Below are 144179 nucleotides of genomic sequence, written 5' to 3' on the forward strand. Positions count from 1 at the left end.
AGCAACATCACATTCAGTTGATTCACATTTCAGCTATGTGTGAAGTTGTCGACATCTTTGCCAAACCAGTTTCAAGATCTTCCTTTGCTACACTATTAGAAATAAACTTATGGTTGTTCATTGATATTATTTTCAAGGGTCTTTGAGTTTTATTATAATTTTTATTTTTTAATTAAATATAGAAAATAATAATTCGTAACGAAAATTAAATGGAACATTAGTAGATATTGAATATAAGTTATGACGACCAGTCTCCTAACTTATCATTTCCGTTATCATATTTTTTTAGTATAGCATCAATATCTTTCTTCAAATTGAATATCAAAACGGACATATCCTTAATTTTTCATCATCCATATCTCACAATAATTTTAAGGGGTATTACAAAGCGTAATCTGTTTGTATAAGTTTGAGGGGAGGTATTATATAGTGTAATCTGTTTGTATAACTGATAAGTGTTTTATGAGTTATATTCTTCTTTACATAACTCTATGCTCTCTATTTTTAATCAATATAATAATCCTTTTCTTCCTTTTGCACTCTTTTCTCTCTGTCTCCTTAATAAGCATTTCTACTTAAGCTCATTAAACAATGGAATATTTATGATATATGAGACAGAAGTAATTTAACAATATAATGAATATGACTTTTGAAGATATTTACAATGTAAAATATCTCAAAGAGCAATGAGAAACATATATAAGTTGCTAATTTTGGATAAAATATGCATTTTACCCAAAATTAATGAATTTCCGCTAGAAAATAATTTTAAAAGATTAATGATTTTCACAACGTTGATATAAAAAGAAAGAGAGAATTTAATTGTTTCGAGAGATACAAAAATTTATAATGAACGAATTTTATTGTATTACTTTTAATGTATTGCAATTAAATTTGAAACAAAATAAATAAATCTCACACAATCATAATAATAGAATTAAGAGTACAGTTATACCTAAAAATATATACTACTCTTTTCAAATTTATGTATACAACGAAAGAAAATATATAATTTTGGGTGTGGCATTAATTGGTAAGTGCTCTCCAACTTGGGCATATAACATGCGATTGTATCTTTGCAATATATTATTGAAAATATAACATTGAGAATTTTGAACTTTGTGAATCGTTGAATGCGACTAATCTTTTTATTCTGTTTTATTTAGTCATTAATTTCATTTTCTAGTGTTGTATATAAATATGAAGAAGGGAAATATCAAACACTATTAAGATTTTAAATGAAGGAATTTGAGGTTGGTTGACATGCAGGAATACAAATATACTTACCAAATGGTAGAGGAAGAAGAACTCCAAACGCTCATTACTGTCATCATGACTCATGGATTACCTGAATATATGAAAAATAGTGAGTTGATAAGAAAAACTTCATAACTCTATGCTCTGTTTTTAATCAATATAATAGAATAATACTTTTCTTCCTTTTGCACTCTTTTCTCTCTGTCTCCTTAATAAGCATTTCTACTTAAGTTCATTAAACAATTTATGATATATGAGACAGAAGTAATTTAACATAATATAATGAATATGACTTTTGAAGATATTTACAATGTAAATATCTCAAAGAGCAATGAGAAACATATATAAGTTGCTAATTTTGGATAAAATATGCATTTTACTCAAAATTAATGAATTTCCGCTAGAAAATAATTTTAAAAGATTAATCATTTTACCCAAAATCATTTTAAAAGATTAATCATATATTATTGAAAATATAACATTGGGAATTTTGAACTTTGTGAATCGTTGAATGCGACTAATCTTTCTATTCTGTTTTATTTAGTCATTAATTTCATTTTCTAGTGTTGTATATAAATATGAAGAAAGGGAAATTATGGTGAATAAAATATCAAACACTATTAAGATTTAAAAGGGAAGTGAATTTGTAGTATGGTTGACATGTAGGAATACATATATACTTACCAAATGGTACAGGAAGAAGAACTCCAAACGCTCATTACTGTCATCATGACTGATGGATTACCTGAGTATATGAAAAATAGTGAGTTAATAGGAAAAACTTTATATAAAAGATTCAGGTTTTTTTTAAGCTAAAAGATTTTATAAAGAACCTGGGATTGTTCGTAGGACAAAGATTATAATGAGATCTTACTTTACTATGAAAGTTTTGATATTATATTGAAAAAAAAACTTTCAATTTCAATTACGAAAAGTGCTAGGAATACACTGTTTGACACTATCTTCTGAATGTTCCATGTTCTATCTTCTCAATTACGAAATCTGTGAACATTAACAACACACACTTTATTATATCTAAAATTCATTGAGTATTGGAAAATAAATTGCATCAAAATAACGGACATGCACCAATGAGCTTCATTCTAAAAGTATCATGAGTGAAGAAAAGACTTAGGATATATAACATCTTTCTATTACTAAAATATTATTAATGAGTTCTTACCTGATTGTGAAACAACTTTTGGATCATTGTGTTAAGATCATCGTGAAATGTTGAATCAGAATCTTTTGATGTTTGAATCTTCAAAAAGTTTGGCACTTTAATGACTCCTTGAGAGAAAGTTATCATATTGGGACATTCAGCTACCATCACGTTTTTCAAATATGAGCATTGCAAAGTGGCATTCCCTGGATAAAAGCTTACTAGCTTTGGTAACGAATTCAGCTTAATTGATCTGAGCCGTACAAATACTATCTCATCACAACCATCTTTATCCTCCTTTTTCACAATTTCTTTGATTGATTCACACTTCTTTATGCTTAGAGTCTCAAGTTTCACCAAACTTTTGAGTGTTGCAAATGTGAATAAATATTCCATCTTTTCACAGAGCTTCACATATAATTCTTTAAGATTGATGAATGACACTGCACAAGAAACCATGCTTTCTACTCGAGGGCAAGTGCGAAGGCTTAAAAATTCAAGTTTTTTGGAGTATGGTAGTACCCACGCGTGCTCTAAACCTACACACTCTAACTCACTTAATTCGAACAGAAATAAACGTTTCAATCCAGCAAGTACTTTGTCGTGAACTTGAAGCTTTTGAGAGGGAAATATCTCCTTCAGACCAGAGAATTTTTGTACTGTAAGAGATTCTAAATTGGGTAGCTTGTGAAAGAAATCAAAAGGCAAACTATCTTTCCCATTGTTATCATCCTCAAAGGATAGTATAAGATATTTTAATTCACAAAGAAGGTCTTCTGTCAAACGAGCATCACTCATTAGCTTAATGTTTTCCTCATTGAGTGTCAATCCCACCGGTTTGGGAGAAACCTGACAATTGAAGTCAAAACAATCCAAAAGACGATGTGTTGATGTTAGTTCGATACTATAAAGAGAAAAGGAAAGGAAACACAAAAGGTTAAATTATAATGCTTCATTACCTTTTCAATCGAGAACAAAGGTTGTTGTAGTAAGTTAGTTGGAGTCTCTAAAGCTTCTTTTTTATTATCATCATCAAAGCTTGATCGGAATACCTTCAGCTTAGGACAACATTCCACATATAACTTATCTAACAAGAGACATTCTAGATTATGCTTTCCAGGGTAAAAGCCACTCAACAATGGCATGTTTTCAAGATTTAGATATGACAAACAAGGGAATTCAAACATTATTGTCGTTCCATGTTCCATTTCATCTTCCCTTCCAACTATTTCTACCATTTTCTCACACTTCCGTATATCAAGTCTCTCCAACTTCCCAAGATTTTTGGCAAGTGATAAAGGGAACAATGTTACTAGGCTTCCACAATCGTCAACCTCCACTTCTTGCAAATTATGAAAGCTGAGAATTCCTGAGGAAGTTTCCTTCCATACATGTTTCAAATTTGACAAGTTCTTTAAAGTAATTTTTTTCAAGCCAAACACTACTCCCTTCGTCTTGACCTCACTCTCGTCAATGTCGAATATTATTTGCATTGCATCGGATTCTTTCACATTCAATTCTTCTAAGTTCTTCAAGTAAGGAAGTACATGAGATGGAATTAAAATAGTTCTATTGCATGTTGCATCAAATTCCAATTTCTTGAAACTACCAAAGAAATTGTCTGAAATAGCAGGTTTTATGTGCTGAACTCCTGTCATCTCAAGATATTCATCAAGAATCATTCGCTTTGAATACTCCATAAATTCCTTCCAAGTCAAGAAACTCAACGTCAGAGTAATGGACAAGTTTCACATGCTTGATATTTGATTAAGATCACTTGGATTTTTGAATGAATACTTAAGTCACATTTTGGTAATAGGCCTGCAGCTTATTTATTTATTCATTTATTTTTATAATAGGTGTCAATTATCTAAGATATAAAAAGAGAAAAAATGATGGCTAACGGTTTTCTGACCAAAATGAAAAAAAAAAAAGTTATAAAAGGACAATGGAATGATAACAAGTAACTTTGTTTTGAGAAATAGACCGACCAGCTGAATCGAAAAATCGATTAACTCATTTAGTGTTTGGCCTTTTAGAATTACAGACTCAATCTCCAATCTAATTGTTCTATAGTATTTGGTCCATTACACTTTCAAATCCGATCTCCAATTGAATGGATCAAAAACTGGAAAACTTGAACAAAATCGGCTTCGAAAATTACAGTTTTGTCCTGAAGAATTAATTGGAAGTTTTTAAAAATGTTTTGTGAATTTTATTTTGAAATTTCCTTAAAAGTAAAAAACCTAAAATATTTTGTATTTCTTTTTAGAAACCATTTATTTTTAAATGATATTATTATGTACTGTTGAACCTTAAACCTAAATACTATGAAAATATTTAATTTTTATGCAAATTTTGAAAGTTATTTTTTCATTTTTATTTTTTTTAAGTTATGATATTATATTTTTAATGTTATTTTTGTATATTATTTTATATTGTTTTATTTATTAATACTAATTTCAATCACCGTTCAACTATATGACAAGTTTAACCAGTAAACCTTGTGATTAGAGGTGTCAATTTGACCCATGACCCCGGGGCTAGCCCTAACCCACTCTTAAAAAAGCCCCCTCTTAAGAAGCCCCTCAAATGGAGGCCAAAAAAAAAGCCCCAACCCCTAAAGCCCCCTCTCAAGGGGGTTAGGGTCAGGGTTAAGGTGGGTTTAGCCCACTAAATTTTTTTTGGAAACTAAACTTCAACATTCTTAATAGCAACTATTAAAAGTACTAAATTTTATATTCATGTAATTGATTTCTTATTTCAAATTATTAAATAAAACTAATTAATTATAGTATAATAGAATATTTAATATTCAAAATAACCATTTTTTTAAATAATTAAAAACAATTGCAAACCACACACTTAATTTTATACAACTAAATAGTATTACAAATTTATTTTACTGAAATATTATAAAAATGCTTTATTTTGTTGTCAATTTTAATAAAATTATGTATTATGTTACAGACACCAATTATTAGAAAATTATATATAATTAGTAATATCAAAATAACCCCAAAGAGAGATAATAACATATTAATTTGATTTAATATTTTCACTGTTTTTACAGTTCTTAAAAAGAATCATTGTTTTGTTTCCTCGACTTTTAAAATATCACTTAATCTGCTTTTAATTATTTAAAATTCAAAAATTTATTATCTAAATTTTTTTTATCAAAAATAATATTAATATTTTATGTGTAAATTAAACTTATGTTTTATTTTGTTTTTTTCTCTCTGATAGTCTTTTCTCAAAATCACCATAAGATATATTATAAAAAGAAAGTTAATTTCTTAAAAATTTATAAAAAAGTGAAAAATTTAAATAGACCTAAAGTACTAAAGAATCACAAATGTTAGTGTTTCAATTCTTTAACTAACACATTAAATAATTTATTTTTAACTTTCAATTAGAACACATAACATAAATGTATGTTTATGTTTATGTTTATATTTACATTTATGACATTTAAAATGTAAACATTTTGAGTGAGTAGTACAATGAGATTGAATTCTATGGGCGAATACAACTTCAACTTCAGTCTGCACAAGGTTTATGAGTTTTTTTTATTTATTATTTTTGTTATGAACATGATTTGTCGAGTATAAAATGAAAAAGAAAATCATTTATATTTAATTTCTTTTTCAATAACTTTCTAAGAAAATAAAGAAGCCTATTTTTTTTTTTAAATTAAGAGCTTCAATTAGAGAAAATCTTCTCTTAAATTTCAATTAGGATAATTTTAGATAAAAAGTTAATTTCTTACTTATAACTTAAAAATAAGTGAAATTAAATATTTAAATTTCAAATTTATAAAATTATCATTTAATTATATACTTAGATAATCTAACTCAATAAATATTATCATTTTGCTTTTGCTTCTTGATTTTAGAACTCTCCTCTTATAAAAATTTCAATTTATTTTCTATAGTAACTATTTTGTAACAAATTACGAGTTAATTATATTCTTTCTTGTATTCAAAATGAACATTTTTTCTAAAAAAAGGCCCATGGGTTGGCCCTGGCCCACAGGGCTTTTGAAGATATTTTGGCCCCGTGGGCTTTTCCTACAAGAGGCTTTTTGGCCCTGTGGACTTTTTTGGCCCTAACCCACGTGGGTTAGGACCAAACCATGTAAGGAGGGCCAAATTGACAGGTATACTTGTGATGTCCCGAATGGTTTGGTTTTCAAAGCATAGAATGACCACATAACGGTTTTAGCCCATGCAAACTCAACATGTAGAAAAAATTGAAGGTAATTTTCAATTCATATTTTTTCAAATTTCAAAAGTATGATTTTAGTACTTAAACAATAACTTTGAGGGTTAAAATGATTTTAGTCACTAATATTAGTGTTTGGAAATTAAAATAATATTTTTCAAATATTAAAGATTATTTCTTTTTTAAATTTAAGAGTCCAAAGCTACATTTATCTTAAATTTCTATTAATAAAAGCATAATCAGACCTTCTTTTATTGAGAGAGATTAAAAGAATAAAAATATTCAAAAAGAACAACACTATATGTCATTAATATTTAGGATAGTTTTTAGAGAAAAATAAGTAAGTTTAAAACAAATTTAATAATATAAGTGAATTATCTATTTTTTAATACATACCTTAATCAGATCTTTAAAAAGGAGAGGAGAGAATAATAACGATAGAATGTTTTGGGCTCATAATTAAAGCGGAAAGATCCTATGAAAAAAAACTTGCATGGGGATTTATTTAGTTGTAATTAAAACGAAAGAAATATAAGGCCAAGAGATCCAATTAGAATGAAGGTAGGAAAATAATAAAGGAAAAGTACAAAAGGATCAGTAAAAGAATGAGCAAATATATATGAAAAAAAAGAGAAAAAAATATACAATATATAAACCAAGTAAAAGAAAGCAAAATATTTGTTGAATTTCGACAGTAAATGTAAATGGGAGAAAAGGAAGCTGAAGAAGATGAAGCAAAGTAAACATGGGATACTTATAAAATCAATAGGGTGACTAATGTAACAACTTAATCTTTTAAAATTTACTATAACACTAAAACTAATTAACTTTTAATATTTTATTGTCAAAGGCATCTTAGTCAAAACTAATTCATAAATTAGTTATATTTTATATTAAGAGTGGGTCATTTCGAAGCTAATTAACTTTTTAATTTATCTGAGTGATTATTAAGTCTTCTGACAGTTTATAATTGAATGTTATGTAACAACTTCTTTATGTTAATATAAAGTTATTAACATTTACAGTTTTAGAATCGATATGTAGTGTTATTTGAAGACCTTAACATATAAATGTATTAGGAGGCCGCCTGCAATTTTCTTATTAAAAGAAAATTTTAACTTATTTATTAATGATAAAATGAATGCATAGCATAATTTTTCAGCTGGCGGTAATAATTGAATTGAGAGAATGAATTCTTACCTCTTGGTGAAACAATTTCTCGATAGTTGTATTGAGATCGTCATGGAAGGTTAAATCAGAATCCTTAGATGTTTGAATTCCTGAAAGCATTGGCACTTTGATGACTCCTTCAGAAAAAGTTATCATACTGGGACATTTAACTACCATGACGATTTTTAAATACGAGCATTGCAGAGTGGCCTTCCCTGAATAAAACCTTACAAGTCTTGGCAATGATTCCAGCTCGATTGATTTGAGTCGTCCAAATACCATCTCAGCACAACCATCTTCATTTTCATCTTTAATAATTTCTTTGATTGACTCACAACTATTTATGATTAGGGTCTCAAGTTTCACCAAACTTTGAACTGTTGCAAATGTGAATAAATACTCCATCCTTTCACAGAGTTCCACTCGCAGTTCTATAAGATTGATGAAAGACACTGCACAATGAACTAATTTTTGTAACTGAGGGCACTTCTCAAGCTTTAACAGTTCAAGCTTTTCAGAGTACGGTTGTACCCAAAGGTGTTCTAAGCCCACCAACTCTAACTCTTTTAGATCTATCAAGTCTAATTGTTTCAATCCCGCAAGTCCTCCATCGTGAACTTGAAGTTTTTGAGAGGGAAATATCTCCTTCAAACCAAAGCATTTCTGTATTAGAAGACTGGATAAATTGGGTAGCTTGTGGAAGAAGTCAAAAGGCAAACTATCTTTCTCGTTGTTATCATCCTCAAAGCACAAAAAAAGAAAAACTATATTGCAAAGAATGTGTTGTAGCAACTGTACTTCTCTAAATAACATAATGTTTTCTTCATTGAGTGCCAAAAGCTTTATGTTGGGAGAAACCTAACAATTAAGGACAAACAAATTCAAAAGAAAACGTGCATGTGTAAGTTAAAAGCATTAAAAGGAAAATGGAAAGAAAAGGAAACAATGTTGATGCTTCGCTACCTTTTCAACTGAAAACATAGGTTGTTGCAGTGGGCTAATTTGAGCCCCTATAGCTCCTTTCTGATTTTCATCAAAGTCTGATGTGAATAGCTTCAATTTAGGACAATAGCTCACAAATAAGGTTTCTAATAACGGACAATCCAGATCATGCTTTCCAGGATAAAAGCAACTCAAGAGTGGCATGTTTACAAGAAATAGCCACGACAAACAAGGGAGTTCAAACATTATTTTGGTTCCATGTTCCATTCCATCTTCCTTTTCAGCTATTTCTAACAGTTTTCCACAATCGATTATTTGAAGCTTCTTAAGTTTCCCGAGATTTCTTGCTAGGGATGAAGAGAACAATGCTATCAAACTTCCACAACCATTAACAACCACTTCTTGCAAATTATGAAAGCTGATAATTCCTGTGGAATTTTCCTTCCATACATGTTTCAAATTTGACAAGTTGTTTAAAGTAAGTTTTTTCAAACTAGAGACTATTCCCTTTGTCTTGTCCTCACTCTCATCAATGTCAAATATTACCTCGACTGCATCAGAACTATGCACATTCAACTTTTCTAAGTTCTTCATGTAAGGGAGTACATGAAATGGAATTACGATAGCTCTTTTGCATGCTGCATCAAATTCTAATTCCTTGAAACTACCAAAGAAATTGTCTGAAATAGCAGGTTTTATGTGCTGAACTCCCGTCATCTCAAGATATTCATCAAGAATCATGTGCTTTGAACGGTTGAAAAACTCCTAAAAAAGCAAGAAATTCAATATCAGGTTATAATTAACAAGTTTCATACGCTTCGTATTTAGTTAATAAGATCACTAAGATTTACCTTTAGGAGGCCAAAATGTACACCAAAATTTTCAATTTTTTTTTTCTAAAGAGGACATATGGGCTCGATTCTTTCATAACCGTTGGAAAATAAACTTTCTACTTTAGTTCTATGAACAATCATGGTCAAAAGGTTGATTAAAATTTTAAAATTATCACTCTGGGATATCTAGATAAGGTAAGATGAGTTTGATAAAGCTCGACCAAGATCAAATATAGCTCCATCAAGTCGGATACAACTCGACTAAGGTAGATACAACTCGAACAAGGACGGTTACTGTTCGGCCAAAATTAGATACAACTCTTTTTATTCGAGTTTTTTTAATAGAACATATGGTCTCGCTTGGTGAAATAACTTATGCCATATATGTACTTTCTATTTCGGTTCCATGAACAACCAAAGTTAAAAAGTCGATTGAAATTTTAAAATTGTCATTAAATTTATAATTTTTTTATCTTATTATTAGTCTTTAGGCTTCAATTTTATGAATAATTGATGTTATAGAGTTATAATTATAATTTTCTAAATAATTATCCATCAAACTAAACCTACTACTAAATAATATAATATATTCTAATTGATTTAAGGTTAAGAGAAGAGTATTTTATAACACAGGAGAAAAAAGTAGTAATGTAATACAAAAGAAGATTATTTAGTTTACATACAAAAATTTAATTAGGATAAGTAATTCTCACCTTTTCATGAAATAAGCTTTGGACAGTTGTGTTGATATCGACGTGGAAAGTGAGAAAAGGATATGATGGATATTAATGAGTAATGTTAGTAAAACATTTAATTCATATTTGTGTACCTAGTAAAATAATTGTTTTAAAATAGTTATCCTTCAAACAAAACCTATTGCTAAATAATGTAATATATTATAATTGATTTGAGGTTAATTAAGAGAAGAGTATTTTATAACACAAGGAAAAAGAAAGTAATGTAAAAAAAAAAGAAGACTATTTAGTATATATAAAAAAATTAAGTAGGATAAGTAATTCTTACCCAATGAAATAAGCTTTCGACAGTTGTGTTGAGATCGACGTCGAAAGTGAAATCAGAATCTTCGGATGTTTGAATTCCCGAAAACATTGCTAGTTTTATGACTCCTTCAGAGAAAGTTATCATATTGGGACATTCAGTTACCATCACATTTTGTAAACATGGGCATTGCAAGGTGGCATTTCCTGAATAAAAGCTTATTAGCTTCGGTAAGTGTTTTAGCTCAATTGATCTGAGTCGTCCCAATATTATCTCATCACAACCATCTTCCTCTTCATTTCTTGCAATTTCTTTGATTGATCCACAATTATCTATGATTAAGATCTCAAGTTTCATCAAACTTTTGAGTGTACCAAATGTGAATAAATACTCCATCCTTTCGCAGTGCATCACTAATAAATACTTAAGATTGATGAATGACACTGCACAAGAAACTATTCTTTCTACCAGAGGGCACTCGTAAAGATATAAGAATTCAAGTTTTTCAGTGTATGGCTGTACCCACGTGTGCTCTAAACCTATACACTCTAACTCCTTTAATTCGAACAAACATAATCGTTTCAATCCTGCAAGTACTTTGTCGTGAACTTGAAGCTTTTCAGAGGAAAATATCTCCTTCAGACCAAAGCATTTGTGTACCGTAAGCCATTCTAAATTGGGTAGCTTGTGAAAGAAATCAAAAGGCAAACTATTTTTCTCATTGTTATCATCCTCAAAGGATAGTATAAGATATTTTAATTCACAAAGAAGGTCTTCTGGCAAACGAGCATCACTCATTAGCTTAATGTTTTCCTCATTGAGTGTCAGTTCCTCCAGTTTGCGAGAAACCTGACAATTGAAGTCAAAAAAATTCAAAAAAAGATATGTTGATGTTAGTTAGATACTATTAAGAGAAAAATATATCAACGAAAAGAAAAGGAAGCACAAAAGGATTAAATTTGAATGTTTTGTTACCTTTTGAATCGAGAACAAAGGTTGTCGTAGCAAGCTTATTGGAGCCTCTAAAACTTCTCTTTTACTATCATCATCAAAGTTTGATCTGAATAGCTTCAGCATAGGACAACATTCCACATTTAATTTATTTAACAAGGGACATTCTAGATGATGCTTTCCAGGGTAAAAGCAACTCAAAAGTGGCATATTCCAAAGATATAACATGGTTAAACGAGGAAATTCTAACATTAATGTCATTCCATACTCCATTTCATCTTCCTTTCCAACTATTTCTACCATTTTCTCACATTCCTTTATATAAAGTGTCTCCAACTTCCCAAGATTTTTGGCGAGTGATAAAGGGAACAATGTTACTAGGCTTCCACAACCATCAACATCCACTCTTTTCAAATTGGAAAAGCTGAAAATTCCTTCGAGATTTTCCTTCCATACACATTTTAAATTTGACAAGTGTTTTAAAGTAAGGTTTTTCAAACGAAACACCATTCCATAGGTCTGGATTTCACTCTCATCTATGTCAAATATTAGTTGTGCTGATTCACATTTCTCCACATTCAATTCTTCTAAGTTCTTCAAGTAAGGCAGTACATGAGAGGGAATCAAAGTATTTCTTTTACATGCTTCACCAAATTCCAATTTCTTCAAACAACCAAAGAAATTGTCCGGAAAAGCAAATTTACCACGTCGATCTTTCCTCTCGGGATAATCAACAAGATTTATATCCTTTGAATATTCAAAAGAAACCTTAAAAAGAGGAGAAACTAAATGTCAGATGTACATGACAATCAATGATTGAATAAATATATAAAAAGTCTTTTATACTAATTCTTATGGTATATATGACCCGCACTTTAGTTCATTATATAATTTGTTATAAAACCAAATTTGGAAAAATGAAAAAAGTGGAAATTGTTTCAAATAATTTGAAGAGTATATGATAAAGGTCATCGTTTACACAAATTTGATTGTGAAATTATGCTAGACATTTGGATATCAAATCCAACTTGATAATACAATCCATAAACCTTGACCTAATGAAAATAGGAAATAAATTACTTAAATATGTACAAAACGACATAATGTCCATGCTTCATATTATTTATGATTTGCAAAAGAATTGAATTATTAGTTATGAACATTTTCAAAGAAATTAACATTAAATTATCTGTGGAGTATGATGCAATGAAAATTTGTGATGATCAACATACTTTAATGCATACCTGGTTTGTGAAATGTGTTTGTAGAGTGGCATTCAAATCACCTTCCCAATACCATTTGTCTTTTTCTCCTGGTTCAACATGTACTTTTTGTAGCTTTGGAGCACTTTGGACTTCAGATAACTTTTTCATTTGAGGGCATTCACTTACTACTAATTTTTCTAGTAGTGGGAATTTTAAGTCGCACTTCTCAACATTAGAGAAATTTGTGAGATTTTGTAGAGACACCAATTCTAATGATTTTAATTGTTTAAACTCAACCTCTAGTACTTTTTCCTCTTCATTTTCTGCAACAATTTCCACAATTAATGGACATGAACTTACCTTCATCGTTGTGAGTTGATTTAAAGTTTTAGCAGTTGAGAGTGTCATTAAATTCCTCATCATACAGTTCACCACTTCTAAGGATGTTAAGTAACTAAAAGATACCGAGGATGATGCTAGATTTCTCAATTTTTTGCATCCACTGATGATTAAGCGTTCTACCCTTTGAAGAAGCACATCATGCTCAAAACCAATCTCCTCTAGAAACCACATGCTACGTAATTTTAACTCTTTAAGTTGCATAACACCACCTATTTTTTCAGGTGAACTAAGACTTTCACGAGTACAAATTCTTTTCATGTGACAAAGTCCCAATGTTAAACTTTTCAAATTGGGAAGTCTGTGAAGAAACCAAAAGAGAACTTCATTATTCTTCAACCGGTACAAATTAAGTTCTTCTAGTTTGTGCATTCTGTGAACATTAACAATGTATTTTTGCAACCACTCTGCTTCCTTCAAGCTCACCGACATGTATTCCAAATTATATATTGCCTAAATAAATTAATAAAAAGACTTATTGTTAGTATTAAAGCATACTAGTTGAATAATAATTTATTATTTTGATTTAAGAAATAAAAGACGTAATCTCACATCCTTCTTAAAGGTTGCGGATTCACGCTTTTCATAAAAAACAGGACATATTCTATATTTCCAAGAACAAGCTTCAAAAAAGAACTTCTGATTTGTATCTGAACGAACTTTATGTACCTTTTTTGTTGCTAAAACAATTGGTTGTTCTGATGAATTTGTGATTTCTGAAGTCAATCCTTTGAGCATGCTACAGTCGACTATTTTCAATTTCTTTAATGGTGGCCACTCTAAAGTATGAATTCCTGAGTAGAAACTCCTCAATTCATGCAAGTCTATTAATGATAGAGTGTTTAGATGAGGAAATTTAAAGGTGATAGCAGTTGCACTTGAATGTTTGTCCAAAGCAATAATCTCTGTCATTGCCCAACAATCCCATATCTCAAGGACTTCTAGTTTCTGTAGGTCATTGGCAATAGAAACTGGAAAGAGATATTTCAATTTTGGACTCACATCAACTCTTATGCTTTGCAAATTATTACATTTGAGTATTTCACCAGTGTCACCCTTCCATACGTTCACCAAATTTGGCAGGTTTTCTAGAAATATATTACCCAAATTTGCTTCAATAATATCACAAGTGTGCGGAATATTTGCAAAATCAAATATGTTTTCAACCAATTCGCAATCTTTAACTGTCAAGCTTTGAAGGCTTTGCAATCTTTGCCCCATATAATTAGGAAAAATTGTAACAAGTTTATGGCACTCTCTTATCATCAAAGAGTTCAAATTGCTAAAGGAATGTAAACCAATATCAGATTTCCAAATTGTACAGAGTTTCTCCATGCAGATAATCTCCATTTTCTTCAACTTAGGAAAAACATCAATATACTGTTACAAAAAAAATACTTTATAGGTGAGCAATTAAAAGACCTGATTACTTAATATATCAAACAACAAAGGATAACATTAATCAAACTCAATATTAAATGAATCCACACACCTCTGCATCTTCCGGACGAAATATATCTTCCATCATTTCACATTCACTTACAAAAATGCTTTCAAGATTCACCAAACTTTCAGCAATAGAGAATGATAGTAAATACTTTAAATTACCGCAATCGGTCACATTCAATGTGAGCAAATTTTCAAAACAATGGTCATATTGGTCACTCCATATCTTTTGGATGTTGATTGAGGATAACTCCAAAGATTCTAATTTGGGGATTGAAACCTGTAAGAGCACATAAAATGTCATAACAAGAAGATTTCATTTCAAAAGATATGTTTTTCCCAATAGAAATGTTAAATTATGATGCAACTTCTATAAAGTTAAAAAAAAAACTAAAATTAGGTGAAGTTCTAAGAAATTCTAGATCATTGTGAAGAAACAATCTCATGCCTATATATGTGGTGATGCTCAAGTAACTTTATAAAACATAATAAAGTTTAGTTACATAAAATCAATCACTACCTTATGTAAAAGTCCTCCATTACCCACCGTTTCCAAATCTACCTTCTACAACATATATTTACTTCAATGCTACTCACCTCACTAAGCTTGTCAAACTCTCCTTAAATTCTAATAGTGTTACCAAAGTTACACATGGTAATCTAGTAGGCGTAGATGTAATACCCAACTATTTCTGAAAAAGACTTTCCTACTAGTTTCCATATCAATCGCAAAAATTTTCTAAGAAATTTTCAAATAAATCAAGGATCTATCGATCTTAAGGAAAAAATTAGTAGACTTTCTTGAAGTATATAAGCAAATATTAAAGAGGTATAATGATGACTTTGTCAAAATTTTCTTTCAATCAAAACAAAAAGTTAAGGTCTCAAAATAAAGGAAGTGGAGGAAAGAAAATAGGAAAATCTAGAAATAAATAAAACATCATAGAAGCTTCTCTGATTCCAAATGAGATAAATATCTTCAAGTGACATTTGCAAGAAGTCAAGTCACTTGGAAAAAGAATGTTGACATTGCAAAAGGCCACGGTGTCAACACTATAAGCAATTTGAACTCATCGAGAATAATTGTCACGAAAAAACATGTGTCGAATAAAGCAACATCTTCCTTAGGCTACTTGAGATTCTAATGATGGAACAAATGGAAATTGGTTCTTGGACTGGGATGCAATAACCACATGGCCCTAAACGCACTTAGAGCTGTTAAATGAGTCTCTTTAATAAGATTTGGCTCTAGCCCCATGTGGGTTGAAGCCAAAAAAGTTCACAAGACCAAAAAAATCCTTCATTAAAAAAGTTCACAGGGCTAAAAACCCCTAAAGCCCTATAGGGGATGTTGCTCCCTTCACCACCACACTTTCTCCCTCCACCACTGTTGTGACTTTGGCAAGTGTACCAAATCGTTCAAGTAATAAAACCGGTAAGACCGGATATCGTTTCCCAAGAGACTCGTGTCCTAGACAATCGTAATAATAACTAACTAATTTAGACTAAAGAATGATTCCATATTTTTGTGGTTTTGATACGATTAAAGTAAAGATAATGCGGGAATGATAAAAGTTGATCTTTGATAACTTAAACGTTAGAAATGCGAGTGATTAGAAATGGTATGAAATGGTATTGTTGGGGGTATGATTTCACCTACTTCACTCTTATGCATAGAAAAACACTTCCTCTTTATTAATATGCCAATGTCAATCTACTAAATTACTCAAACCCAATCCCTTGGTAGAAAGAGCCTAGACTTACTTCTTAAACTCCAATCCCTTGGAAAACCTAACAAGTTCATCCGCTTTAAGAATTGAGATTCAAGACAACCAAAGGTCTTAGTTCTATCCCTAGATACAATTTCCTTTAGGTGTTTAATCCAATTCTAGATTCACCCAATATTTCCCAATATCAAGCAAACCCTAAAATCATGATATGGTTGAATCAATCATACAAGCTTTAAGTAAAGGAATTAAACACTAACAATCAATCAAAGAGGCATATAATCATTCAAAACAACTGTAATTTACATAAGAGATCCGTGGTTACATCAATCCCCAACAAGAATGAAACTAGCTCTCCATGAATGGAGAGCTTGATCTTACAACAATGGTGGAAATGGAAGAAGGAGGAGGACCCAAGGATGAAGAAGGGCTGTTCCCACAGCTCCTAGCTCGCCTCTGGACGCTCCAATTGAGAGAAATCGTGTCTGGGATGCCAAAGATATCAAAGCCCTTCTAATTTGGGGTTAAATAAACCCAATCTGCCAAATCAGCAACAGGCGCGCTTGAGACCGCGCTCCAGCGCGCGAAAACAGGAAAAAGGGCGCTCCAGCGCCCTTTTGTAGGGGGCGCTCCAGCTAGCTCCAGTCCTGGTGCAGAGCCCGCTCCAGCGCCCATGGAAAAAGGGCGCTCCAGCTAACTTTTTCCAGATTCTGGTTCTTCATATTTTTGCTGTTTTTGCTGTTTTCTTGTTTTCTCTGGTTCCAGCACTCTTCATTTGATGCAGAGACTTCTTCCAACTAATTAACTTGTATAAATAAAGGGGTTAATGATCAATTTATCTAATTAAAGCTTAAGATGAAACCACTTCTTAAAGTAAATGAAAACTAGGATTTACAAGGTAAAAAGGATGAGAAAGAGTTGATATTTTCTCTAATTCAATACTGAATTCATAGTAAAATATGCCACTATCAACTCCCCCAAACTTAGAACCTTGCTTGTCCTCAAGCAAAAGGTATCTGACCGTCAAACAAAACATATTTCAAAGATTACAGTTGGATTCATAATACATTGCTTAACTTGAAACAACTAGAAATGTGTATCATGTTAGTTCCACTATGATGCTCACAACACAATCAATCAATCAAATGCCATAGTTTATAGGAGATCAACAGTCATGGCAGGATGCTTTACTAAATTATGTAGAACCAATCCTCACTTAAGATGGTGTTTCACTCTAATGCACTGGTGTATAAGGATGTGTGTCTATCACTCTACTATCAAATTGTCACACAAATCAACTTTGCCATTTGTTTCAACCAAATTAAACACATTCACAAGTAATTCAACATCACAAGGACTTTCATTGGCTTGTATTGTGGCTGGGCTAAGAAGGAACATGGTTTTTCTGGATAACAAAGCACCTTGAGCTAAGAGATCAAACAATTACAATCATGAATAAAAGTTCTCTTTTGCTTCACTTAGATTACCACCAATGTCGAACTTATCCCAACTTTCTTTCATTCAGTTCTTTTTCTTCTCTCTTTTTCTTTCTTCCTTTTTGTTACATTTGTATCTTTTAAATTTTTCTCAATTCCTCCTTTCATAACAACTCCCCCAAACTTAAACCATTCTCCTGCAGTACAGATGATTTCTCTATTTAGCTCAAGGTAAGGAAAATAGGGAATTTTCATTTGGGCTTTAAGGTTCAAAAAGAGTCATTTATCAATCAAGGTCGAAAGGTTCTGAATTGGTTTCTTTGGCAATATGTGGAAGAAGTAGGAGAGCAAGATGGCCTTGATCATGTGCAACTAACAAGCAAATGGTTCATATCAGAGAAACTCAGGCAAAATCAATTGTGATCAAATATGATAGCATTCACAAGAAAATTCTAAGGCACAACATCTCACAAGGTTAACTCAAGGTTCCACAAACATCATCAAGCAACTGCCAAGAATAATGATCTCAGTTAAGCATACAGCATTCTCAGACTTTTTCATGAAGGAAGCAATACAATTTGAACTAAATTGACCCATTTCAAGCATCATTTCAAATCAAACCATAAGCATTATGAATCAACATAAATCTATCAAGTCAGACAAGTCAGCATACTTCAAACACCCTAAAACAAGAATTCAAAGTCATTTCCAAAGCTTAAACTAAAGTTGAAACAGATAAAGAAAACATAAAGTAAGAAAGCAAAATAAAACTTCAAACTGTGATGCCTAATCACTCATATCTGTGTCTTCATCATCAGCATCATCATCCTGATCAGCATCATCGTCATCATCTTCATCATCAGTATCTACAGTGGCAGCTCCACCTCTCCCAGTAGGTTGGGACTGGTCCCCAGGCCATGCTACTCGTGTAACATATTCTTCATTTGTCATAAAACTAGAGGTGGAAGAGGCATGATACAGTTGTCTCATCATCTCTGCTTGAGCCAACCCAATTCTGTTAACGGCCTCTAGTTTTGCATCAAGTAAAGCAAACTGCATGTCAGTCATCTGATATGGGTCAGATGAAGGTGTAGAAGTCCGTGGACGATGATGGTTCCTGGGAGATTGTGGTGGTTGAATGGGAACATCTTCCTCATCAATGCAGAATTGAGTGTAGTACGCCATGTCAATGGGTTTTCGAGGCATCTCAAATGGTGGAGTAGATATATCCACTCCTGCCTGCTCACAAAGGTGAGTGATCAATGAAGGGTGGCCTAAAGGAGCTTTAGCCTGAGGGGCATGGGCACAAGTAGTGATTTCATTGGCAATGAGTTTGCCCAAATTGATTGACTTCCTTGAGAGGATGCAATAGAGTATAATGGCGCGGTTGGTGGTGAGATCGGACACATGTGATGAAGGAGAAATGTTGGCCAGCATGAGCGCCATCCAGAATTTACTGAGAGGAGTAAGAAGTGATCTCCTGATGTATAGGGGTTGTTCCTGCCTGTTTCTCTGAAAAGTGCCCCCAGTGATGCACAAAGTCCTCTCAATGGCTTCATAGTCTATCTCATCTCCCAGTAATGTCTCATAATCAGTTGGCTCATTTGTCTCTTGCCAATTCGTATTGAGGAAGTCATTAATTGTGTCTGCATTAAAGGGAACATACCGACCTCGAACATAGCTGGCAAAAGGATCAGCATTCCTGGAGAAGATCTTGGCATTAGTATAGAATTCCTTGACCACTTCAACATTGGCAGGGGCTGGATAAGTAGTCAAGGTGCTCCAATTTCTCCTTCTTATAGTATTGGTGAACCTTGGTATGTCATTGGGCATAACCACAACCTTCCTCTCCATCAACAATTTACGTTTCTGCACTGAGGAGTAGTGTTTCTGATGGTCTTTAGTTAGGAAAAGGTCTGAGTACACCTTTTCCTTCCTCCTTTGACCCCTTTCAGTGTTAGCAGCAGTGGTTTTGATCCTTTTCGAACCTGAAGATGAAGCCATTTCTGCATAAAAATTTTGAAACGAAAGTTGCCAAGTGAGATTAACCAATGTTGAAAACACACATTTACCAAATACATTTAGGGAAAGGCTCAAATAACAGATTCCAGGGCATAAAACACAATGGATAAAACATTAGAAACATTAAAACGCATGCTGGAACAATCAGAAGTTGAATTGGACAGCAGCTACAGAGTGCAGCCAAAGCTGCAGTGGGGAGCTTCGCGCGCTGGAGCGCCCCTCGCTAATGGGCGCTCGAGCGCGCTTCGGCAGAGAGGTCTGCAGGAGCTGGGGCTTCCACTTCTCGGTCAGCTGAGTTCAAGCTTAATTCAATAATGTATTTGGTTCATAACAACCCAATGATTCCTATTTATCTCTACCTCACAGCCTCAAATCACAAGCACAAGTGCAATCAACAAAATCGAAGTGAAAAGCATGTGGAAAATGGTAAAACCGAGATAGATGCAAGGAGATTCAGCCAATTGGGGAAAAACAGAAAAACAAGCATCAAACTTGACCAATTATCACAATCAAATAGAAATTCAGAAAAACAAAGTGCAAAAATGAAAAGGGAGAAGATCAAAACCCTACTTGAGTTGGAGAAAATAGGTTGGAAGGAAGCCAAAGTATGGTGTGACCGTGGGTGAGTGTTAAGGTTGAGTGAAAGTTGATTTGCTAAGAGGGAGTGAGAATGGGGATGAGCAATGGTGGAATGAGTGGATTGGGGTCTTAGGAGTGGTTTGGAAGCGGCTTGGGTACGAGTTGAAGTGAGCCAAGTGTTATTAGGGTTAAGAAAAAAAAATGAGTTGGACCATACACTGTGCATCCAGGCCCAAAATTAAGTGCAGCATTTTCTGCAGAAACGGCGCTGGAGCGCCCTTCGGCTATGGGCGCTGGAGCGCGCGATGGGCATTTGGCCAGGAAAAGCAGTGCAGCGAAGACGGCGCTGGGGCGCCCCTGAGGAATGGGCGCTGGAGCGCCATATCAGCAGACAGTTCTGCAGAATTTGACAACTGTACCTATGATTTTTGAAATTTGATACTTCTTGGCACTCAATTCAGTCCAGATTAATGTGGTTTCACTATATAAACATGATCAAATCCCTAAGGGGTGAAATTGAGGGCAAGAATGCCAGATTAGGTGCACACTTCCAAAGCTTTTTAAGTCTACAACTCAAGGTTTCAATTTTTGCACTTTGAACATACCTAAACTCAACAAAACCATTCAAAACATACTCAATCACACAAGAACACATAAAAACAGATTGAACAATTCTAAAACACAACAATACACAATAAAACTCAACATTACACTAGTTCACCATTAACAACACAAAAACTACAATTGAAACTAACATGCTCCAAAATAACCAAATCAGATTAAAACAATCAAAAGCAAAATCACACAATAAAAATACACTCAAATAACAAAATCACACAAAGAGAAAGAGTTAGAAAGCTGGGTTGCCTCCCAGTAAGCGCTTGTTTAACGTCATTAGCTTGACACCATTAAGCTCAAGGGTCAGAGAGGTGGATGATTGTAGTGAGACGTTGGATCTCACCACCTAGGTAATGTTTCAATCTCTGTCCATTAACCACCCAACTTCTTGCTGGATCATCTGAAGTAGGGTCAACCAATTCGACTGCTCCATGAGGTTTTACTTCCTTGATGGTAAAGGGTCCAGACCACTTTGACTTCAACTTTCCTTGAAAGATCTTGAATCTAGAATTGAAAAGGAGAACTTGTTGGCCAGGTTGAAATTCTCTCTTCAAGAGCTTTTTGTCATGATACAACTTGACCTTCTCTTTGTAATTCTTGGAGTTATCATAAGCTGTCAATCTCATTTCTTCCAACTCCTGTAATTGCAGCTTCCTCTTTTCTGCAGACAAGGTAGAATCAAAGTTCAAGAACTTCAGGGCCCAATAAGCTTTATGTTCCATCTCCACCGGTAAATGACAAGATTTGCCATAGACTAGTTGAAAGGGAGTCATCCCCACAGGTGTTTTCATTGCAGTCCTGTAAGCCCACAGAGCATCATCCAGCTTTAATGACCAATCTTTTCTTGAAGAAGAAACAGTTTTCTCAAGAATCCTTTTGATTTCTCTATTTGAAACTTCTGCTTGCCCATTGGTTTGAGGGTGATATGGGGAAGCAACTTTATGTTTCACCTCATAGTGTTTTAGTACCTTATCCAGCTGATAGTTGCAGAAATGTGATCCTCCATCGCTGATAAGAATTCTTGGCACCCCAAATCTTGAGAATATATTCTTCCTCAAGAATTTAATCACAGTGGTTGCATCATTCTTCTGACATGCTATTGCTTCCACCCATTTGCTGACATAGTCCACTGCAACCAGAATATACTCATTAGTATAAGATGAAGGTAGGGGACCAACAAAATCAATACCCCAGCAATCAAAAACCTCTACTTCCAGGATGTTTTGTAGTGGCATTTCATGTCTTCTTGAGATAGTGCCCATTCTTTGACATTTATCACAGTTCTTGGCGTGGGCATAAGCATCCTTGAATATTGTAGGCCAGTAAAATCCAGATTGGAGGACTTTGGCAGCTGTTCTTTCACCATTGAAGTGTCCTCCATAGGGTGAGTTATGGCAATGCCACAAGATTCCTGCTGATTCTTCTTCAGTAACACACCGCCTCAAGAGATTGTCAGCTCCTAGTTTGAATAAATAGGGGTCATCCCAAATAAACTGCTTAGCATCATTTAGGAATTTCTTCTTTTGTTGCCATGAAAGATCATCTGGAAGGATGCCCGCAGCTTTGAAATTAGCTATGTCAGCAAACCAAGGCCTTTGTTGGACCATCATCAAGTTCTCATCATAAAATTCTTCACGGATTTCTCTTTCTTTATTTGTAACTTCATCATTGACAAGTCTAGAGAGATGATCCGCAATGACATTTTCGCTTCCTTTCTTATCCCTGATCTCCAAATCAAATTCTTGCAACATAAGAACCCATCTTATCAATCTTGGTTTGGAGTCAGGCTTGGTAAGCAAGTACTTGATAGCAGCATGATCAGTGTAAATAATCACCTTTGATCCGATGAGATAAGGTCTGAACTTCTCTAATGCATACACTATTGCCAAGAATTCTTTCTCAGTTGTGGCATAGTTCAATTGAGCTCCATTCAACACCTTGCTGGCATAATAAATGCTGTGAAACACCTTTCCTCTTCTTTGGCCTAGGACAGCACCTATGGCATAATCACTGGCGTCACACATCAACTCAAATTCTTGTTCCCAATTTGGACCAATTATCACTGGTGCAGAAATTAACTTGTCCTTGAGAACCTTAAATGCAGTTAGACACTCTTGATCCAACACAAAAGGAGTGTCTTTTACTAAGAGGCTGCAGAGTGGCTTGGCAATCTTGGAAAAATCTTTGATGAATCTTCTATAAAAACCGGCATGACCAAGAAAGCTTCTGATTCCTTTCACATTTGTTGGTGGTGGCAGTTTTTCAATAACTTCCACTTTAGCTTTGTCAACTTCAATTCCTCTGGAAGAAATCTTATGACCTAGAACAATACCTTCAGTAACCATGAAATGGCATTTTTCCCAATTGAGAATAAGGTTTGTTTGAATGCATCTTTCAAGCACAATCTCTAGGTTTGATAGGCACAAGTTAAATGAGCTACCAAACACTGAAAAGTCATCCATAAATACTTCAATGCATTTTTCCACTAGGTCAGCAAAAATGGCTTGCATACATCTCTGAAACGTTGCTGGTGCATTGCATAATCCAAAAGGCATCTTCCTGTAAGCGAAAACACCAAAAGGACAAGTAAAAGCAGTCTTTTCTTGGTCTTTAGGATCCACCACAATTTGGTTATAACCAGAATAACCATCCAAGAAGCAATAGAAAGCTTGACCAGCTAACCTTTCTAACATCTGATCCATGAAAGGAAGGGGAAAATGATCCTTCCTTGTAGCCTTGTTCAGCTTTCTATAGTCAATGCACATCCTCCACCCAGTTACTGTTCTCGTAGGTATGAGCTCATTTTTATCATTACACACTACGGTCATACCACCTTTCTTTGGCACTACTTGTACTGGACTCACCCATGTGCTATCAGAAATAGGATATATGATTCCAGCTTCTAGCAATTTCAGAACCTCTTTTCTAACTTCTTCTTTCATTACAGGGTTCAATCTCCTCTGCGGTTGAGCTACTGGTTTGAAATCCTCCTCCATGAATATCCTGTGCATGCAGTAAGAAGGACTTATTCCTTTTAAATCAGATATTGACCACCCGATGGCTCCCTTATTGGCTTTGAGAACTTCAATTAATTTCTCCTCTTCTGCAGGAGATAGAGAATTGCTGATGATGACTGGTTTGCTACCAACTTCTTCTAGAAACACATACTTCAAATGAGGGGGTAACATTTTCAACTCAAGTTTGCCATCTTTGACTTTTTCCTTGGAATTTATATCTTCAATCTTTGCTTCATGAGGGGGAATTTCCTTCAGAGCATCCAAGTTAGTCAGACATTCATCAATCAACTTTTCTTCTTCTTCATTAAGAGCTTCACAAGCATCAATAAGTGTCTTCTCCAGAGGGGATGAAACATAAGCTATTTTCTCATTATTTGAGCATACCTCATCCAGAACATCAACTTGAAAACATGCTTCATCATCATTGGGGTGAGACATAGCTTCAAAAACATTGAAATTCACTTCTTCATCCTGTACTCTCACCTTGAGTTTGCCATTATCTACATCAATTAGAACTCTTGCAGTCTTCATGAATGGTCTACCCAGAATGAGAGGAACCTCAGTATCCTCCTCCATCTCCATTATTACAAAGTCCACTGGAAAGACAAATTTGTCAACTTTAACAAGCACATCTTCCACCACCCCATGAGGGTATTTAATAGATCTGTCTGCTAATTGTAAAGTCATCCTTGTAGGTTTCAGATCTAACTCTCCAATCTTTCTGAACATAGAGAGGGGCATTAGATTGATGCTTGCTCCCAAATCAATCAGAGCTTTCCCAATAGCTAGATTCCCTATAGTGCAAGGAATAGTAAAACTACCCGGATCTTTGAATTTAGGTGGGAGAAGCTTTTGGATGATAGCACTGCAGTTGCCTTGTACTTCAATAGTCTCTGCTTCAATATACTTTTTCTTCTTTGTGAGTAAATCCTTCATGAAGCGAGAATAGGCTGGAATCTGTTGAAGAGCTTCAGAGAAGGGAATTTTTATTTCCAGCTTCTTGAATATATCTAAGAATCGCTCAAATTGCTTTTCCTTCTCCTTTCTTGTATACACCTTTGGATATGGAAGGTGTTTCACTATTTCTTTTTCTTTTTGAGGTATTTCTTCTTCTTGCCTTTTATTAGTCTCTTCTTCTTTTCTCACATCCTCTTCTTCATTTTCTCTGTCATTTTGATTTTCTTCTTCTATCTTTTTCTTCTCTTCTCTTCTTGAACTTTCTTCCTCAATTATTCTTATTTCCTTCCCACTTCTGGTGGTTATAGCTTTGCACTCTTCCTTTGGATTTGTTTGAGTATTAGCAGAGAATTGACCACCCTGTTGATTTGCCAATTGCTTGGCCAACTGACCTACTTGCACTTCTAAATTTTTGATTGAAGCGTCAGTGTTTTTCTGATTTTGGATGGATTGCTGTATAAACATCTGCAAAGTATCTTCTAATTTTGCTGTTCGATCATTTTGAGATGCATACTGTTGCCCAGGTTGGTAAGGATTTCTACTACCTGAAGCTCCCTGTGCTTGTCTCCATCCTTGATTTGCAGGATTAGGAAAAGGATTGTTGAAGAAATTTTGACGTCCTTGGTTCCCCATATAGTTGACTTCTTCAGATTGGGAACTCCCAGGAACTTGACAATGACCATTAGGATGATCATCTCCACAGAAATCACATCTCATGACTTGCTGATGTGGTTGTGAATGAGCTTGCAGTGCTTGTAGCTGCTGAGGTAACTTAGCCATGCTTTGAGTTAACAGCTCCATTTGTTGAGAAAGAAGCTTGTTTTGAGCAAGTAGTGCATCCTGGGCACTCAATTCATACACTCCTCTCTTCTGTGCTGGAATTCTCCCATGTTGGCTCCTCAAATCAGTGGAAGCCATATTTTCTATCACAGCAATGGCTTCATCAGCAGTCTTAAAAAGTACTGAACCACCAAAGGATGCGTCTAATATCATCTTTGTATGAGGTTGCAAACCATTACAGAAGGTTTGCACTTGCATTTCTAAAGTGAATCCATGGCTGGGACACTTTCTCAATAAAGATTTAAATCTTTCCCATGCTTCACAAAGTGGTTCATCTACTCCTTGGACAAAAGTAGCAATGGCAGCTTTCACCTCTGTGCTCTTTGATGGTGGAAAGAAGCGTGCTAGAAATTTGTGTTCCACATCTTCCCAGCTTGTAAGACTTTGATTAGGCTGTGACTGGAGCCAAGCCTTTGCTTTTCCATTCAGAGAAAATGGGAAGAGTCTCATGTACAATGCTTCTTCATCCTCCCCTTGTACACCCATAGTACCACATAGCTCATAGAAAGTGACCAAATGAGCATGGGGGTCTTCATTGTCCAGGCCAGAGAATTGGTTTGAACTGATGAGCTGGAGTAGAGCAGGCTTCATTTCTGCCAACTTGTCACCCATAGTGGGCCTCACAATGCTAGAGAAATTTCTCGGGCTTGTATAAGTGATTGAGTCCCCTATGGTTCTCCTTGGAGGTGGTCCTGCGCCAGCCATCCCGTTCACAGAAGAAGAATCAAAAGATTCTATGATTTGATTGTTGAAAGAAGTTGAGGATTCAAGAGCGGCTTGTGCTGCTAGAGCTTTTCGTTTCCTAGTGTCACTATTGTTCCTTCTAGCTGCTTTCTCAATCTCAGGGTCCACAAGGAGTGGTTCAGATGACACAGTCCTCCTTGTACGGATGTTTCCCTGCATACACTAAAAAACAACCAAACTCGTGCCACAAGTTAGCCCGAAAATAAAGATAATACTTACAACAAAATAGAAAATTATACACAAAAAGATAAAGCCTAAATCGGTTAAAAATCACACAAAAGTCTAGTTTTAACACGGGTCCCCGGCAACGGCGCCAAAAACTTATTGTGACTTTGGCAAGTGTACCAAATCGTTCAAGTAATAAAACCGGTAAGACCGGATATCGTTTCCCAAGAGACTCGTGTCCTAGACAATCGTAATAATAACTAACTAATTTAGACTAAAGAATGATTCCATATTTTTGTGGTTTTGATACGATTAAAGTAAAGATAATGCGGGAATGATAAAAGTTGATCTTTGATAACTTAAACGTTAGAAATGCGAGTGATTAGAAATGGTATGAAATGGTATTGTTGGGGGTATGATTTCACCTACTTCACTCTTATGCATAGAAAAACACTTCCTCTTTATTAATATGCCAATGTCAATCTACTAAATTACTCAAACCCAATCCCTTGGTAGAAAGAGCCTAGACTTACTTCTTAAACTCCAATCCCTTGGAAAACCTAACAAGTTCATCCGCTTTAAGAATTGAGATTCAAGACAACCAAAGGTCTTAGTTCTATCCCTAGATACAATTTCCTTTAGGTGTTTAATCCAATTCTAGATTCACCCAATATTTCCCAATATCAAGCAAACCCTAAAATCATGATATGGTTGAATCAATCATACAAGCTTTAAGTAAAGGAATTAAACACTAACAATCAATCAAAGAGGCATATAATCATTCAAAACAACTGTAATTTACATAAGAGATCCGTGGTTACATCAATCCCCAACAAGAATGAAACTAGCTCTCCATGAATGGAGAGCTTGATCTTACAACAATGGTGGAAATGGAAGAAGGAGGAGGACCCAAGGATGAAGAAGGGCTGTTCCCACAGCTCCTAGCTCGCCTCTGGACGCTCCAATTGAGAGAAATCGTGTCTGGGATGCCAAAGATATCAAAGCCCTTCTAATTTGGGGTTAAATAAACCCAATCTGCCAAATCAGCAACAGGCGCGCTTGAGACCGCGCTCCAGCGCGCGAAAACAGGAAAAAGGGCGCTCCAGCGCCCTTTTGTAGGGGGCGCTCCAGCTAGCTCCAGTCCTGGTGCAGAGCCCGCTCCAGCGCCCATGGAAAAAGGGCGCTCCAGCTAACTTTTTCCAGATTCTGGTTCTTCATATTTTTGCTGTTTTTGCTGTTTTCTTGTTTTCTCTGGTTCCAGCACTCTTCATTTGATGCAGAGACTTCTTCCAACTAATTAACTTGTATAAATAAAGGGGTTAATGATCAATTTATCTAATTAAAGCTTAAGATGAAACCACTTCTTAAAGTAAATGAAAACTAGGATTTACAAGGTAAAAAGGATGAGAAAGAGTTGATATTTTCTCTAATTCAATACTGAATTCATAGTAAAATATGCCACTATCAACCACCTCATTCCTGTTTTACTCCTCTCTTTATTTTTTTCATTCCTATTTTACCCTTAATAAAATTTTAGGGTTAATATCTTTTAACCTCTAACCACTCTAATCCTTTTTCACCTCAACCCACAATAATCCTCCACTCTAATCCTCCACGCAGTGAGAACTCTTCTTCCTCCTCTTTTTGTTTCATGTTTTTTTTCTTCTTTTTCACACTTCTTCTTCTCATTCTAATTGTGGTATGTTTGAGAGTATGGTGAATTTTCATTAGTTAGTGTGCGAGATTGTAAGTGGTGGTCGAAGCAATTGATCAACGTGCAAGATCAGTGTGGTGGGGTGCGGTGGTGTGAGAAGATTCATCGTGAAGGAGGTGCATAATAAACCCTAAAAAGTAATCGTATAATCTTTAAACGGATGTGATCATCCGTCAACGGATGTCAACATCCGTTTAAGGGAAAACGGATGCCGATATCCCTTTTGCCTTAAACGGATGTCGATATCCCTTCTTCTCTTTAAAGATTATACGTTTATTTTTCAATTATTTTTATTAGTTTATTTTTTATATTAATTTTAAATATATTTTAATAATATAATTTATATGTTTTGATGTATTATTTTTGAGAAGATGGATGTGGTGGAGTTGGAGGGTGGGAATCTAAAAGAAAGAGAAGGAGAGTTAGTGGTGGGGCTGAGTGAAAAGTGAGTGGGTAGAAAAATATGGTTTGAATTCAAAGTAAATAAATATGATTAAAAATAGAATAAAGGTTATTTTTGTAATTAAAAAAGATTATTTTTGTAATTAAAATTTTTTTAGAGAAGGTTGGGGAGGTGGAGGGGAGTAACACCCCTATATGTCAGGGTTAGTCCATGGGCTTTCCTTTTTACAAAATTTAATGTCCAGAAACATAATATCATCATACAAGTAATCACAAGTAATCACAAATTATACGTATATTTTATCCAACTTTCATTTAATCTGTCAGTAATAACTTATAACCATAATTGATTCATGTGTAATTATATTTTTTTGCCAATAAAATTAATTTTCTACTTCATAACTATTTCTATATTAATTAGTTTAATAATAATGCTTTTATACAATTATTCCTTAATTTCCAAATTCTGTTTTGATAATTTTTTCATCTTAATTTTGGTTTGTAAATTTGACGTTTCAGAGATATCAACATAAAATAGGTTTGAAAGTTAAAAAAGTTAATTTAGTTTGTAAAATTTTGATGGACTAACGAATTTATTTATAGATGGTAATCTATTTTGTCACTAGCTTAAATCAATATCATTCGATTAAGATTTGTGATCAAAATTACATTTTTTTTAATTGGTGTGAACATCTTAAAATTTTGACATAATAACTTTTTAACTTTTTTAATTTTCCAAATTTAATAAAATTAAAATTTATTATTTATAAAGTTATATAATTCTTTTAGAATTTTTTTTATGAAACGTATAATTTAGTCATTTACATCAATTTATATATTTTATGTCTTTTCATATATTTTATATTATATTTATTTGTCTTTTCTTATTAGTTTCTTAATTTATTTTTGATTATAATTATTATTTATTTTATATGTGAATAATTAAACACAATAATAATTTTAATTTTAGTGTTATAAATTATAACATTATATTCATTTAAAATATTGTATCTATTATTTAATTATTTTTTATTATAATTGGCTCAATTATGATAAATAATTCAATAAAAACGATCTTTGTTGGATAAAGAGAGGTTTGATTTTAAAATATTAATTTAATCTAAAAGGTTAGAAAAAAAATATGATTTTATACCCGTTAGGATTACATCTAGATCTTGTATACTAACATATAGGGATGGCAATTTTACCCGTGGGCACGGGTATCCGCGGGTAAAATTCGCGGCGGGTGGATAGTTACTACCCGCGGATAACAGGTAGCGGATATTTTAATACCCGCTTCTAAACGGGTCGAGTACGGATAGTATACTATCCACCCCGCGGGTACCCGTTACTCGCAAAAAATTTAAAAAAAATAATTTATATATTTTTTAATTAAATTTAAATAAAAATAAAATAAAATTATATTTTATTAGGTTAAATTTAATTAAAATTAAATTTTAATTTATATTTAATTTATATTATATTATATTATATATATATTTTTTGTAATTTTATTTAAGTTTTATTTTCAAAATGTATTAAATTTTTTTTTTATTTTTTGCAGGTACCCGTGGGTTTTAAAATATGTACGGTTATTTTTTAAACGGGTAGTGGGTCGAGTAGTGGGTACAATTTTATCCGGTGGGTCGGGTTGCGGGTAGGCACTATCCGTGCCCGACCCGACCCCACTAGTACAGTTAGGGGAAATGACAGTGGTTATTTTCGCTGATAGGCACCGGTTCCTAAACCGAGTGGTAGACTTTATCCTACGATTTTGAAACGAGGCATAAAATGGTACAATTAGGCCTCGGTTATTAGAACCGAAATTGTTTCTCTTCCTCTACTGCCTCTGTTGGAGCCTGAACCGAGGTAGTAGGGTCCTTTTTTTATTTTCTTTTTCTTCTTCTTTAGCCAATCATATAATTTTGGTGCCTCGGTCTTATGCCTCGGTCTTATGCCTCTGCTCAAGCTCCTCGACAAAGTTAATAGAACCTCCAATTATAGAACCTTCAATGGCTAACCAGACCAAACAAACAAAACAAACAAATTTTTTAGTACAAAGGAAGCAAGTAAAGAAACAAGTAAAGTCAAATTCAATTTAAACACATAAACAAACCAATCTTTTTTTCTTTTGATTCCAAAGCTTCAGTGTGAACTGTTCAAAAGATCCTTCTCAGATTCAATTCAACAATTCAAAACAAAATCTCACAAACCAAATGCAAAACTCTACTGAATCTTCTCCAGCTTCAGTCGTGTCAGTGGACCTGGTTGAGTTCCAAAGGAGAATGATGAGTGGCTCTATTGCAAAGCTCTCCAGCGACGTTCACAGCTCTGCGCAAAGCTCATGAGCATCGTTCCTTGCCGCTGTTGTTGTGCCTCACAGCGTTCGCGACAGAAGCTTCTGGATTTCGAAAGAGAAAAAAGAAATGAAATCTGGAGAAAGAATACCTACGACGAAGGGATTTAAATCCTCCACCCTCCGCATTTGCCTTCGTGCTTCTCCTCCTCCTCCGCCGACATCAAACCCTAATTCGCACCACCACCATCAATATCAGAAAAACCCCAATCGCACTCCCCTTTTTCACCAGAAACATCCATTGACGCACCATCACGACGCTTCATTCATCACCACCTAGCACCGCCGCCACCATTGACACACCACCACCGCTTGCTCTTCCCTCCAGAGGTGACGCACTCGCAGGAGATTTTGGAGCAGTAGTCTTCAGAGCGAGAGCGAGGGGAGGTAGGGAGGCGAGAGCGAGAGCGAAGGAGCTAGGTTTTCCTTCAGTTTGGGGAAAATTTTTGGGGAAATAAGAGAGGCTTATATGCCTCGGTCCTTCCTACCAACCGATGCAATATAATCCTTCCACCTCGGGTTTCTCTTAATCGCGTCAAAAACCGCTAATTAGGCACCGGTTGCCTTCACAACAGAAGTGGTAGCTCTTTTTGGCACCGGTCTAGTCTTAACCGAGGCCTATAAAGTCTCGTTAATAACGAAACTGCCACCGTGTCTGAATAGGCAGCGATTTGGTGTAAAGAGAGGTCTATTGTACGAGTTTAAAAGCACATTTTTTACTAGTGTCTGTTGCCATCCCTACTAACATATATGATATTTATAATAATTTTGCCTAACAAGGATTTTCCCTAAAAAGTTAGTTCTTTTATTACTTAAAATTAATTTTAAACTTTATAAAGTTTGTGGTTTAATTTTTTAATGTATATATATATATCTATACAAAACATTCAACAAAAGAATTTTACATGACAGATTATAAAAAATAAAAATTTTACACTGATATTAAAAATTCATCGAAACAGTAGATTTTAATTTAAAATCCATCCATAATTAATATTTCAAATATTTATATAAATATCAGAATTTGATTATTGAAAAATCGAATTTTGAACTGTTACTTTTATAATTTCGTTTTTTAAAATTTTTTCATTTTCTTTTAAATAAAAATAATAATAAAAATTTTCTTTTTTAACTTTCCAAAATAATAAAATTATAAATTTAAAATAGACTTATAATTAAAAAATTATTTTAAATAATTTTTTATATATTAATATTTAATTAAAAGGCATTAAATATTATGTAAAATTTGAAAATTATTGAACTTGTAAAGTAAATAAAAGAAATAACTAAAAAAACATTAATTAATTTAGTTTGGAGGCTAGTCTCATCCTAACCCTACTCCAGCCCACTTTATATGGGTTTTAGGAGTTGGGCCTTTTAAAAACTTTATATGGGTTTTAGGAGTTGGGCCTTTTAAAAAACCTCTATTAAGTGGGTTAAAAAATTGAGACTTGATTTTAGAAGCAGTAAGTATCAATCCATGGACTAAGAATTCAAATGACACCTCTAAACGCACTAATGGAGTTAAAAGGAAGGGGTATCGATGTGGTGGAAACATAGAAAGGTATGTGACTAAAAAAGAGGTATTGATTGTAGTAAAGGCGTGTGACAAAGATGACACCCCTATGGTTTGTTGACTTGTATTCTTTAGATTAGATGTGTTACCTTTGATTTAGATTTTAAGTTGTTTATAATTTGAATGTGGATTAAGTAAAAGTGTTGTTGGTATCAAATTTTAAAGTCAATGGGTTGGTAAAATTTTATTTTGTTTAATTTTAATTTCACTATAATGAACAAGGTGTATAAAAGATTTTGGAAATAATTGCATGCAGTTCACCTAATATTATTTATGGATTATCTAGTATGTAACTTATCTAATATTATCTACAATATTTTTTATGTAATTCACCTATGAATTATGTGCTATGTATTTTGAATAAATTATCTACGAATTATTTTGTATGTAACTTACATACAAATTATTTCATATTTCATATGTAATTCACCCAGAGTTACATACAAAATAATTCATATGTAATTTTGTAAGGATTCTATTATTTATATGTATGTAACGTTTTATTTAGTTTTTTTATGTAAGATTAATGATGTCTATATTACATGCAGATTTTTTTCATACGGATTTTTTCATACGTAATCCGTGAATAATATTTAATTACGGATTTTATGCAATACTGATTTTGTCTAGAAAACGTTGATTTTTTTTTTGTTGTAACGGGAACTCGTAGATTGTCCATATGAAAAATATATCATTGAATTTAAATGAATTTATAAAGCAAAACCAAATCCCTACGGCAGCTTACAAAAGCATAAAGCTAGGTTGGTAGCAATCTAGAATTGCCTATAATTAGACATTCATCTAGTTGCTGACCTGGGCACAAGAGCTCTAATAGCTCTTTTAACACAAAAAGGATGGAGCATTCACTATTTGGATTTCAAATAAGCTTTGTAAATGATGTTCTTGAAGAACAAATACATGTGGTGCAACAAAGAGGATTTGTAAGCAAATTTGATGAAGCTAAAGCTAAGAAAAGTTCCGTATACCTTAAAACAAGTTCCTCCAACATGTTATAACATAATTGATGAGCTCCAATTAAGGATTTCAGATAAGCAAGAATGAGTCAACATAAAACAATAGGAAGATGATGATGGAATTCAAACAAGACATGATAAAAACAATCAATATCAGCAACCTACATAAAGGTCAACCAACAAAAAGAAGCAATATTTATCTCAAAAAATAAAAATATTTACACTTTACCAAATAAGTTCAAGATGCATGGTTTCAAATATGTTTATATGCACACACCTCCTTCCCACTCTCCTCCTCTCTCGGTATATATATATATATATTTATATGCACACACATTACCAGAGAAATCTGAACAAATAAGTTAAATATTCTTTTTTTCTAAGAACCTATTATAGAAAAGTTCTGAAAAATTATAAATCATTATAAGTCTCTCTCTATAAATTGAGGCTTATAATGATTTATAATTTTATATATCACATACATATATATCTTTCATTGTACACAAGTTCATAAACTCAATACAGTTTCTTTCCATTAGAGCAATTGTTACCTTATTCAAAACTATTCCACATTCCTCATCATCTCTGAAGTTTCCTTCTATAATATATATTTACTAAATTACTATTCATCCCACAAAACTCCTCAATCTATCCTAATATTCTAACATGAAAAGAAATTAAATGAATAGTGTTTTTATGCTTCTTTAAAGGCAATAACAACATACAAATTAAACATTACACATGTAATTAATTATGATAAGGTTTTACGAACCTTTTCATTGAAGAGTGGAAGGCAAGAATTGGTGACCCCATGCTCAGCGTTAGTAACAATATTTGTGTTCTCGTGGCCTTGCAGCAATGGTACACTACCAAGCATCTCATCAACGACATATAAACAAATAAATGTTGGTAAAGACTTTAATGTTAATTGTCGTAACTTGGGAAACTCAATCATCTCATCACTCATAGTTTGAGTTTGTCTTTCTTTTGAAACTATCTCCTTCAAAGAATCACAGTCACACACTTGCATTGTTTCAAGCTTAGTGAGGAGTCTAACCATGCAAAATAGGAAAAGGTTTACCAATTTAATGCATGTTTGAATCTTGATGACCTTTAAATTGCGGAAAGAGGTCTCTACAAGCTGATTGTCACATATTATTTCCAAATTATCCAATTTGTAAAGCCACATGGACTCTAATTTTGGAAAAGCGACTAAAGAGTGAAACCGCTCCCTTGGATTGATAATATACTTAATGCCAAAATTGTTTACAATGGATAAATGTTTCAAATTTGGAAATCCTTCAACATTTAATTCATAGAAAATATCTTCAACATCATTGAGTTCTCCCAACAACAAACATTCAACACTTTTGAACAACATTTTAATCCATTTTTCAGAATGAATATCGATACCTTCTTTCAGGTTTAATGCCAAAAATTTCACCTCCTCATACTTGTCAGGGACTTTGAATTCTCCCACTTTAAGCAAGTTAAACAAGTTGAATTCACCAATGACAATCTTGTAACTATTCAACCTGTCAAAAAACAAATTCTGCGGAAAATGTGAAGAACTGTGGATGTGTATGTCAAGATTTTGTAATTGATTCAAGCGCCTCAACTCAGAGAGACTAGCACTTTCACTTTTCATATTCTCTTCAGCCTCCCATATAATCAAGTTGTCTCTGATATAAAACTCCTCTAAAATGGCCATCCTCGGTATGATATTGGAAGTTATTTGTCTTAGTTTTAGGCAATTGCTTATGTCAAGAAATTGAAGCTTATCCAATTGCCCAAGTTCAAGAGGCAAATTTTCTATATTAGATCCTGAAAAAGTAAGGATTCTTAAATTCTTCAACTCACCAATGATTGATAGGTTCTCTCCTAAAGTGCATTGCTCCAAACAAAGCATTCTCAACTTTTTTAGGCATTTAATTGATGAAGGTAAGCAAGATAAATTAATACCAGTCAGTATCAACACTCTGAGTCGAACCATAGATTTAAAAAATTCATCTGGTATTTCAAAAGATTCATTTTTATTGTCAATATGTAAGACTTCAAGTCGAGGACAATGTATACTCTCAGGAAGCTCATCATTGATGTCACAGAAGTGTACAAAAATGGCAGAGTACCTTTCAAAGTCATTTTCGTGAGGCCACTCATCAAGTATTGCATTTTTCATATAAAGCACATGTTTTTCCTTGGATGATATTGAAAGAGCAACATCTCGCACAATGTCATGCATGTTGAAGCGGTCAATAGAATAACTTTTCACCAACAAACTCCATTCTTCTAGCTCTTGTATCATCTCCTTTATTCTTCTCTTCGCATCTGTAAATGTGTGGACGCCTGGAAGTAACTTCAAACCAACACAGAATTTCACCAAGTCCATAATCAAAGCATCATTTCCCATTCTTGCACACTGTAAGAAAATACACTTAAGCTCCTCATTTTTTAGATGATCATAGCTCAACTTTATCGAGAAGTCAGTAAATCCCCATTCTGATGTAAAATTTTGTCTTTTAATTTGTTGACAGACATCTTCCCATGTGGATAAGCTTTTATTCTTTAGTGTCCTTCCTATGGAAACTAAGGCTATTGGAAACCCAGCGCTCCATTTGGCAATTTCAATAGCATTCCTATCAAACTCAGAATTTTTCACGCCAGCAACTTTCTTAAGCAAAGTCTCCGATTCCTTTTCATCAAGGACTCCTACCGGAAAAATTGAGCTTTCTTGCACATCCATTTCATTACATAATACTTGTTTATATCTAGATGTTAGAAGAATTTTGCCTCCTCTATAATCGTTAGACAACTTTTCCCTTTTCATCTTATCCAAATCAACTTTTGACAACTCTTTCATTTTTGTCTTATTATAACCAAAATCAGATATGTCATTGTTGGAACCAAAATCAGACATGTCATTGACTTCTTGTTGGCTTGCATCATTATTACATGGAATCCCAAGTTTATTAAAGTCCAATCCACCCCAAAGATCATCAAGGATAATAAGGGTGTTCTGCTTTTCATTCTTTAACCTCTTTCGAATACGATCTATTATTGCAATCTCACTTTCCCCTTCCAATTTCATTCCTAGTATGCCAGCAATTTGCTCTTGAATTTTTTTGAAGTCAGGATTTTCTGTAATATTTGCTATGATGACTATCTTGAACAACTTCTTTTCTCGAGCTTTCTTTGCAATTTCTTTGACTAAAGTGGTCTTACCCACACCACCAGGCCCATAAACTCCAATCATACCAACTCTAGAGTCTTGCAGTGCTTTCATGATCATCTCCATAGTTTTATTTCTTGATGCAAAACTTTCATAACCATTGTTTGAAAAAGTAGCATCAATGGATGGAAATTCTTGGTACGAAACATTGTCAAAAGAAGTTTTCCAAAGCTCATCTCCTATGATTTCCTCAACTATCTTTGTAGCCTTTCTACCCAGTTGATACCTCAGTCGGAAATTATTTGGAAAGAAACCAATTGAGCAAATTGTCTTTGCATGACATTCATCATTAATATAACTTTTATATTCTTTTATCTTCTCATCAATGAGCGCTAAGCAATGTTGAACGTCATTTTCAATTTCTTCTCCACTCCTTAGTGCACTATCAACTTGATGTTGTAGTCTCTCCTTGTTATGTTCCAACTTCTCAATGTAAGATTCCAACTCTTTAAATTTGTCTTTGTAATTAAAAAAGTAACCCACTTGTCGTTTGACCACACTTACTGTAATATTAAGTGCACTTTCTGTAGCTGTAGAGACAATTGGATCCATGGTCCCTTGATAATGGTCGTTTTCGTCTTAATTGTTTGCTTATTACTACGATTAGTCCTTTTTCTCCTAAATAATACAAATGTAAAATTTCATTTATAAATATTAAAATAATTTATAAATAAACACAACATTAAAAGGGCATCATAAGGTCGTTAATGAAAAATGAACAAGTTACATTTATAGTCACATTTCTAGGTGGAGTGGCGTCTATTATTTCCAATGTCACTTGCATAGAAAACTAAAATAGATATATAATAATAAAAAAAAGCAAGTCTCTTTTTTTTTAAGCTCCCTTTTTTTTCTTCTTGTTTATGTGATATAACATAAACAAAGTAATTCTTTTTTTTTTTTCAATTGGGGAGAGATGGCTAAGTGGACTATAACGTCGGATTGCTAATCCGTTGTACAAATTCTTGTACTGAGGGTTCGAATCCCTCTCTTTCCGTTGATAATTTGGTATTTTTTTTGAACTTGTTTTTTTTACTAGTGAAAGATGTTAAAATAGAGAAAATCTTAAAAATATTTCAAAATTCCACACAAGCAAGAAAACACAGAATCCACTTTTTTTTTTATTCTATTCTTCATCGAGTGGTATCTAGAAATAATCATCGAGTGGTATCTAGAAATAATGACAAAAATATTGTGTTATAAACTATATGTAGATAAAATTCGTGAAGAATAGTTTTACTCACATATAACTGATGACAATCATTTTAATATCCATCTATAAATTATTTGAGTGTAGGTATTATATTACTTATACCTACTAATATTTGGTATTTGCAAAAAAGATAATTAAAATTTATTTATATTTTATTAAATTAAATTTAATTAAAATTAAAATTTAATTTATATTTTGTTAGGTTAAATTTGATTAAAATTAAATTTTTTATATTTAATTTAATTTATATTATATTATATATTTTTTATTTAGATTTTATGTTAAAAATTTATATTTTTTTTTTCAAAAAAGATATCTTGACAAGGTGTAACGTCCCCAAATATATACATCATGCATATATAATAAAGACGTCATCATGCATAATATAGGAAAGCAGTCAAGAGTAATTTAAGGATTACAATTATCCTCAGAATAGTGCATAAATTGACAATACAATTATTGGAATCTCCCATGGAAATCACGGAAAATTTAAAACTTAAAATACATACAAATGTAATTAAACGAGTTCACGAAATAAGAATTAGTAATGCTAGGTTGCAGCACTGCCGTCTCCATCAAGAGCTGCTCCCAAGGTATCCTCCCCGCCATCTGCTCCCATCCAAGTGGATGATCATCGCCGAATAACATATCCAAATTGGCACACAACACAAACAATGCAAGGGTGAGCTAGATATAAAAAGCATGTTATCTCCTAGCACAATTAATTTATGAAATCATTCATAGGTTCATATAAAATAACAATTAAAGCATACTCATTGATCCATATTTCACATACTTCCATTACATGTAAACATTCATCCAAACATGGTAAACTGACATCACAAGACTTGTTACTTTATACCCGACTCGTCCGGACTAGAATGATTACCGAGCTATGGCGGGTCTTGCACCCGTGGTGGCTTTATGAAACTTGGGCACTACCGCCCTGGCACTACCGCCTGGTGAAACTTTTGGGGCACTCCCGCCCGGCCACAATCACGAGGTTAATCCGTTATCACTCACCTTGGGTCATGTGGAAGCACCCAAGACTAGGACCTCCTGCTACTCCTCACCACATGGTTCAATCCTCTCTACATGAGAAGAAAGACCATTGGAGCGTCAGGATGACCCCCAAAACTGAGCTACCATGTAATCATTCTATACAACCCCCAAACACCACCATGTATCCTCTCCTCGAGGATCATGGAATTACGTCTGTGAATTATACTGTTACTCACAAATACCAGATATCCCCATATATTACAGTAAATCAACACAACTCATAAATTCACATAATCCATTTCACCATATACAATTTCCAAACATTACATGTAATCCAATTCATGAGAAAATAATTTAAAATCCAACCTTTTCAAAATATCAAAACGTACGAGCACTGTTCACTGGGAACAGTGAACGAACGCTCACTGGAAGCACGCGGACGAACGCTCACTGGACGAACGCTCAAACTGGACACTAAACGGGCGAACCCTGTTCACCACGGTCTATGAACGAACGTTCACTGTTGAACCGTTCGGACGAACGCTCACTTCTAAGCAGTCTGGACGAACGCTCGTGGTCTGAACGAACGTTGAGGAACACGGATGAACACTTCTGGACGAACGCGAACGAACTTTCACTTTGGACGAACGCGCAGTTGGACGAACGCTCAGCATAATTTGGCCGACCACTGGTCGTGCCGTTTTGGACGAACGCGCATATATCTTGGCCGACCACTAATTGGTCGAGCCATTTAGGACGAACGTCCAATTGATCAAGGGCGAACGTTCAGAACAACAACCGAACGTTCAGAATTTGGCTACTAAGGGCGAACGTTCAGAAAATAACCGCACGTTCATAAATTGGTCGAGGAACTTGAACGAACGTCCAATTTTGAAACCAAATTGGACGATCGCTCGATAATTTGGACGAACGTCGAATTTGAAACCAAATTGGACGAACGTGCCTGCAGAATTTCAGAATTTTGCAGAAACCCAGAAGCGAAACCAGAGACCCAAAAACCTCCATTTTTATCTCCAAAACTTCTAGATTTTCATCATACACAACATATATCATCAATCAAAGAAAAGATCTAGCTCCCCTTACCTCTTGAAGATCTCCTTGAATCACTTCCAGCTCCAAAATTTCTCCTCTTCTTCTCTCCCAGAATTTCCAGCAACTCTTCCAACTGCACCACCAAAGTAGCAGCTCACCTCACCTTTCTCTCAGTTTTTGCAGCAAGGAATCCCTTCCCAAAACTGAATCCCGACCCTTCTTTTATCCTCCCAGCTGCCTCCCCTTCTCTCCCCTTCTTCTTCTCTTTCCTTTCTTGTTTTCTTTTCTTTTTGTTTTTAAGGGGAAGCAACGTTTGCTGTCCCTTGTGGCAGCGCTCGTTGCTTCCTCCCTTGTCTTTTTTTTTTTTTTTTTTATTTATTTATTTATTACAATTCCTTACATTCTCCCCAACAACAAAAATTTTCGTCCTCGAAAATTTGGCTTATCGAAACAAGTAGGGATAAGTTTCTCTCATCTCTTCCTCTAGCTCCCAAGTAGAGTCGCCCATTTCACTGTTCCAGATAACTTTTACAAGTCTAACAGTTCTTCCTCTAAGTTGCTTGTTTTGACTCTCCTCAATTCTTATTGGTCGCACCTCAATTGACAAATCTTCTCTGACTTGTACATCGTCCACTTCAAGCACATGAGAAGGATCAGACATGTATTTTCTCAGTTGAGATACATGGAATACTGGATGCAAGTTTGCTAACTGAGGTGGCATAGCCATCTCATATGCTACTGGTCCTATACGTCGTAGGATCTGGTAAGGACCAAGATATCTAGGAGACAGTTTCCTAGCACGAATAGCTCTTCCTACTCCGGTAGTAGGAGTCACTCGGAGGAATACATGATCCCCAACTGCAAATTCTAACGGCCGGCGCCTCCGATCAGCATAGGACTTCTGCCTATTCTGTGATGCTCGCATCCTTTCTTGTATAAGTTTTACCTTCTCTGTAGTCTGCTGAACTATTTCTGGTCCTGTCAAAATTGCTTCTCCATCCTGAAACCAGCAGAGAGGTGTTCTGCAGCGTCTTCCATACAGGGCTTCAAATGGAGCCATACCAATACTGGCATGATAACTGTTATTATAAGTGAACTCAACCAGTGGTAATATCTCATCCCATACTCCTAGGTGATCCAAAATACAAGTCCTCAACAAATCTTCAAGCGATTGGATCGTCCGCTCAGACTGTCCATCCGTTTGGGGATGATAGGCCGAGCTCATCTGTAGTCTGCTTCCCATTTCACTCTGAAGGGTTTGCCAAAACCTGGATGTGAACCTCGGGTCTCTATCTGACACAATACTCGAAGGCACTCCATGCAACCTTACTATCTCCTTAACATATAGTTGCGCCAACTTTGCCATAGACATTCTCAAATCAATTGCCAAGAAATGAGCACTCTTGGTCAATCGGTCCACTATTACCCATATTGCGTCATGTTTTCGAATAGTGCGTGGCAAATGGGTAACGAAGTCCATCGCGATACTATCCCACTTCCACTCAGGAATCTCTAACGGTTGCAACAAACCTCCAGGTCTTTGATGTTCCACTTTTGCCTTTTGACAAGTCAAGCAAGAAGCCGAAAACTGTGCTACGTCCCTCTTCATACCCGACCACCAGAAGAACTTCTTGAGGTCTTGGTACATCTTTGTCATGCCTGGATGCATGCTAAAACGGCTTTTGTGACCCTCCTCAAGGATTAACCTTTTCATTTCGGAATTTCTAGGGATACAGACCCTACCTTTGAATCTCAAAATACCGTCGACCCCCAAGGCAAAATCTTTACCTTGATCAGTTCCAATCAAGCTAGCTGACGTCTGTAGTTCAATATCCTTTGACTGCTCTTCTTTAACATGCTTCAACAAGTCATTGGATACCACCAAATTACTGCATCTGATGCTGTCATCTTCAAATTCTACTTGCAGCCTCAAATCTCTGAAGCTTGTTACCAGTTCTAATTCTCTGATCATCAAGGAGGAAATATGTACTGCCTTTCTGCTCAATGCATCCGCCACTACATTTGCCTTCCCAGGGTGATAAAGGAGATCAAAGTCATAATCTTTAAGAAACTCCATCCATCGCCTTTGCCTCATATTAAGCTCCTTCTGATCAAAGAGGTATTTTAGACTCTTATGATCACTAAACACCTGAAATTTCGCGCCATACAGGTAGTGTCTCCAAATCTTCAAAGCAAATACCACAGCTGCTAACTCCAAGTCATGAGTGGGGTAATTCTTCTCATGAACCTTGAGTTGTCTTGATGCATACGCCACTACCTTTTTCTCCTGCATCAGTACACATCCTAATCCCTGATGAGAGGCATCACAAAAAACTTCAAAAGGTTTACCCGTGTCAGGGATGACCAAAACTGGTGCACTAGTCAACCTGTTCTTTAGCTCTTGGAAGCTAGTCTCACAACGGTCTGTCCAAACAAAAGGTTGATCCTTCTTAGTCAGTTGTGTCAACGGCGCCACAATCCGTGAAAAGCTTTCAATAAAACGCCGATAGTAGCCCGCTAGACCCACAAAGCTCCTGACTTCTGTAACAGTCTTAGGTCTCTCCCACTGAAGTACTGCTTGCACCTTAGTTGGATCAACAGCAATTCCTCCAGCTGAAATCACATGCCCAAGAAAAGGAACTTCTTTCATCCAAAACTCACACTTGGACAGCTTGGCATACAATCTTTTTTTTCTCAGCACTTCAAGTACTGCCCTAAGATGATCTTCATGTTCTTCCCGAGTTTTAGAATAGACAAGTATGTCATCTATAAACACCACCACAAACTTGTCCAAGAAGGGTCTGAAAATTCGATTCATATAGTCCATGAATATAGCTGGAGCATTAGTCACACCAAAAGGCATAACTACATACTCATAGTGGCCATACCTGGACCTGAATGCCGTCTTCTGCACATCATCGGCCTTTACTAAAATTTGATGGTAACCCGACCTCAAATCAATCTTGGAAAATACTGTAGCTCCATGTAATTGATCCATCAGATCATCAATCCTTGGCAATGGATACTTGTTCTTGATCGTCAACCTATTCAGCTGTCGATAGTCAACGCACAACCTTGAGCTACCATCCTTCTTCTTTACTAGCAACACTGACGCACCCCACGGCGAAGCACTCGGCCGGATAAATTGTTTCTCTAACAACTCTTCAATCTGCTTCTTCAACTCAGCCAGCTCAGCTGGAGCCATCCGATAAGGAGCCATGGATACTGGTCCTGCTCCCGCGACCAGATCAATAGAGAACTCCACTTCTCGTGGAGGAGGTAAACCAGGAACTTCTTCAGGGAAAACATCCATGAAGTCATTCACAACCAGAAGGTCTACACTCTGGTTCACAAGAGCTGAAAAGTTTACATTGGGAGTCCCATCCTTATGGAACATGATTAGGAAACAACTGGCACCCTCGAAGATGTCTTGCTTCAATGCGCCAAGAGATAACGACAAGTCTTGATCTTCTTTGGGAAATATTAACTTCTTACCACTGCAATCTAAAAGAATACGATTGGCTGCTAACCAATCCATTCCCAGAATTACCTCTAGCCCCTGCAGAGGTAAGCAAATAAGGTTCACTCTGAACCTGCGCCCCTCTACCTCAATAGGACATCTGGAGCACACATCAGATGTTCTAACTAACCCAGCTGTTGGTGTAGACACCACCAGATCACACGGAAGCTCTCTGACAACTAAACCAAGCCTCTCCACACAAGCCTTAGACACAAAAGAATGTGTCGCCCCCGAGTCAAACAACGTCACACACGAAGCTCCAAATAACAAACAACTGCTGACAATTAAATTACCTGCACTGGTTGCCTCAGCCCCAGTCAACGCATAAACCCTCCCGGTTGCCTGAGGTCTGTGTCCACCCCTCTGAATAGATGTGCCAGCTTGGCGTGGCTGTGGTCCTACCCTCCTAGTAGTAGGACAGTCTCTGGCATAGTGTCCCTCTTGCCTGCAGATGTTACACCTCCTGTACCCTTCTAACTGAGGGCAAGAACTCTGGAAGTGTGGTCCACCACACTTGAAGCATCTAACGGAACTGGCAAAGCTGGATTGCCCCGATGACTGCGAGGAAGAACTCCTAGACCTGAAGGAAGGAGGTCTAGAGAAAGGAGTCCTTCTAGAACTGGAGTCTCCCCGGGATATCACAGGTCCACCAACCCTAAGTGGTTGGCTTTGTTGTCTCTGAGGTCCTTCTGGTTCTCCTTTAGTCTTTTCCATATCACGGGCCATCTCTACCAAAGCGGAGAATTCTTTGATGCGCAATCCTTTCACCAGTAACTTTATATCCTTCCTCAAGCCATTCTCAAACTTGCGACACTGCCATTCTTCATCTATTGACATAGTGTTGAAGCGAAGCAAGTGTTTAAAACGATTTGCATACTCCGATACTAATCTGTTGCCCTGAGTCAACTCCAGAAACTCTACCTCTTTAGCAAACCTGACACTATCTGGAAAATATTCAGTGTAGAATTTAGTTCTGAACAACTCCCAAGTGATAGGGGTCCTGTTCCTCTCCAAGATAGCCTTCACGCTGTTCCACCAATGTCCAGCTTCTCCTGTCAGCAAGTACTGGGTGTAGGCCAGCTTTTTCTCATCCGAACACCCTTTGGCTTCGTAGATTCGTTCCATATCTTGGAACCAATGATCGGCTTCATCAGGACTGCACTTGCCACTAAACTTGGCGGGATGATGTTGGAGAAAACTCTCCAAACTCCATTCCTGAACTGGAACGGCAACAGAGGAAGAAGCACCAGGAGAAGGTCTTCCATTAACCATCATTTCCCTAAGGAACTTCTGAGTGTCTTCAGCTGACACTCTTGCAGCTTCAAGGTTTTGAAGAGCGATGGTGTTTTGTTCCACCAATGCAGTATTCTGAAGTTGCATAGCCTCAAGTACAGCCTCATGTCTTGTGGTGTTCTCATAGGACTCCGGTTGATAAGGAGGAGGAGAAGGTGATCTAGATGCCATTTTCTGCTCATACAGAGAAAACACCATTAGTCCAACCCAAGGAAACGATGACAACCATCCCACAAGGCTAAGAGTACAGAGCACAAGCATGGCACACATATACCCTACAGGATCCTCTAAGGACAGAAACTGCTCTGATACCATAAATGTAACGTCCCCAAATATATACATCATGCATATATAATAAAGACGTCATCATGCATAATATAGGAAAGCAGTCAAGAGTAATTTAAGGATTACAATTATCCTCAGAATAGTGCATAAATTGACAATACAATTATTGGAATCTCCCATGGAAATCACGGAAAATTTAAAACTTAAAATACATACAAATGTAATTAAACGAGTTCACGAAATAAGAATTAGTAATGCTAGGTTGCAGCACTGCCGTCTCCATCAAGAGCTGCTCCCAAGGTATCCTCCCCGCCATCTGCTCCCATCCAAGTGGATGATCATCGCCGAATAACATATCCAAATTGGCACACAACACAAACAATGCAAGGGTGAGCTAGATATAAAAAGCATGTTATCTCCTAGCACAATTAATTTATGAAATCATTCATAGGTTCATATAAAATAACAATTAAAGCATACTCATTGATCCATATTTCACATACTTCCATTACATGTAAACATTCATCCAAACATGGTAAACTGACATCACAAGACTTGTTACTTTATACCCGACTCGTCCGGACTAGAATGATTACCGAGCTATGGCGGGTCTTGCACCCGTGGTGGCTTTATGAAACTTGGGCACTACCGCCCTGGCACTACCGCCTGGTGAAACTTTTGGGGCACTCCCGCCCGGCCACAATCACGAGGTTAATCCGTTATCACTCACCTTGGGTCATGTGGAAGCACCCAAGACTAGGACCTCCTGCTACTCCTCACCACATGGTTCAATCCTCTCTACATGAGAAGAAAGACCATTGGAGCGTCAGGATGACCCCCAAAACTGAGCTACCATGTAATCATTCTATACAACCCCCAAACACCACCATGTATCCTCTCCTCGAGGATCATGGAATTACGTCTGTGAATTATACTGTTACTCACAAATACCAGATATCCCCATATATTACAGTAAATCAACACAACTCATAAATTCACATAATCCATTTCACCATATACAATTTCCAAACATTACATGTAATCCAATTCATGAGAAAATAATTTAAAATCCAACCTTTTCAAAATATCAAAACGTACGAGCACTGTTCACTGGGAACAGTGAACGAACGCTCACTGGAAGCACGCGGACGAACGCTCACTGGACGAACGCTCAAACTGGACACTAAACGGGCGAACCCTGTTCACCACGGTCTATGAACGAACGTTCACTGTTGAACCGTTCGGACGAACGCTCACTTCTAAGCAGTCTGGACGAACGCTCGTGGTCTGAACGAACGTTGAGGAACACGGATGAACACTTCTGGACGAACGCGAACGAACTTTCACTTTGGACGAACGCGCAGTTGGACGAACGCTCAGCATAATTTGGCCGACCACTGGTCGTGCCGTTTTGGACGAACGCGCATATATCTTGGCCGACCACTAATTGGTCGAGCCATTTAGGACGAACGTCCAATTGATCAAGGGCGAACGTTCAGAACAACAACCGAACGTTCAGAATTTGGCTACTAAGGGCGAACGTTCAGAAAATAACCGCACGTTCATAAATTGGTCGAGGAACTTGAACGAACGTCCAATTTTGAAACCAAATTGGACGATCGCTCGATAATTTGGACGAACGTCGAATTTGAAACCAAAATGGACGAACGTGCCTGCAGAATTTCAGAATTTTGCAGAAACCCAGAAGCGAAACCAGAGACCCAAAAACCTCCATTTTTATCTCCAAAACTTCTAGATTTTCATCATACACAACATATATCATCAATCAAAGAAAAGATCTAGCTCCCCTTACCTCTTGAAGATCTCCTTGAATCACTTCCAGCTCCAAAATTTCTCCTCTTCTTCTCTCCCAGAATTTCCAGCAACTCTTCCAACTGCACCACCAAAGTAGCAGCTCACCTCACCTTTCTCTCAGTTTTTGCAGCAAGGAATCCCTTCCCAAAACTGAATCCCGACCCTTCTTTTATCCTCCCAGCTGCCTCCCCTTCTCTCCCCTTCTTCTTCTCTTTCCTTTCTTGTTTTCTTTTCTTTTTGTTTTTAAGGGGAAGCAACGTTTGCTGTCCCTTGTGGCAGCGCTCGTTGCTTCCTCCCTTGTCTTTTTTTTTTTTTTTTTTTTTTTTTTTATTTATTACAATTCCTTACACAAGGAGACAAGAAACTAGTTGGATTTATCTTTGCATGTAGGATGTGTGTCCAGTCCAATCTATTGTCATTCCTATTAGTGTCTATTATTGTAAATTAAGATTTTTTAGCTGTGTTTTGAGTGTTTTTTTTTTTTGGCTTTTATTTAAAAAATAAAACCTAGTATGTAAGGGTTATTGACGTCACCTTATAACATAGACATAATTTATTTTATTGTGCTTAATTAGGGGTTCACATAGTCTTTATATTTATATTTTTGTTATTAAATTACAAAGTAAGTAAACTTTGAGTGTAAATATTAGTATATTACGAGATACATTTTGATCTTTTATTCTATTTCTAATTTTTGGTCTATTTTTATCTTAGGTAATTAGGTTTCTTTAATAAGTTATATAAGTAATAAAACTTTTAACACAATATTTTTAACTAAAAAAATATAAATAAATACAAGATTCAATACAAATTTGATATAAAATTATATAATTTTTATTTAAATTTTAAAACTCAATTAGTTCTTTATCATTTGTTTATCCATACATTCATTATTTTTAAATTTGGTGATAGGGTATTTTTTTGTTAGGTTGGATTCCAATTGGGTATGAAAAGTCCAACTTAGTTATACTCGTTTTCTCTCACTTAATCAAAGAGGAGAGAGGTCTTTTAGGTGAAGAGAGCATGAAAAAGTTGTAGTCTTTGTAAGAAAAAAAGATAGATAAAATTTGTTAACAATTTCACCTAATCTCGTTTTATAAAATTGTGATTGTTGCTTCATTCACCATTAAATTACACTGAAATTTTTGTAGCACGTTGGTGACATATAGTTTATTAGTTTGACCGTTGAGATCGTCAATTTAAAATTTCTGAGTAGGGAAATTTGTCTCTTACAGTTGCTTCTTTTTTTTGTTTATCTATTTTTGTTATTAATATTTCAGAACATTATTGCTCTGGTGTATTGATCTTAATGAAGTATGATTAATTGGTTTGTGTCCGTGAGTTTTTACTTCTCACGAAAGTTTTCTCATGTTAAAAATATTAGTGTTCTTTTATAATTATTGTTGCTATTTTATTATTGTTACTCCTCATAAATATTTGCAAGTTTAGAAAAATTATTATTATGACATACTTTAGTATTTACTTGTTTGAACGTAGACAAAAACAAATATAATTACTTTAACTAGTACAAATTATTGATTACAAAGACAAGATGGGAGATTTGTTTGTGAAAAAAATTGAATCTTCACGTCTTTGCTGTATAAAAGCCATATTTTATGTTAATAAAGAATGTGTAATAATTGTTATTTTTGTTGTTAATATAATATATATATATATATATATATATATATATATATATGATCTTAAAATAAAATTAAAATTATCATTTAAAATAATAAAAATATTTTAAATGGAAGGATCACTCTCCTTTGAAGCAACTAGAGGCTTACGGATTGTGTTGCACTGAAGTAATATAAGAAAATCAGTTTTTGAAGAATAGGTTCCTTTGTAACACAGAGTTGAAGATGTGAATCAGATTTTAACAGAAGAGAGTGTTGGTTAATTGCCTGTGGTTCCTTCTCATTTGTTTGTTGTTCACAGCTTTTATTACCTGTCCTAAAATGATAGTTACAACAAAGACTAATAACTTTTATGAATTATGATTTGTAAATCATATCAATTGTATAATATGAATAAATCGAAATAAACAATTTGTGGTATCTAATATTGAAAATTTAATTTTTAACTTTTATTTTTATAGTATTATATTAATTATTTATTTTATTATAATAAATAAAAATATTAATATTAACAAAAAAATTAAAAGTACTTGTCATAACCTTAATTGGGTTTTCTCTCGTGCTTGATTTCATATTAGATCATATAACCTGAAATGTAAGATTTCATATTAGATCATATACCCAGAAATGTAATATCCCGAAAGAAAATTTTAAAAAATTCTAATCCTTTATAAAAATAAAAATAAAAATAAAAACACTCAATAAGTGTTGATAAATTGTGGGAGTGTTGGGCCAATGTCTCTTAGCGCAAAGAAAATAATAATTGAAATAATTGTGGGGTTGGGTTGGTGGCTGTCTAAAGTCAATGATGTTGTGTGAATTCATGAAGTCTTTCTACTTACTTTCTTTTTATTAATAGTTGTCTGTTTAAATTTTTTTTTATCATAATGTGCTTTTCTACATATAAAATTTAAATAATTTATTTATGATTTCAACAACATATTCATATTTGAGAGTATCAAAGGATGCATCACAAACAAATAAAAAGAACACACAAATATAACAATTTTAAACAAATTCCATGCCTTTCTTGTTCCTATTCTTCCAAATATTTATTCTTAAACAAGAAAGAATAATGAACATAAATAATAAAAAAAATAGAAAAATGAAAGAAAAAACTGTACTGCAAGTCAGTCACTGTAGCTGTAGATACATGACTTTAGATATATAGAGAGAGAGGTTTATATGATAATGTTTTACCTTGTATGAATTTGACAGTTCTGACTTAATGCATCTGAGTCTTTTACAGGGTTTCCTGGAGAAAAAAGATGTTGTAGAGTTTGGTTGAATAATTCAGAAAGCCTTGTAATTAAGAAAAGTTGAAGAAGTTAATAATGAAAAAGAAAGAAAAGGAGATGTGTGAACTCAAAAGTGTGTTGAGAATAGAAGAAGACTTACAGATTGTGTTGCACTGAGCTGATCTAAGAAAATCAGTTTCTGGAGAGGATGAAAGTTGGTAGTTTGAAGAGTATGGTTCTTTCAAACACACAGTTGAAGATGTAAATCAGATTTTAGGAGAAGAAAGAGAGTGTTGGTGTCGTTCTACGAGGAATAAATAAAGATGAATATATGGTTAGTTGCATGTGACTCCTTCTCATTTGTTGTTCTTCTGATATAGAAAAGTTGTGTTGTTGACTTTCGAAACATATTGCAAGTTGTTTTATAAATTTAGAAACATATTACAAAAATAAACAGAAAAAACGAAAAAGGCTTCTTTCTGAGAAAGAGAGAACGGTTCCAACTTTGTTTATGTAAATTCTTAATTATTAACTTTCGTCTTCATGCTATTTTAATTAATACTTAAAATTTAATATTTTATTATTCCTAACCACAATTAGGTGGCAATAGCTGTAGACGCAATTATTGTATTTGTATTCTTTGAATCTATTGGCCATCTCTATTTATTATCACTATCATTCAGACGTATTTGGACAAGTATATATTATACAAAGTGCTACCGACAAAATAGTAGGTCATATATATCCCTTTACATTTCCACCACTTTCTTTTATTAATATCATGCCAAGCATCATCAAAGAGACTTGGACTCATTTGAATCATCACCTTGTTGAAAGAATAAAAAAAATATATTTAATTTATGAAATAATAAAAAGATATATTCAATTTATCAAACAATAAAAAAGTGTGTACCATACGAACCGGGCAGTCCCGAGAGCACGCCGTCATCAATCTAACCACTTGGTGTTTTTTCAATCATTTTTACTCCTCTGATAGCATTGTCGGACAACTTGCATAAACACTCATTGCGCGACGTTCTACTCGACCGTTCATCCTTCCATTCGGGTGAGTAATAACTAGGCTTAATACCTGTTTTTGTCCCTCTTTTTAAGGAAAATGTTCACTTTCGTCCTACCTTTTTCAAAAAGTTCAATGTGGTCCCACGTTGTGAAAAAAGTGTCCAAGTTAATCCTTTTTGGTCACGGCGTTAAATATTTAACGATCCTGCTGCCAGCATGAACTGATGTGTGCAACGTGGCTTTTTACCCTCGTAACGTGGCAGTGACAGTTTTCCATTAACTGAGAACGTGGCAGTAGGCAGTGAGATTAAAATTCTGAGTGTTAGGGTTTGGTTTGGGTATTTTGAAATCGCGATTTGGGGATAAGCATTTTGGAGGACCTGCAAATCAAATTTGGGTGATCTTGAAGGTGAAATCTGCAGAGGAAATCGAATTCTGCAAATCAAATCAGGTTAGAGGTTTTTCGAAAATGTTTTCATTGTTGTCGCGTTTGAGGGGGTTTAACTATGGGTCAAATTGTTTTGTGTGAAAAGTTGTCTCACTACAAGAAAAATGGTTATTATCCACCGATAATTACATATGAATTTTGATTCGTATATAACATGAATATTACATATAGATGTTATATACGGATCCCACAAAAGGAGTTATATACGGATTTTACATACGGATTTTATATACGGATATATCCATATATAAAATCCGTATGTACTTTTCGTGCGTGGTGGCGGGAGAGTTTTCTGTGAATAACGTTCATATGTAAGTGTTATAATCCGTACATAAGTAAAAGCAAGTGTTGTCTTATGGAAATTAATTATTTTAAAAAAAATGAAATTATATTTCATTAATTCGAAGTTGGTTTGGTAAAACACTCATTCGAGGTGTGTTCTCTCAAATCTCTCTCAAGCCCTAACTCTACACTCTCAGATCTCTCTGCAACCCTAACTTTAACTCTCCACTCTCCTTCTCTATTTTCACTTTCATATACAGAACCACTTCCGAATCTTGGGGTTTCATCCTCCTCTTCACTTTTCCTTCATTTTTAACCGATTAAAACCACTTTTCTACTGATTAAAACCCTTTCTGCCGTTTGTTATTCGATTTCCACCGATTCAACCTCTATTTGCGTCGTTTAAACACTTTTTTACCGATCAATCTTGTGTTTGAACCAATTAATTGGTTCATTTTAAGTTTCTCCCTATTTTTGGGGTTTCTTAGGTCCAGATTAGGGTACTTCCTCCATTTTGGAGTTTTCCCCCAATCGGGCTTCTATTCATTCGTTTAGGTTTTTATAACATTTTCTTCCAATCATTCTCCAATTATTCTCCATTTCGCTCTCGATCTGGAGGTCGTCTCATTATTTCGTTGTGTTTGCTCATCAAGGAAGCTTCGAAGGAGTTCGAGTCGAGTCCGCATCGCTCTTTTGGTCATCTCCTCGGAGGCTCTTCCGTCAAGTGGCTGCAAAATCAATCACACCCGATGGCGTTTCGGCGCTGCTACTCTTTTGAAACCCAAAGAAGAGGCTGGATTGAAGACTTAAGGTGTTGTTGGGATTGTTTTTGAACCAAAAGCAGGAAGTGGTGACAAAATCTGCTGCGGAGATTCTAAACGATCAACATAGAAAGTGAGTATTCTTCTTGTGTTCTTGTTTCATTTCAAATCGTTCTGAGATTTAATGGTTTTTCATTTTGATTTTTTTAAAAATTTTTCCCTCTTTTATTTTAGTTCAGCTCCTGTACGTAGTTTTTTAGATCATGAAAGTTGCTTTAATGAAGAGGCAACAATTATCAGTGGAGCATTAGATCTCACGAAGAAGATAGCAACTATTGGCTTGGAGAAAGCCATTATGATAGTTTTATCTCTTGCCATCTATATGTTACAATTTGACGGTTGTCATTTCTTTAAAGACTACCTACATCAGAATATATGAATGGCGTGAAATTTGCTCCTGATATACTTGGAAAAGTGAAAATATACTGTGCCAATGAGACAATTTATGCCCCTAAATCTATGATATTTTGGCTGTTTTAAAGCTGTAGATCATGAGTGCCTAAGTTAGGAACATGTTTTTCTGGCAAAGAAGTAACTATCATATGATTTTTCGAATTTTAAATCTAAATTTGTATGTATGGTCATTGCTTCATCATCCATGCCAGTTCCTTTGCTTAGCAACTGGACATGTTCTGAAGAGCTTTAGCTGGGTTCTCTTTATTATTTTACGGTAACAATCCCAATAATAGAAGTCTATGGATGTTAATTTACCCACTCTTTCAGGACAATCCTCTGTTTCAGTTTCAAGATAAATCCTAACCCAGATATATCTATTATATTGGCTTGATTTTATAACAGAAAACATTTCTACATCATTATGCAGACTTTTGAGGAGGTCATGACACCAATTGAATCTACATTTTCCTTGGATGTGGCTTCCAAATTGGACTGGTGCGTTTTTTTCTATTGGCTTTTCTGGTCAGATCGATGTAGCAATCTCAAAGGGCATAGTTATTTGCAACCAAATTATTATGGAATGTGGACTACTTGATATAAAGCACTTAATTATGAAAGAAAATTAAATCTTTTTTCTAAGATATAAAGTAAAGGTTTCTAAGATATATACGTTAATAAAAAATGTTTTTATATTTTAGAGGATATTATCTTTTACAACAGTGTGTATGGCTCCTTTCTTCTAATCACTAATGCTAATGTTCTGTTGGATTGTATTTTTAAAACTGCTATTGAATCATTTCAATCGTCATGTTTCTATTTTTATTTTCATTTTAGATGCATGTTCTTTTATTTTATAGCTTTTCTTTCTTGATCTGTTTTCTTTTTCTTCTATTGAATGCCCCATCATCTTGCTCTCTTTGTTTGTGCTGGTCCTAAACTTTTTCAATTATAGCTACCTTTTCTATTTTATTTGAAATTTTAAAATTGCTCAGACTTATTATTAGAATTATTATACTAATCCATGTTCAACTAATCAAACTCAATTATTTATTATTACACTTTACTTTTTATATTCAATTATTATTGTTCACTTTTAGGAGTTAATTTCTTATTACAATTTACTATACATTTTTTATAACAAGATAAATTATCTTTATTTTTCTTATAAACCTTGCATTTTTAACTATAATATTATGACTCTTTCTATAACTTGGTTTCTCATTATCTCTTTGATAGGTCATTTCATTGGATTTACCACTAGCTATTAAATTATTCATCAATACAAGAGTTGAAGATTCTCGGTTTGGGGTTTATAGCCACCACTTTGATGATAAATGGCTAGTTGGTGGAGCTTCAAACATTGGTGGAGCAATTCCTGGACAGTTTTTCACCGATAGCCAATTGTATAAGTAGTTTAGTTTACTACTATGTAAAAGACAAAGACAATCAATTATTATTTGATAATTTGATACTATTTTTTGTTAATTTGGCAGACATTTATCAAATATATAAAACTTCTAATTATTGGATGCAGAAATGGGATTATTTAATTTTTTTTATAAAGTCATAAAGTTATATACGGATTTTTCCGTATATAACCTATATATGAATTTTTCAGATAAATTATATACAGATAATTTTGTATATAACTTATCTACGGATATTATATACGGATTTATCCGTATATAAGTTATATACGAATTTAACCGTATATAACTTAACTACGCCAGTTTTATATATGGATTTTTATCCGTATGTAAGCCGTATGTAACCAAGTGTTATATACGGATTTTGAGTTTTATATACGGATTTTGGCTGTATGTAATTCAATTTTTTCTTGTAGTGTCTTCTTTTGATGCATGATAGTGGTCCCATAGGTCTTACTTTAACTGAAATTAGTGGTCCCCTGTTTGCATTTGCAGGGTTCGGGTAGGGATGTCTGATGACATGTTTCGGGTAGTAGTCCACCATGGTGGGACCTTGATCAAAGAAGTCCCCTTTAATTATATAGGGGGAGAGATAATTAATTGGGACGTAGACCCCGATAAATGGTGTTATTTTGGAGTATAAGGTTCACTTAACCATATGGGATACATGCAAGTAGAAGAATTATATTACAGTGTCCAACATGTTCTACATAAGGTTGATGATGATAAAGGAGCTATGAACATGATGAATGTGGCTAAGTATTTGGGGGAAGTGAACCTGTATGTTGTGCATGGGGTGGACGAAGCAACTATCTTAGAAAATGATGAGAATGAGATTCTTTCGCTATGTGAAGGTCATGCAGAGAGTGGTGAGGATAGTGGTGTAGGAGGAGAAGCACATGTTGAGGGTGGTGAAGAAGGAATGGAAGACGTAGTGGAGGGTGCAGTGGAGGTTGAGAATGAGGATGCAATGGATGTTGAGAATGAGGATGCACGGGATGTTCAGAATGTAAGTGAAGGATTGGAGGTTCAGAAGGAAGATTTACTGGATGTTGACAATGAGGATTGGTTGGATGTTGAGCATGACAATGCATTGGAGGTTGAGAAAGAGGATTCAGTGTATAATGAGGATGTTCAGCATGAGGATGCAGAAGATGATGAGGTTGCAGTGGAGGTTGAGAATGAGGATGAAGTTGAGGTCGAAAGTGAAGAAGAAGTGGAAGTGGACAGTAATGATGTGGCAGGAATGGATGATTTGAGTGGTGATAATACGTGGATGATGAAGACAGTGAAAAAGAAACCCAATAGTGTAGGGGTTTGTCAGATGATGATTGGGAGTTTGATAAGCATTTAACTCCTGAAAATAGTGCAAGTGAGGAGGATGACAATGATGATACAATAGATGTAGGTCCTTTCTCAAAATATGCAAAGCAGAAGTCCATGGCAGATTACAAGTGGGAAGTGGGCACTATTTTTACTGACAGGGAAGAGTTTAAGGATGCTATTAGAAGGTATTCTGTTCATGCTGGGAGGGATCTAAAATTTATCAAAAATGATAACCGTAGGGTGAGGGTGACATGCATGGGTGGCCAAGGTAATTGCCCATGGCTAGCTTATTGTGGTTATTTGCCGTCACGAAAAATTTGGCAATTGAGGAAGATAATTGATACTCATAGTTGTAGTAGACAACTTAATATTAAACTGATGAATGCTAAGTGGGTATGTCAGGAAATAGATAGATCTTTAGTTGAGAATCCTAGTTTAAAGGTGAGTGATATTCGTACTAAAGCATTAAGAAAATGGAATACAAATGTTTCAATATCCAAGGCAAGAAGGGCAAAGTTAATTGCCACAAGAATGGTTGAAGGAGATTTCATAGAACAATATAAAAGGGTGTACGACTATGGAAATGAGCTATTGAGGTGTAATCCAGGCTCAACAGTGCAAATTAAAGTTGACTCTCATAATGGTGACCCAATCTTTCAAAGAATGTATGTTTGTCTCAAAGCTTGTAAAGATAGTTTCATAAGTTGTAGGCCCATTATATGTTTAGACGGATGTTTTTTGAAAGGTGTTTACAAAGGGGAGCTGCTGACTGCTGTTGGTAGGGATCCAAACGACCAAATGCTACCCCTTGCCTATGCAGTAGTAGAAGTGGAGAACAAAGACAGCTGCACATGGTTTTTGCAATTGTTAATTGAAGACCTCGGGGGCAGTGAAGTATGTGGAGGGTGCACATGGATGTCAGACCAGCAGAAGGTATATGATATGGTTTTTGCAATTTAGTTAATGATTTTGTATAGGATATGGTTTTATTACTAAATTTAATTGTGCAGGGGTTAGTCTTAGCTATCCAAGAGCTTTTGCCTCGGGCAGAACAAAGATACTGTTTAAGTCACCTCTATGCAAACTTTAGGAAAAGGTTTGGTGGGCAGGTATTAAAAAATCTCATGCGGAGTGCTGCAACCACCACATATCCCCAGGCTTGGGAGAGAGAAATGCTGAAAGTTAAAGAAGTCAATGTTGAAGCATATAAATACCACATAGCCATTCCCCCAAGGTAACCCATTAGCCATTATATACACATTACTGTCACAGATGTATTGTAACCCATTTGAGAAATCTTTTTTTCAACAGGTTTTGGTCAAGGTCTCGCTGATGAATCAATATTTTCTACACTTCACTTAGTTTATTATACTAGAATTAATCCGGGAATTATACTTAATTGTCCAGTATTTTCCCATTTTTCTTAATTGTGCTTAATTTGATTAGAAATTCTTATTTTAATTAATTTGAATTATCTGAGACTAATTATTGACATTATTGAGTGGGAAAATTCTGAAAATATTTTAGGACATTTGGAAGAAAAATGAAAAATCGGACAAGTAGAAATTTATTTTTGAAGACAAAGCATAAGGCAATTGGAATCAAAGAGGGGCCACCACATGTGGAGCTCACGGTTTTTCTTCAAGAAGAAATGGCTGCCAAAAATTCATTCACGTAAAAAGGGAAGCAAGCCTTTCCAAATTATTCAATTTGAAGAAGAATAGAAATGCTTAGAGCAACACACGGCCATTGCATGGAGGGGACCCCACGGTTTTGGAAAATAGTAAGATACAAATGTCTCATGGTCAAATAATTGTGTGAAAGAATTAAGGAGAGGGACCACCACTTTGGAAAGGTCACGTCCAAGCTAGGTGCATGTTTTAATTCCCTGCAAGTTTCCATACAAGCTTTTTATTCTCCAATTCATTACAAAAACACACGGCCCCACATGTACATTCATTTTGACAAACATCTTGAAGTGAAATGATGAGGGACCACGTTCCTTTCAGACCTAGCTCAACAATTGATAAAGCTTGATGGATAAGGAGCCGCCACTTCACGGCTGGTCCAGCACACAAACGAGCATTCATTTTCTTTGTTTTAAGATGCACATCCAGCAGCTGCAACGATCAAGGGAGGAAGGCACGGAGGTTTGACATCCAGAGGTGGTGTTCTCGACCAGCAGTGTTTTGATATATGATTCTTCACTCATTCAAGCTTCACCAAAGAGCTGATTTCACGTCAATCTTGGTTGCACCTGTTAAGGAAGAAACATTAAAATGAGAAGGAGAAAGCTTGAGGTGTTGGCACGGTAGGAGAGGAAGCTACAAACGTCCAGAAACTTATAGTAGGGACCCACCTATTTCCTTGGCAATCTAGGAGTGGAAGAAAGTCACAACCTATGGGGAACAAAAACCCATAGTCTGGAAGAAAATAAGGAAGGCACACCGAGAAAAGGGAAGTGCTGTCTCAGCCTTAGGGATATATAAAACCAGTTGCAGCAGCAAGCAGAGGGGCACGACCTTGAGGCCTGGAAGGGGTCATGTTTCCTTCTCTTCCAGGAGCTCTCTCTCAGTTTTCATTTTCAACAGGGCATAATGTAGAATTTTATTTTTTTTGAGCGTGTAGCTGAGTAGTAGTGTGTTACAGTGTTTTTGATCAGTTTAGTCGTTTTATTTTTACATGTATTATTCAAGAATTTCATTTTAAGTGTTGAATCTTTGATAAATTTTATTTTCAATTAAGTGTTTTATTTTTGTTGTATCTTTTATTTTACCGTTTACTATTTTCTATACCGTTAAATTTTGTCATCGTATTTTACTGTTCATGTTATTTTCAACGTCATTTTTACCCTTCAGTTTTTACAGTGTTTAAAATTTATTTTAGTGTTTTTAAATTCAGTTGTGTTTTAATTCCAGTTTTAATTTATTTTTCCGTATCAAACTAAAAAATCACAACCCCTCCCACTTTGTGTTAAATCTGAGACTGAACCCAATATTGGTCCTTGAGAGACGACCTAGGAGTCACTTCCTAGTATTATACTGCATATTTTCGTGCAATCAACACTTTTGTGAACGGTGCGACCCGTTCATCACTCGCTTCACAGCTCAACCAATGTGTGATACCCTTGATAACAACATCACTGAAGCTTTCAACAGTGTCCTCATTCATGCAAGAGGAAAACCAATTATCACAATGATGGAGTATATCAGATTGTATCTCATGAAAAGGTGGGCCACCAATAGAAGCAAGGTGGCATCTATGGAGTTCACAATATGCCCAAAGATAAAGAGTAGGCTTCAGAAAGAATGTAATTTGTCTAGATTTTGGTTGCCAAGGTAATCTCATTACCACAGTTTATATACATTTTGTTATTTACGTTCATTGATGTGCTTTATTTCTTTCAGCTGGGCTGCACGAAAGATTTTTGAGGTTAGGCACACTTTATCTGTTGGGAACAAGTTCACAGTGGATCTGGACACTAAAGAGTGTAGCTGTAGAAAATGGATGATCAGTGGCATCCCATGCTGTCATGCAATTGCAGCAATGAACTACTGTAATGTTCATCCAGAAAATTTTATTCCCAGTTGCTTTAGAAGATCCACATATGAAGAGGTCTATGCGTCCATCATTTTTCCACTCAATGGTCCCCAACTATGGCAAACCACAAATTTCAATGATGTACTACCACTACTGATAAGGAAGTTGCCTGGGAGGTCGAAGAAAAAACGCAAGTTGGAGGCATGGGAGTTAACTAAGGATGACACTCAAATGCGTGTTGGAGGGCATAAGAAAAAGTGTAGCATTTGCCGTCAGACAAAGCACAACAAGAATAACTGCCCTTTACGGCCCCAACCAGCAGAAGCAAACCACCCACCAGAAGCAACCCAGCCACCACAACCAACCCAGCCAACACAAACAACCCAGTCACCAGAAACAACACAACCAACCCAGCCACCTCCAACTTCCCAAGCATCCCGTCCACCAAAATTCAGAGTCAGAAGAAAAGATAAATAGATAGATCAATTGGTTTATTATGTACTGTACGGTCTTATTTTGGTAACAGACATGTATTGTCTTTTGTTGATGAATTGGAGGATATATGTATTCAATATCATGTACTTTAGTGACAAACCTAAACTGCGTTTATTTAATTAATCAAAGTGCTTCCATCATGTTTTGGACAAAGCTTGTATTTAGATTTCTAATATGTGCCATTAGTCACTTCTTAATATGCATTAATGGGTTGACCTGTTTCAATCTTAATATGCATTATTTGGTTGACCTGTTTCAACATTTTAAAACCAAATGGAGAGCTTGTATTTAGATTTGTAATATGTGCCATTAGTCCTCAGTCATATGCATTATTGGGTTGACCTGTTTCAACATTTTTAAACCAAATGGGGGACTGATTCGAACATTTTGTGCATTGCATTGCATAACTGATGTTACACCAACCAAAACACCTTCCCATTGTCAACGTACTTTTTTCAAGCATCCAAATACATAACAGGTATTAAGCCAGCTTATAACAAACACCCAAATTCACGATCTAACTAAATCAACCTAACCACAACTTCAAAATTACAAGGTCAACCACAATACACACACACAAAGCTACAACTAACAACTTCATAATTTTCTGGATTTTTTGCAAATCCTTCACTGCATTTTCCAGCTCACTTATTCTCTTCAGAATTGTGCAATCTTTTTCATCCACGTTGTCTTCACAACACCACTTGAAAAAGTTACAGCAGCTCCCAATTGAAGATCCACCCTGTTATTCACCATGTTAGGAAATCTATGAACAAATGCATCAAATCAACTAAAGAAAACATTAACTGACAAGGGTATACTTAAAACCTTGTAATGAGGACAACCCCAAAAATTTCTCCCAGCATTCTTCGTAGTTCTGGCCACTTTCATTACTGCAATATCACCACAGTAACAAGTAGGGATTAACCCACCTCCCCTACAAGCACCACCATGGGACGAACGAGAAGATCCTTTGGCCCAACTTTTCGAAAACGAAGAACACCATTGGGAACCCATTCTCAATCCTCAAAGACCAATTCGAAATACCCAAACCAAACCCTAACACTCAGAATTTTAATCTCACTGCCCACTACCACGTTCTCAGTTAATGGAAAATTGTCACTGCCACATTACGAAGGTAAAAAGCCACGTTGCACACATCAGTCCACGCTGGCAGCAGGATCGTTAAATATTTAACGTCGTGACCAAAAATGATTAACTTGGACACTTTTTCACAACGTGGGACCACATTGAACTTTTTGAAAAAGGTAGGTCGAAAGTGAACTTTTCCCTTAAAAAGAGGGACAAAAACAGGTATTAAGCCACCTAATAACTATGTACCGTACGGACCGGACGGTCCAGAGAGCAGTGTCGACACCAATCATACCGGACGGTTGTACATGATCGGCCGATAGGAGAACTGAGTCATTAAGACTAGGATTAAGGTAAATAGTGATTAGCGTCATTGGGCTAGAATTTGGTCGTGATTAACTTTTCACTAATCCTAAGCCCTTGATGAAAACTATAAATACAGGTCAAAAGTAAGTGGTAGAAGTGTTGCATTTACTTTGGCATCGGAGGATCTTTGACATGTTCCCTCCCGGATGTAAGAGTGAGACAACGTAGCTTGGAGCGAGATTGGACGACAAGAAGACAAATTATGGAGGAGTTTGGTGACTCAGCCCCAATAATCGAAACAAAGTATAATAACTATTTCCATTATATATAACCCAAAACCGTCTATATACTTCAACCTTAAATAATAAAACAAAAACAGTTTGGTAGCAATTATTTCTCCTGCCAAGCACTAAAAATCATCAATATATAACCCAAAACAACCTTGTTTCTATTATTTGGGACTAAGTTACCAAATGCCTCCACAATGTATACTCTTGTCTTCTTGTCGTCTGGTTATGCTCCAAGCCCTATTGTCCACTCCTACCGTCCGGGGGGAACCTGTCAAAGATTCTTCGATGCCAAAGTCAGTACGAAAACTGTTGGCGATTTAATGAGACAGTAATGAATGTGTAGTAAATGCAACCTTCCTACCTCTCACCTTTGACCTCTATTTATAGTTTTTGCTATGGGCTTGGGATTAGTAAAAAGTTAATCACAGCTCAAATCCAGCCCAATAGCTCTAATCTTGATTTACCTTAATCTTGGTTTTAACGACTAGGTTTACCGTGCGTCCAAGCATGATCGACCGTCCCTATGGTAACCCGGCCTTGCTTACCGAGCGGACGGTGTTGATGCGCAACTTGTGAGGTGAACTTCCCAACGAACATCCATCCTCCAAAGTTGCTGGTAGTAAGAGGCGGGTGAAATACTGGTGATTGACTAAGTTTCGGGGCCGCTCCTATGTCGGCCAATCCATTCGGTACATAAGTCCCCAAAGCCCTAGTGCACGTAATGAATGTTGGGTTTGAGGCCGGATGGAATGCTGATCGTGGGTACGCGAGGTGTCCGTCCCTCAATGATTGGGCTTTGACAATTTACGGATTCTTTTTGGGCCGAATTTATTGGGTTTTCGCTTACCGATATTCTTGATTTGGTTTGGGCGGGAAAACATGTGTCGTTTGTCAAGAAACGGAAGTTGAAGCAGTTTCGCATCTGAACCGTTGATCCAAACTAGGCTCTAGTCCCCGAGCCATAATGGTGATCTGGGAAGCTTCCTTCCCTATCAAGATTGGTTGCGTCTCCCCAAGGGGCTCCAGCCGATCCTCCGTATTCGTCCTTGGGTCAAGGTCGGCCATAGCCACCTCTGAACCACTCGTCCTTCTTTTCACCACGCGGGTGTGAAGCTTCAAACCCGCAACATAACATTCCTTAGCCGTCTTTTGGTCTGCCCGGACGATACAGATCGTACCTTTGCTCGAGGGATACTTCATCGTGAGGTGGGGGGTTGATACAATTGCTCCAAAGGCGTTCAGACACGGACGACCTAGTAGTATGTTGTAGTAAGTGTTAGCCTCCACCAGTAAGTATCTTACCCTCTTTTCCTCGCTGCTCCGGCCAGTTCCCAGTCTTGTACGCAAATTTACATATCCCCTGGTGTCGACCTTCTCTCCTACGAATCCCACAATTTGTTTGTTGTAAGGGAGGATCAGGTCTTCTGATATGTCCATTTGCTCAAAGGTTTTCCAATAGAGGATGTTCACCGAACTCCCTTGATCCACCAGTACCTTGCTTACGCCATACCGGGCGATTTCCGTTGTTATCACCATTGGATCGTCTTGATTGGGATCAGGGGTGTGGAAGTCTTCATCTGAGAACGTAATAGGGGCATCGTCTGTCGGGGCTTGTCCACCAAGTGAACAGATTGTAACGCTCGAACAATGTGCTTCCGGGCGGATGAAGAAGATCCCCGCCAACGAAACCGCCAGATATTGTATTGATGTGTCCCGTAGAGGATGGTCATGGCTCCTACTGTGACTCCTACTTCGTCGCCTTTCCGATCGGGAACGGTCGGCCTGATTGCTTCTGATCCTTCCATGCCTCTCAGGTTTCCTAGGGTTGGTTCGTCTTGGACTAGGACGGTCTGTGGACGTGTGGGGACGGTCTGTGGACGTGTGAGGACGGTCAACCCACACATACTTTTTCAATTGCCCTGCACGGATTAGTTCCTCAATTTTTTCTTTCAAGGTTACACATTCTTCAGTAGTGTGGCCCACGTTCTTGTGCTACACGCAATGTTTATTTCCATCCGCTCCTGGTGGAGTGGGTTACTTCTTAGGATCCGGGATCAGTTCCGCGCTTAACGCTTCCTGGAAAATCTTCTCCCGAGGGGCGTTCAAAGGGGTGTGTTGTTGGAATTTGGGTCCCCAGGGTGGTTCTCTCTATCTGAACCCTTTAGGCTTCCTACCCTGACCGCCCAACTTTCCCTCATCCGTCCTCTCTCCATTGTTTTCCTGGCTCTCCTTACGATAGCTTCATCTCTTCTACCCTTATCTCGTCCATCGCCCTCTCCCGCAATTCTTCCATGGTTTTGGGTGCTCGTCGACATACACTGTCTTTAAACGGTCCAGGTTTGAGGGCGGGAAGGATGTAATGTAGGGACAGTTTCGGGATTAAGCCCTTCACTCATCGTACGGTCTTCTGATAGTGATCCATGAACGCTCTCAACGTTTCTTCCTTTCCTAGCTTTAAGGTGACCAACTCAAAGACGGACAGGTCCTAAGTACTACTGTTGGACACAAGGTTGAATAGACACTGTAGGCCGACAAAGTTCTCAATGGAATTGGGAGGGAGTGAATTAAACCACTCAAGCGCCTCCCCTTCCAACGATAATGAGAACGCTCGGCACCAAATGGTGTCGTTGCCCGTCTGAAACGCCATCGCGTTCGAGAAGGTTTTGATGTGGGCCTTCGGGTCCGTAGTCCCATTGTATATTTTGAATTAAGGTGGGAAGAACTGTTCCAATATTTGGATGTCCATGTTGGCTTGCACGAAGGGGAGTAATAGCGTTGACGAGGACTCGGTCTTCACTACCAACTGCTTGTCCCTCGCACCACTCTCCGCTTGCACAAACTTAGCCTTACTACCTTCGACCTCCGGCTTTGTGGGTCTCCACATTTTGTCCGGCTCACTACTATGTTATGTCTGGTCCTCCATGGTGGCCTTGCCTCTCTCCTTGATCTTCTCTTGTTCTCCCCTTTCTCCCACGCCTTCTCGGGCAAGGCGCGCCGAACACTCGGCTCTGACGGCTACTAGCTCCTCGTGGTCACCATTGGTTTTTGCAAGTAACTCAGCCCCACGGTGGGCGCCAAAATGTTTCGGTTATTTGGGACTAAGTTACCAAATGCCTCCACAATTTGTACTCTTGTCTTCTTGCCGTCCGGTTATGCTCCAAGCCCTGTTGTCCACTCTTACCGTTCGGAACCTGTCAAAGATGCTCTGATGCCAAAGTTAGTACGAAAATTGTTGGCGATTTAATGAGACAGTAATGAATGTGTAGAAATGCAACCTACCTACCTCTCACCTCTATTTATAGTTTTTGCTATGGACTTGGGATTAGTGAAAAGCTAATCACGGCCCAAATCCAACCCAATAGCTCTAATCTTGATTTACCTTAATCTTCGTTTTAACGACTAGGTTTACCGTGTGTTCGGGCATAAGCGGTCGTCCCTATGGTAACCCGGCCTATTGCTTACCGAACACACGGTCTTGATGTGCAGCTTGTGAGGTGAACTTCCCAACAAAAAGCCATCCTCCAAAGCTGCTGGTAGTAAGAGGCGAGCAAAATACCGGTGATTCACTGAGTTGTAGGGCTGCTCCTATGCCGGCTGGTCCATTCGGAACAAGTCCATATACATATTCAATGCTACACTTTAAGTATTTAACCAATAAATTTTCTAAGCAAAGAAATATCACTGTAGTGTATGTTAAAATCCATTGTTTTACATATTATCATAACCATAATATTTACTGCACTATCTCTAGCCATGTGTGCACTGCCAAGCCTCATATTTTCGCATAAAACATCATACATATGAAAACCAATATTTATACCACAGAAAACCATGAACCATGTCCCTTACTAAACCCAAAACTTTTGCATCAAACAACATGTATCCATTGATTTTGAACAAGAAACAACAAGCAATTTAATCTCTTAAAATATATATACCAATCATCACAACCATTTTACTGTACATTAAATTCGGAATTTTCTAAACTAAACCACATGAATTTAGATTTAGAGCATAGTGCTACAACTTATTTAACTTATTTACTAACTTACTTTTGATTGATGATCAAAGAAGGTGGTCAATTCATCAAGAATATTTCCTTCTTCATTATCATGTATGTTTTTATTGCACCCTGTTGGAATGTTCGGCAAGTGTACCGAATCGTTCAAGTAATAAACCGGTAAGACCGGGTATCGTTTTCCCAAGAGACTCGTAATACTAGAGAATTGTGCGATTAACAACTCATATAGACTCAAGAACAAAACTTCAATTTACAGAACAAGTGCAGAAAGACAAATTGATACATAATTACAAGGTTGGACTTTGGTATTGAAGGTACTTGGAAATGGAAAAGACTAGAAATGGTATGAAATGACATTGCTAAGGTTAGTTTTCACCAATGCACGCTTGTGTATAACCAATTTTATCTCCTCTCTATCAATTTACTAAAGTCAATCCACTAAAACACTCTAGCCCCAATCCCTTAGGTGAAAGAGCCTAGGTTTTTCCTATTAAACTCCAATTCCTTGGACAATCTAACAAGCAAACCCGCATTAAAGAGCTAGGATCTTAAGACAACATGTGAATCATCTTCCATCCCTAGAATCAATGACCACAAGGACTCTTGTTTCAGTTCTAGGTTCCATCTTACGTCCCCATAATCCATGAAACCCCAAATTCAAGTCATGAACATTCCTATTACATGCAAGCTTTAAGATTGGAAACAAGAATACTAGCAATTGATAGAAAAGGCATATATATAATCAAATCAATCATCCATTACACAAGAATCCATAGGCTACAACAATCCCTAACAAAACGAATCTGGTTCTCCACTTCCATGGAGAACCCTAAAGCTTACAAACATGGAAGATGGAAGAAGAAGGAGACCCAACGGAAGAGGAGGAGATGTTCCCACAAGCTCCTCACGCCCTCCATTAGCTCCAGCCGTGAAATCGCACCTCCAAAGAACCAAAGACACGAAGCCCTTCGCGTTCCAGGGTTAAATAAAGCGTTTCTGCCACATCAGCAAAAAGTCGCGCCCGGCGGCCCGACATACCGGCGCCCGGTGCGCCATGGGTCAGCTACCTCACGCCCGGCGCCGCCCAGGTCAGTAGGCGCCCGGCGTGAGTCTCTGCAGCAGCATTGTGTTTTCTTCTATTTTGTGCAGATCTGCTTGCTTCTGTGGTTAGTTCAGCTTTATACTTTTCGTGGAGATTCTTCCAATCATTGTATTACTACAAAATAAAGGGATTATAGATGAAATCTCATCAATGTAGCCTAAAACACATTTATTCATGAAACTAAGATAAAAGAGAGGATTTAGCAAGTTACAAGCTAGAAAGGAGTTGATTTTGCTCTTAAATTCATGCTTAGATAATGGTGAGAATTAGCATTATCACACCCAAGACTAGCCACCAGAATCAATATTTTAAGAATTATAAAAGCCAAAGAATAATTCACTTCTTACAAACAATTATACCCGGTTTTCACACAGCCATCTTTTACTACTAAACATTCAGCTTCATTCTCATTATCTTATCTTGATTGTATCTAAATGTTACTAATAAAGAAGAAAAATTTATGTTTTGGTATTGTTTTATCTATTTTATATCTTATTTGCTCATATAAAAAAAATTATATTTTATTTACTCATAAAAAAAAGCTCATATCACTAGTACAGTCAGGGGAAACGACAACGGTTACTTTTGTCTATAGGCACCGGTTTTCGAACCGAAGCATATTCAGGCGAGACAAAAAGTCTAATACTTTTGGCCTCGATTGAGAACCGAGGCATAAAAAGAGAGGATTTTGCCTCGGTTCATCCTTAACCGAAGCAATAAAGTTTTTGGTTTTTTAAATTTTTTTTCGTTGGACTTTATGCCTCGGTTCAGGAACCGAGGCAATATGTCCCACTCTACTGCCTCGGTTGTAGCTTGAACCGAGGCAGTAGACCTTTTTTTTTTCTTCTCATCTGCATGACATTCTGCTTCGGGTTTGACCATAACCGAGGCCGTAAGGGGTCTTTCGACTTCGGTTATGACCTGAACCGAGGCATATAAGTACGTTTTTTAAAAAAAAATGAGGTTTGTTTCTGCAACATTCCCAACCATAGAAACAGACCTGCATATATTTTTATAGCCAAAACAGTCCAGAATAATGCAGAAATGTATATTTTAAATGAAAATCATATTAAAACATAAATATATTGAATGGAATCATAAATCAACTTCTTAGAAGCATAAATCAATCCAATGTAATCATAAATCAAGTTTCAAGCATAAATCAATGCAATGTACAAAGTTAAACTTATAATAATGTAGAAAAGCATAAAACAACTTAGAAACATAAACTTAGAACTTACTATATCGTAATATGTACTACATACTATTATATAAATGAATTACATATTTAGCAAGTGTTTTCCTCACAAGTTGAATTGACTTCTCTGGAATTGGAGCAGTCCTATTAAATCTCTACATAAAACACAATGATTTCAATTAGTGTATATGAAATCCAAACTATAGACAAAATAAAATTCAAAGCTAAATATTATCGTTTCCCATCCACTGGTGTAATGTGCACGAATGATGGTCATCATCCAAAACATAACGTAGTAACCACATTCATATGACCCAATTTGTCTATTACACTACAATATATATCATCCTAATTATAAAATGTTAAGTAACATCATTTGAATGGAACCAAATGTAACAAAATATGGACTAAAATACCAAAGCTTAAGTTCAACCCATGCAAGCTTTTTAACTGTAGCAGTAGATCTCCCAGATAACATCATATGTGTTGCAAGGGAACTATTAAAAAAAATTCCTTTAGCATACATTTATATAACAAAAAATTCGAAACATTGAGATTCTTACCAATCTACTACATGTCTAAGAGGGTTGGGAGAAGACTTCTGCAATGAACAAAACCAGACAGCAGTGTTCTCCGGTATGGAGATCACAAGTAGCTGCCAATGACACCTGAAATTGGTAATAACTTATGAATCATATACCAAAATTAATAAATGAATGTGTTGAAGTTAATAAATTTCACTTACCCATGTATATAAGGGAGAAAATATATCTCCTTCCCCATTCCAAAGCAGATGGTGATGTATGTTTTGATATCATCAAATTTATTTCTTTCATGAGTCATAGAGGGGTCAATGAACCCATATACATCGTTGAACCCCTTCTTGTTACTAACATCAAACATATACCTAAAATGAAGAAATAATCTAATATAAGTAAGTTGATAAAATAGAATTATATAAAAAAGTTTTCATAAACTTACATCACCCACAGTTGAATGAGTGTAATATTAATTTCTTCTCTACCCGACACAAGCTCCCTAACATCTTGATGATGCAAGTACAATGGGATCTGAGCTTCTTTTCCAAATGTAGTAGAATCCTAGTGTACATTCATCGGCACATCTGAAATGATTTTAGCAAGCTCGTCTAATGCACCAAGAGGGTCATCCTCAGATAAATGAGTCTTCTTCGGTGTAGGACTTCCCTCTTGACCTATCTGCTGTTAAATGCAAAAGTGGTTATGTTATAACGTCAATTAGAAGTAAATATTAAAATTGAGAAGTATATATTTCGAGTGTTTACCGGGGGATTAGATACATCACCAACCAAATGTCTAGGCCAGGCGACAAAGGACTTAAATGCTTCTTCCACAGTGAAGAAATCATCTGTAGGCACAGGAAGAACGACATCCGCTATGACAACTTCCTCCACCGTGACCTTGAACTCATCTTCTAAAAGTTGTACACCATGCACTATAGTAGCTGTCTCATAAACTGTACCACGAGCCACTAGCATGGTCCCAGTATCAGAAAGAATATATAACTAACATGGATGAGTTTCATCCATGTCGTCCCCTGGGGCACCGACAGCTGAACAACTTCCTTTACCGCTTCTACCTGTCAAATTAAATGTTAGGTTATGCAAAAAGTAAATTAGTAACAAAAAATAAATAAGTTTACCTGTAGGGGGTACAACATGTTCTGCTACAGGAGATGGCGGAGGACGATTGCCATAATCCTCATAATGCTGCTGGAACTGGCGCGCAACCATTTCAGCAACTTCATCATACAACTCTGCTCGAACCTTCTTTGTGATCTCCTACCTCATCTCTTTTCTTATTTCCACCTTCATCTTTTCGTATGAATATAGACGCGAGAAAGACCCCAAAAAATGTTGTATGCCTATGCCAGTCCCAATACTACGCACCCGTCCTGGGTGCTTAGGTCGTCCAATAGCTGGGTGCTCAACCAAGGAGTCCTGTCACATAACAAAAGTTCAAAATCATTTGAAAGATCTATGTAATATATATAACAAAATTAATGTAAAAATATAAGAAATGACATCTTACAATTCGTTCAGATATTTCTTTGGCAGACTCGAAAGTGTAGGAGCCCAATGGTCTTATACGAGCTAGCTTCCACTTGTCGTGCCGAGATGGTGGTGAAGGAGGAAGAGGAGGGTCACCACCCTCAGAAAGTGGAAGTCTACTATCTAACTTCTGCTTCATTATATTTTCTTCAAGCTTCTTATATCCACCACGAGACAGTAGGTGTGAATTTTTATTCTGAGCGCTTATTCCCTATGCTTTTGACCTTTTTTCCTGTGACAAAATGAAACAATTGTCATGGTAGAGAATTATGAATGATGAATTGAATGATTTTACTGCACTTACCTGCCACGCCTCGGATGAACGAAGCTCTACAAACTGACGCCATGTTTCCTCGTCAATTGCTGAATATTTGGAACATGGATTTTCATTACTTTTTGGTCCAAATATATATTTAGACGTCAATTTGGTCTTAAACCCTCGAAATCTTTCTTAAATTGCAGATAAACACTTATTTCTTAAGCTCTCGACGTTTGGCATATCAAATGTTATCTGCAACAAAGAAAGTAATAATCTTATATGAATACAAATTTATCAATATAATGAATATAGAATTTGGAGCAATATTGATTAACTTACCAATAGATCTTGCCAGATGAGATTCCGATCAGCCTCAGAAACATGGTCAAAGGATGGAGTAAGTATAAAGATACGATCATGTGCTAGTACTCCAAGGTAAGACCTAAATACATCTGCATTTGGGCCAGTTGCAACTCCAGTGACCACGTCAATAATGACAGGTATCCTCTCATCTGCATTTCTTCTAAGTATAAGCTGTCGTAACCTCGTTTCTCCTCTCGTCCGTCTAAAAGTGGTGGGGACTTCATCGCCTGACGAATGAGGTGACTCAGCCATATATCTATCATAATAAATAAGATGAAATATAAATAAAACAGTTATAAAATAACATATATTCTTTAACAAAAGCCATAAATATTTACACAAACATGAAATTCATACATACTCATATGGATTGGTCATATATATATTCCCTCATTGTGATCTTCTCGTATTGCTTGTATATCATCAATTAGAGGGTCGTCATCCAAATTTATTGTCGTTTTAAATGGATGGTTGTCAACAATATGAAGATTACTTAGATTCTCTTCTTTATCTTCAATTTGCCTTTTTCCTTGGAGAGCAACATACCAATGGTCAAACGCAGGATCTTTGACATAAAAAACCTGACTTGCTTGATATGCCATGATGAACGGTTCGTCTCTATAACCAACCTTTCGAAAATAATAAGTGTCATACCAGATTCATCTATTTTGACACCACTCTTATTGTCTACCCACTTACATTTGAAGAGTGCAACGGAAAACTTAGTGTAATCAACTTCCCATATCTCTTCAATTCTACCATAATATCTCATGGATCTAACTATAGGATTTTGATCTTTGGATGTGGAAAGCTGTAGCGACTCAGCTTCTAGACTGACGCCACTATTTTGTACTGTGCTTTTATCATCCAAAGTCTTTGTATAGAATGTGCAATTATTAATTTCATAGCTTGTACAACATACAACATCAAACTTCAAGCCATTTGCTAACCACAACAAAGTCTCAGAGGACTGTAATTCTTTCGAAACTTCAGATTTGAATCAGGACAAGAATGTTCTGTTATGCTCCATCAAGTGCCATTTCTCTGATTGTCGTGGATAATTGTCCTTTACAACAGCTTTGTATGCTTCCAAAAATGGGATCACTTCATCTATGTTGTTTAATATGTACAAATGTGCTTGCATCAATTCTTCACGACTTTTCGTCACCACATTCATACCTTGGATGCTTTTACTTGTAGAATATCTACTCAACCATGATTACCGATGGACTCCTATCAGATTTGCTTTAGTCATATACTCAAAGCAAAACTCAATACTTTCTTCAGCAATATATCTTTCAATCATTGAACCTTTTGGACGATATTGATTTTTGACGTACCCTTTCAAAATCTTCATATAACGCTCAATAGGGTACATTCATCTTAAGTATACTGGTCCACACAACTTTATTTCTCTGACCAAATGAACAAGTAAATGCACCATGATGTCAAAAAAGGATGAAGGGAAAAACATTTCTAGTTGACACAAGATGATGATACTTTCGCTTTGAAGTTCATCTAACTTTGTAGGATCGATGACTTTACTACAAATTGACGAGAAAAATAAGCACAATCGAGTTATGGTCTGCCTAACTTTTTTGGGCAAAATTCCACGAATTGCCACTGGTAACAACTGTTGCATTAAGACGTGACAATTGTGAGACTTCAGTCCAACAAGCTTTAAGTCCTGCATTGACACTAAGCTATTGATATTTGAAGAGTATCCTTGTGGTACCTTGATACTCTTTAAACAAAGACAAAAACTTATCTTCTCTTGTTTGGACATTGTGTAACATGTAGGGGGAAAATAAGTACGTTTACCAATCTCTATTGGTGCCAACTCTTCTCAGATCTTGATGTCAACCAAATCCAAACACGCATTCACTCTATCTTTTGTTTTCCCCTGGATGTTTAGTAGTGTACCAATCAAGCTATCACAAACATTTTTCTCAACATGCATGACATCTATGCAATGTCTAACATCTAACTTTGACCAATATGGAAGATCAAAGAATATTGATTTCTTCTTCCAAGGAGTCGTTACAGAAGACTTCTTCGACGTTTTCCCAAATATATGATGTACTCTATTAACTTTCTCAGCAACTTTAAGTCTAGTAAGTGGAATGGGTGCATTGTCTTTCTCTTGTTCTCCATTGAATGCTTTCTTTAACCTTCGATATAGATGATTAGATTGTAAAAATCGCCGATGACGCATATACACTGTCTTCCTTCCGTGTTTTAATTGTTGAGCTGCAGTGTTTTCTTCACATATAGGACATGCTTTATGACCCTTCACATTATACCCCGACAAATTACCGTAAGCTGGGAAGTCATTAATGGTGCAAAATAACATGGCATGCATCATGAAAGTTTATGAAGCAAAGGCATCAAATATTTCAACCCCATCAACCCACAACAACTTCAAGTCTTCAACTAGTTGCCTTAGATAAATATCGATGTCATTTCTAGGCTACTGTGGACCAGATATCAACATTGACAACATCATGTACTTTCTTTTCATGCACAATTCAGGAGATAAGTTGTAAATTATCAGTATAACGGGCCAACAACTGTGATTGGTACTTAAATTACCAAATGGATTCATTCCATCAGTAGCTAAGCCAAACCTAAGATTTCTACATTCTTCACCAAATTGAGGGAATTCTTGATCAATAATTTTCCATTGCTTTGAATCAGCTAGATGACGAAGCAGCCCATCATTTGTTCTCTCATCTGCATGCCATCTTAGGTTTTTATCGTCTTTGGGATTCGCGAACAAACACTTAAATCTGACAACTAGTGGAAGGTTCCAAACTACTTTCAAAGCAGAACCATTCTTTTCTGTGTGACCATCATTTTTACCGTTGTTTTTTGACTTGTATCGTGATAACCCACATTTTGGACACTTTATCAAAACTTCATTCTCATTCCTATATAATATGCAATCATTCGGACATGCATGTATCTGTATATATTCCATACCCATCGAACAAAGAATTTTTTTTGCATCATAATTATGATTGGGTAACGTATTTCCATCTGGCAGCATGTCATTCAACAACGACAACAATTCTGTAAATCTCTTATCACTCCATCCATTGCTCGCCTATAAATTCATGACCCTTAACACCAATGACAACCGTGTGAACTTAGTTGAACTGCATACAAAGCAGTATCTGCATCAGTGGACATCGTTTCATACACATGCGCTTGGGGAAAAGCTTCTGCGCCAACATCGCGGTTCATGTCCTCTAAGTTGTCTTCTTCTGCTTGATCTTCCATATCCATTGTGGAATCATAAACATTTTCAGTTGGAGAGACAGTTGGAAAGTCTGTTAATTCGCCGTGCCATATCCATGTTGTATAACTTCGTATGAAACCATCACAGATAAAGATGTTCCCTAATATCAGCTGCGTTCAACTTCCTCCCATTCAAACAGTTCACTTAGGGACATCTGAACTTGACTTCATCATCACCACTTGTACTCGCATTACGTTGCGCAAACTCTATAAATTCTTCTACCCCTCTCTCGTACTCAGTGCTGATGCGTGGTAAATTAATCCACCCTCTATTTGTACGCATGTTTACTGAAATTGTTTACACAATTTCAATAATCTTGAATGATAACTTTGATCGTGTTTGTATTCAAGGTGTGACCCTATGCCATTCAAGAAGATTCACTTTTTTTAGTTTATTAAACATATCAATTTTAAACAACATATCTTAAATTTCACGAAATTTTGCCAGCATTTCGCATTGGTCTTCAGGTTACACGAAATGAAAGTGATTATAAATCATAATCAAATATGCACCCGAAGATCAATACAAAACACAACGACAAATTTTCGTGAAATTTAAGACATGTATATTAAAATTGATATGTTATAATAAACTATGAAAAAGTTATTACTCTTCTTAAACTGTCCAACCGAACAATTCAAGATTCAATACTTGTAAATTATTATTACCATCTCCTCTATTTTCATTTCTAAAAAGTACGTTTGTTAAAAAGATATGGAGATAGTAAACGGGAAACTAAGGCTAATTCACAATAACAAATAATGTATTCAAGTATATCATAAGATTTTAAGAATATATATCTCTAATTAAATCAAGTTTATCAATAATAAACTTTTCTACACTAGCAATAATAATCTACACATTAAAATAACCCTCATATTTATCTCATACCACACGTCAAGCATTCATTGCTTTTGATCCTTAATTCTTCCTTATCCGTCACCACTTACTCATTATTTTTCTTAATTCATATTTATCTTACTGTTGTAATAAAAGACAAAACAAGACAATTAACATAATGTATACAAATAATTCAGTGAGGCTTCATTTTTGCTTCCGCAATTTTCTATTTTTTCCTTAGCTTTGGTCACTTTTAAACAAGCAATGAATTAATTTGGTTAATTACGTACTCTTTTCCATGCCAAATTTTCTATATCAATACCACAAATTATTTGGATGAATGATCTATACACAAGCAATGAAGATGGAGAAAGTTTTAGGATCAAGTACTTGGGAGAGTGGCAGCAAGCTTGGCAAGAATGAAAGTCGCGATTGAAATGGAAGCACCGACGACGGAGATGGAAGCAGAGGCAGACGCAACACCACCAAAATTGAGACGCGACGAAGATGGAAGCAAAGCGGAGGAAACACCAAAGCACTTGGCGGTGGTAACCACACGGAGAGGAGGAGACGACGATAAACGCAGGTCACCGACGATGAGAGCAAACGCGATGGAAGCAAACGGAGATGGCAGCGTTTCTGTAGCGGCACGCTGAGAAGAAGATTAACGAAGACGATTTTGTTCGCGGAAGAAATTTAAACACCTTACTGCCTCGGTTATTCACTTAACCGAGACATAAAACCCTTACCATCTCGGTCAAGAAGCCAACCGTTGCATAAACACCAGCTGAAACGACTGAAACATTAGAGGTTGGCAGAGGTTTTTGTAGTGGAGCAGACGTTTACGCCTCGGTTCTCATTAGAACCGAGTTAGTAGCCTCGCAAGTCTTGTCTGACAGTAGGGACAGGTCTGAGTGGCAGGTCTGAGGCAGAGAGATATGCCTCGGTTCTGCTTAGAACCGAGTTGGAAGGGGAGTTTAGGAAGCGATTTTGGATCAACCGAGGCATATATGTTAGCTATATATGCCTCGGTTCTGATGAGAACCGAGTTAGTAACGCGAATGTCTTGTCTGGCAGGTGGTGGCAGGTCTGGTGGCAGAGGCATATGCCTCGGTTCTCCTTAGAACCGAGTTAGTATCGTGCTTTAGGCATCGGGTTTGGATCAACCGAGACATATATGTTAGCTATATTTACGGTTCTACCACCGCGTTTTTATACGCCTCGGGTTTGCTTAAACCGATGCGGATGTGGCGCTTTCAAATCCCCTTTTTTTACTAGTGTATCTAATTTTTAATTAGGTATCCATTTCCTTTATGCTTTTACTAAAGTGACATCCACATATTTCTTTTTATTTAAAAATAACATGTATACCTAAAACTTAAATAAAAATTTGTGAAAAAATAAAACTAAAGTTTTAAAATATAAATAAATTCTTTCTTATGTGAATGAGTTAATAATAAAACTATTATCATATTTCCCAACTTCTTAAATGAATTTGACATATATAAGACAACTCAATAATGAAAACCATTTCATGATAAAAAAAATAATTATATTACAAAAATATATTTACCTCCTATAGTACTCATAAAATAGCAATTGTACACTTTATTTCATTTATAGCCTATTTTATCCCCAGTTTTACTGAATAATGTCAATTCAGTCTCTCGTTTTAAAAATGTGTGAAAGTAGTCCTCACTTAATAAATTTTGCCTCAATGTCATTTTTCCAGTTAAATATGCAAAAACGACGTTAACTTTTTCTTTCTCTTTCTTCTGCTTTTTTGAATTCCTTTTAACCCAACAACTTTTTCTATTTGTTAAACACATTTAAATTTAAAAATCAAATTGTATTATTCTCTCTCCTCTTCTACTCTTATCACAACAACTTTTTGTGAGCCAAATCAACATGAGCAAACTTCACATTACAGATATCATGGCTTGAGTTCAATATTTTAGGACTAAAATCTCTAGCAGAGCATGGAGGGAAAAATCAAAGCTTTGTCACTGTAGTAATGTGTTTGTGTTGTATATAATATATGTTACTATGGACTCGTAGGTTACCGATTGGTATCAGACTACCGATTGGTCTCGACCAGCTTCTCATCCGTTCGGTCTCGACAACTGTGAAGTAGAGTTAACGCGTAATAAATGGGACAACGACTACCGTTAAACAATTAAGGTTTGCATTAATGACCATTAAGAGGTAAATTAATTTGTCAGATTCCTTTAAACTCTATAAATAAGGGTATAGGTTTGAGGTAAAGGTACATTAACTCATACTCTACTACGCCCTATTTACGTCCGATCAGGACTTCAATATTTAGCTTTAACAAACAGTTCATAGAATCGCTCCTAACTTGAGCGTTGGAGTGTCTTTTGCAGGTACCTCCCATTTTTTTGCAAAGAGAGTGACCGAGCGGTCAAGACTGAAAATCACCGAGCGGCCAATCGGTCCAAATAGGAAGCAAAAAAACGGATCACACAAGTCAAAGGTTAGTATCTCAATTTCACAATCCCCATCGAAACAATATATAATTATCATTATCCATATAATAAACATGATTGGTATGTTTGTACTGGAACCAGAATAAAAAATAATTAATTATTGATTATACCTCATAAACGATGAAGTAAAAGTGGTTTTGAAACAGTAACTAAGGAAAGAAGAGAGACTTACACGAGCATCGAACACAAAGCGATCGAAGCCCTTCCATTGGTCAATATCATAGACTGTGAAGTGCTTGCAACACACAATGAAGAGGGCTGTTTCCTACCTTTCCGCACTACAAACCAGTGACGGCCATTGGCCTGCTCACCTTGCAAGTTCCCTCTTCTTTACTCAAGCATTGATAAGTTCTATAACATTTTTATTTTAAATTATACTTTCTATATCAAAATTCATATACGTAATCATGAAAATTATAATCAATTGAAATTATTCAACTGAGAATTTGGTATTTATATGAGTTTCTTTGTATAACAATATTGCAGGTCATTTGTTTATACATTATAGCACATCTTGATTAGTATTCTTAGAAGAACATCGTAAAGAAATTCTTCGCTACACATATTGTCACCAGGTGTATATATATATATATATATATATATATATATATATATATATAAAATTTAAAATTGTGGAGTAATTTAAAGACTACATGGTTATTTAGTCTGATTATCTTTTCTGAAAATTAACTGGGAAATTTGAAGAACGAAGATGGAGGTTGGGGACTGCACATAGAAAGTCACAGCACCATGTTTTGCACTGCACTTAATTATATATGTTTGCGAATTCTCGGAGAAGGACCCAATGCTTGTGCTAACGCAAGAAAGTGGATTCGCGATCATGTGGTGTAACGCATATACCTTCATGGGGGGAATTCTGGCTTTCAGTACGAATATTTTTCTGTGACATTTAAATATTTTTGTTGAACCTTACGATAAAAATACTTAAGAAAGCACGTCTCATACATCTGCAAAAGTAAGATACTCAAATATTAATGTTTGCAGTTACAAGTAGTGAAAACTAGGGGTTGGTGCAAAACATCATGAGAATGCACGGAACAACAAGAAAAATTTTTTTATAAGAAGAATCAAAATCCTACTAGAGAATCTTAAGCCAACAACAAATCAAGAGTCAAGAAGGATCCTACCCTCCATGTCAACATTGAAATATAAAGGGTCATCCTCCGTTCGGATGTTGGAGGAGACTAGATGCCAAATGCATAAAGTGTAATCAAATGGGACATGAAGTAGTCATATGCATGAGCAAAAACTAACCGCAAGAGGAAAAAGCTAAAGTTGTTGATCAGGAGGACGAGGAAAATCAATTATTTGTGGCCACCTAGTTTGAAAGTAGTGAAGAAAAATGAAAGTTGACTGATTGATAGTGGTTGCACAAACCATATGACCTATGACAAGGAGCTTTTCAAATATTTGAAGTCAACTAATATCACCAAAGTCAGAATTGACAATGGGGATTATATTTCTATCAAAAGGAAAATGAACTATTACAATTACAAGCTGTAAAGGCACAAAATTTATTCCAGACATTCCTTTCGTTCCTGAAATTGACCAGAATTTGTTATGTGTTGGTCAACTAATTGAAAGAGGATTTAAAGTTATTTCTGAAGACACAAATTGCTTGATTAAAGATGCAGCTGGTCAAGATATGTTCAAAGTGAAAATAAAAGAGAAAAACTTTGCTCTAAAACCATTGAAAGATAAAAAAAAAGCTATTTATATACAAATTATTACATACAGATTTAAATCCGTATATAATAAAACTGTTAGATACAAATATTATATACAGATAAATTATATACCAATTTTTTCATATCTAATAAAAAAATAAAATTATATACGAAAAATCCGTATATAAAATCTAGGAAAATGTTATTTGGACAATGAAATTTTGACACCGTTTTAACAACGACACGTGTCAGCTCTGCATTGGGTAAATAATTTGAAAATAAAACAGAGAAAGGGTTACGGGGTGAGGGGTATTTTGGGATTTCCATATTAAAATTTTAAGAATTGGGTTTGGCGGTTTAGGGTGGGAAAGACGTTCGTTCAACCCTTTCATCTTGTGTGTCGCTCTCTCGCTGTGTCATCCGTCTTCGAAGCTTCCACCTTCGCTGTCGTTCTCTCCTCCTTCTTCAAAACGTGAGTTCAAACCTTCTATATTCTCTGTGGCTGTGTGTTCCATCTTTACCCTAGTACGGGCGTTGAACCCTTCCATCCTTTGTGTGGGTCTGTCGTCCACAGAGAAACCCTTCCATTTTGGCATTCGGAAAGCGGGTGTGGTTGTTTTGTTCTACATTTCGCGTCTGGTGGAGGAGACCGTGGAGTAGTGGTATCCGTTTTTATTGGTGTAAATAAAAATGGGCGAGCCCTGAAATTGTGTTTTACATTGTGTTTTTGGTGTTTCATTAAGTTGAATGATATAACTCAGTGTGGAATATTATCTTGTTAGGGCCGTTTCAATGGAAGGGGAAAAAGCAAGTGTAAGAAAAATTTAAATTTTGTGTTTATATATTATTTAATTATCGTATGAATTGTAGTTAGTAATAAATTTTTATCATTTTTTTTGTAGTGGCGACTTCTTATCTCGATGGATTCATCGATCATTATTCAAATGAATCGTTTACTACGACAGTGTCATGTGGATTGGATTAGGATGACTCCATTTATGTGGTGTTTGAATATTCAAAGCCCTGTGGAGGTGAATTTGAAATTATAGAAGGTTATGGTTTGTAGGTGGGTTGAGAATGATAACAGTTTTAGAGTAAGTCAAAAGTTGGTGCCCTTTAGAGTTATTGATGTGTTCATGAGCATAGGTTTAGAGATTCCCTTTGATGAAGTAGTTGGTGGATTGGTTGGTGAAATGTTCAAATAAAAAACCATCAGTTTGAATGACTTGACGGACATGTTTAATGTCATTGTTCATGATAAAAACATTGATGTTGATGTAGTGTGTAGGTTATATATATTAGTTTGTTTGGTTGTTTTCTATTTCCCTAGGAAATCAAGGCATGTTTGTAACATGCCTTTTGCAGTGTTAGATGACTTAAGCAGTTTGTGTCTATATGATTGGTGCACCGATGTACATAAACATATTGTAGAGAATTTAAATAAATGTAAGAAGAAATTTATGAGAGCAGATATCGCCCAGTCACTCACTCTTAGTGGCAATGTGCCAGTGTTGCAGGTAATATGATTTGTAGTTTACTATTTTGATGTAGTGCAGAACATTGTGAAATAGGTTTGATGAAATAATTTGATGATATTATAGGCTTGGGCGGTTGAAAGACTTTCTTTGCATGGTCATCCTTCGCACAGGTTTTTCCCGCGCATAATGTGATGGTTCCCGTATATTTTTATGACCGAAGATGTAAGTGTTTTGTTTTTCGTTATTTTGTATGTTAAAATGGATTGTGTATTTTGTCTGAATTTGTTGTGTGATATTGGTGCAGTTAATATGGAGTGGTATCTACGAAAGGAAGATCGTCATAGGCCGGAAATCCGTGCAGCTTTCAACATGGATAACAGAGGGATGAGTGAAGGATCCTTGGCTGAAGGATCCAAGGCTGAGAAAGATGATGATGATGACGAAAGCTCTGACGACGGGACATGGGAAGCAGGTGCCGAGGAGAGATTGAGAAAAAACAATGAAGCTATCAGAGCATTGAATGCCAAGATTGGAGTTCTTACTAGGGAGTTATTTGAAATTTGTCAAACTCCAATCTTTACTGAAGCAGATGCATGTGGCACTGATGAAGAGGTTGGTGGTGGAGTTGATGAAGCACCTGAAGTTGGAGGTGAGGAGAAGCCTGAAGTTGGGGGAGACGAAGAGGCTGAAGTTCGTCCTGATTGTGGATTTGAAGAAGAAGGTGATGGTAATGCAGTTCATGACCCCCTAGGTGCATATACTGAAGTAAGAGGGGAGGATAAAACCACACATGAAGAGGAGATAGTTTCAAGAACTGTTGATAACATTCATTTTATTGAAATCGATGATGATGGTGATGAAGAAGAACGGGAGGTCGTACCATTGGTTATGCCCCCATTGCGCAGTTTTGTTGGTGATCCAAGCACCACTGTTGATGTAGAGCAATTGTACACAGCAGTCAGCGTCAGAGAGATGACCATATACAGGTATATGCTATGAATATTAGTTGTGGTTGACGAATCTATATTGTTTGTGATTGACTAATATTTGTATGTTTAGGGTTGTATGCGAGATAATTGGGCAAACCTTGAGCACGACTTCATTTTACACTTTGGCCCCGATAAAATACATTGATAACATGGTTAGTATTGTCACATTTGTTTGTGTTTCATGTTTTAGTTTATGTTAGTCATGTGAAAATTTTTGATTGTGTAGGTGGTGTTATTTGCTTGTACGATCTTTATGTACTTTGAGAAAAGGTTGTGCGGTGTTGTTAAGAGGATTCATTTTAGTCCGTTATACTCGGTAAATAAAATTTGATATTGTATCATATATTTGATTGAAGAAAGTATTTTTGATTGATTTTTTATTGATGATTTTGAAATTGTCCACAGCACCATATTCTTACAGATTATAGGAAACGTCCACATAATCGTCATGTTTGGACGCTTCATAACTATAACAGTTATCTGCGTTCCGATCATTTTGGACTTGGAGACTTTGCCACAGCGGACTTTGTGAGTAACCTTTAATTTGCAAATTTTGTCGACTTTTGGTTGTAAATGTGTTACTGAAATTGTTTATATTGTTTGTAGTTGTTTCTGCCATTTGTCCACGATGATCATTGGTGGTGTTATTCAGTGAAATTGAGGTCATTAGAGATTTTTGTGATTGACTCATTGGGTAAGGGGATCAGAGACCGCAAAAGGATAGACACAGCTGTTGTAAGATTCGACATCTTTCATTGTTGATGACCGTTTGATTATGACATAACCCTGTATTGTTTAAGTATTTATTGTATTTGCTAACTGGTAGGCTGAAAATATGGCATGATTTTTTTGCATCTTGATGAATACACCGGAAGGTAGTATTGGTCCTTTGACTGTTAAACAAGCAAATATCCCATCCCAACCAAACTTGTAAGTTTCTTCAACTATACTGCCGGATTATATTGTGTTGTGATGTATATGGGCAAAAGTAATTTGATGTGGTGGGTATATTATTTCAGACATGATTGTGGAGTCATAATGTTGAAAGCAATGGAAATCTGGGATGGAGACGAAAAATACAACGGGAAAAGCATGCCTCAATATACAACTGTAAGTTGGAACTGTGTGTTTGATAAAATTCTTGTATGTGCTGGTTTGTAATGTGGAAAATGTTGGTTTCAGGAGGAGCTGTTTGGGATTAGAAAGAAATATGTATGTGACTGGATCCTGGACAACGAGAACATAAGAAGAATGGAAGCCCATAGTGATGGACAAATTTATGAGCACCAAAATATGATGTCACAAACTTGTTTCACAATCGGCAAGTATGACCGAATCGTTCAAGTAATAAACTTGGTAAGACCAAGTATCGTTCTCCCAAAGGACTCACGGCCTAGTTTAGTTGTGTGGTTTGTTGATTAGCTAAGACTTAAGAACAAAATATTTGGAGTTTAATATGCAAGACAGAAAATAAACATGTATGCATGAGTTTTTGATCAATGGCAAAAGCAAAAGATAAACACTTTCAATGAAATATATGAATAAATATGTTGTTGGGGGTCAATTTCATCTTATCCACTCTCATATATTTTAGGAATTCAACATTCAAATCATCATTGTTAATGCCACTCTCTAAAGTACCTTTCTAGAAGGCTTCTCCCTAATCACGAGTTCATACAATTCCTAGCATTCCTAATGATCAGTTCATAAGTTCAGGAGCTTAACGACAACCAACATAATATTGGGAGAAATTCCCCGGATCTAGACTTCCCCGTACGTTCCTGTATCGACAAAACCAATAATCATGCATCGAATGAGTTAAACAATGCAAGCATTAAGCAAAGAAGAAAAACCCTAACTAATGATGAAAGAAAGCATAAGTCTTAATTAAAAGATGTAAAAACAGATTCCATATATGAGAGCTTCAAAAGATTACATTGATTCCCCAACAAACATACAAGGTTTAGTTCACCATATTCATGGTGAACTTAGATGAACAATGAAAGAATGAAAGAATAAACCCTAAAAAGGTGAAGAGGTAGCATGAGCATCCAAGATCCTCCTTCAAAGGGGTGGAAGAGAGAGTGTTTGCCTCGTTTCTGCCAAAGATGTCTAACCCTAGTGATGAATCAATATTTTCTTCACTTCACTTAGTTTATTGTACTAGAATTAATTGGGGAATTGTGCTTAATTGTCCAGTATTTTCCCGTTTTTACTGATTGTGCTTAATTTGATCAGAAATTCTTATTTTAATTAATTTGAATTATCTGAGATTAATTATTTGCATTATTAATTATGGGAAAATTTTGGATATCTTTTTGGGACATTTGAAGGCTAAATGAAATGAAAATTGAGCCAAATTCATTTCAACCATTTGAATTTTCGCGCTGGTTGCTGCGTGAATGTTGTGTCAGCTTGTGTGCCTTCGTTCGAGATCAATTCTTATCCGTTTTCAATGCAATTTTTTTTCATAGTTTCGTCTGGATGTCTATTTTCACTTATAGTTTTTATTTTGTTCAAATTCGTTCTGTGTTGTTCCCAGTATTTTTTTTACTCCCCTATGTCAGTCTTGTGTTTACTGTTTGAGTGACTTCTAAATTGTTTGCATTGTTTGCTTGTTGTTTGATACTTGTGGTAGCTGGAATTGATCATTGGACGGTGCTAAGACCTCCCAACACTCAAGGATTCAACACACATACAACTCACGGTTTTGGCATGGCAAATACATTGAAGAAATGAACTCACGGCAATTGGAAAATGAAATGCTGAATTTTTATTCAAGGGAAGATGCTTCATGGCCCACATGGGAGAGAAATACATTTCACTTCTTTTTGAAAGCTCACACCACTCACGGTTTCCTCCATTGGTTTTGGCATGACACATGATGTGAAAGAATTAAGGAGAGGGACCACCATTTTGGAAAGGTCACGTCCACAAGTAGCTAGGTGCATGTTTTAATTCCCTGCAAGTTTCCATTATACAAGCTTTTTATTTTCCAATTCATTACCAAAACACACGGCCCCACATGTACAATTCATTTTGACAAACATCTTGAAGTGAAATGAAGAGGGACCACATTGAAGCAAAAGAAGGTCACGGTTTTTATTTCTATTTGAATAATACAAAGATGCTGGAAGCTTGATTCATTCACGATTGACACAACAGCAAGGGAAAACTTCATTTTGGAAACATCTAAGTTGGCACAACCTTGGCTGGAACGTGGTTTCCAGTTTAGAGAAAATCAATTCAGTTTTGGCTTTTTAAAGGGGGACGTCCAGCAGCTGCCACTCACGTTTTACACATATATATTAGTCATTTTGAAGAGCACACGGACAGAGGGAGAACTTGGAAGCACCTTTCATTCAGATTTTTGTTTTAAAAATGGGCATCCATTACGCTGCTGTCATTTTATTATTTGCCAAGAAAGGAGGCGCTAATTCAATGGGGATGGGCTAGGAGAGGCCGTGCAGCTGGATGGAATAAGGAGCCACCATGTTGAGAGAATGGAGCTCACGGTTTGGCATAGTTCACATCCATGGGAAGAGTTACAAATTGAAGTGCAAGGCCCACATGGAAATAAAAGGTGTGTGCAGATTTTTTTTAACTCTCTTCCATTCCACACAAGCAAGCTCACGGTCTTAGACTTGGAGAATGAGGACGTCCAGCAGCTACAACTTGTGAAGAGAGAAGAGTTGATTCTTAGAATGGTGAAGGTAGGGAGAAACATTGGAATCCAGCCAAGTTGAAGCAACCTTCATGGTCTAGCAAGCTTCACGGTCCAGCAGCTCAAGATGCAGCAAATAGAGCAAACACATGGCATTGGAAGGAAGGGAAACATGCATTAAAGAGAACCATCCAGCAGCTGGTCCAGTAAAGGAAATACTCCACAATCTTGGTCTAGCTGAAGAAGACAAAGTCCAACAGTTTGGAAGCATGGAGGAAGGCACGAAGGCTGCATATCTAGCAGCCACAATCACGGCCTGATGGAAGAAGAAGAAGAATTGAGAAAGGAGCCCACGGCTCCAAGGTGTAGAAGAAGACACAATGGAGGGGTCCCACCCTATTTATTGGCACGGCTAGGTGAAGGAAGTCTTCATGCTAAGGGGACAAAAACGTAGCACCTGGTGGAGAAAGTCTGCAACCTACGGGAGACAAAAACAAAACGTAAGTTAGAAAATCTGGCTGGAATCAAGGGGAGTAAGACAAGAATTTTAGCATTTAAAAGGGAAGAGAAGCAGCGAAGAACGGACGGCCTTGGAGGCCTGGAAGGGGTCACAGGTTCTTCTCTTCCAGGAGCTCTCTCCCTCTAAAGCTTTCATTTTTCAAACAGTGCAATAGTGTAGAAATTTATTTTCGAAGCATGTATTGTGTCATTGTAGTAGTTTGTTCATTTCAGTTTCATTTTTTATCTTCACTGTCCAGTCATTTTAATTTAATGTTGAATGTTTAATGAATTTCATTTTCAAAGTGCTTTTGTTTTCATAGTCTCTTTTATTTATCGTTTTCTATTTTCTGTGTCGTTAAATTTTACCGTTTATGCATATTTACTATTTCGTTTTTACTGTCTTTTTTCGTTTGGTTTTACTGCTTTAAAATTTATTTCAGTGTTTTTAAATTCAGTTGTGTTTAATTTTCACTTTTAAATTTTATTTACCGCACAAAACATCCACAAAACCCCCCCCCCCCCCACTTCGTGTAGAACATCTGAGACTGAACCATAAATTGGTCCTTGAGAGACGACCTAGGAGTCACTTCCTAGTAACTATACTGCATTCATATCTGCAATCAAATTTGTATGACCGCGACAGTCGTATCACCTAGGAAACCCTAAAGCTTATATATCATTCGTAAATTACAAAAAGTTAAGTCCAAGCCCATTAAAGTGCCGCTCAGCGGTGAGTGCGTGACTTGTTTGCTCCCCTCAACGGCCATTTTGCCCCTCAGCGGGCCTCCCGCAAGCTCCTGAGTGCCGCTCAGCGGTAAACTGCCGCTGAGCGGTGACTTCGGCTTCTCCTTTTGCACTTTTTAATGTCTTTTCTGATTTCATCTCTCTCCTTCTTCACTTCTTTCACCAAATTCACCTTAAAACCTGCACAAAAACACTGAAATCAAGCATAAACCTGTCCGGCTCTCTTATTTCTGAAAATATGAATAAAATTATGATTTCAAGCTAGTTTCTAAGTATAAAGGTTACTTTTAGTATCAATTTTAAGCATGAAAATAACAGTTTTTCAACTGTTATCACATAGCTATATGGCATTGTTTAGGATTGCTAAGAAATGATAAAATTTGACATGTAACAGATGTTGAAATATGTACCTAATGTTAGTTGACAATGTATAGTATGTGTTTGTAATAAGATTAGTGGTTGGATTTTCAAATGAATTGTTTTTACTTTGTGTTTGTGTTTGTTATAATGACAAAATTAGTGATTGAAAAATGAACGCAGCATTATAATAAGAATTTGAAAAGTACGAGACCATTTTCAATAAAATTAATGGTAATTAATGGGAAGGAGTTGATCAAGTTCTGAGTGAGGAGATAGGTGTTGGTGATTGATGTGAACCCAAGAAGTGTGGAGTGACTCGTGATGAGTAGGGGGACGAAGTAGTGCAAGGGATGACTCAGAGTGTTGAAAAAAGGGTCTGGTAATCGTTTACAACATCCTAGTAAACGATTACCCGAGAGAAAATTGGATTTTGTACATAAAGTCCAACACAGGTAGTCAGTTAGGTGAACAGGGGTGACCATTGTCAAGAAAAGTGAGTTTTAGGCACTTCTGCACCTGTCTGAGGCTGGTCCTGGTGTTTCAGTGGTGGGAGAAGGTGGTTGGTGATGTGATGTGAGGCCAAGGAGTGTGGAGTGACCCCTCATCAGTTGGAGGTGCAAGCTGTGCAAGGGATGACTGAGGGTGCTCAAAAAAGGGTTTGGTAATCGTTTACAGCATCCTGGTTAACGATTACCAGAGAGAAAACTGGATTTTGTACAGAAAGTCCAACAGAGGTAGTTGATAACGGTTGAAAAACCTTATGCTTAAAATTGATACCAAAAGCAACCTTTAAGACATAGAAACTAGCTTGAACTCATATTTTTGCTTTAGTTTTGTGAATAAGAGAGTTGAAAGTGAATTTAATGGTTTTGTGCAAGATTCCCTTGATTTTGTAGGCTAATTGAATGATTTGAAAGAAGAATTGAAGTACCGAATGATTGGAATGCTGAAAAGTCAACCAGAAACCAGAAAAGTCAACCAGTCAACCAAAAACGTCAACCAGTCAACCAGAATACGAAAAAAGTCAACCAGACGAGTTTTGGGCCAGTTTTATGCGATTTTATGATCTGTTTGGGCCTGGACCCGTTTTCTATTATTTTTTATGTCCTATTTAAAGACCTAGATGTCTTAGGGTTGGTATCTTTGGCACAAACGAAGCAAACACTCTCTCTTCCACCCCTTTGAAGGAGGATCTTGGATGCTGAGGCTACCTCTTCACCTTTCTAGGGTTTTATCCTTCATTCTTTCATTATTGTTCATCTAAGTTCACCATGAATATGGTGAACTAAACCTTGTATGTTTGTTGGGGAATCAATGTAATCTTTTGAAGCTCTCATATATGGAATTTGTGCTTGCATCTTAATCTAAGATTTATGATTTCTTTCATCATTAGTTAGGGTTTTTCCTCTTTGCTTAATGCTTGCTTTGTTTAACTCATTCAATGCATGATTATTGATTTTGTCGATACGGGAACGTACGGGGAAGTCTAGATCCGGGTAATTACTCCCAATATTATATTGGTTGTCATTAAGCTCCTGTGCTAAGAGAACTAATTATTTGGAATGCTAGCAATCGTATGAACTCGTAATTAGGGATAGGCCTTCTTGACAAGGTAATTTAGAGAGTGGCATTAACAATGATGATTTGAATGTTGAATTCCTAAAATATATGAGAGTGGATGAGATTAAATTTACCCCCAATAACATATTCATATATATATTTCATTGAAAGTGCTTGTCTTTTGCTTTTGCCATTGATCAAAACCTCATGCATACATGTTTATTTTCTGTTTTGCATATTAAACCTCAATTATTTCGTCCTTAAGTCTTAGCTAATCAACAAACCACACAACTAAACTAGGTCGTGAGTCCTTTGGGAGAACGATACTTGGTCTTACCAAGTTTATTACTTGAACGATTCGGTCATACTTGCCGATTGTAAAACAAGTTTGTGACATCATATTTTGGTGATCATAAATTTGTCCATCAGTAGTCAGTCCGGTGAAAAGGGGTGACCATTGTCAAAAAAAGTGAGTTTTAGGCACTTCTGCACCTGTCTGAGGCTGGTCCTGGTGTTTCAGTGGTGGGACAGGGTGGTTAGTGATGTGATGTGAGGCCAAGGAGTGTGGAGTGACCTCTCATCAGTTGGATGAGCAAGCTGTGCAAGGGTTGACTGAGGGTGTTCAAGAAAGGCTCTGGTAATCGTTTACAGCATCCTGGTAAAAGATTACCCGAGAGAAAATGGGAGTTTGTACAGAAAGTCCAACAGAGGTAGTCAGTCACGTGAACAAGGGTGACCATTGGAAAAAAAGGTGAGTTTTAGGCTTTTCTGCACCTGTCTGAGGCTGGTCCTGGTGTTTCAGTGGTGGGACAGGGTGGTTGGTGATGTGATGTGAGGCCAAGGAGTGTAAAGTGACCCCTCATCAGTTGAAGGTGCAAGCTGTGCAAGGGATGATTGAGGGTGTTCAAAAAGGGTCTGGTAATCGTTTATAGCATCCTGGTAAACGATTACCCGAGAGAAAACTGGATTTTGTACAGAAAATCCAACAGAGGTAGTCAGTCAGGTGAACAGGGGTGACCATTGTAAAAAAAAGTGAGTTTTAGGCACTTCTGCACCTGTCTGAGGGTGGTCCTGGTGTTTCAGTGGTGGGAGAGGGTGGTTGGTGATGTGATGTGAGGCCAAGGAGTGTGGAGTGACCCCTCATCAGTTGAAGGAGCATGTTGTGCAAGGGATGAATGAGGGTGTTGAAAAAAGACTCTAGTAATCGTTTACAGCATCCTAGTAAACGATTACCCGAGAGAAAATGCGAATTTGTACAAAAAGTCCAACATAGGTAGTCAGTCAGGTTAACAGGGGTAACCATTGGAAAAAAAGGTGACTTTTAGGCACTTCTGCACCTGTCTGAGGCTGGTCCAGGTGTTTATGTGGTTAGAGAGGGTGGTTGGTGATGTGATGTTAGGCCAAGGAGTGTGGGGTGACCCCTCATCAGTTTGAGGCGCATGCTGTGCAAGGGATGAATGAGGGTGTTGAAAAAAGACTCTAGTAATCGTTTACAGCAACCTGGTAAACGATTACCCGAGAGAAAATGCGAATTTGTACAGAAAGTCCAACACAGGTTGTGAGTCAGGTGAACAGGGGTGACCATTGTCAAAAAAAGTGAGTTTTAGGCACTTCTGCACCTGTCTGAGGCTGGTCCTGGTGTTTCAGTGGTGGGAGAGGGTGGTTGGTGATGTGATGTGAGGCCAAGGAGTGTGGAGTGACCCCTCATCAGTTGGAGTTGCAAGCTGTGCAAGGGATGACTGAGGGTGTTCAAGAAAGGGTCTGGTAATCGTTTACAACATCCTGGTAAACGATTACCCGAGAGAAAACTGGATTTTGTACAGAAAGTCCAACAGAGGTAGTCAGTTAGGTGAACAAGGGTGACCATTGTAAAACAAAGTGAGTTTTAGGCACTTGTGCACCTGTCTGAGGCTGGTCCTGGTGTTTCAATGGTGGGAGAGGGTCGTTGGTGATGTGATGTGAGGCCGAGGAGAGTGGAGTGACCCCTCATCAGTTGGATGAGCAAGCTGTGCAAGGGATGACTGAGGGTGTTCAAACAAGGCTCTGGTAATCGTTTACAGCATCCTGGTAAACGATTACTCGAGAGAAAATGGGAATTTGTACAGAAAGTCCAACAGAGGTAGTCAGTCAGGTTAACAGGGGTCTCCATTGGAAAAAAAAGGTGTGTTTTAGGCACTTCTGCACCTGTTTGAGGCTGGTGCAGGTGTTTCAGTGGTGGGTGAGGGTGGTTGGTGATGTGATGTGAGGCCAAGGAGTGTGGGGTGATCCCTCATCAGTTGGAGGAGCAAGTTGTGCAAGGGATGAATGAGGGTGTTCGAAAAAGGGTCTGGTAATCGTTTACAGCATCCTTGTAAACGATTACCCGAGAGAAAAGTGGATTTTGTACAGAAAGTCCAACACAGGTAGGGAGTCAGTTGAACAGGGGTGACCATGTCAAAAAAAGTGAGTTTTAGGAACTTCTGCACCTGTCTGAGGCTGGTCCTGGTGTTTCAGTGGTGGGAGAGGGTGGTTGGTCATGTGATGTGAGGCCAAGGAGTGTGGAGTGACCCCTCATCGGTTGGAGGTGCAAGCTGTGTAAGGGATGATTGAGGGTGTTCAAGAAAGGGTCTGGTAATCGTTTACAGCATCCTGGTAAACGATTACCCGAGAGAAAACTAGATTTTGTACAGAAAGTCCAACACAGGTAGTCAGTCAGGTGAACAGGGGTCACCATTGAAAAACAAAAGGTAACAATTAACTTCAAAACTTTTGTATGACATAAATAAATTGATTATAACACACCATTAATAGAGATTCAGGTACACAATATACACAACAATAATACATTGTACGTTTGAAATATTACAGTTATCCATGAAATACTTATAATGTTGTTCATATAAAATTACAGTTATCCTAAACCCACTATTGGTTGTCTGCTTGATTGGACGTTGATGGTTGGTCAGATGGACGTACAAATTTGCGGAGGATGTCATCCACATTGAGTTCCTTCTCTGCCCACATAGGAAGTCGAATGACAGGTTTTGGTGTCTCCTTAACAAGGTCAATTGTAGGAGGACAAACTTCAGCTGGAAAAACCTTGATTATAGAGCGTTGCGTAATATTGAGGTAGTGGTTTTGCCTAAATGCAGTGAAGGGGTGGACCTAAATGTACAAACCAAATTTGTAAGAAGAAGAACACTTAAATACCAAAAAAATAATTATGGTAGTTAAGTACAAATTTGATGGCTTACAAGATTGAGTAGCATAACGGAACCAACTCCGATATTGTCTGCAATTTCAGGATCTTCAAGAACTTTCTTGTGCAAGGAAGCCTTCATCGTGGCAGTTGGGTCCTTCAGAAGTTGGTATAATAAGTTAGTAATGTACCATAAAATGTTATGTTGTTCAATAAAAGAAATATTACCTTAAGAGTCAACTGCATATCTCCCAACCCATTTGGCTTGCACTCTTTCAATATGCAAACAACAAATGGAAGGACCTCAGCTGATTTTGCCTCTTGGAGGGAGTTAACGTTCTCGAATTTTCCATCCTTTACGAGACCTATGATAAAAATATATGAAAACAAATTACAAGTAGTAAACGTAATAATGTTGTTGGAAGCGTGTATGAGATTCACTGTATCGTGGTGTTCAATAAACATCTGTGCCCATTTCCAAGCATTGGAGTTGAAATCTCGTTCATAGGTTGCGTCAGCAACATCACGAGCAAATTCTTGTGTCAATTTCGGTTGTTCTGTTCCCGTTCTATTCATGAAAGCTGCTTGGATGTTACCTGCAGGACCAGGAATAAGCGTTGCGGAAGCATCGCATTTTTCAAAAACGATTCAAGGACATCATCATCATAAACAAGGTCTTCCCATGCATCCATGATTATGCAGAAATTTCCTGTCCACATTAAAATTCTAGGTTAACGACGATACATCAGTAGGATGATTAAAGAAGTAACTCATAACTGAAACAATGGTAAACGGGTTACAGATACTGTCACCTGATTCAAGCGTACACAATTGGTTTCTCCCCGAAATTTAAATACAAGTACGTGGATAATCACATTACATGAAATCAATGTAACAAAAAAAAATTAATATTATATCTATTTCCATAAAGTTAACTTGTTAAAATCAAGTTACATTAATTGTGGGGAGATAGTCTGATTTGATGGGTAGCCTTTAAAAGTGAAAAGCATTGATTGAGGGTTAGGAGAGAGAAACTTTATGCTGACAACCATCAATGCATGCTTTCACAGGATAAGCAAATACGTGCTTGACAAGGCAAAAAGATGACATTTGGCGGGACTACACAGCTGCTTCAACAACCAACGTTAACATTTACTTCCATTAACCAAGCACTTGCAGACAACTTACCCGGGTGTTGATTAAAGAGAAGGGCCACAACGAAGTTCGGAGGTTTGGTGAGAAGCACATAAGGTTCATTTATGGTGGACGTAAAGGTAGAAGATGAGGTTGGTTAGGACCACTGACCTTCATTAAAGGGCACACGATTTTCCACCAGGGTACGTTTCAATTACTTCTTCGAAAAGATTTTATTTTCATTATTTTTGTAGTTGCCAGTGGTCATAGTGGTAAGTGTGATGAGTCAATATCATTTGCTTTATCTCTAAAGGTGGGTTTAATGTCAACACACACAATGGATGGAGATCAAGGGAATGACTATAATGACAATGTTGATGAGCCTAATGAAAGTTTAATGGAGATGGACCCAACAGTGCATATGTGTTTTGACTCAATGGTTGAAGCTAAAAATTTTTACACAAACTACGCCATTAGACGTGGGTTTGCCGTGCGGACTAGAACTTCTAAAAAAGATAAAGACAACAACGTCTACTACCTCAGAATAGTTTGTTCAAGGGAGGGAAAATATGTGTCTTCCGTCAAACCAGTGGTAAAAACACTTCCAAGTCAAATTAACCAATGTCCTGCTGGGATAACCATTGCAAAGAAGGAGGACAAGTGGTTTATAAGGACCGTTGTTCTGGACCACAACCATGATCTTTGTCCAAATAACTTCAAACTATTTGCAGCCAATAGAAAGTTAAGCATGCATGCAAAACACACGTTGGAGGTCAACCACGATGCTGGAGTTAGGTTAAATAAGAGTTTCCTTAGCATTGTCAATGATGCAGGGGGCTATGAAAACATGGACTTCGTGGAGCGGGACGCTCAAAACTACATTGGCCAACACAGAAGATCTTTATGTAAGGATGGTGATGGTCAGGCACTCCTACGACACTTTTCGTCAATGAAAGATAGAAATAACGAGTTCTTCTATGACATTGCACTGGATGAAGGGAATAAAATCTGTAGTGTGTTTTGGGCTGATGCAAGAAGTCGTGCTGCATGTGAAGAATTTGGTGACGTTGTTTCCTTTGACACCACTTACTTAACAAATAAGTACGACATTCCATTTGCGCCTTTTGTTGGAGTTAACGATTATGGACACTCCATTTTACTTGGTTGTGGATTGCTGTCTTCGGAAGACACTGTCTCATTTGTCTGATTGTTCTAATGTTGGCTAAGATGCATGCGTAATAAGAGTCCTGAAGGTATTATTACTGACCAATGCAGCGTAATGGCCAACGCTATTGAACAAGTGTTTCCTCATACGAGGCACAGGTGGTGTTTATGGCATATCCTTAAGAAGTTGCCTGAAAAATTGCACGGGTATAGAAATAATCCCGTTATCAAAACCGAACTACATGTGCTTATATATGATTGTGTTTGTCCAACAGAATTTGAAAATGGTTGGAAGGAACTACTTACCAAACATGGATTGGAGAAAAATGAATGGCTATGTAATTTGTACGAAGAAGACATAAATGGGTTCCGTGTTACTTGAAAAAAGATTTTTGGGCAGGCATGTCTACAACTCAGAGAAGTGAGGGAATGAATGCCTTTTTTGATGGATTTATCAATTCTACAACAACACTTCAACAATTTGTGGTCCAATACGACAATGCACTTAGGGTAAAGGCCCAGAAGGAAATAGAAGCCGACTTCTCCTCCATGAACACCACTATTGCATGTGATTCTCAGTCACCAATTGAGAGACAATTTCAAGTGGAATACACACATGCAAAGTTTGAGGAGGTCCAAACTGAATTCCGTTCAAGGATGAATTGTTTCATCAAAGACACCTTAAAGGAGGACTTGTGGAACACTTACACTGTAAAAGAGGAACGAATGTGGGAGGGTAATCGTGTACCAGATAAATTTTACAAAGTTCAATTTGATTCCATCACACAGACAACCACTTGCTCTTGCCAACTCTTTGAGTTTAGAGGAATTATATGTCGTCATTCCCTCTTGGTATTTGGTCAAGAAGATGTTTACAGTGTTCCCTCACAATACATTTTGAGGTGCTGGAGCAAAAACATTTGAAGAAGACACACACTAATAACAGCATCGTATAATAATTCCACAAATGAACCACGCATGCAAAGATACAAACTGTTGTGCAAACGTGTTTATGAAATTGCTGAAGTTGCATGTGAGTTTGAGGAAGCTAGTACTGAATTGGAAAAAGAACTTAATTGTTTGGGTACAAAATTTGGGTTCAGTTCTTCCATGACAAATAACATCATCAGTGATGCAGGCCAACTAAGATACGATATTGGTGCATGCACGTCAATACCACTTAGTCCAGTTGGAACATCTGATGTCCTTGTACACAGTCCTGCAACTGTTAAGCGAAAAGGACGTCCACGCACAAATAGGTTGAAGTCCACTGTTGAGAAAAAAACCAAAAGAAGAAAGTCAAGTTCATTCACAAACACTTCAACACCACCCACCGAACAATGCGTGAGTCATTATTTACGGTCAAAATATTTATTAAATACTTTTTTGTCTATCAATTATGTTTAACTTAGTATTTGTGTTGTTTCAGGGCGAAAGACCAAGTAATGTTGTTGAATGTGATCACCGTGAACAATTTGAAGCCGACACTATCCAACTATCACAAGATACCGAAATGGGTCATTTTGGATTTTTGTCGTTGTTGTCAGCTGTACATAACAATTTTGATAACAACATCAACTGATATATACAACTTCTTTGCTGCTTTTTTTGTTACTTTTTTCTGTTTTTGTAAGTTAAAATGGTCATCCATGAAATCCCTTTAATGAATGTTTGAAATGCATATGACCACACCAGAATTTCTTATTGTAATCGATTACGAGGATGTGGTAATCGATTACTGTGTTCAGTTAATTAAACAAAATTATCCCACTGCATAACGTGTATAACTTGCAATCCTGTACATAACCGCCTAAAACACGTCCTTCCTCAAAATCGTTTTGAAAAGCTCACTTCTCTCAGTGCAAAACCCTAAACGAAATACAATGGGTGATCGTGGAACGAAGAAACAAAAGGCATCTTCTTCCGTTGGTGGACGTCGCCGCCGCCGGAGTCCAACCCCATCATCATCGTCATCCCCTCCAACGCCTACCAATGATCTCTTCTCGTCGGATGAGCAACAGGAGAAATATGTCCAACATTTTGTAAATCGGGAAATTTTGGAAAGTATCTAGAGGATGAATACTTTCAAGGAAAAAATTTTCAATTCTATGACATATTACACGAAGCTGGGCTGACTGAATTTGTGTGTTTAAGAAGACATTACCACCCACAATTAGTCAGAGTGTTCTACAGCAACATGTCAATATCGGATACTGGGGTTATTCGAAGCGAGGTTAAAGGTGTAAAAATTAGGGTGAGCCCTAATCTTTTTCAACAACTCACTAATCTCCCATCTGATGGTGTTTGTTACGAAGGAAAACTTGTAGATGAGTGGAAAGAACAATACGATTCTGTGACTGCAAGGCAACTAGTGTGTAGAGATGATGTAGTCATACAATCTAGAATACTAGCGGGGCAAATGAAGGTTCAACCCAGGATACTTCATTACGTTCTCACTAGAGTATTAATTCCTCGTGCAACCAATATTGGTCAGGCATCCAAAGAGGATATTATGCTGCTATGGGCATTTTTCAATTCCATTCACATTAACTGGGGACATCTTATTAGATATAAGATGAAAAGAGCATTAAGGGAGAACGCAAAGTTGCCATATCCACATTTGATAACCATCTTCATGGAACACTTTGAAGTGCCTACTGAAAGTGATCCCATTTCAGAACTGAAGTTGAAGCAAAAAATTGGTAGTGAAGTTGTAGCATCATTTGGTTATATGCAAAATGATGAAGGAGAATGGGTTCCAAAGGCAACGCCCCCCATCCCCCCTTACAAGAAGGTCAACATGAACAAGGACAAGATGATGAACAAGGCAGTTCATCTACAACACTAAATAATGTCATCAACCGCATAGAACAACTTCAAACCTTTGTTGGTACAAGATTTGATGCCTTTGAAACTTGATTTGATGCCCTTGAAACAAGATTTGGAAACATGGACATGGTCATCACTACAAGGTTTGATGCGTTGCAATCGCGCGTTGGGAACATTGAACAACAACTGCAACACTTGCAAAGTGCTTTTGGAAACAATCCTCAGACTTAAAATTGGTTGTTTAGGCTTTATTTTCTGCATTTTAAAGAACTATGTACCACAGTTCCTGCTTTGATCATTTCAAGTCTTTAATTTAATGAAGTTGTTTACTATCAAAATGGTTCCTCAATTCTCGACATTTATTATGTAATGTTCAATTTATGATACACTTAATAGCATGGCAGTTGTGAGTAAAACACCAATACCACTAACCAATACCACTTAATAACACTGCAATTGTCTGTAAAACTAAAAGTCACTTTTTTTGACAATGGTCACCCCTGTTCACCTGACTAGCTACCTCTGTTAGACTTTCTGTACAAAATCCAGTTTTCTCTCGGGTAATCGTTTACCAGGATGCTGTAAACGATTACCAGACCCTTTTTTGAACACCCTCAGTCATCCCTTGCACAGCTTGCACCTCCAACTGATGAGGGGTCACTCCACACTCCTTGGCCTCACATCACATCACCCCCACTCAAATTGTCATTCAAATGAACTAGTTTTGACACTGGTCACCCATGTTACCCAGAATGACCACTCAAACACCAACATCTTACAAACAAGCCTGCAACTTAAGAGACACAAAAATTGACCACATTCTGAAATCCACAAACCCACAACTCATAATAACAATGGTATTGAATAAATAAAATATGAGACCAATTCAATCCAAAACTCAAATTTTGTATCACTGAACTAAATCGGATACATTAAACATTGTTTTCTAATCTATTTACAATGATTACAATTATCATTACTTTCCAAATAACATTTTCCATCAACTAAATACAATGATCACTCATTTTTTATTCTAAGCACTACGGTTCCGGTGTATGGAGTCCTAAATGCTCTTCCCTTGTAACGCCTTCGTGATCCAACCCTAACATACGTCTTCAAAGGTTGTTCATTTCCGTCAATGTCAGTAGGGGATACAAAACCAGTGTTCACGGATGGTTCTGTACGAGGCACACTTTGTCCAACGTCATCTTTATTTTGCCTTCTTGCCTTCTCTTCAGCCAATTGTGCCTCCAAACTTGCAACCCTCCTTTTAAGTTCTTCAATTAGAAATTCTTGTTCGTCTAAGGCACGCATAAAAGTTTCTCTGTGAATTCTTTTTTGTTTCTTCTTTCCTCTTGGTTTAGCATCCTTTCTTTTAGGTGTTGGTCTGTATTCCTCCTTATCCTTGGTTGAAGGACCACCATAAACATCGTCAACAACTTGAAATTTAACAACACATTACAGATTACACAACTTTTGTCAATATATGAAAACATAACAAAACTTCCGATAACAAACAACGTACCAAACCTGTCTCCATACACCGTTTTACGAACTTGTCTCCAACACTTATATTCATCCAATGCAACATTCGCAGAAATTTATCAATAGGACCTTTTGGTGGAACAAAGAGCTCAAAAAACCATACCTAAGACAAATAAATCATCTTAACTTCTAAGAAACTAAATTCAAAAAACAATTTAAGTAATTACATCAAATACTATTAATTACCTGCAGCATGTAAACACAACCATCGACGTAAACGTTTGAAATACCTTTGCCTTTCTTCAAGCCTTCTGAAGCTTTGCACAAACTACGTAACAGAAAACGATAAATTACACTACCCCAACAATAACTACCCAAACTACTTAAGTTGTCAACAATATTAAACATTACGGGTAACACTTTCCCGCTACGTTTTGGAAATAAAATCTCACTTATCCCTACCAGGAGGTAAAGGGTACAAAAATGAGAACAAGGTATCTTTTTCTTGTATTTTCGCATTAGAATTTTGTATATCGAATTCAATTCCTTTGTTCCTTTGCCTATGTATTTCACACATTCAGTATTGCCCATTTCTTCCTTTAAGTTAATATTTGCACCATCTGTACTCAATCCCAACCCTAAATAAATATCATTTTCATTTATATTCAAAACTTTATTCCCAACTAAAAAACCACTACTACAGTCGTCCCACTTACCCAATAACTCACTCAATATATTTCTACCTAGTTTAACATTCACATTGACATCTAAAAACCACGCAAATGGAGTCCTCGCAATCAATGACCGATGCTCGTCTGTCAAACGTTCGTTCAAAGTACATATATACTTTGTCGAAAAAGAGTGATGAACACTCAACTGCATAAACCAAAATAAAATCATCAAAACAACGAAACCCAATAACCCAAGAACCACAACACAAGGATACGAACCCCAAACCTTAACCCAAACCAAATAAGCATGCTACGAGATGGAATGGAAAACCACTCAAACCTTAACCCAAACCGAATAACCAACCTACGAGATGGAATGGAAAACCACTTACCTTCATCGTCGGACAATGGTCACCGGACCTTGCCATTCCGCACGATAACAGGAGACGAAAATGGACGGAGACAACACCACGCACACAGAACAAAGTGAAGCGGCACGAAACGCGACCTTCGACCTTTCAAGAGAAGGGACCTTCGTTTCCAATGGAACAGAAAAAGGGCTATTTTCGGATTTTCACTAAAAATAAGGGTTATGGACTTCCGTTTCGTAGGTTTTAAAAAAATATTATTTTTAAAACAAACCAATAAAACAACGACACATGGCGTTGTCAAAACAGTGTTAAAAATACGTTGTTGGAATATCGGGGTCCTAAAATCTATATATAATCTTTTAGCATAAGCTTTTTCAAGGATTAAATCGTATATGTAAGTGGTTTCTTCTTGTATGCGTATATTACATACGGCTGTTAAAAAAATAATAAAAGAAATTAAAAAATTCAACCCTAAGTAAAATTGGAAAGTTCCCGAGCCATTCCCACAGCTTTCCCTCCTCTAAGCTTTCCCTCTCACCTCTTTCTCTCTCGATCACAAATCACCATCATCGAGCCATTCTTCACTGCCTCTTCCCTGTTTATCTCTGCATTGACAAGCTTCAGTCCAACCTGCATGCCTGTCCATTTTCGCCAAGATGCCCAACGAAACAAGTTCGTCTAAATGACAAACCCCTTTCGGTGGTCGAACACAAATTAGGGTACTCCCATCCCTAGGGTTTACCTCTCGTATTCCAAATCACCCTCTTCCACCCCTAAATCCAAACCGTTAAAGACAAAAGGAATAGAATCATTTGTTGATCTTCGGAGAGAGAGAGCCACACCTCGACGCAATGACCGGGAAGGCGAAACCCAAGGAGATCGCGGCGAAGATCGATGCCGCCACTACCAACAGCGGCGACGGTAAAGCGGGGACCGGTCTGGTGTGGAGAAAGGCGAACACTTGAAATACGAGTGCCCGCTCTGTAAAGTCACGGTGCCTGACGTGAAATTGATGCAGATGCATCACGAGGCGCGTCACCCTAAGATCCCCTCTGAGGAGGACAAGGTCGTCAACCTTCACGCCATGATCGCCAGCGAATCGTCGAAGCCGCGTCCAAGCATTCGCGGAAGCCACAAGAAATGCTTAGATTTTGGAAACGAGATACTCTTTGCATTTTTAACTTAGTCATATTTTTGGGAAGACTTAAGCTCTAACCATGTCATCTTCAAAGGACCACTAACCAGGTAGTAAATGTTGTATTTTCTCTTTGTTAATATTTCTTGTTCCACTTTTCAATATTTTTATTTGGTATATTATTGCTTCATAGTTAGTGGAAGGGATGACTTTACCCTTGATGATGGCAAGTTTACATGAATCTCAACCACTGTCTTGGCTTTTGAATAATGATAATCATCAATTATTGTTACCAAATGACTTTTGAATAATTTTATTGATACAAGAATTGGATAAGATAACATTTGTTGTCGTGTTATAGTTTGAGAGCATTGGTTATGGTTATTGCTTGTGTTTATGTTATGATTTATTGTGAGTGATTTTGAACTGACTTTGTGAGTTAATTTGGGAGAAGAATGTTTTGCATGTGGGGACTAGAAGTGGCATTCTTGCTATATGGTCAGCTCAAGCAGGCGTGAGGAAGGTGTATGTAGTGGAAGCGACGAAGATGTCAGAACATGCCCGTGCACTAGTCAAAGTGAATAATCTCCAGAATGTAGTTTAGGCCATCCAGGGATCAATGGAGGATGTTACCTTGCTTGAGAAAGGTTAGAATTAATGAGATCTGTTTAGTTTGTTTGATATAACTTTTTTTTTTCTGGTTCTTGTGTACATTAATGATTTCAAAACTGACATTTACTCTGTTTCCTGTTTTTAAGGATTTGTGGTGGAAGAAAACATGTATAAAAAGACTATCCCTAGATGGCATGTATACTCTATAAAAGGGAAAGCCATTGGTTTGTTCATGGCATTTTTATTGACTCTGGGATTAGTGTGGAACCTGTCGAAAATAGCTACTACTTTTTTTTTCATATATATATATATATATATATATATATATATATATATATATATATATATATATAAAACTAGATTTAAACACTTTTGGTATACACTACGAGACTTTAAAATTACATTTCTTATACATGGAAGATAAATAACAAAAATGTACTTTATTAAAGTGGAACTTTTATGTTTGATATAAAAAATATAGACTTGGGCTGAAAGAAAAATTAAGATAGAGTTAGACACTCATATAAAAACATTAAAAGTTAGCTAAGCTTATTTTACTGTGAGACAATATTGTAAATTACGAAATTAAGATGAAAGACAATATTGTAAATGTTGAGATGTCTGAATAATTTTTCATTTTCTAGCTTCAATGTAATAATTTTTCACTTTCTAGCATTATTAGTAAGAAGAAATAATTGTTTGATAACTTATTACTCTTTATATTGATAATCAGTGGAATATATAGCTTTGTTTTTTTTTTTCACTTACATTGTCTAGAACATGAGTTTTTGTTCAATGTTAGGTGCTTGCATTAAAGTATTTGCATTCCCTGCATGGGTTGAAATAGACACGTGGAAAGCTTGGTCTTGGTGCAAAGATGGTATTGCTTGAGGAGAAATAGGTCCAGGGACTAAATAGGAAGTTGAAGTACGGGCTTGCTCTGTACATGCGGTGGAGAAAATGTAAGAGCTAATAAGTAAAAGTCAGGAAGACAGGTTAGTCTTTTCTTACCAGAATATCTTCCCCTCATGGCCATTTTCCAATGCATGTAGAGTTGGATTTCTTCTAAGGTTATTTACCAGACCCATAAAAAATCTACCAAAACATATTTGATAGAATAATAGCATTAGTCTTGATTATAAATTATGGATTTATCTTTAATTTTGGATGGTTCATTGTGCTTAAACATTTATTGGTTTGTGATATATAGATTTTAAGTTATTTATCTTGTATTTATAATGACCATCCCACTATTTACTATCGTGGTGTTTTTGGATCAGTTGCTTTGCTACTATTTGTGACTTATTACTATAACACAAAATAGATTCAAATAAATTATTTTGTTTGTGTGCAAGTGCACGTACTAAAACAAACCATAAATCTAAACTATTGGTTCCTTGCAATGTGTTACATGAAATCTTTTGAGATTGATCATGTATTGTTTATATGTAAGTTTTGAAAGACTTTTAATTTAATGCATGAATTTAAACATGCAGGTTATTAAGGAAACAATTGATTCCAATATTACAATAGAATACAAGTGATGATATACATATGAGGAAGCCAGATATTGGCAAAGCGAAGGAACTGCTGATTTAGGAACACAAAATCTCACTTAGTGATGAAATTGGATTCTGAATAAAGATGAAGGTAAAGGGATGAAATTTTCCTTTAGGAAGGAGATTTATTCTAATCTTCCATTTCAGGCTATGAAGGAAGTTAATTAGCTTTTAGAAATGTTACCTTTAGAAGTTTAATTGTATATTGATTTACAACATGAAAATCAAAGTTAATTAGCTTTTAAAAATGTTACCTTTAGCATTTTAATTGTAATTGATTTACAATGTGAAAATCAACTAAGATACACGTGATTGTTAATTTATTTAGATGTTCATACTTAACTTCATCCATGTTTGTACACAGTTTAATATTATTCAAACTAAAAAAATATTCAATTGTGTATGTTTATTATGTTGTATTTTTAAGTAATTTATGATTGATTTATGTATTTCATTAGTTGTAAAAGCAATTTGATGGTTGTATTTATCTCTAGTCAGATATATAAAACTCCTAAAAGCAATTTGGTGGTTGTATTTATCTTTAGTCAGATATATAAAACTCCTAAAAGCAATTTGGTGGTGTAACCTAGGATTACCTAATTTTTTTTTATAAAATTGTAAAGTTATATACGGATATTACATACGGATTTATCTGTATGTAATTATATAAAAACGTTATATACAGATATTATATACGGATTTATTCGTATATAATTTATATACGAATTTATCCGTATATAATATATATACGGATTTATCCGTATATAATATATATACGGATTTATCCGTATATAATATATATACGGATTTATCCGTATATAATCTAGTTATGATAGTTTTATATACAGATTTTTGTTCGTATATAAGTCGTATATAATCAAGTGTATAAACAGATTTTGGTGGTATGTAATTCAATTTTTTTTGTAGTGAGGAGCAAGTTGTTTTCTCATTCTAAGGAAAATGTGACATAAATCTTACACAAGAGGCTCAGACATCATCATCGTATATGTTGGGTGCAAAAAGTTTCTCTTATTTTGCAACAATGGCTACAACATTGGTTTTGAACCTTTTCAATGTGGTTGTGGTTTGCTATGGAGGCAAAACAATTTCTTTCATCAGGAAGGTCGATAGGGCTGAGGACATGCCGCTTATTTGCTGTCCTATTTAGCTACAATGCTGCTCAACAGGTTCATATAACAATAAGTGACCATGTGGGCCATGATTGTATCATGGGTGACCATGGACGAACCAGGAAATAGTTTAGTACGTTATTGGAATGAGACATATGAGAAGGACCTTCACAATTCAGGGTACTATGAATCATGGGTGCTAATAAAGTAAACACTGAAGCTGTCACGAAGGATTATGTTAGAATTCACAATACAGGATTAAGAGACTTTTTATTGAAGCCAAATTGACCTTTCATGGACTTTTGCAGTTCCTAAAGAAAAGAGGAGTGTTAAGAAAATGTTTTAAGAATATTTTATTTTTAATTTTAAATAAGTCAAAGTTTGTTCCTTAATTTTAGGATTTAGTAAATTTTTTAATTATGGATTGGAGTAGTGGACTAAAATTAGGATAAAAATATTAGTGACTAGTTACTTTTCTAAGTTTTAAATATTACAATGTTTTTCATTATTTCACCATCAATAATACAAAAACATTTTAGCTTCAAGTTTGCTACTGTTTTGATCCTAAAAATATCTAAAGACTGTTTTATGTGTTTCATACTGAACCACATAAGCATTAAACAATTATCAAGATCGGTCATTAATCTGTAACTAGTATTTAAGAGCATCATTTCAAATTTCCTATTTTCTTTTGTTTAAATCTAGAAAAACTTTAAAATATCAAAGTTTACTTGTATATGATATGTTTTTAATTGATTTACAGTTCACACTATAATTACATAGAAGTTATAAACTCTAAAATAATGTTAAAACAGTATAAGTTTTTTTTTCTAATAATTTGATCCAACTACAAATCATAAACACTAAAATGTGGTACCTTATGACGTTTAGAAGATGAGCATTCCCCAGTTTCGAGTTTTGAAGCGTCCCACGGTCGTTCTACTCGTCCCTACAGTGCAAATTTCATTTCAAATTTGTACATTTTAACCAAAGCTATATTTTCCTTTCTCCTCAGATCCTTTCAAGTTCTGGAATGCTTTAGCGACCTTGGAGTATCCCAAAGGATCAAAAGCACCACCAGGGTATTTCTTCTTCTCTGGGTCTTTCTCCATGCTCCTTTGCTGCTCCACAAAGGAAATAGCAAGCAATTCAATGACCATAATGGTGGGTAGTGTGCCCCGTGGAACTGGGTTGCCAAGGTAGGTGGCTTGGCTACCAGGAACTGCAGCCCATTCCTGAGCCTTTACCCAGTTTCCTATAAGCAGAGGTTTATGGTAGTTAGGTAGTGCTTAATAGGCATGCAAAATAAATTATGCAGTCAATCAGTCAAGTTAGCAAACATAATGTTTTGAAATTAAACGAAAGTATAAGCACGTGTATTATTTACTCATTTAGTTATATATATATCCTCACTTGAGTGAACTCCTTGTAAAACATGTAGGATAGTAAGCAATTATACAAGACTGAATGCATGTTTCTGGTACTATATTACACATCGTTTATATGATATATTTCAAGCTAAATTTTACCACTTCTAATCAAAGAAATTGAATGTTTGATAAAGCTTAAACAGTTGAATTGAAAGGAACACCTTTGATCCAATTCTCTCTTCAGATTTGCAAAGCAAAGAAAAAAGGGTGGTGTTAAGATGTGGTCAAATATAGAACAACTGTCACAATTCAAGTAATAAGCCAGGTGCAATAAAAGTATTGGGTTTATGCAACCTTTATTATGTTCAGATGTTAAATATTCTTTTACATAAATCAGCCACTAAAATAAAATATCTACGCACAGAATTTAATATCATTTATATAATTCATTGACATTATAGCTTAAACATGATAAGTTATCACAAGACTATCCCCAATCCACTTGAATTTTAGCATGTACGTTGCTGAATTATATGTTAAAAGAATGGTTTCACAAAAATTAAATCCGATCAGAGCTAGTGTGTGCCATACTGATCTAGTTCCAAAGGGAACAATAAGTAAAAAGGAGTTTTGAATCCAAATGTTGGCCCAAAAAGAAAGTATGCAATATTTTTTTCAACACAACAGAGACTGTAAAAGTATTTGCAAGTCTTATTATCCCTGATTCACTGACCAAATACATTTTTCTCCCAACTCTTATTATAAATTAAGAAATCTGTTACTCACTGTTCCATAAGTTGGTGGACGGAGAATCGAACAAGAAAAAAATAATAAACATGAAGAATAAGAAAAGGGGAATGAAAATATTCACGGGGTTTTATGAACTTGGAAAACATCCAATTCCAATGGTAGAGATGAAGAGGAAAAACAACAAAAAAAACCGTTTGCGAGGAAACAGCCAAGAATGGAAAGATGAACTAGGCAGAGGAAGCACCTGGAATATGAAGATGTAGTAAGCATCCTCATAGAGGGCACGCATGGCATCAACGGGCCTGACTTTTTGGTTTTTGGGCTTGAAAGGGACGCTGAGGCAAACGTACGCCTTGATTCTCTCTGGTCCAAACATCCATTGCAGGTTAGGGCACTATAAGGAAGAAAAAAACAGAAACCTGGAGCTCTGATTGAACACCCATTGCAGGTTAGGGCACTATAATGAAGAAGAACACTGAAACCATGGAGCTCCGATTGATTATCATTTTACATAGTATAGGTCATTTGCATGGTATAAAACATAGTATAATTATTTAACTTTTTAAGGCACTCCAAAATTTTCATCATAAATAATGTTCATAGTACGAATGAGATGCTTGTTGGTAGTGATAGACCATCTTTAAAGAAGGTGATAATAGTAAAATTGATTCTATTTATATTACAAATAAAGATATACGATGATAATTTTGAAAATTTTGCGAATTTATAAGTTGTGGTGGCAGAGAAACTGAAATCATCCATATATTTTGTTTCGATTTTCTTACAACTGAGATCTATAAATACGTGAAATTTTTAAAATTTTCAAATTTGCTGTTATTTTTTTAATTATCTCACCGTGGTGCAGAATTATAGGTTTCGGTTTCTTGAGAACTGACCATACATATGTTTTGCTTCCTCCTACATTCATTCTCCGTTGTGACTACAAAGAGCTCTCCACTTTTTGCTGCCACCTTCTTTGCCTTTCTTATTGCCTTTCTTTTATTACCTTTCTTTGAAGGACCTCCATTCTCACCGCTTCTCGTCATTGCTGAACTCACTTCACGAGTCCTCCATTTTTGCCATCACTCATCTATGAATTGGTGACTGATTTTTTTATTTTATTTTGCATTTTTGGTTGAGTTTGTTTCTTGCTTGAGTTCTTTGTTGATAATGTTTGGGTTTTCTAGCTGCCATTGTTATCCAGGTATTGTTGCATTGACCAAATATTGTTGCACTTTTCAAAACGTGTTTACAATTGTATCTCATTCCTTGTTGTCGCATTTCACGCTCTTAGATTTCCATTATTACCTTTAAAATTTATTTTAAATATGAGCCTAAAATTAATTTTTTTAATGAAAAATTTTATTTTTTGTATGTTAAATATATGGTTAAAAATAATGATTTTGTTTTGTTTAATTTAAATTGTTGTTATGCTGAGTTAGTCCTAATTTTTCATTTAAGATTCAATATTTATATTCTTCAAGTTTTCTGAAAAAAATATATTTTAAAAATGAATATAAGATAGAATACTAATAATATGTTTTAAAATTCTAGATGTAGAAGAAATATTCTCTCTACTGAAAATTAAAGTATAGGCCGAGTTAAGACAAATTCAATAAAGCAGATTTTTTCATACCCTAAATTTTATTTTTATATTACATCAGTTTAAGATCAATAGGAAAGCAAGACAAGTAAATATTGGATGAAGATAAATTGGCATGAAAAGGTCTCGGTCCCTGGACAATACATAAGAAACATGGAAAAGGTGTATGTTTATAAATCGGGAGAAACAGAGGTGGTATAATTGTTAAAAAGTTCTACCTTGATGATGCATGTAATAAGGTACTATAATTCTGAATCAAAGCCTAAAGGTGCAGACTGTGGTCAAATAATTCCCAAGTCATTCTAATGAAGAAAAGTCGATAGTGAAAAAGGAACGAAGAGAGATTTCAAAACTCAGAATCAAATTTACAAGCTAGACAATGTTCTTTTGTAGTGTATACTTTGAACAGAAGAAGACTTACAGATTATGCTGGTATTGGTTTTAAAAGTACTCATGAATACTTTTATAGTTGCGAGTATCAAGAACAATTTTACAATGATTGTTCTTTAAACAAATTATCTAAAATATAAAATCAAGTAAATTGTATTCTCGTAGTATAAATCCATATAAAATTATGCTCTAAGGTCTTGTTCTTTTGAGTGGATTTGAGAGGATTTGAAGATAATTTTTTTTATCGTTTTTTTGAGCGAATTTGAAGGTAAATGAGAGTGAATTTGAAAATAAAATTTGTGAGAATTAGTATAGAATTGTATGAACGTGACCAATTAAAAAAAATATTTTCAAATTCACTCTCATTTACCTCCAAATTTGCTCAAAAAAATGACAAAAAACATTATCTTCAAATTCTCTTAAATCCTCTCAAATCCATTCCCTCAAATCCACTCAAAAGAACAAACCCTAACAGAGGTTAGATCCTTATTCTTCTCGGTGGAGCGTAGAAGGTCCAACTTTAGGTCATCATTGGACTGCCGCAGCTGATGCACAGAGGTGCGAGACTCGGCGAGCAAGGTCTTAGCCTTAGCCATGTCATCCGCTGCCATATTCTCCACCTCAGCTAATTGAAGGGTGAGCTCATTGTTGGACTTAATACCCTCACCGAATTTCTCTTGGAGGGCTTGAAGCTCGGTGGAGGTAGCTGCTTTCTTCTCAGCAGCTAGGCCACGCATAATCCTTTTCCTTAGAGAAAATGTCAAAGTGGATCCGCCGGGCCACCCACAAGTGGGGTCGAGCAACCCGAAGAGGGGAGGACCTTCAGGAAGTGCCCTTTTGCTACACTTGTAGGACATGGAAAAGGCTCCTTAGCAGCTTTCCTCTTATTCTTCTTCTTCTGAGTAGGATCAGAAGAGATATGGGTGGCCTCGACCTTATTAGCAACAATGGCCGGTAGGGTGGAAGCTGCGGTATGGACCTCAGGATCGACCAGTTGAGCCTGCGCTACAGGCTTAGAGTGGGGAGGAGTAATGGGAACACGGGTGGAACACCCTTCGCCATACTTCTTCAAATCCCCTCCCAGATAGGTAAGCATTCCGGTGAAGGTACTGCTCTTTGTTAGGTCCATCACGGTCAAGTAATCTGCATAACAAAAAGAAATTTAGATAAGTTACAAATGACTGCTCGGTGTAAGGCATCAAAAGTAGCTTACCGAACACTTTATTGTGAAGACTCTTAGAGTCCAGGAAGCCTATGAGCTTTCGAGAGAAGGACTTGAGGGGTATCTGATTTAGCTGGCTAATTAACTCCTGCTCGTCTAGGGACATTGAAGACTTGGGCCATGAAATCACCTTCTTAGGACGGTTGGTCCAATAGAAGGGAAACTTAGGCTGGTTGTACAGAAAGTAGAAATATGCATGACCGGCCTCCAAAAGAACAACCTTGAGGAAATTTGCCTTGAAATTTTTATACGATGTGTTTAATAGCATAAAAAGCTATATCTCCTTAATCGAGATGAGGGAAACCCAAGGTTGGTTAGGGTGCGGCATGACTCGGAAAAAGTAGAGAAATAGGCAGGGGTGGGACGAAGGGCGAGAGTGGCGCAGACTACCAAGAAGGCTTGCATAAAAGCCTAACCGCTCAGATGAAGTTGGGTGTGGAAGCACACGTTGAGTTCCCTCAGAATGCCCATTTGAAAGTTTGAAAAGGGTAAGAGGACTTTTAAGTTGCAGAACAAGGTGGAATATGCATAGAAAAAATCTGAGACATTCCCTTCCCGACCGTGGCATGCCCGCTCGTTCAACTGGCAAAGCGTCAGCCAAAAGAAATTTGCATCACCAACCGCCTTCACGAAGCTAACCTTATTGACTAGCTCCTTTAGAGTGTGTCTAGTAACGACGGAGGTAGCATAAAGCTTTACCCCATGAGGAGCCTAGTCGTAACCAGCAACGTCGGCCGGGCTTGGCACCTTCCATCCCACGCGCCGGTATAATCCATGTTTATTCCCACCTGCTCAGGTTCACTGTCTTCAAGTAGGCGAGAAGAGTTTTCAAAGGTTGGGATTAGGCCTGGTCGCTAGCGGGAGGATTTCTCTCGTTGCTGAATCGGAGGAGTGAACAGAGGAAGGAGAAGCAACAACGTCATCAACATAACCCTCACCTTCTCTCCCGACGGACTCAGATGCACTTGGAGAGGACATGTTTACCTGGTAGCAGAGGGTTGGGAGCGTTTGAGAGGGGAAGAGCAAGAAGAACGTTCGGTAGGCAGAGAGCTCGAGGGTAAAAGTGAAAATATGGGATGACCCTACCATTATTTATAGATGGTAAAGGCGGTTCATCAAACCCATCTAGAATGTCCAAAGGGAAAAGATCTGACAGTTGAAACATGGTGACGTTACGTTTTCTACCTTTTCCTGCCCTTTTTTTTACTATCATGACTCTTCGACTTTTGTTCTTCCCGCCATTTTGTAGATCCTAAAGGGATGCGACGTTTGGTGAACTGTCATGATTACCTGGGGAAATTGAAGAATAATAAGTCGATCGGTGAAGACTGAAACCTTACGCAATCTTTAAGATTTTGCTAGGGCTTGGGGGGCCTATGTTACTATGGGCTTATAGCTGACTGCTTGGATACGATGGCAAGCTGAATGATGAGAACCGAGCGAGTGACGTGCGAGAAAGCGCCGCACAGCTGCTCGGTTCCGACAACTGTTAAGCAAAATTAATGCGTAGTTAATATTACAACGACTATTAATGAGTGGTTAAGGTTTGCATTAATGACCATTAAGAGGTAAATTAATTGATCAGATTCTTATAAAACTCTATAAATAGAGGTGTTACTATAGGTTTATAGCCGACCGATTGAATACGATGGCGAGCTGAATGATGAGAACCAAGCGGGTGACGTGCGAGAAAGCACCACACAACCGCTCAGTTCCGACAATAGTTAAGTAGAATTAATGCACAATTAATATTACAATGACTACTGATGAGTGGTTAAGGTTTGCATTAATGACTATTAAGAAGTAAATTAATTGGTCAGATTCTTCTAAAATTTATAAATAAAGATTTAATTTCGAGGTAAAATTCATTTTTAACTCATTATTGAATTACTAAAGACCTACAGAAAAAATGTCTGACTTGATCGTCAGAGCTACAGGTTACCTCCCATACACCGACTGATCAATCGACGCAAGGCGAATGTTCGACACTTAGGAACTTCACAATCCTCGTCCCATTTCCGCAAAAACATTCATCACCAAAATACATGACAGAGATATCACAGAACACATAACATACTCTCTGACAGAACCCATTTGATAGATATCATAGAACATACACTCTGCTCATGCATTTTTGATTTCCTGCAGCCCTACAAGTCTTATTCTAACAAGCATTTCTAGCTCTGGCTAAATAAAGATTCAAAAATTGATAGCAGCTGTAGTTATTGAACAAATTCAATTACCATGATTACACAGGTCTGATTGATACCTCACCAAACCAACACATTCAATGGGTATGATCTTCCTCCCCTTTCCTTTTAGATTCTTACTTAGTCTCCTCAAGGATATGAGATAACTACATTAATTAACACCTAATTCTATTCACAGGCTCAAGTTATCAAACCTTTGGTCGTTCTCACCACTTTATAACTATAGTACATTGACTGAAGTTACTTAGTCGCAGTCACCCTCACCCTCACGCAGGTCTATTTGAAACCTGATAGAGATATGTCTCTCTGTGATGAAATACAAGTATATCCCTGCCCACCGCTTCCAAAACCATGCCCCCAAAATATATAAAGAATATAAAACTTAAGAAATTAAAAATAAAGGACTAAATTCCTAAAAGCAGTAAATAATGGATGATCTTAAAGTCTCAATTCAAACACATTTTTCTTAAGGGATGGCAGAGATGACATTGTTACGAAGTTCAATCTTCAAAGTATTTTAAGTTCAGGACTAACATGCATACATAATATAACTAACTTAATCCATACAATAGATGGCCATGTATATTTGTATTTCAAGCATTTCAAACAACAAAAAAGAGACTAAGAATAAACTTTTGTTCATGATACTTGTATCATCATTGTTCCCTCCGCCTATGAGAATGCAATGCGGAAATCACAGCTAACCTAACAAAACAATTACAAATAAAAGCACAATTATATGTACAGAAGTTTAACTAACCTGTTTCAAATAAAGTAATCAAATTCATGCAATGACAAGAAATGAGAATTATATTAAACTATTCTGATGGAAGCATACAGCCCCTTATTGTAAATAGCTAGGAAAAGGTATGTAGTAAACAGCATACTCTTACTGTATTTCTTAAATTTACAGTGATCCATGTGTAGTTGGCAACCTAATTTATTCAAATGAAATCCTAAGTATTTTAAAAAGAATTCTTTTTATTGTTTTGAGATTTAATGTCCGATCTTATCTTTTAATGTGTCTCCACTTATTAAATAAGAGAGACAATTAAGAGAAATGAATAAACACGGGTCTCCATACTTTACTTTTTATGTAACGAAATTCATCACTTATCTTTTGCTTATTTTAAACTAGTTATTATAAAAACCCACCGCTTGACACACTGATTGTCACATTTATTCACACATATTGGGTCCCTAAATTACCATGTCCCCTTCTCCTCTCCTCAATCTACTTCCCACCCAATTGAATGCTACTAAGTCCTATGATCAAATATTAGGTTTGGATTTTAATAAAACTTTTAGTCCTATGATCAGATATCAAGTCTTCTACTGTTAGAGTTGTTCTCACCTATATGTTGTTTCAGCTAAATGGCCTATTCCTCAACTTGTCATAAATAATGCTTTTATTCATGGTATTTTACAAGAAGATGCTTACATGCAATAACCACATGGTTTCAATTTTTTCATGATCCTACATAAATTTTATAAAGCTATATATGGATTAAAACAAGCTCCAAAATCATGGTTTAATAAACTCAATCAAACTTTAAAGGCATTTCGTTTTCACTCCACTACAAGTGACTCATCTCTTTTTATCAAATTATGGGACAATTCTACTCTCTCTTTTTACTTGTTTACGTAGATGCATCATCTGTAATTCGGTAAGCCATATACATTCTATTATTTCTATACCTCAAAATTAATATCCTTTAAAAGATATCGAGCTTTTACACTATTTTCTTAAAGTTGAAGTGTGTCAAAATTTGTAAGTAATTATGACAGATATATCTGCAGGTAATATTGCTTATAATTATTTTATCTATAAATTTTTGTTCATAAGTAATTTTTAGATAACATGTGTTATTTACCGAATTTTGGTCTTGATTATAAGTAATGATTTTTTTTTAGTATTTTACACTCTTTTAACTCCGTCTCATTATAAACATTTCTAATTAAGTTCATTAAACAATGGAATGTTTATGATATATTTGAGACAAAAGTAATTTAACAATATAATGAATATGGCTTTTAAAGATATATACAAATGGAAGGTTTCAAAGAGCACAAAGAAACATATAAGTTGTTACTTTTGGTAAAATATAGTCTTGTAATTAATGAATTGTCGCTAGAAAATTATTTTAAAAGATTAATCATTTGGTGATGTTGAAATAAAAAGAAAGAGAGAGATTAAGAGTTTCGAAAAACAAAAATTTATAGTGAACGAATTTTATTGTATTAGTTTTAATATATAACTGTAATTAAATTAGAACAAAAATAAATAAATCTCACACAATCATAATAATAGAATTAATAGTAGTTATACCTAAATAAATATAACTGCTATTTTCAAATTTATGTATACAAAGAAAGAAAATATATAATTTTGGGTGTGGCATTAATTGGTAACTGCTCTCCAACTTGGACATGTAAAATACATTAGTATCTTTGCAAGATATTATGGAAAACATAACATTGGCAGTTTTGAACTTTTTGAATCGTTGAATGCGATAATCTTTCCATTCTGATTTATTTAGTCATTAATTTCAATTCTAGTGTTCTATATGAATATGAAGAAAGGGATATTACGCTGAATAAAATATCAAACACTATTAAGATTTAAAAGGGAAGTGAATTTATTAAAGGGTAATGCAAATTCTAGAAGAATATAGAAAATCTTAAGATAAAAGTATTCAAATGTAATAAAAGAATCAGAATATTGTAGAAAAACTTAAGATAAGAAGAAAAAATCAAGAATAAGTAAAAAAATCTAGAACATTTCACATAAATTTTGGATAGCATGTTCTAGAATAATCTATAGATCTATAAATATTCGTATACTCTACCATTTGATATAAGAAAATATCTACCACAACCAAAGACAAGTACAATATTTCTTCCAACTACTACTTCCACATTCCGCTATCTTCACATTTTCTCTACATTCCACTATCTACATTTTCTCTATCCCATCAACTATTCCTTTCACAACCTCAAAATACCAACTATGGTACCAAAGATACGTTCAGTCATTTACTAGGCATAGATAAAATTTTCAACTACTTCAAACAAAACTATAATTCCCAATCAAACATCATCAATTCTAGTATTTATTTTCATAGAAGAAAATTATGGTTTTTAGAGTGTCAAAATGAAGACATTCTTTTGCTCTCAAGATTTATGACATCATAGAGGAGAGATTCACTATTTCAGAAGATACCTCCACTCTTACTGCAACTCATAAGGAGGAGTTGAAGCAAAAAAAAAAACAGAAGGATTCAAGGGCTTTATTTGCCCTTCAACAAGCAGTTGATACATAATTTTTTCAATAATACTTGGTGTCACAAGTGCAAAGCAAGCTACACTAGTACAGTTAAGGGAAACGACAGCGGTTATTTTCGCTGATAGGCACCGGTTCCTGAACCGAGGCATATTCGAGTGAGGTAAAAAGCAGTGGACTTTATGCCTCGGTTTTGAAACGGGACATATAATGATACGATTAGGCCTCGGTTCTAATAACCGAAATCGTTTCACTCCCTTTACTGCCTCGGTTGGAGCCTGAACCGAGGCAGTAGGGTCCATTTTTTATTTTTTTTTTCTTCTTCTTTAGCCACTCGTATCATTTTGGTGCCTCAAGCTTCTCAGATTCAATTCAACAAATCAATTTAACATCATTTTGGTGCCTCAAGCTTCTCAGATTCAATTCAACAAATCAATTTAACAAGTAAAGTCAAATTCAATTTAACAAAGGAACCAAACAAATCAAAACAAAATCAAATCTTCGGTGTGAACTCAAATTCAATTCAATTCAAAACAAAAAGAAATGAAATCTAGACAAAAAAGCTTCTGGATCCGCCACAAGCTGGACAAAAAGAAATGAAATCTGGATCCGCATCCGCCTCCGCCATCACCGCTGCCTCTGTCGCTTCTCCTCCTCCTCCGCCACATCCTCTGCATTCGCCTCCGCGCCCTCCGCATTCGCCCCCACGCCCTCCGCATCTGCCTCCGCCACAAGGCCCTCATCCTCGTGCCGTTCTTCTCCGATATTCTCCTCCAGCCGCCGCATCTCATCGGAGATTGTCCACTCCTCTGTCGCGCGCTGCTCTTCCTCCGCCGCCGCCGACTGCGCCATGCCTCTCCTTCCTCTTCATCGGGTGCTCTTTACGGAAACGGTGGCAGATCTGGGGCTGGCAGTGGCGTGGTGTGGTTTAGTTGTGGGAGGTTCGTGGGGCTAAGGAAGAAGCGGCAATGGAATGGAGGGAGAGAAGAATCCAAGAGCGAGAGGAGGCGAGAGCCTGGGGAGGGAGGCGAGAGCTTGGGGAGGGAGGCGAGAGCCAGGGGAGGGGAGGCGAGGCGAGAGCCAGGGGAGGGAGGGAGGGAGAGCCAGGGGAGGGAGGGAGGGAGGGAGAGCCAGGGGAGGGAGGGAGGGAGGGAGAGCCAGGGGAGGCGAGAGTGTGGAGGGAGAGCCAGGGGAGGCGAGAGTGCAGAGGGAGATATAGGTTAACTTGGGGAAAATTTTGGGGAAAAAAAGAGAGGCTTATATGCCTCGGGTCTGAGGCAGTAGAGGCTTATGCCTCGGTCCTTCCTACCAATCGATGCCGTATAGTTCTTTCACCTCGGGTTTCTCTTAACCGCGTCAAAAACTGCGTCAGACACTAATAATTAGGCACCGGTTGCCTTTACAACCGAAGTAATATCTCTTTTTGGCACCGGTCTCGTCTGAACCGAGGTCTATAAGGTCTCGTTAATTACCAAACTGCCACCGTGTCTGAATAGACAGCGGTTTTGTGTAAAAAGATGTCTATTGTGTGAGTTTAAAAGTATATTTTGTACTAGTGCTAGGAATTCCATATAAGTTGTGGCAAACATGTTCTAGAATAATCTATGTGTTTATAAATACTCATGTACTCCATCATTTGATGTAAGACAACACAACTAAAGACAACTACAATACTTCTTCCATTTACTACTTCCACATTTCACTATCTCCACATTTTCTCTACATTCCACTATCTCCATATTTTCTCTACATTAATTCCACTATCTCTACATTTTTTCTACTCCATTAACTATTTATTTCACAACTTCAAAATACTAACAGAATTTGCAGTGTGGTTGACATGCAGGAATAAGAACTTCAAATGCAGGAATACATATATACTTACCAAATGGTATAGGAAGAAGAACTCCAAAAGTTCGTTACGACTGATGGATTACCTGAATATATGAAAAAAAAGTGAGTTGATAGGAGAAACTTTATATAAAAGATTCAGGTTTTTTTTAAGCTAAAAGACTTTATAAAAAAACCTGAGATTTACTATGAAAGTTTTGATATTGTATTGAAAAAGACACTATCAATTTCAATTTAATAAAGTGCTAGGAATACAGTGTTTGACACTATCTTCTGAATGCTCCCTGTTCTAGCATAATGAAGGGAGATTACTTTAAGAAGCTCGCTACCTTCCTTTCTATTTTGTTTTTTCTCTGAACAACACCCACTATATCTGAAGTTTATTGAGTATTGCAAATGACAATTGCATCAAAATAACGGACAAGCACCAATGAGTTTCATTCTAAAAGTATCATGAGTGAAGAAAAGACTTAGGATATATAACATCATTCTCTTACTAAAATATTATTAATGAGTTCTTACCTGATTGTGAAACAACTTTTGGATCGTTGTGTTAAGATCGCCGTCAAATATTGAATCAGAATCTTTTGATGTCTGAATCTCCAAAAACATTGACACTTTAATGACTCCTTGAGAGAAAGTTTTCATATTGGGACATTCAGCTACCGTCACGTTTTTCAAATATGAGCATTGCAAAGTGGCGTTCCCCGAATAAAAGCTTACTAGCTTTGGTAACGAATTCAGCTTAATTGATCTGAGCCGTCCAAATACTATCTCATCACAACCATCTTCATCATCATTTTTTACAATTTCTTTGATTGATTCACACTTCTTTATAATTAGAGTCTTAAGTTTCACCAAACTTTTGAGTGTTACAAATGTGAATAAATATTCCATTTTTTCACAGAACTTCACAGATAACCCTGTAAGATTGATGAATGGTTGTACCCACGGGTGCTCTAAACCTATAGACTCTAACTCACTTAATTCCGACAAATATAATCGTTTCAATCTAGCAAGTACTTTGTTGTGAACTTGAAGCTTTTGAGAGGGAAATATCTCCTTCAGACCAGAGAATTTTTGTACTCTAAGAGATTCTAAATTGGGTAGCTTGTGAAAGAAATCAAAAGGCAAACTATCTTTCCCATTGTTATCATCCTCAAAGGATAGTATGAGATATTTTAATTTACAAAGAAGGTCTTCTGACAAACGTGCATCACTCATAAGCTTAATGTTTTCCTCATTGAGTGTCAATCCCACCGGTTTGGGAGAAACCTGACAATAAAACCAAAGAAATTCAAAAGGTAAGGTGTTGATGTTAGTTAGATACTATAGGAGAAAAATATATAGTGAAAAGAAAAGGAAGCACAGAATTAAATTTGAATGTTTTGTTACCTTTTGAATCGAGAACAAAAGTTGTTGTAGCAAACTTATTGGAGCCTCTAAAACTCCTTTTTTACTATCATCATCAAAACTTGATTTGAATAGCTTCAGCTTAGGACAACATGCCACATATAACTTGTCTAACAAGGGACATTCTAGATGATGCTTTCCAGGGTAAAAGCAACTCAACAGTGGCATCTTTTCAAGAACTAGATATGTGAAACAAGGGAATTCAAACATTATTGTTGTTCCGTGTTCCATTTCATCTTCCCTTCCAACTATTTCTACCATTTTCTCACACTTCCGTATATCAAGTGTCTCCAACTTGCCAAGATTTTTGGCAAGTGATAAAGGGAACAATGTTACTAGGCTTCCACAATCATCCACCTCCACTTCTTGCAAATTGGAAAAGCTGACAATTCCTTCTAGATTTTCCTTCCATACACATTTTAAATTTGACAAGTGTTTTAAAGTAAGCTTTTCCAAACCAAAGATTATTTCCTTTGTCTCAACCTCAATCTCATCACTGCCAAATATTACTTGCACTACATCGGAGTTATGCACATTCAATTCTTCTAAGTTCTTCAAGTAAGGAAGTACATGAGATGGAATTAAAATAGTTCTCTTGCATGCTGCATCAAATTCCAATTTCTTGAAACTACCAAAAAAATTGTGTGAAACAATAGGTTTTCTGTGGTGAACTCCATACATCCCAAGATAATAATCAAGAATCATAAGCTTTGAGTAGTTGAAAATATCCTTACAAGACAAGAAACTCATTGTCAGGATAATCGACAAGTTTCATATGTTTTATATTTGATTAAGATCACTTGGATTTGAATGAATACTTAAGTCGCATTTCGGTAATAGACCTGCAGCTTATTTATTTATTTATTTTTATAATAGGAGCCAATTATCGAAGATATGAAAAGAGAAAAATGAGAATAAAAGATGGCTAAAGGTTTTCCGACCAAAATGAAAAAAAAAATTATAAAAAGACAATGGAGTGATAACAAGTAACTTTGTTTTGAGAAATAGACCGACCACTTGAAGAGAAAAATCTGTTAACTCATTTAATGTTTGGCCTTTTAGAATTACAAACTAAATCTCCAATAGAATGGATAAAAACTGGAAAATTAAAATCAGGTTCAAAAATTACAGTTTGTTGAAGAATTAATTCGAATTTTTTTAAAATATTTTTGTAAACTTTATTTTGAAATTTCTTAAAAGTAAAAAACGTAAAATATTTTGTATTTCTTTCTAGAAACCATTTATTTTTAAATAATATTGTTCTGTATTGTTGAACCTTAAACCTAAGTACCATGAAAATATTTAATTTTTATTCACATTTTGAAAATTATTTTTATTTAATTTTCTTTTTAAGTTATGATATTCTATTTTTAATGTTATTTTGTGTATTATTACATATTGTATTACTTATTCATACTAATTTCAATCACCGTTGAACTATATGACAAGTTTAACCAATAAAACTTGTGATGTCCCGAATCGTTTGGTTTTCAAACACTAAATGAGTTAACAGATTTTTCAATATAACGGTTTTTAGTCCATGCAAACTCAACATGTAAGAAAATTGAAGGTAATTCTCAATTCATTTTTTTTTTCACTACTACGTGTGAAGTTTGGTTTCGTATTTATATAAGAAGCCACCTAAAAATTCTTTGGCATATCTTTTCCACAAAAATACTCTTCAAATTATAAAAAAAACTAGTGTAGTTCTTCAAATTTCAAAAGTATGATTTTAGTACTTAAACAATAACTTTGAGGGTTAAAATCATTTTAAACCACTAAATTTAGAGTCCGGAAATTAAAATAATATTTTTTCAAATATTAAAGATTAATTATTTCTTAAATTTAAAAGTCCAAAGCCACATTTATCTTAAATTTCTATTAATAAAAGCATAGTTAGACATTTTTTATTGAGAGAGAGACTCAAAGAATAAAAATATCAAAAAAGAACAACACAATCTCATTAATATTTAGGATAGTTTTTAGAGAAAAAAAATGTGTTGTTTAGGCTCAGTAAAAGAGTGAGCAAATATATATGTAAAAAAGAGAAAAAAAATTACAATATATAAACCAAGTAAGAAAGAGAAAGCAAAATATATGTGTTGAATTTTGACAGTAAATGTAAATGGGGAGAAAAGGAAGCTGAAGAAGAGGAAGCAAAGTTAACATGAGATAATTATAAAGTCAATAGGGTGACTAATATAACAACTTAATCTTTTAAAATTTACTATAATAGGAAAAATAATTAGCTTTTAATATTTTATTGTCAAAGGTAACTTAGTCAAAACTAATTCATAAATTAATTATATTTTATATTAAGAGTGAGTTATGTCGAAGCTAATTAACTTTTAAATTTATCTGAGTGTGATTATATTAAGTCTCCTGAGAGTTTATTTAAATGTTTTGTAACAATTTTTTTATGTTAAAATAAAGTTATTATCATTTACAATTTTAGAATCGATCTCTAGTGTTATTTGTAAAACTTTTTTCTTTTCTCTAAAAGTCAATACAGAACTCTCTTGAAACAACTCTCCAAACTTTTTCTCTTTTTTCTGGTTAAAAAAAAAAAACCCACTAGGCAGTTTCATCTCATATCTCTCCTTTCTCTTTGGCTAGGGTTTGAAGCACAATCAAAAGAGGATAACTTCTTAACTCCACTCACCTCATATTAGACTAGGGTAAGTGAATATTGTTACCCTTATTTTTTTTTTAGTCACTTTGAGATTACATGAAGCACCTTTTTTTTTCTCTTGCATATGTGCCATTAGAAAGCTTTTTAGAAATTTTCTTTTGTTTGTGGCTCCAAGGAACCTTTAGAGTATTAACTTGAGTTTTTCATGGTTCTAGAGGTACCTTGAAGCTTGGAAGCCTTAGAGTATCTTGGCAGGGATAGATTCTGTTCGGTTCAATCAAGTGAGGGAAGCTAAGTTTTTCACAAATTGCATGTTGATTTTTTGTCAATTGTTGTTGCATGTGGAATCTGTGTGTTGATACTATTATTATGATGCATAATAGGTTTTTTGATCCATGAGTTGCTTGTTTTGGCACTATTGTATGTTTCTTTTTACTCTATTTTGTTGGTTGGAATTTTCTTGTACGGAAGCTTGAGCTGTGGATCCTTGGGTTTGTAAGAACATGCTTGTATTTGGGGATATTCATGAATTTTATGGATTGTTGAATGAAAGGAGTTTCAAATTGAGCAATTAGATTAATTGGGACTAGCTCACAATGTTTTGAACCATCTAAAAGTTTGTAAAAGTGAAGATTTCCAATTGGTGTATTTGAACAACTTAAAATTATGAAAACTAAGGTTTATGCTTCTATTGCGTTGTGCGGCAACAGGCTAGCGTTGAGCGCTAGCTCCAAAAATTCCAAATCACATAGTTGTGTCGTGACATAGCGTTGAGCGAAGTTTTTCACCATTGAGGGCCACTGTTCCAGGGAGTTTCAGCGTTGTGGGCTAGCTTATGTCGTTGAGTCCTACTTGGACAGTGAGCCCCTGTCACGCTACCATTGGGCACACCTTAAGTGTCGCTGAGGGTCAATCTTGTTGTTGGTTCTATTACTCTGTTTCCTGCATTTCTTTTACTAGTTTTGGTGGTTCAAAGTTTTGATACTGTGGTTATTTATGGAATTGTTGATGGATTTGTTGATTAATTTGCTTGTGTATAATTATGTATGAAACTATGATAATGATGGACTTGTTAATGGATATGAACATGTATGAAAATATTTGTTAGTTGTATCAGGGATATATTTTTCAAGCCAAAAGGATATATGATGGGTATTAATGTGTAATCTATTTGTGTACCTAGTAAAATAATTATTTTTAAAATAATTATCCATCAAGTCAAGCCTACTGCTAAATGATATAATATATTCTAATTGATATGAGGTTGAGAAGAGTATTTTATAATACAAGAAAAAAATAGTAAAGTAATACAAAAGAAGACTACTTAGAATATATAAAATATAATAATTAGGATAAGTAATTCTGACCTTTTCATGCAATAAGCTTTCTACAGATGTGTTGAGATCTACGTGGAAAGTGAAATCAGAATCTTCGGATGTTTGAATCCCCGAAAACATTGCTAGTTTTATGACTCCTTTAGAGAAAGTTATCATGTTGGGACATTCAGTTACCATCACAGTTTGTAAAGATGGACATTGCAAGGTGGCATTTCCTGAATAAAAGCTTATTAGCTTCGGTAAGTATTCCAGCTTAATTGATCTGAGTCGTCCAAATATTATCTCATCACAACCATCTTCCTCTTCATTTCTTGCAATTTCTTTGATTGATCCACAATTATCTATGATTAAGGTCTCAAGTTTCATCAAACTTTTGAGTGTACCAAATGTGAATAAATAATCCATCTCCTCACAAAACGTCACATGCAGCTCTTTAAGATTAATGAATGACACTGGACAAGAAACTATGTTTTCTATTTCAGAGCAAGTATCAACCTTTAGTAGTTCAAGCTTTCTAGAGTATGGTTGCACCCACTCGTGCTCAAAACCTATGGACTCTAACTCACTTAGTTCGAACAAAATTAATTCTTTCAATCCAGTAAGTACTTTGTCGTGAACTTGGAGCTTTTGAGAGGGAAATATCTCCTTCAGACCAAAGCATTTTTCTACCATAAGATGTTCTAAATTGGGTAGCATGTGAAAGAAGTCAAAAGGCAAACTATCTTTCTCATTGTAATCATCCTCAAAGCACAAGCAAAGTCGACTTAGGTTGCAAAGAAGGTTTTTTGGCAATTTTGCTTCTCTAAATAACATAATGTTTTCCTCACTGAATGCCAAGTCCTTCAGTTCGGCAGAAACCTAACAATTAAGGCCAATCAAATTTAAAAGAAAATGTAGTTGTAGTTAGCTAGAAGCTAATTAAAGAAGGAAAATATATGATTAAAAGAAAAAAAGGAAGCGCAAAAATGTCAAAATGTTGATGTTTTGTTACCTTTTCAACCAAGAACAAAGGTTGTTGTGGCGGGCTAATTGGAGCCTCTATAACTTCTTTATGACTGTCACCAGTATCTGATGAGAATAGCTTTAACTTAGGACAATAGACCACATATAATGCATCTAATATGGGGCATTCCAGATAATGTTTTCCAGGATAAAAGCAACTCAAGAGTGCATTTTTTTCAAGATATAACGTCGTCAAACAAGGAAATTCAAACGTTAATGTCATTCCATGTTCCCTTTCATCTTCCTTTCTAACTATTTCTTCCAATTTTTCACACCTCTCCATTTGAAGTGTCGTAAGCTTTTCAAGACTTTTGGCCAGGGATGAAGACAAAAGTGTTACCAAGCTTCTACAACCAGTGACAATCACTTCTTCTAAATTGGGAAAGCTAACAATTCCTTCGAGATTTTCCTTCCATACACATTTCAAATTTGACAAGTTGTTTAAAGTAAGTGTTTTCAAACTAGAGACTATTCCCTTTGTCTTGTCCTCACTCTCATCAAAGTCAAATATTACCTTGACTGCATCAGAACTGTGCACATGCAACTTTTTTAGGTTCTTCAAGTAAGGGAGTACATGAAATGGAATTACGATAGTTCTTTTGCATGCACCATCGAATTCCAATTTCTTGAAACTACCAAAGAAATTGTCTGAAATAGCGGGTTTTATGTGCTGAACTCCCGTCATCTCAAGATATTCATCAAGAATCATGTGCTTTGAATGGTTGAAAAATTCCTAAAAAAAAGCAAGAAATTCAATATCAGGGTATAATTAACGAGTTTCATACATTTCGTAAATAATTAATAAGATCACTCATATTTACCTTTGATTGTAGAAAACTCTATACTTGGATTTGAATGAGTTATTTAAGTCTTAATTATTTGGTAATAAGCCTATAACCCAATTATTTGTTATTACCATTACCATCATCATTATTATTATTATTATTATTTTATTATTATTATTATTTTTTTATAATGAGTTCCAATTATTTAAGATATTATACAATCTGTCCTTGTAATATATAGTCGGTGTCCAACAACTTTGAAAAAAGGACACCCCTAAAGGAAATTAAATGGTTAATTATGATCCGACACTATATATCTAGCCTAATGAAATGTCGAACATAAAATAAGAGGAGATGATTGTTGGATGGAAAAAATAATAAGTATTGAGCTCAAATATTAAATCATCACCTGTTCGTGAAAGAATCTCTCGATCGTTGTATTGAGATCGTCGTCAAAGGTTAAATCAGAATCTTTCGATGATACATTAATCCCCGAAAACAATGGCATATTTATTGTTCCAAGAGAGAAATTTATCATATTGGGACATTTAGCTACCATCACAGCTTTCAAACACAAGCATCGCAAAGTGGCATTCCCAGAATAAAATCTTAGTAGCTTTGGTAAGGAATACAGCTCAATTGATCTAAGTCGTCCAAATATCAATATTTTATCACAATCATCTCCATCTTCACTTTTTGCAATTTCTTTGATTGATTCACAGTACTTTACAATTAAGGACTCAAGTTTAACTAAACTTTTGACTGTTGCAAGTGTGAATAAATACTCCATTTGGTCACAGAATGTCACTCTCAACTCTTTAAGATTAATGAAAGACACTGCACAAGAAACTATTTTTTGTAATTGAGGGCAGAAGTGAATCTTTAATGATTCAAGCTTTTCAGAGTATGGTTGTACCCACGTGTGCTCTAAACCTATCGACTCTAACTCTTTTAGTCTCAACAAGAATAATTGTTTCAATCCTCCAAGTACATTCTCGTGAACTTGAAGCTTTTGATAGGGAAATATCTCCCTCAGGCCAAAGAATTTTTCTACCATGAGATATGTTAAACTAGGTAGCCTGTGAAAGAAATCAAAAGGCAAACTATCTTTCTCATTGTTATCATCCTCAAAGAACAATCGAAGAACATTTAGATTGCAAAAGAGGTCTTTTGGCAATTGTGCATCTCTCAACAGCATAACATTTTCCTCATTGAGTGACAATCTCGTCAGTTTGGGAGAAGCCTGCCAATTGAGGCCATAAAAATTCAACAGAGAATACATAGTTAATGTTAGTTAGAAGGTATAGATGGACAATATATAATGAAAGAAAAGGAAGAAAAAAAGGGTCTAAATATACATTACCAATATTTCAAGCGAAAACAAAGGTTGTAGCTGCCTAATTGGAGCCTCTATAACTGTTGCTTTCTGATTATCATCAAATTCTGATGTGAATAGCTTTAGTTTAGGGCAAGAGGCCACAAATAAGCTATATAACAACGGACATTTCAGATAATGCTTTCCAGGGTAAAAGCAACTCAGTAGTGGCACATTATCAACAAGTAGCCACGACAAACAAGGGAATTCAAAGATCATTGTCGTTCCATGTTCCATTCCATCTTCCTTCCCAACTATTTCTACCAATTTCTCACACTCAGTTATTTCAAGTACCTCCAGCTTCTTAATATTTCTAGCAAGGGATACAGGGAATAATGTTACCAAACTTCCACAACCATTAATATCAACTCTATGCAAATTGGGAAAACTGACAATTCCTCCAGAGTTTACCTTCCATACACATTTTAAATTTGACAATTTGTTTAGATTAAGGTTTTTCAAACGAAAGATCATTCCCTTCATCTTGAGCTCACTCTCATCTATGTCAAATATTACTTGTGTTGGTTTACAGTTCTCTACATTCAATTCTTCTAAATTCTTCAAGTAAGGTAGTACATGAGAGGGAATCAAAATATTTCTTGTACATGCTTCACCAAATTCCAACTTCTTTATACAACCAAAAAAATTGTCGGGAAAAGCAGATTTTCCGAGTCGAACATCTTTCCTCTCAGGATAATCAACAAGTCTTGCATGCTTTGAATATTCAAAAGAGACCTTGAAAAGTCAAGAAACTAAATATCACAAACACAGGACAATCAATGATTGGTATAAAAAGCTTTTATAATAATCCTTAAGGTATATGTATCCCCTTTAGTACATTAATTGTGATATAAATAAATTTGGAATAGGAAGAAAAGTTAAAAATGTTTCAAATAATGTAAAGAGTATGATATAGGTCACCTTTTGTACACATTTGATTACAAAATTATGCTAATTAAACACGGTTGGAATAATAAATTGATTTTATATTTTGGACTTATAAGATAAAAACACAATATTAGAAAATGTTCAAATAGAATTCTAGAAATGTTTCTAGATAAGTCAATATAATGTCTAGAATCATAAGAATATTTTTAAAACTTCTAGAGAATGAATTATAATCTTTAGATATTATAGTGACAAGATTCTAACAATTGGTTGAGAAGGTGTCATATGTAATCACGCCAAAAATTATAAGCACTCAATATTACAACAAGTATTTCTCTTTCTCAAAAATTTCCAACATCTCTAAATTTTTAAATAATTCCTTCAAGCCTCTAAAGTTTTGTCCCAATAAAGTGTTATCAAGAGCAATAAGATCTTCATAACAATGGAAAATATCAAAGTTCCCTTTCGAGTGTCGATGCTCACCAAGAGCAACTATGACAATTTGAGGTTAAGGATCATAGCTCTCGTTGGTGCACACGATGTGTGGGAGATGGTCGAGAAGGGAAACACCAAGCCAAAGAATGTAGATAATCTTTCTCAAGCTCAAAAGGATAGTTTAAGAGACTCAAGGAAGAAAGATATGAGAGCTCTTTGCCTAACCTATCAAGGATTATATGAGGATACTTTTGGGAATATTTTTGAGTCAAGTTAGCCAAGGAAGCACGAGAGAAGCTTAAGATCTCTTACAAAGGAACCGATCAAGTAAGAAAGGTATGGCTTTAATCTTTAAGAGGAGTATTTGAAGCTTTGCATATGAAGGAATGTGAACTTGCCTTTGATTACTTTTCATAAGTTATAACAATTACTAATCACCTAAAAAGAAATGGTGAGAAGTTATATGCTTTAAGAATTACGATGAAAATTCTTAGATCATTAGATTTAAAGTTTGAACATATTGTCACCATTGTGAAGAAACCAAAGACTTGGAGGTCATGTCAATATAGAAACTTCTTAGTTCATTGCAAAGCTTATGAAGAAAAGAAATAAAAGAAGGAAGATATCATAGAGCAAGTTTTCAAGGCACAAGTTAATTCAAAATAAAAGAAAAAAATGCATGCAACCAATCAAGATGAAGTTATAGTCAATAACAAGAACGAGGGTGTAGATATGGACATGGATAAAGATGGAGACCTAACAATAATAACCAAAGAGGAGAAAGCCCTATAAGAGGTCATGGGAAAGGAAATCTAAATTCAAGGTATGACAAATCATGCATCAAAATGTTACAATTGGGATAAATTTGGATATTATGCTTTTGAATGTAGAACCCCTAGTAGAAATAAAGTTAACGAGAAAGTCAACTATGTTGAAGAAAGGTGCCAAGAAGATGGTACCTTGCCACTGTCTTACAAGGGAAAAGATAGAGGTGAAGATAATTAATGGTACCTTGACAGTGGAGCATGTAATCATATTTGTGAAAAAAGAACCATGTTCGTGGAGCTTGATTATTGATGGAAAACATGGCTTTTGGAGATGAATCAAAGGTGGAAATGAAAGGTAAAGGTAATGTCCTCATCTGACTAAAGAATGGAGAACATCAATGTATATTACGTGCCAAGCATGAAGAGTAACATCTTAAGCTTAAGAAAACTCTTAAAGAAAGATTATGATATTCAACTTGAAAATAATAACCTTTCTATAAGAGATAATACAATTAAATTCATTACGAAGGTTCCAATGACAAGAAATAGAATGTTTATGCTCAAAATTCAAAGTGATAGCCCTCAGTGTCTCAAGATGTGCTACAAATACGAATCATGACTTTGGCATCTTCGATTTGACCATCTTAATATTAAATAATTATAGTTGCTCTCCAAGAAGGCAATGGTGAGAGGGTTTCCTTGTATTACTCACCTCAATCAAGTTTATGAAGGATGTGTCTACTTGGAAAACAATTCCGATTGAGTTTTCCAAATGAGTTGAACTCAAGAGCTCAACAGCCATTAAAACTCATATACACAGAAGTATATGGCCTAATCAAGGAAAGATCACTCAGTATGAGTGGTTATTTCCTTCTCTTCATTGACGATTTTTAAGAAAAACATGAGTATATTTCTTAAAAGAAAAATTAGAGGTATTCAAGAACTTCAAGAAGTTTAAAACCTATGTTGAGAAGAAAAGTGGCATTGTGATCAAAGCTTTAAGATCTTACCGTGGAGGAGAATTCACATCAAAAGAGTTTCAAAAGTATTGTGAAGACAATGGAATTAGACAACAATTGATTGTACCAAATCCCCTCAACAAAATGGAGTGGAGGAAAAGAAGAATAAAATATAATCCTGGAGATGGCAAAGGGCACGCTTAAAAGTAAGAGACTCTCAAAGGAGTCTTGGGCTAAAGTTGTTGCATGTGAAATTTATCTTACCAACCGCTCTCCAACAAGAAACATGAGTGGAAAAACACCATAAGAAGCATGGAGTGAAGAAAGCCAGGTAATTCTCATCTTATAGTTTTTAGAAGCATAGCTTATGTCCATGTACCAGATAAGAAGCGAAGTAAGTTTGATGACAAAAGTGAAAAATATATCTTCACTAGTTATGACGCCAACACCAAAGGGTATAAGCTCTATAGCTATGATACAAGGGAAACAATCATAAGTCAAAATGTAGTGTTTAATGAAGACGGATAATGAGACAGGTCAACAAATTGTGAGGACTATACCTTTTTCCTATGTGTTGAAGTACATGAGGTGGAACAACCACAACAACCCAAAGAGGCACTTGTTACCCCACGTACTTCACCAAATCCAACCCCTCAAGAAATTGTAAGCTCAAGTGAAAGAACTCCATATTTTTTAAGTCTATAAGATATCTTTGAAGTAATTGAAAATCTAGACAATGTTATCCTATTTTGTCAACTTGAAGATTGTGAGCCCATGAACTTTCAAGAAGCATTAGAGAAATTCTATGGATGAAGAGATCAAGGCGATAAAGAAGAATGATACATGGGAGTTGGTTTAAAGTGTGTTTACGAGGCAAAGAAGAACTCCAAAGGAGAAGTTCAAAGATATAAGGAAAGATTAGTGGCAAAAGGCTATAGTAAAAAATCTGGCATCGACTATTACAAAGTATTCGTTCCAAAGGACAACGCTCTTTATGGGTTGAAACAAGTCCCTAGAGCTTGGAATGTTCGATTTGACAAGTACTTCAAAGAAGCGAATTTCATCAAGTGTCTGTATGAGCATGCACTCTATATCAAAGCTTGAGGAGGATATATTTTGATTATATGCTTATATGTCAATGACTTAATTTTCATACAGGAACAATCCAAACATGTTTGAGGAATTCAAGATAGATATGACCATGGAATTTGAAATGACCAACATAGGGCTTATGGCATATTGCCTTGGAATAGAAGTAAAGTAAGGAGATGAAGGAATTTTCATCACTTAAAAAAGCTATGTTAAAGACCTCCTTAAGAAAGTCAAGATGGATGATGTTAATCCAATAGTACTCCTATGAAATGCAGCATCAAGATGAGTAAGGATGAAGAGGGAGAAAAAATGGATCTAACTCTATAAAATTCTAGTTGGAAGTTTGCATTATTTAACTTGTACAAAACCAAACATTCTCTATCCCGTTAGAGTCGTGAGTCGCTATATGGAAGCTCCAACAATGACTCACTTCAAGTCTGCAAAGAGGATTCTCTAATATATCAAAGGTACAATGAGTTTTGGCCTATACTACTCTGTTTCTAACGAATACAAGCTTGTTGGATATAGTGATAACGATTGGAGTGGAGATATGGATGATCGAAATAGCACAAGTGGATTTGTGTTCTACATGGGAGACACAACCTTTATTTGGATGTCCAAGAAGCAACCTATTGTCACTCTTTCTACATGTGAAGCAGAGTTTGTAGTTGCTAATTCATGTGTTTGTCATGTTGTTTGGCTATGAAACCTATTGAAGGAGTTGAGCTTGCCACGATTGGAGCTAACAAATATTTTCATAGACAAGAATTAGCTTTAGCAAGAAATCCAGTCTTCCATGATCGAAGTAAGCATGTCCACACACGTTCATTAGATGCATGATCAGGTAAAATATATCTTCACCAAATCACTAAAGAATGAAGTATTTATACAATTAAGAAATTTACTTGAGTACAAAATCATATTTAAGAGGGAGTGTTGGAATGATAAATTGATTTTGTATTTTGAACCTATAAGATAAAAGCCCAAGATTAAAAAATACCCAATTAGAATTCAAGAAATCTCTTATCTAGAAGGATTTTGTAATGAAGTATAAAAGTATCTAGAGAGTACTTATTTATAAGATGTTTCTAGATAAGTCTATATAATGTGTAGAATCATAAAAATATTTTAGAAACTTATAGAGAATGAATTATAATCCTTAGATAAATGTTGTAGTGCCAAGATCTTAACCATTGGTTGATGAGGTCTCATTAGTATAAACATGGGGGATGTGTTTGTAATTGCATCATATGTAATCAAGCCAAAAATTAGAAGCACTCAAAATTACAACAAGTCTTTCCCTTTCTCAATATTTTCTAACCTCTCTCAAATTTTAAAGACTTCCTTCAAGCCTCTAAAGTTTCCTTCCAAGAGATATCAAATCAAACTTGATGATTCAAACCATAAACCTTGGCCTTTGAAAGTAGGATATAAATCTACTTAAATCTATACAAAACGACATAATGTGCATGCTTCATATAGTTTCTCACAACAATAGAATTATCAGTTACCAACAATTCCAATGAAATGAAAATTAAATTATCTGTGGAGGTATGATACAATTGAAATTTGTGATGGTCCATAAATATTTTCAAGCATACCTGGTCAGAGAAATGTTTTTGTAGAGTGGCATTCAAATCTCCTTCCCAATACCATTTGTCTTTTTCTCCAGCTACAACATGTACCTTTTGTAGGTTTGGAACATTTTGATCTTCGGAGAATTTTGTCATTCGAGGACATTCACTCACTACTAATTTTTCCAATAATGGGAATTTTAACTCACATTTCTTGATAGTTGAGAAACTTGAGAGATTTTGTAGAGACACCAATTGTAATGATTTTAATTGTTTAAATTCAATCTCTTGTACTTTTTCCTCTTTATTTTCTGCAACGATTTCCACAATCATTGGGCAGGAGCATACCTTCAACGTTGTGAGTTGAACCAAGGTTTTAGCAGCTGAGCATGTCATTAAACTCCTCATTGATTTACAGTTCATCACTTCTAAATATGATAAGTAACTAAATGTTACCGAAGATGACACTAAATTTTTCAATTTTGTACAACGTTGAATGCTTAAGCGTTCCACCCTTTGAAGAAGCACCTCATGCTCAAAGCCAATCTCCTCTAAAGACCACATGCTTTCTAGTTTAAGCTCTCTAAGTTGCACAACACCACCAATTTTTTCAGGTGAAATAAGACTTTTAAGAGCCCAAATCTTTTTCAAGTGACAAAGTTCCAATGTTAACCTTTTCAAATTGGGAAGTCTATGAAGAAACCAAAAGAAAATTTCATTATTCTTCAACCCATACAAAGTAAGTTCTTCTAGTTTGTGCATTCTGTGAACATTAACAATGTATTTTTGCAACCACTCTGCTTCTTTTAAGCTCATTGACATATACTCCAAGTTGTATATCACCTAAATAAATAAACAAAAAGATTTATCAATATCAAAATATACCAATTAAACCATAATGTATTATTTTTCTTCAAAAGAAAAATAAAAGTCATAATCTCACATATCCTAATGAGGGGTTGCTAGTTCATGTTTTTCGTAAAAACAAGGCATGTTTTATATTTCCAATAGAAAAGCTATAAAAAGTATATGACTTGAATCTAAACAAACTCTGTGTACCTTTCTTGTTGCTAAAGTAATCGGTTGATCTTGTGAATTTATGATTTCTAAAGTGAAGCCTTCGAGCATGCTACAATCAGCTATATCCAATTTCTTCAATGATGGCCACTCTAGAGTGTGAATTCCTGAGTAGAAACTTCTCAAATCATATAAGTCTATAAATGATAGAGTGTGTAGATGAGGGAACTTAAAGTTGATATCACTTTCACTTGAATGTTTGTCAGAAAAAACAATCTCTTTCATTATCCAGCACTTCCGCACCTCAAGGACTTCTAGTTTTTCTAGGTTATTGGCAACAAAAAGTGGAAAGAGGTATTTTAAATTTGGATTATCAGCAATTTTTATGCGTTGCAAATTATTATATTTAAGTACTGCATTGATGCCATCCTTCCAAACGTTCACCAATTTTGGCAGCTTTTCTAGAAGTATATTATCCAAGTTTGTTTCAATTGTATCGGAAGTTTGTGGAATATTTGCAAAATCAAATATGTTTTCCACTAACTTGCAATTTTTGATTGTCAAGCTTTGAAGGCTCTGAAATATTTTCATCATATAACCAGGGATTATCAGAAGAAGTTTGTGGCACTCTCTTATTATCAAGGAGTCTAAACTACAAAAGGAATGTAAACCAATATGGGATTTCCAAATGGTATTGAGCTTTTTCATGTAGATGATCTCCATTTTCTTCAACTTAGGAAAAATGTCAACATACTGTTACAGTAAAAACCATTGATAGGTGAGCAAGTGAATGACCTAAATAGTAATACATTATCTAGAAACAAATGATAGCATTAATCAAACTCAATATTAAATGAATCCACACCTCTTCATCATCTGGACGAAATATATCCTCCATCATTTCACAGTCCTTTACAGAAAGGCTTCGAAGATTCACCAAACTTCTAGCCACGGAGAATGACAATAAATACTTTAAATTACCACAATCTGTCACATTCAATGTAAGCAAATTTTGAAAATAATGGTTACATTGGTCACTCCATATCTTATGAATGTTGATGGAGGATAACTCCAACCATTCTAATTTGGGAGTTGAGACCTGTAAGAACACATAAAATGTCACTTCATTTCCAAAGACTTTTCCGTCAAGAGAAATGACAAAACTTAGACAAATAGATTTTTTATATTTCTATTAAGGGAAGAACAACATAGAAATTAAACATTACACATGTAATTATGATAAGGTTCTCACGTACCTTTTCATTGAAGAGTGGAAGACAAGAATTGGTGTTCCTGTGCTCTACCTCAACAACAATATCTTTGTTTCTTTGTTGGAATACTTGGTCTTGCAACGAGTGTGCACCAACAGGAATCTTGTCAACATTATATAAATGAATAAATGTTGGTAGATACTTCAATGTTAAAAGTCGTAACTGGGGAAACTCAATCTTATCGTCGCTGATAGTATGAGTTTGAATTTCTTTTGAAACTATTTCCTTCAAAGAATCACAATCGCACACTTCAATTGTTTCAAGCACAGTGAGTAGTCTAACCATAGAAAATAGGAAAAGGTTTACCAATTTAATGCATGTTTGAATCTTGATGACCTTTAAATTGCGGAAAGAGGTCCGTACAAGCTGATTGGCACATATTATTTCCAAATTATCCAATTTGTAAAGCCACATGGACTCTAATTTTGGAAAAGCGACTAAAGAGTGAAACCGCTCCCTTGGATTGATAATATACTTAATGCCAAAATTGTTTACAATGGATAAATGTTTCAAATTTGGAAATCCTTCAACGTTTAATTCATAAAAAATATCTTCAACATCATTGAGTTCTCCCAACAACAAACATTGAACACTTTTGAACAACATTTTAATCCATTTTTCAGAATGAATATCAATACCTTCTTTTAGGTTTAATGCCAAAAATTTCACCTCCTCATACTTGTCAGGGACTTTGAATTCTCCCACTTTAAGCAAGTTGAACAAGTTGAATTCACCAATGACAATCTTGTAACTATTCAACCTGTCAAAAAACAAATTCTGCGGAAAATGTGAAGAACTATGGATGTGTATGTCTAGATTTTGTAACTGATTCAAGTGCCTCAACTCAGAGAGACTAGCACTTTCACTTTTCATATTCTCTTCAGCCTCCCATATAATCAAGTTGTCTCTGATATAAAACTCCTCTAAAATGGCCATCCTCGGTATGATATTGGAAGTTATTTGTCTTAGTTTTAGGCAATTGCTTATGTCAAGAAATTGAAGCTTATCCAATTGCCCAAATTCAAGAGGCAAATTTTCTATATTAGATCCTGAAAAAGTAAGGATTCTTAAATTCTTCAACTCACCAATGATTGATAGGTTCTCTCCTAAAGTGCATTGCTCCAAACAAAGCATTCTCAACTTTTTTAGGCATTTAATTGATGAAGGTAAGCAAGATAAATTAATACCAGTCAGTATCAACACTCTGAGTCGAACCATAGATTTAAAAAATTCATCTGGTATTTCAAAAGATTCATTTTTATTGTCAATATGTAAGACTTCAAGTCGAGGACAATGTATACTCTCAGGAAGCTCATCATTGATGTCACAGAAGTGTATAAAAATGGCAGGGTACCTTTCAAAGTCATTTTCGTGAGGCCACTCATCAAGTATTGCATTTTTCATATAAAGCACATGTTTTTCCTTGGATGATATTGAAAGAGCAACATCTCGCACAATGTCATGCATGTTGAAGCGGTCAATAGAATAACTTTTCACCAACAAACTCGACTCTTCTAGCTCTTGTATCATCTCCTTTACTCTTTTCCTAGCATCTGTAATTGTGTGCACTCCTGGAAGCAAATTCAAGCCAACACAAAATTTCACCAAGTCCATAATCAAAGCATCATTTCCCATTCTTGCACAGTGTAAGAAAATACACTTAAGCTCCTCATTTTTTAGATGATCATAGCTCAACTTTATCGAGAAGTCCGTAAATCCCCATTCTGATGTAAAATTTTGTCTTTTAATTTGTTGACAAACATCTTCCCATGTGGATAAGCTTTTATTCTTTAGTGTCCTTCCTATGGAAACTAAGGCTATTGGAAACCCAGCACTCCATTTGGCAATTTCAGTAGCATTCTTATCAAACTCAGAATTTTTCACACCAGCAACTTTCTTAAGCAAAGTCTCTGATTCCTTTTCATCAAGGACTCCTACCGAAAAAATTGAGCTTTCTTGCACATCCATTTCATTACATAATACTTGTTTATTTCTAGATGTTAGAAGAATTTTCCCTCCTCTATAATCCTTAGACAACTTTTCCTTTTTCATCTTATCCAAATCAACTTTTGACAACTCTTTCATTTCTGTCTTATTATATCCATAATCAGATATGTCATTGTTGGAACCAAAATCAGATATGTCATTGTTGGAACCAAAATCAGACATATCATTGACTTCTTGTTGGCTTGCATCATCATTACATGGAATCCCAAGTTTATTAAAGTCCAATCCACCCCAAAGATCATCAAGGATAATAAGGGTGTTCTCCTTTTCATTCTTTAACCTCTTTCGAATACGATCTACTCTTGCAATCTCACTTTCCTCTTCTAATTTCATTCCTAGCATACCAGCAATTTGCTCTTGAATTTTTTTGAAGTCAGGATTTCCTGTAATATTCGCTATGATCACTATCTTGAACAACTTCTTTTCTCGTGCTTTGTTAGCAATTTCTTTGAGTAAAGTAGTCTTACCCACACCACCAGGCCCATAAACTCCAATCATACCAACTGTAGAGTCTTGCAGTGCTTTCATGATCATCTCCATAGTTTTATTTCTTGATGCAAAACTTTCATAACCATTGTTTGAAAAAGTAGCATCAATGGATGGAAGTTCTTGGTACGAAACATTGTCAAAAGAAGTTTTCCAAAGCTCGTCTCCTATGATTTCCTCAACCATCTTTGTAGCCTTTCTACCCAGTTGATACCTCAGTCGGAAATTATTTGGAAAGAAACCAATTGAGCAAATTGTCTTTGCATGACATTCATCATTAATACAACTTTTATATTCTTTTATCTTCTCATCAATGAGCGTTAAGCAATGTTGAACGTCATTTTCAATTTCTTCTCCACTCCTTAGTGCACTATCAACTTGATGTTGTAGTCTCTCCTTATTATGTTCCAACTTCTCAATGTAAGATTCCAACTCTTTAAATTTGTCTTTGTAATTAAAATAGTAACCCACTTGTCGTTTGACCATACTTGCTGTAATATTAAGTGCACTTTCAGTAGTTGTAGAGACAATTGTATCCATGATGCCTTGATAATGGACGCTTCCGTCTTAATTGTTTTCTTACGATTAGTCCTTTTTTACCTAAATGATAATAGATATAACATTCAAACAAAGAGAACATAAATGTTTGTAAATATTAGAATAATTTATAAATAACTACAACATTAAAAGCACATCATCATAAGGTTGTTAATGAAAAATGAAGAAGTTAGTTTATAGTCACATTTAAAGTTGGTGGAGTGGCGTCTATTATTTCCAATGTCACTTGTATATTCAAAGGAGTGGTATCTAGGAATGACAAAAATATTGCGTGTGGAGATAAATTTCGCTTTGGATAGTCGGTAGAGTGGCGTCTATTATTTATTTATATTTTATTTTAGAAATTTATAAATATCATTTTTTAAATATTTATGAATATCTACAAAAATCCGTGAATTTTTTAAAATTATATATTTTTTAAAAAGTATGATCTAAAGAGACATGAAACGAGTTGGATTTTTTTTGTTACATTGAGTTTTTTTTTTTGTGGCTTTTATATAAAAAATAAAAACTAGTTGTAAGCATGGATTCTTGACGTCAACATATAGCATAGACATGATTTATTTTCTTGTGCTTAATTAGAGGTTTCGTAGTCTTTATATTTATATTTTTGTTATATATAAAATTACAAAGTAAGTAAACTTTGAGTGTAAATATTAGTATATTAAGAGATAAATTTTGATCTCTTATTCTTTTATATTTTTTTTTTGTATATTTTTAACTTAGTTAATTAAGTTTCTTTAATAAATTATCTAATTAAGTAATAAAACTTTTAACACAATATTTTTAACTAAAATATATATATATATATATATATATATATATATATATATATATATAAGATTCAATATAAATTTGATATAAAAATATATAATATTTATTTTAATTTGAAAACTCAGTTAGGTGTTTGTCCTTTGCTTATCCATAAATTCATTGCTTTCAAATTTGGTGATAGCGTTGCGTATGAAAAGTCCAGTTTAGTTAAACTCGTTTTCTCACGCGCTTAACCTAAGAGGAGAGAGATATTTTCAATCAAAAGAGAGTGAAAAAGTCTTAGTCTTTGGAAGAAGAAAAAGAGAGAAAATTTGTTAGCAAATTCACATAGTCATCTTATTGATACTGTGATTCTTGTTTCATTCCTCATTGGATCGAACTAAAACTTTTGCAGCACCTTCATGATATATAGTTCTTTAGTTTGATCGTTGAAATTTCCAATTGGAAGTTTGTGGTGAGAGAAATTTGTCTCTCATTGCTTCTTTTTATGTTTCTCTTTCTTTGTTGTTTATATTTGAGAGCATTTTTGCTTTGAGTATTGGTGGATTGTAGGCATTTATTTATGTTTTTTTTACTCTATTATATCCATATTTGATCTTAACGAAGCATGATTGAAATGCTCATCTCCATTACTATCTCATTGTCTCCTACTCTTGGTTTTGGTGGTAGCTTTCATTCTTGAGAGGCCATTGATCTAAACTACCAAAACCTTATTATGGAGGTTAAGAGAATGAGAGAGTTGAATCTCGAGAGGTGTAGAAGCATTTGCATGATGAAAAATAAATACTTTCATTCCTAAAAGAAAGAAAAAGAAGAAGAGAAGAAAGAGAAAAATCAACTTATAATATGAAATTTATCGACAGATTTTTTTTTTTCAATAATTATTGACAAATTTTTTCTTTAATATTTACCAACTTTGCCGTCGATAACATTTCTCAACTGCATTTTATTGATAGATTTTGGTTCATCAGAAATTTATCAAAATAAGTTATTTCCAACTATTTTTTTACGCTTTAAACAAATTTTGACTATCAATAATGTTTATTTTATTTGTAGTGATATGTAAAGTTGATAAAGAATTAATAATAAAAATAAAGATAATAAAATACTTTTAATTATTGTATTGAATTGAAGTGTTCGGTTAAATAGTTTGAAAAGACTAATTACTTTTTATATAGTTCAAACACTTTCATTTTCAAAAGCTTTTTACCGTTGATGGAAAAAAATAGATGTGGAGAGGATAAGGTGGGTGTTGTGGCGTTGTGCATAGGAACACACAAGAACAAGTGGAAGTAAAGTGATTTTAGATTTATTTTTATTAAATTTTTTATCATGAATAATTAGATTATTTCAATAAGGCCACAAGGGTGCAGGAAGAAAACATGATGAATGAATGAATGAGTACAATGTGAAATTTACTATTAAAATTTTGGGGCCAATCTATTGGTCCAATAATAGAAACTGAGCTTTTTCTTTCTCTACTATGACGATTTATTCTTGTACTTTCATTTTTTTTCTTCAAAATATTAGTTTATCCTTTATATTTTATAGGGTTAAATATATTTTTTTTTGTCTCTTAACTTTCAGTGAAAATTGGAATTAGTTCCTCTTTAAAACTTTAGACTAATTTAGTCCCCAAACTTTTAAAATGTGTGAATTTAATTTTTTTAACCAAATTTTGTTAACTTTATTTGATGTTTCAAATGCATTAGTGAACATTGAAACAAAAATGTGTCAAATGGTGTAAACAACTCAAATGCTATCATGAAACGCACTTGAAACATCAAATAAACCTAACAAAATTTAGTTAAAAGGACTAAATTCACACATTTCTAAAATTTGGAGACTAAATTAAGCCAAAGTTGTGAAAAGGGACTAATTCCAATTTTTGCTGAAAGTTAAGAGACCAAAAACATAAAAGTTAAGAGACCAAAAACATATTTAACCCTATTTTATAACAACCATAATGCATTTTCGTTGTAGGTTTTTGCCCGGCTGCGTTTTTAGGTTCGAACACTGACAAAGATTATTGATGAAGGTGAAGTTCTTTAGTTGGGTGGAGTAATTAAAAAGCTATTGCAAAAGTTTTTTCTAATTAGTTATATATTATCTAATCATTTTATAAATCTTTTGTAGAAACAAGAAGGAATGAATAAGAAACAGAAACGAAACGATTGTAGTGTTTTCTTTAGATTAAGAGAATTAAAAGAATGAATAAAACTATTTGAAGAAAAAGTTTATAAATATTTGTGTATCATATAATAAGTATAATATTATTATTATTATTAATATTATAAATTATAAGAATATTTTTATTATAATAATAATAATTACTTTTAATTATTATTATTTTTGTTATTAATAATATATACACATATAGAAAAATTATCTCAAAATAAAATTTAAATTATTCTTTAAAATAATAAAAATATTATTATTATTATTATTATTATTATTATTATTATCATGAAAATAATTATTATTTTTATTTTATAACAAATGAATCTCCTGCATCTCATACAACTGTAAAATGTAAAAGGAATTAAAAAAACAAATCATACGATAATTACAAAATTCGTCCACACTACTTTTTTTATTTTGTGAAAATGAAAATCTAACCCTTTCTTTTAAATATGTGGTTTTACTTATTTGTAAATCCGTTAAAATAAATTGAAGAACAGGTCCAACTTTGTTGAAGCAACCAGAGGCTTACAATTATGTGGCTTCTGAGAAAGAGAGAACAGGTCCAACTTTGTTTATGTAAATTCTTAATTATTATTAACTTCGGTCTTGATGGTATATTAAGTTCTAATATTTTATTCTTCCTAACCACTATTATTTGAAAACAGCTGTCAGACTCAACTATTTAATCTGTACAGTGGTTGTCAGCATTCGCCATCTCTATTTATTATGATTATGATTAGGTCTAGATCTGATTCAGACTTGTTTTCCACAAATATGTTTTATAAAAAATGCTACCAACAAAATTCTAGGGCATATATTATCCTTAAATTTCCAACACTTTCTTTTATTAATATCATCCTAAATATTAGAAAGTAGGTTTAAAACCTAATTTAACTTTACAAAACCGGTTTATAGATGGTTTGTCTCCACTTATAAATTATGAATTGGTTTTATTTTTAGTCGATGTAGAACTTTTAACACATTCCTTTCACGCCGAGGTATAGATATTTATACCTTAGCGTGAAAGGAGTATGTTAGAAGTTCCACATCAACTAGAGATAAAGTCAAATTATAATATATAAGTGAGATGCAAACCTTATCTTACAAGTCGATTTTGTGGGGTTGAGTTAGGCTTAAACCCACTTTCTAATATGATATCGGAGTCATGGTTAGAGCCTATCCTAGCGAGTTCTAAGTGGACGCCGATTTTTCGATTTTGTGGGGTTGAGTTAGGCTTAAAAACTCACTTTCTAATACTAAATGTTAAAACTTTTATATCCTTTAAAAGTAATTAAATTCATTTTATAATTTGTTTTAATAATAATAGTGTCTACTGTTGTCGGCGGTGTCGTTGTCTACGATTGCGACTACTTATGGATATGTTCATTTTCTCATCGTGCATGTGACATGTCTCTTCTTCTCCTAGGCAACAATTTAGAATATTGAAGTCACTCTTTTTCCTCTTTCAGGTTCGTTGTGCGTGAGTTGCACGCAGCTATTTAAAGCATCGAGGTTGCTCTTTTTCCTATTTTAAGTGTCGAATCTTGGATTTTTAAGGATTCTCTCTCGTTCATCAATGGGTTCTTCGGCTACGATATCTTCTTACATCTATTTTGTTACCATTGCATTTGATCCATCCATATATATGCTTTTTCTCTCATGGCAAATATGATTTTTTTAGTTTATTTATAGTCGTGGTGACTCTTCAAGAATGCCTCTTTATCCACTAGATATAAACAATTCATTCCTTAACTACGATTTGCAAGATGAAATTTACATGAAGCAATCTCTTATATTTGTTTTTCAGAAAGACTTATGGGTTGGTATTTCATCTTCTGTGTCATCTTCACAAATCATTAACAATTTGGTATCACTTGAATACAAAAGCGAATATTTTCACCAATTTGATGATTATATTAGTAACAAGTTTGGCATATATAATTTGTATGCACAAACTTAATGAGTATTAGATATATCATATTTGTCTTATGTTATCTTTATTTTTTATCGTTAGCGAGTTTGTTATTATTTCTTATTTGTATTTTGGACTTTGTGCATATTTTTCTATTATAAATAGAGTACTCTAGGTGTATATTCAACATAAGTAGTGTTAATCTTATACATAATTTTCACTATATTCAACCATTTTTTTTTTATTATTAATAGTTGTATAGACTTTTTTTATCATAATGTGTTTTCTTACGTATAAAATTTAAATAATTTATTTATAATTTCAACGACATATTTATATTTCAGAGAGTATCAAAGGATGCATCACGAACAAATAACAAGAGCACACAAATATAACAATTTTAAACATTCAATGCTTTTTTTTTTCTTCCTCTTCCAATATTTATTCTTAAACAAAAAGATGAGCACAAAAATAAATATTAATACTAATCACAATTTAAATTAAGAAAAGCTTAATGAACATAACTAATAAAAATAAATAGAAATATGAAAGAAAAAGCTATATTATATATATATATATATATATATATATATATATATATATATATATATATATATATATATATATATATATATATATAATCCATCTATATATATAAAGGTTTATATCATATTGACGTTACCTTGTATGAATTTGACAGTTCTCGCTTAATGCGTTGGAGTCTTTTATAGGGTTATCTGGAGAAAAAGTGGTGGATTTTGGTGAAATATTTCCAGAACCCTTGTAATGAAGAAAATGTTTAAATAATGAAAAGGGAAGGAAGAGAGATCTGAAAACTGAGAACTCAAAAGTGTGTTGAGAATAGAAGAAGACTTACATATTGCGTTGCTCTGGGCTGATCTAAGAAAATGAGTTTCTGCAGAGGATGAGACTGAGATGGAGTTGATAGCTTTAGGACTAGCGTTCTCAAAGCCTTGTAATTAAGAAAAGTTGAAAAAGTTAAATAATGAAAAAGGAAGGAAGAGAGATATGCGAGCTCAAAGGTATGGTGAGTATATACTGAGAATATAAGAAGATTTACAGATTGTGTTGCACTGAGCTTATATAAGAAAATCAGTTTCTGCAGAGGATGAGAGTGGTGGTTTGAAGAGTAGGTTTCTTTGTAACACAGAGTTGAAGATGTGAATCAGATTTTAGGAGAAGAAAGAGAGTGTTGGTGTCGTTCTACGAGAAATAAATAAATAAAGATGAATATATGGTTGATTGTCTGTGGCTCCTTCTCATTTGTTGTTGTTCTGATATAAAGAAGTAGTGTTGTTGACGTTTTCGAAACATATATATCTGCAAATTGTTTATAAATAATATTTAAATTTTTTACTTTTATTAGAATAACAAGGATTTTTAATAGAGTAAAGATAGTGTGACGTATTTTTAAAAAATAAAATAAAATAAAAAAATATAATATTAAATAAATATAAAAAATTTGTATATATTGAACTATCATTTTTATTTTTAATAATCCCTTCGTATTACTTTAACTTTTGAAAAGTAGCTTTGATTTATGTACTGAGGGGGAGATGATTTTGGCATCATTTAAATTTGGAAGGGGTGAGTGGGAGAGTGACAGCGGAAGGGTGTATGGCATAGTAAAGTGGATGAGCATAATTTTTTTCAAAAAACAATAAGAATAATTTAAAATGGAAACAAATTTGAAGGATAATTAAAAATAGGGTTAAATATGTTATTAGTTCCTAAACTATCAAGCAATTTTGGGTTTTATATCTCTTCGAAAGGTTTGTTCATTTTCATCATCTTAGTTTTAAAACTCTTATTTTTAGTCCTTAAAATTGAACGACGTTAAGTTTTCGTTGATGTGGCAAATGGCGAGCCACATCCATTTTCTTTTTTTTCCGAAACGTTTCAATCTAGTCAATCTTTAACAGTTACTGATGAACGGGTCGCACCGCTCACAAAAGTTGATTGCAAATAAGAATGCAGTACAGTGCTAGGAGGTGACTCCTAGGTCGTCTCTCAAGGGGGGGTTGTGGATGTTTTGTATACGGGAAAATTAAATTAAAATTAAAACAACACTGCAGAAAACGTAAATGCAGTGAATAAATAAAGTACAAAAAAACCGTAAATTGCAAAACTAAATAAAAAGTGCTGAAATAAAATTCAAAACAGTAAAATGGTAATTAAATTGCAGAAACAGTAATTGTGTAGAAAATGGTAAAGGAAAATAAAATTTAACGAACATTGATTGAAAAACGCAAACTGAAAAAATACAATTAAAATTCAACTTGGAAACTGGAATTTGAATCAAACACAGAACCTTCCCCAGAGAGGAGGAGGAAAAATGAACACTCAAAATTAAAAACGTCCGTGATTGCTCTCCCTAAAACTACTCCTAAATTCTAATCTAAAATCTAATGAGTTTTTCCTTCTCTGTCTGCTGCTTCATTTATAGCCCAAAACTCATACAAACTCCTGTGAGAAAATAAGTCCATGAGCAACTTTTCCTTGCCTTCCCGTGAGAAAATAGGGTGAGGGCCCCTCCATTTTTCAACTACTCTTTGTCATCTTCTACATTGCTCACGGCTGTAGCTTCCTCTGCTGGACCATAGACGTGAGTTTCTCTCTAGCCGTGCCAACACCTCAAGCTTTCTCCCCCTTGGTGTCTGTTCCAAGCTGGATGCTCTTCATTTTGCTACTGGAACGCAACTCTCTGCTGCTGGAATCAACCGTGATAACGTGCACACCAGTCTAGCTTTTGTTGCTGGAATAAAAATCCGAGAGAGAGACCCTCAACGTGGATGGGTGCTCCTCCTTCTTTCTTCCAATTGCTGGACACTGCTGGACACTGCTGCACATCTTTTTTTCAAGCCAAAGTGGGCCGTGAGCTTTTCTCTCTTCTTCCTTCCAAATTAAATCAACACAGCCGTGACCTCCTCCTCTTTGGTAGACCAGCTGATGCACTCCTTCTTGCTTCCAGCAGGCCATGTGATCTTCTACTCCATAGAAGCCTTTCCCTTGGACATGAGCTGCTGCTGGGTTTGGACGCTCCCTCCATTTCAAACTTTGTGTATGTAGCAGCTACCTCCATGGCCGTGAAGTGCTGCAGGACGTGAGCTCCTCAAGTTGCTGCACCGTTCTCACTTTACTAGAATTGTGCTTCCCTTCTCCAATAATTGAAGATGATAATAACTATTAAAAACCACTTAAGCCAAAAGAAATGGGACCGCCCCTCCAAGCACTCTTTACGTGACATTGCTTGATTTTTTAAGAAACTTTCCATCCATGACAAAGTGGTGGCCCCATGTGTTGTCTCCTTTTGGCACCTTTCACAATTTAGAAATCCTTGTACGTGAGCTTTCAAGAAATGTGACATCTCTTTTAATTCAAGAAATGTGTTGGATGCATCAAGGTGGCCGTGAGCTTTACTCATGCCTTAATATCAATTTACCAATTTAATTCCAAAAGTTCTTCCAAGCTCCTTCCTATGTGTGCCGTGACATACTTTCCTCTTTCTCCACCAAAGTGAATTTGGTATCATGCTGGACGTAAGAATGTGGCAAAGGTGGTCCCTCCTTCATCTTTTGTTTCTTCTCCTTATTCATTCAATTAAATTCCCTTCTTGGTGGCTTGTTGTCATTA

General features: G+C 35.4%; 6 protein-coding genes, 2 long non-coding RNA genes and 1 pseudogene across 9 annotated transcripts; 6 read left to right on the forward strand and 3 right to left on the reverse strand.

Annotated features, from left to right (window-relative positions):
• Nucleotides 1-922: 922 nt before the first annotated feature.
• LOC108327688 (uncharacterized) lies at nucleotides 923-50452 on the reverse strand. Its single transcript, XM_052873488.1, has 14 exons — nucleotides 50164-50452; nucleotides 49966-50020; nucleotides 34488-37562; nucleotides 14635-14868; nucleotides 13812-14522; nucleotides 12783-13595; nucleotides 11563-12306; nucleotides 10612-11436; nucleotides 8777-9520; nucleotides 7844-8671; nucleotides 3379-4125; nucleotides 2441-3268; nucleotides 1942-2002; nucleotides 923-1348 (listed from the first exon to the last, which is right to left on the reverse strand). The coding sequence occupies exons 3-13, from the start codon at nucleotides 37494-37496 to the stop codon at nucleotides 1985-1987; spliced, it is 9501 nt and encodes a 3166-aa protein (XP_052729448.1). The 5' UTR covers nucleotides 37497-37562; nucleotides 49966-50020; nucleotides 50164-50452; the 3' UTR covers nucleotides 923-1348; nucleotides 1942-1984.
• Nucleotides 50453-51901: 1449 nt separating this feature from the next.
• On the forward strand, nucleotides 51902-54405 carry LOC128195530 (uncharacterized). Of its 2 annotated transcripts, XR_008247150.1 has the most exons (4): nucleotides 51902-52308; nucleotides 52407-52647; nucleotides 53398-53465; nucleotides 54207-54405. It is a non-coding gene; the product is annotated as an uncharacterized LOC128195530 (long non-coding RNA). The 2 variants fall into 2 exon arrangements; XR_008247149.1 differs by having other exon boundaries at nucleotides 52241-52647.
• A 1432-nt stretch (nucleotides 54406-55837) lies between these two features.
• On the forward strand, nucleotides 55838-57056 carry LOC128195245 (uncharacterized). Its single transcript, XM_052872481.1, has 3 exons — nucleotides 55838-56656; nucleotides 56734-56957; nucleotides 57035-57056. Exons 1-3 carry the CDS (start codon nucleotides 55838-55840, stop codon nucleotides 57054-57056), a joined length of 1065 nt encoding a protein of 354 aa, XP_052728441.1.
• Nucleotides 57057-92759: 35703 nt separating this feature from the next.
• Nucleotides 92760-93629, forward strand: LOC108327241 (protein FAR1-RELATED SEQUENCE 5-like). The gene has a single exon (XM_017560964.2). It carries the CDS (start codon nucleotides 92760-92762, stop codon nucleotides 93627-93629), a length of 870 nt encoding a protein of 289 aa, XP_017416453.2.
• Nucleotides 93630-93988: 359 nt separating this feature from the next.
• Nucleotides 93989-95168, forward strand: LOC108327242 (protein FAR-RED IMPAIRED RESPONSE 1-like). The gene is made up of 3 exons (XM_017560965.1): nucleotides 93989-94488; nucleotides 94573-94930; nucleotides 95016-95168. The coding sequence occupies exons 1-3, from the start codon at nucleotides 93989-93991 to the stop codon at nucleotides 95166-95168; spliced, it is 1011 nt and encodes a 336-aa protein (XP_017416454.1).
• A 4188-nt stretch (nucleotides 95169-99356) lies between these two features.
• LOC108326935 (protein METHYLENE BLUE SENSITIVITY 1-like) lies at nucleotides 99357-103770 on the forward strand (annotated as a pseudogene).
• A 393-nt stretch (nucleotides 103771-104163) lies between these two features.
• LOC128195247 (chlorophyll a-b binding protein 6, chloroplastic-like) lies at nucleotides 104164-108228 on the reverse strand. Its single transcript, XM_052872482.1, has 4 exons — nucleotides 107959-108228; nucleotides 105743-105892; nucleotides 105340-105343; nucleotides 104164-104666 (listed from the first exon to the last, which is right to left on the reverse strand). Exons 1-4 carry the CDS (start codon nucleotides 108226-108228, stop codon nucleotides 104362-104364), a joined length of 729 nt encoding a protein of 242 aa, XP_052728442.1. The 3' UTR covers nucleotides 104164-104361.
• A 3265-nt stretch (nucleotides 108229-111493) lies between these two features.
• Nucleotides 111494-141736, reverse strand: LOC108328951 (uncharacterized). The gene is made up of 15 exons (XM_052872389.1): nucleotides 141607-141736; nucleotides 141403-141498; nucleotides 141208-141262; nucleotides 132590-135697; nucleotides 132199-132432; nucleotides 131376-132086; nucleotides 130344-131159; nucleotides 124590-125336; nucleotides 123636-124469; nucleotides 122431-123174; nucleotides 121470-122297; nucleotides 117453-118199; nucleotides 116580-117332; nucleotides 116092-116143; nucleotides 111494-111628 (listed from the first exon to the last, which is right to left on the reverse strand). The coding sequence occupies exons 4-14, from the start codon at nucleotides 135635-135637 to the stop codon at nucleotides 116126-116128; spliced, it is 9480 nt and encodes a 3159-aa protein (XP_052728349.1). The 5' UTR covers nucleotides 135638-135697; nucleotides 141208-141262; nucleotides 141403-141498; nucleotides 141607-141736; the 3' UTR covers nucleotides 111494-111628; nucleotides 116092-116125.
• LOC108328956 (uncharacterized) lies at nucleotides 119995-121564 on the forward strand. The gene is made up of 3 exons (XR_001832175.1): nucleotides 119995-120148; nucleotides 120318-120383; nucleotides 121496-121564. It is a non-coding gene; the product is annotated as an uncharacterized LOC108328956 (long non-coding RNA).
• Nucleotides 141737-144179: the final 2443 nt, after the last annotated feature.

Source organism: Vigna angularis, chromosome 2 (assembly GCF_016808095.1).
Source record: "Vigna angularis cultivar LongXiaoDou No.4 chromosome 2, ASM1680809v1, whole genome shotgun sequence".
NCBI classification, from domain to species: domain Eukaryota; kingdom Viridiplantae; phylum Streptophyta; class Magnoliopsida; order Fabales; family Fabaceae; genus Vigna; species Vigna angularis.

Bases quoted from the DNA above. Each gene is read 5' to 3' on its own strand.
- LOC108327688 (XM_052873488.1), bottom strand. From the start codon at position 37,496: ATGGATCCAATTGTCTCTACAGCTACAGAAAGTGCACTTAATATTACA. The intron at 8,672-8,776 runs GTAGCGAAGCAT...CTTAATTGTTAG, and splicing joins CTATGTTTTCAGTTGAAAAG to GTTTCTCCCAACATAAAGCT. The intron at 4,126-7,843 runs GTAAGAATTCAT...TTGACTTGGAAG, and splicing joins AGAAATTGTTTCACCAAGAG to GAATTTATGGAGTATTCAAA.
- LOC128195245 (XM_052872481.1), top strand. From the start codon at position 55,838: ATGGCAGATTACAAGTGGGAAGTGGGCACTATTTTTACTGACAGGGAA. The intron at 56,657-56,733 runs GTATATGATATG...TTAATTGTGCAG, and splicing joins GGATGTCAGACCAGCAGAAG to GGGTTAGTCTTAGCTATCCA. The intron at 56,958-57,034 runs GTAACCCATTAG...TTTTTTCAACAG, and splicing joins CACATAGCCATTCCCCCAAG to GTTTTGGTCAAGGTCTCGCT.
- LOC108327241 (XM_017560964.2), top strand. From the start codon at position 92,760: ATGGATGGAGATCAAGGGAATGACTATAATGACAATGTTGATGAGCCT.
- LOC108327242 (XM_017560965.1), top strand. From the start codon at position 93,989: ATGTCTACAACTCAGAGAAGTGAGGGAATGAATGCCTTTTTTGATGGA. The intron at 94,489-94,572 runs GTGCTGGAGCAA...ACGCATGCAAAG, and splicing joins CCCTCACAATACATTTTGAG to ATACAAACTGTTGTGCAAAC. The intron at 94,931-95,015 runs GTGAGTCATTAT...GTGTTGTTTCAG, and splicing joins CACCACCCACCGAACAATGC to GGCGAAAGACCAAGTAATGT.
- LOC128195247 (XM_052872482.1), bottom strand. From the start codon at position 108,228: ATGCGTGGCCTAGCTGCTGAGAAGAAAGCAGCTACCTCCACCGAGCTT. The intron at 105,893-107,958 runs GTTTGTTCTTTT...TCTTCCTTATAG, and splicing joins AGGATCTAACCTCTGTTAGG to TGCCCTAACCTGCAATGGAT.
- LOC108328951 (XM_052872389.1), bottom strand. From the start codon at position 135,637: ATGGATACAATTGTCTCTACAACTACTGAAAGTGCACTTAATATTACA. The intron at 124,470-124,589 runs GTAATGTATATT...CTCAATTGGCAG, and splicing joins TGTTTTCGCTTGAAATATTG to GCTTCTCCCAAACTGACGAG. The intron at 122,298-122,430 runs GTAACAAAACAT...CTTAATTGTTAG, and splicing joins CTTTGTTCTTGGTTGAAAAG to GTTTCTGCCGAACTGAAGGA.